The 144,179-nt window shown below is 42.3% G+C and overlaps 2 protein-coding genes across 9 annotated transcripts; one reads left to right on the top strand and one right to left on the bottom strand.

The window, feature by feature from the left end:
- Positions 1-24,883: 24,883 nt before the first annotated feature.
- Positions 24,884-93,863, top strand: LOC140908830 (gamma-aminobutyric acid receptor subunit rho-1). 2 transcript variants are annotated; one of them, XM_073336712.1, is made up of 10 exons: positions 24,884-25,005; positions 46,702-46,755; positions 53,153-53,259; positions 61,030-61,097; positions 67,710-67,933; positions 82,320-82,402; positions 84,465-84,605; positions 87,134-87,286; positions 91,723-91,919; positions 93,576-93,863. In XM_073336712.1, exons 1-10 carry the CDS (start codon positions 24,884-24,886, stop codon positions 93,861-93,863), a joined length of 1,437 nt encoding a protein of 478 aa, XP_073192813.1. The 2 variants fall into 2 exon arrangements, with proteins under 2 accessions (XP_073192813.1, XP_073192814.1); XM_073336713.1 differs by lacking the exon at positions 46,702-46,755.
- Positions 77,131-143,873, bottom strand: PM20D2 (peptidase M20 domain containing 2). Of its 7 annotated transcripts, XM_073336706.1 has the most exons (9): positions 143,206-143,862; positions 142,391-142,539; positions 137,009-137,151; positions 134,401-134,555; positions 124,069-124,204; positions 119,978-120,085; positions 113,391-113,536; positions 111,041-111,170; positions 77,420-77,503 (listed from the first exon to the last, which is right to left on the bottom strand). In XM_073336706.1, the coding sequence occupies exons 1-8, from the start codon at positions 143,656-143,658 to the stop codon at positions 111,081-111,083; spliced, it is 1,380 nt and encodes a 459-aa protein (XP_073192807.1). In that variant the 5' UTR covers positions 143,659-143,862; the 3' UTR covers positions 77,420-77,503; positions 111,041-111,080. The 7 variants fall into 7 exon arrangements, with proteins under 7 accessions (XP_073192812.1, XP_073192807.1, XP_073192809.1 ...); XM_073336711.1 differs by lacking the exon at positions 111,041-111,170 and having other exon boundaries at positions 77,131-77,567; positions 143,206-143,864; XM_073336708.1 differs by lacking the exons at positions 77,420-77,503; positions 111,041-111,170 and adding an exon at positions 77,607-77,914.
- Between the last annotated feature and the right edge of the window lie 306 nt (positions 143,874-144,179).

Below are 144,179 nucleotides of genomic sequence, written 5' to 3'. Positions count from 1 at the left end.
GCCTCTGGAGCTTACTGCATGAGCCTCTACCACATGTGCTAAAAGCCAACTAGCTGTTAACTAAGGCTGTAGAGCAGACTCATTTAACTCGCTCTCTCTAAGTGGTCTCGGTGCCACTAGATGGGACAGAACACCACACCTAGGAGGTGTGTGAGTTACAGCAGCACTTGAATTGTAGACCTCTAAAGAAAAGCATAGGGTGCTGCACAAAATGGGTTGGTAATTTGGTCCGTGGCACTTTGTCCTCCAAGTTTTTACTGAATTAATATCACAATATTGTATTAAGGCATAATATGGGGTGAGAAGTGTTACCTTCTGTCTTGATCTGAGTGAGGCAAGTGGGATGCACTGGTGTATTGTTGATCACTTACTATACGTGCTTGTTTGGAAAAATTCAGTAATTCCAGTGCTTCACAAAGTTACCAGTTGATCCCCTCACAACTGCAGTCTCTGATCTACATTAAGAGAATTTGTTAGCAACATGTTATTATTCCTTTAAGTTAAATCCCAATCAGCACAACACTATTAATAAAATATTAGTCTTATGACTTCCCATAATCTAGCTTCTGGTATCCCAGACAAGGAATAAAAAGACAATATTGAAAACATGGAGCCAGATCCTCAACCGATCTAAACTAGCATATACCGATTTACACCTTCTGAGGATCAGGCCCATAACATTTTATGAAGACATGCTAATATTAAAAAACCAATAACACAAACAGGGCAAATGGATGTTTTGCGAGTTGAGATTTAAGGAGACAAGGAAGGGAATTACAGCAGTCAAAGTAAGAAGAGATGAAGGTTAATCCAGGCTGCATCCAGTATAAGAATGTTGACAGAGAACTGGTTGAGATAGTGGGCTAAAATCTGCCCTTCAATTTGTCAGTTTAAATCTGGAGGGCAGAATAAATTCATGCTAGTGAAGTCACTTTGGGTTTACAGCACTATAACAGCAAGCAGAATTTGGAAGTCTGTTGCAGCTGATGTTCATTGTAATCAAATATGTAGATCTGGGAAGGCCATGTGGAATGCCTACTATAAATTCCTTATAGCAGGAGCAAATGTGAAATTTGACTTGAGAAGGTAGAAAGAAGAAGTAGAGTTCTGAGTGACGGGTTTTTATTGTGTTTCTTTTGCTTTTTCAATCAGGATACCAGTTTTAGATACTTTTTGTGGAAGGCTCTGGCAAATCTAGGAGCTAATAATACTGAAGTAGCCAAAAAGGACCAAAACAGGAAGAGGGAGAAGTTCTAGGTATTATCTACATATTATTGGTTGAATTCAGAAAGGAGGTAGCCAAAAAGCATGAGACCAAGAAGAGAAGGGGAGTCCTGCAGTGCTCCATAATGGAAATGTCTAGGTACGAGATATGTCCATTGCCAGTCACAGTGGAGAAGTGGCATTAGCAGGATAGGATAGGTAAGGAACAGAAACCAGGAAGTCAGAGCAGATCTAGTCCATGTTCAGAATTCACAGAGTATTGTTGCAGTCCATTTTGAGTGCTTTAGATTCCCAGGTGTGTTGGAGAGTCCAGCACTAAAAGGGGACACCTGTTAAAGAAGAGCTTCTCCTCAGCAATGGTAAATTCAGCCCTGTGCACACAATACCCTAGGGACATCCTGGGGCCCCATTATAAAACATATGCTGAACTCCTCCTCCCCCCCGACACACACACACTATATGTCACTAATACTAAACAAGGTATCTCTGATAGTTTGTAAAAAAACACCAAAATCATGCATATTTCAACATTTTTAAAATCTTTTTAAAAAATCTTAAGCATCATTATAAAAGCTTATTCCAATTTTAGCAGCAAAACCTCAATGCAAGAGGTCAAATATCCTGCCACACAGGATAATCCAGCAAACAGAATGCAAATAACGCTGCAGAATGATCTGAGACAAAAGGAAGCCATTCTAGAAACAGCACATTCATAATTTGGAAAACTTCAAACACGGAATTTGGTCTGCATGAAAAAGCTGCGAAGAAGCCTGTGAAATTAAACTGAACTTCCTGGGTACAATACATGATTTGGGTTGGGGCTGGGGGAAAGGGGGAACGGAACCATGCAACAGATAAAGAAGACACAGAGTAAAGAATGCTAATAAAAACTAAAACGTAAACATTTGTCTCTTATTGCTTTGGTGTTTCAGCTCCTCTCCAAAACAAAATATAAACACAGTTGATTTTTAATGTTCTAGTGCAGTAAAGCTGCATGAACGGAATGGAGCAGCATCCAAAAGCATTCGTTTCAAAACATTGCAGTTCACCAAGGGACATTTGTTAGCTGTAGAAATTCAGATTTCTGCTTCCTGGCCAACTAATGCAGGGTTGGCATATTTCCCTCTTCATAAAATCATAGAAATGTAGGGCTGGAAAAGACTTTGAGAAACTGAGTCCAGCCCCCTGCACTGAAGCAGGACTAAGTAAACCTAGACCAGCCCTGACAGGTGTTTGTCCAACCTGATCTTAAAAACTTCCAGTAACAGGGATTCCAGGAACTCCCTTGGAAGCCTATTCCGGAGCTTAACTACCCTTATAGTTAGAAAGGTTTTCCTAATATCCAATCTAAATCTCCCCTGCTGCAGATTAAGCCCATTACTTCTTGTCCCACCTTTAATGGACATGGAGGACAATTGATGACATTGTGACAATCGACATTGGTGAGGCCTCATCTGGAGTACTGTGTCCAGTTTTGGGCCCCACACTTCAAGAAGGATGTGGATAAATTGGAGAGAGTCCAGCGAAGGGCAACAAAAATGATTAGGGGACTGGAACACATGAGTTATGAGGAGAGGCTGAGGGAGCTGGGATTGTTTAGCCTGCAGAAGAGAAGAATGAGGGGGGATTTGATAGCTGCTTTCAACTACCTGAAAGGGGGTTCCAAAGAGGATGGCTCTAGACTGTTCTCAATGGTAGCAGATGACAGAACGAGGAGTAATGGTCTCAAGTTGCAGTGGGGGAGGTTTAGATTGGATATTAGGAAAAACTTTTTCACTAAGAGGGTGGTGAAACACTGGAATGCGTTACCTAGGGAGGTGGTAGAATCTCCTTCCTTAGAGGTTTTTAAGGTCAGGCTTGACAAAGCCCTGGCTGGGATGATTTAACTGGTAATTGGTCCTGCTTCGAGCAGGGGGTTGGACTAGATGACCTTCTGGGGTCCCTTCCAACCCTGATATTCTATGATTCTATGATTCTATGATCACCACCCTCTTCAAAACAGCCTTTAACATATTTGAAAATTTATTAGGTCCCCCCTCAGTCTTCTTTTCTGAAGATTAACATGCCCATTTTTTTTAACCTTTCCTCATAGACCAGGTTTTCTAAACCTTTTGTCATTTGTGTTGCTGTCCTCTGGACTTTCTCCAATTTGTCCACATATTTCCTAAAGTGCGGCACTCAGAATTGGATACAATACTACAGCGAAGGCTTCACCAGTGTCAAGTAGACTGAGACAGTTACCTCTCATGTCTTACATGACACTCCTGTTAATATACTCCAGAATGATATTAACCTTTTTTGCAATTGCATCACATTGTTGACTCTCATTCAATTTGTGAGCCACTATAACCCCCAGATCCTTTTCAGTAGTACGATCACATAGCCAAGTTATTCCCCATTTTGCAGTTGTGGATTTGATTTTTTCTTTCTAAGTGAAGTACATTGCACATGTCTTTATTTCATTTCATTTTGTTGAATTCAGACAAATTCTCTAATTTGTCAAGATTGTTTTGAATTACAATCCTGTCCTCTTGTTGCCGGCAGCCAGTGCCGAGAGGCAAAACAACAGCAGGGGTTCGTTACCCGGTGTGCTTCACTCAATAATCACAATGGGGTGGAGAAGCAGAAAAGTTTATTTGCAGCTGCAAACAAGGTACAGGGAGAATAGAATCTCAAATCCTGCACACCAGAGCAGGTCATTACACGTACTTTTATATTCCTTAATGCTACTGCACTATACATCAGCCAATTAAAACTTTGCACAAATACTCTGCCTTCCTTATATGGGTTACAACAATGTTTATTTTCTGCAACCTCTAACAAGCATTCCTAGCAACCTAAACAACCAGCACATTCTGTCTGGCTTTGTAGTTGTTTCTCTCCTATTATCTTTAACTTGGCGTCAGCAAACCTTACACTATAAGGCATTATCTGCGGCTGCAACATTGTTTTAAGTGCAAAAGAACTTACTCAAACCAGCCAGGCCTGAATTCTATTAAGGGGGGGTTGAGAAGAAGCCCTTAGGCCTTCAGCAGGGAGACTTCCTCGACCCATATGGCCTTCCATCCCCTCAACTTAACTAATGGCCATGCCCTGGGGTCTCCAACACTCCAAAGTACTTGCAGCTATCTGCAAATTTTATAAGCATACTCTCCATTCCAGTATCCAAGTTATTAATGGAAATATTCACGAGTACCCCCTTGTGAGGCCCCATGTGTTACACCCTCCCAGTTTGACAGAAAACCATTAATAACTACTCTTTGAGTAGTTATTCAACCAGTTATGCACCCACCCTTTGTAATTTTATCTAGACCACATTTCCCTAGCGTGCTTTGGAGAATGTTGTGTGGGACGGAGTCAAAAGCCTTACTAAAAATCAAGATATATCATGTCTACTGCTTCCCCCCATACACTAAGCCAGTAACCCTGCCAAAGAGGGAAATAAGGCTGATGTTAGCATGATTTGTTCTTGGCAAATCCATGCTGGCTATTCCTTATACCTTAGGTTAAGATTCTGTCCCAGATATTTTTAGTAAAAGTCAGGGACAGGTTGCGGGCAATAAACAAAAATTCATGGAAGCCCATGACCTGTCCATGACTTTTACTAAAAATACTCTGGGCGTGGGGGACAAACAGAGTGCTGCCGGGACTTGCTCCAGCCCCACCACTGCTCCGGTGGCAGAGGCTGACTGGGGGGGCTGACCCAACTTCAGCTGCTGATCTGGTGGCGGGCTGCCAGTCAGCTGTTCTGGCACACACATACAGCCCCATCCACTGCTCCGGCTCTGGCCCGTGGTTGGCTGCCGCCGAGCTGTTCCAGTGGCTGCTGCTCCAGCCCTGCCCCAGAAGAAGTCACGGAGGTCCCAGAAAGTCATGGAATCCATGTCCTCCATGACAGAACCGTATCCTTACTTGTAATCCTATTATCCTCTAGGTGCTTACAAATTGATTATTTAATAATTTGTTCCAGGATCTTTCCAGGTATCGAAGTTAGGCTGAATGGTTTATAATTCCTGGGGTCCTCTTTGTTTCCCTTTTTGAAGATAGGTACTATGTTTGCCCTTCTCCAGTCATGTGGGACCTCATCCATCCTCCATGGAGTTCTCAAAGATAATCGCTCTTGGTTCCAGCTTGCTTTGGCTAGTTCCTGAAGTAGCTGAGGATGAATTTCATCAAGCACTGCCAACTTGAACCTAACAACATCTAAATTACCTAAATATTCTTTAACTTGTTCTGTCCCTATTTTGGCTTGCATTCCTTTCAACTTGTTAATATTAATTGTGTTGATTATCTGGTTACCTTTAACTCTTTTAATGGAAACTGAAGCAAAATAGGCATTAAACACCTCAGCCTACTTGATGTTATCAGTTATTAGCTCTTCTTCCCCACCAAGTTGAGGATCTACACTTTCCTTTGTCTGTCTTTTGCTCCTAATGTATTTAAAGAACATCTTCTTATTGCCTTTTAAGGCCCTTGCTTGGTAGAACTCATTTTGTGCCTTAGCCTTTCTGATTTTGTCCCTACATGCTTGTGCTATTCTTTTGTACTCCTCCTCACCAATTTGACCACATGTCCACTTTTTGTAGGATTTCTTACTGATTTCCAGGTCATTGAAGAGCTCCTGATGGAGCCACATTGGCCTCTTACTGTTCTTCCTATCTTTCCATCTCATTGGAATAATTTGCTGTTATGCCTTTAAAACTTTTTCCTTGAGAAACTGCCAGCTCTCCTGAACTCCTTTTTCACTTCAATTTATATAGCATACAACCCAATTAGGGATTTACACTGTCTTAGACATACATATACTATACTTTGCCTCTACTTTATTTTTATTCTTTGATAAGCAGGATTGGATCATAGATGTTTTGGCACTTTTCTTCCCTCTGATTTGAGGCTGATGCTCTGCTAGATTCATAAAGATTTTATTATTTGTTATTATTAGTGATCTCTTAAGTGCCCCCAAATGTCCTAGATGCTCACAAAACAAGTAAAGACCCAACCTCTGCTAGAAAAGCACGCAAGCCTGATTTGATATGACATGACAAGTGGGAGGCACAAAGAGACAAGATTGAGGGGGAAGGATGACAATAATAAATATCACAGAATTACTTAGGGCCAGCTGGTGTTAACTGGCATAGCTCCAACATTCATGTAGATGTATGCCAGCTCAGGATTTGTCCTTAGTATTTCAAAATGACATCCTCCCGTTAGGGAGTGTGATGGGGCACACTCGCCCCTAACTGGACGGGGAAGGGTTAACCCTACATTGAGGGTTGAGGAAGCCACACCCCCTTTACTCTACTGGGCATGCTCCAGGTGCACTGGTATAAAAGGGAGCAGCTCAGCTCTGTTGGGGCTGACTGCTGGGGAGGAAGGATGTGCTCCATTGTCTCTAGCCAAGGATCAGCCAAGGCCTGAGGAGTTGTAATCCAAGCAGATGCTAAGGTACTTTCTGAGACTTTGCTGTGTCAGGAGTCACAGGGGACAACACAGACTGGGGAACCTGGAGATAGCAGAGATGCCCAGACCGTAGCCACAGGAACTCTGGTAGGAAGCAGCCCAGGGAAATTAGATAGTGGCCTGGTTGGTGAACTGGAGTTGTGAGTTGGTGTGTTTTGGTTGCAACTGCCCCTCCACCTGCTGACTTAGTGGCACATGCCCCTGGCACTACCAAAGCCCTGGGCTGGGGTCCAGTGGAGAGGGAGGACCTGGACCCCTGCCCCCAGGGCTTCCACCTTCTTCCTTGTGTGTGGTGGCTCCCTTCTGGACTCACTTTGGCCATTAGGCCTTACTGCACTGCTGAGAAGGTCAAACCAAATGGACTTTGGATGCTAGGCCTTACAGCCCTGCTAACTATTGACATTGGCCAGTGGGCCACATTGTCCTGTAAACTGGGGTGCATTTTACTGACTTTAGCCTTTAGGCCTCACTACCCTGATGAGCATGATGAATCTATGGACTCTGGCCACTATGCCTTATTGCCCTGTTTTCCTGGGGCGAATGGACTAATTGTGGCTACTTGGCCTCTCTGCCCCACTAAGAGGGGTGAACCTATTGACTTTGGCCATTGGGCTTCACTGCCTAGCTAGTAGGGGTGAATACACTGACCTTAGCCATTGGGCCTCATTCACCTGCTGAGTAAGGTGAGTCTATGGACTCTAGATGCTAGGCCTTACTACCCTGTCCTCTTGAGGTAAAGATACTGATTGGGGTTATTAAGCCTTACTATCTCACCAAGAGGGGTGAATCTATTAATGCTGGCCACTGGGCTGCATTGCCCCGTCTCATTAGAGCAAACCCACTGACTGTAGCCAGTGGGCCTTACTGCCTTGGGGCCAATTTATTGACTCTGGCCATTGGGCTGCATTCCCCTGCTAAGAAGGGCAAGTATATAGACTGGGGTTAGGAGTGTGATGGGATGCACTGGCCCTGCACTGAAAGGGGTTTCCCCCAACCCTGTCACAGGGAGGTTCCCACCTCTCCCCATCTCTCTGCACATCTGCTGATCTTTACAACATGTGAAGACAGCAGCTCTAACTACAAAATCTGCCACCGGGATATGACAATTTCCCTCTTTGTATCTTCTAAGGAAATATTTTCTTTCCCTTTTACTCTGCATTAAAAAAAATCTCCTCAGTACAAACATGGTGGCTATATTTTCCCCATCTTTCTGCCCCCTAACGTCCATGGAAAGGTCTATTTCAAATATAAAGGACAAAGTTGTGGCTGTCCAAAACAACTGCCATAACAAAGGCTGACAGTAAACTTTACTACTTGCCATATGTTCCAAAATATCATGCAATATCTGGGCTAAATCCTTCATTGGTGAATGTTTTGTATCCTCAACTGTGAACTATTTATTCAAGGTACTTTTATAGCCTCCTCTCCCCACCTCCCCTCATACAGGGCAGATAGAGAGAATACCACCACAGAGTGAATGCAGCAGAACAATTCCCCAAAGATCACAAGTATAGGGATCAAAGGGTGATAAATAGACCACAACCCTACACTGAGTCTAATTTAAAAAAAAAAATAGAATGCATTCCAGGGATAGAAGAAAACATATAGGCACAATCCTGGTAGTCTGCAACCCACCTGCACAGTGCTGGTTCATAAAGAAGCAGAACTCAAGAGAGCCAATAATAAGTCTCCTGACAACATCATTTCAATTAGGTCCACTTACTGTTCCTCCAGCTATAACAAATAGCTATTCAAATTCATGTTGAATTTACTAAATTGTTTTGGTCAGAAACCCAAAAATGTAAATATTCCATTCATAAAATGCTTAAATGAAATGTTAACTTTTTTATTTGACATGACATTTCCTGTCAATATCCTTCAAATTTTATTTTTAAGGATTTAACTTAAAAAAAAAAAAGCCCAAAATTGAGGGGTTTTCTTCAGTTTTTCAGAACTGCCAGTGAACTGAAAGATTGTTATAATTCTCACAGTTCTAGTCAAAGTGACATGCAGATGAAGTGATATGTCCATCAAGGTTTGCATAACAAGTTCTAATATTCCAAGGGGTGACACCCATTAAAATATCTTCATTAATGGGCTCTTTTAAGAGTGACTGGTACAATTCGCAAAAAGAAAAGGAGTACTTGTGGCACCTTAGAGACTAACCAATTTATTTGAGCATGAGCTTTCGTGAGCTACAGCTCACTTCATCAGATCCGATGAAGTGAGCTGTAGCTCACGAAAGCTCATGCTCAAATAAATTGGTTAGTCTCTAAGGTGCCACAAGTACTCCTTTTCTTTTTGCGAATACAGACTAACACGGCTGTTACTCTGAAACCTGGTACAATCTGGATTTTGTGACAGTTCCTGTACCTAAGATAACATTACTGTCTCCTCCATGTTAACCAACTGAAATTTAGTGTCCTGCACTTCACTACAGTGTGTTCTCACATTTGCCCAATGTGATCCTCAGGGCATTAGAGATGCACTGCAACATCTTCATCACCATGAGGTTTGTGAAGGATCAGATAATTTAATCACACAGGAGAAGGCCAAGATCATGGAAGGTGCATGACTGTGGGTAGAAACACCATTGTGGTGAACAGTCTTATATGGACCACCTGCTTTCCCATCTAGGACAATGCAACTCCATGAAGCACTGGTTTTGGTTTGGTACAATACCTAGTTGCTGACATGACTTTTACCCTGACCTTACCTCTATTTCAGAGAAGTTTGTGGTTATAGGCTTCAGAATAAAGGTGCCTTAAGGCAAAACACAATACCTTTTTGTTCCAGCTGTGCTGTCATTTTGGAGATGGACTGGTTCTAACACAAATGTGGTGCGCAGTAATCTTACAATCTGTTTATTGCACAGAAGGACCATTTCAGTGCTGAAACCAAGATACATCTTTTACCTTGTGGGACTCAGAATTTCAACAGTGGATTTGATGGACAGCTATTACATGACTCCAGGATTTTATTCCTGGCTCTGCCACTGACGTTCTATGTGGATCTGGGCAAATGACTTAATGTCTTTGTAGCTCTCTTCTCCCTATCCATGGAACAGGCATAATAGCTACCAAACTCAGGGATATTGTGATATTTAATTAAATATTTGTAAAATGTTTTGAGATTTTTGGATGAAGGGTGTTAGATATGTACAAATATATGTGCCCATATTGTTTATATTCCCTCTAAAGGCTCAAACTGTTTAACTTGTTGGAATGCAGGTTGTCAAGGCTGAATCCCCACTCTGAGTACAGAAGGTGGGGGCCTGCAAGGATTCTAAAAATTAATACTTGCCACTACAGGCTTGTATTACACTCCCAAGGTTACAGCTTTTCTCTGACCGTGGCTTGGTAAACGCTGCCAGCACCCAAATGCAAGAAAAAAAAAAACCCTTTGAATCCAGTGTAAGCGGGGGAATAGTCCCGCTATTGTGGGGAACTTTCCTGGCTTCTGCACTACCCCAGTGAAGTGGGCTAGCGAAAGGATCTGAGTCCTCGCTCCCACTTCCTTTACCCAGTGGCCTCCCTGCCCTTGAGGACTCCCTTCTACTCTCCTGTCTGGCAGAGTCCTTGTAACCCCAACAAGGCTGGGCCCAGGATTCCTGGGGGGCTTGACCCCCAACCCTGCTGTGGTCACCTAGGACAGGGGCTAGGGTGTCCCCACTCCAGGGTACTCTCTGCACTGAGCACTTCTCTGACCCACTGGCCATTACATACAAGTTAAAGCAAATGCAAGTTATTTAATCAACAATCTTAAAAAGAATAAGGAAAAATGGGAAAGGTTAAAGGAAACACATCAACCTGCTCTGTGGCAGGGAACTTCACACACGGTGTCTCTGGAATGTCTGGGCAGTTCAGTCTGTTCCTTGTAAGTCCCAGGCCTTCTTCTCAGGCCCTTGCTGTACTGCAGGGGTGCTGTGGGTTGGACACTTGCTCTGGTGGTGGCCACATGCTCTCAGGCTCTAAGTGGTAGGACCCTTCTTCCCAGTGTCGCCCCCGCCCTATCGGGGTTACGATCCAAGCCTGGTCTGCAGAGCCTCTTGGCTGAGGTGTCTCCCTGTGCTGGGCCTGCTGCCCAGGGTCTCCCCAGCTGCTCACCGCACCCAGCTCCAGCTGCACCACTCAGTCTCTGTGCTGTTGCTGCTCTGCCTCCAGCTCCCTGGGCTGCTTCTTTGGCCCCTCTGGCTCTGATTGCTACAGCTCTGCTCCCAGGACAGGGTCTGATCTCTCTAGGCTGATTTTCTGGTCCCTCTGGATCTGGCCCAGCTCTGCTCCCCAGCTCGGCTCAGGCCCCTGCTTTCTCCTTAGCTCAGCCCCACTCTGTCTGACCCAGGCAAATCCAGCTCTCAGGGAGGATGGGACCTTCCTGACTCCCTGATTAGCCTGCCCGCCCTGTCATTCAGGCTGACCTGGAGCATTGACCTCTCCCCATTGTTCCTGGGGACTATCAGTCTCAGGGTCCTGGTATTCCATAGACCCTTCCCCTTTTAGTACTGGGAGCTAGCCAACCAAAACACCCCCACTGAATGTTAGTAAGGGGGCAACAGTCCCCTTACACCAGGAAGGAGCACTTGAGAATTCCTCCCTGTGGTGTATCCTCAAGCCCTTTCACTCCCCCCTCCAGGGAAGAACTGAGAGAGAAAACAAAGGAAATTAGCTATGGCTACCAGCTAATCGAACAACATGCACAAACCTCTTAAGACACCAAAAATCCAATCCTGTTCTTGGAAAATTTTTTATTAAAAACAAAAAAGAAAAAATACATCTGGAACTTAGCCTTTTTGCTAGATTTTAAAAGAAACAATTACAAAAATTAAGCACCCAAACCAGCTTTCTTGGGGGTTCAGCTTAAAGGTTACAAGCAAACAAAAGCATCAGGGGTTAGCACAGAGGAGATCCACAAGCCAAAATAAGAAATAAACCTGATAGGGTCTAATTAAACATTCTCTATCCAAATTATTTCTTCTAGGGATGGAAGATACTTTTTCATACTTGGTTCAAACCTTACACAACATTTGTGCTTATAGCATTGCTGCTCCGTGTCTCTGTAGCCCAGAGAACAACAGACAAAAGGAAAGTTTCTTTTCCAAATTTAAAAGTTCTAGCCTTTTGGTCAGGTGCCCACTCCTTTTCTTTTACCTGTGGGCTTGTTAACCCTTTACAGGTAAAGCAAGCAGAGAAAAGACACCAAGAGGGATTTTACAGCTGACTGGGTGTTCAGAAATGGGGCCTATCCCCCCCATTATCTATCACATGCCCCCCCAAATCACAGATGGTGCTGGCCAGCCTGGTTCAGGTCGGGTCCACATTGGCTGGGATTTCTTCTTCGAGGTTTAGGAAAGTTAATATACATGCACCTCTCATTTTACTAATTACATGAAGAATTCAACAGTACTTTTTACATTTTAAAGACTACAATGATTTAGAATGCAGGGACATTTTTACTTGGCTGATTTTGGGAAACCTTCCCAGGAAAATGCATCAGCCACTTTGTTCAGAGGCTACTGAAATGTGTTATTTTAAAATCAAAGTCTTGGAGAGCTAACCTCCACCAAAGAAGTTTTTTGTCAGTCTTTTTGACTGCGTGAAGCCACTTTCGTGCAGTATGGTCAGTCTACAGATGGAACCACTGTCCCCAAATATATGGGCCTAGCTTCTCCAGAGCATACACAATGGCATAACATTCTTTTTCTGAGACTGACTAGTGGCTTTCCCTTTCAGAAAGTGTTTTTGCTGAGAAACATGACAGAATGGAATTGTTGATCTGGTCCTTCCTGCATTAAAACTGCTCCTACACCACACTCAGACACATCTGTGGTTACGATGAACGGTTGGTCAAAGTTCAGTACCCACAGGGCCTTCTATCCATTGAATGAAAAATGCTGTCTGTTTTACTCTCCAGCATCACGCAAAAATCCCACCTATGGAAAGCAGGCAAAATTTACCCTCGGCCTGCTAGTAAGACTGGGGGGGTAAAGAAAAAAGTGACCTCTTTTCATCTTAATTTTCAAATGCCTTTCCCTCTCCCCACCATCCTTGTTTTACTTCTCAAAGGCCTGCTTTGCTCCTTCTAAGAAAATTATGATTTAAGACCAACCTTATTTCTTCATCTTAAACAGCCAGTTTCCTGCCCAGACTCTGCAAGCCCTGGGCACTCAGAAGTCAGTTGATGCTGGTTTGGGCTGATTAAAGATCACACAACATTTTAGGGCCCAATCCTACTCCCATGTGTCCGTGGGAGATTTATTATTCATGTATATTGCAGGCTGTAGCACCTGGAAACCACAGTTCTATTGTGCTAAGCCCTATGCAAACATAACCAAGAACAGTTTTGCCATTAACTTCCATGAGAATTTAAATGGTCCCAAATCTATAGCTTTTTATTGTTGTTGATCCTGGGGCATAGCTGATCTCCCCTTCTAACCAAGGATGCAGCCAGCTCACCAAAAACTGTTATCAGTTACAGGCTTGCTGATTTCCTAGCTCCTTGTGGTTCTCTGATTTCTTGTGGTTGGAGGCTATGAGGGTTGAACGGTGGTCACTGGGAGCTGATGCTGTGGAATAATCTGGAGAAGTGATGGCTAGGACCTTGACCTGATCACCTGTGCAAGGATTTTATGTAGACATACAGAAGAACTAAGTGATGTTTTTCCTTAGCCAGAGACTCTGAAGAATTATCCATCTAAGCTCTCGGGCAGAGGAAAGTCTGAGTAATTTAGACTGATTTGCCCCTTTTTGTTAATTTCTGCAATAGATTATTGTGATATTCTTGTCAGACAAGATAGGAAAACAGGAATTGTAATACTGGAGCTGTGCAGGGTTCATCTAATACAGTATAATCTAGTGAAAAGAGTACAGGACTGGGACTCAGGAGACCTAGATTCTATTCCTGGCTCTGTTGCTGACTTACTGTGTAACCTTAGGCAAGTCACTTTGCCTCTCCGTGCCTCAGATTTTTGTGTGTCTTTTCTATTTAGATTATAAGATCCTTGGGCCAGGGATGGTCTTTGACTTTGTGTTTGTACAGTGCCTAGCATCCCTAATAATACTCCTATCTCTGACCATGGCCAGTACCACCTGCAATAATCCCCATAGCAGTCAGTTATGGAATAGATTGCCCATAGGGAAGCTTCTTCCTAACCCCCATCAGAGGTTTGCTTACGCCCTGGAGCATGGAAATTTATATCCCCTGTATTTTATCATCTTATCCAATGTAACTGGATGGTCTCATTCATAGAACACATTTACACTAGCAAGGATCAGACTCCTCAAGTTTCTTCTGTATGATAGTGATACACCTCTGCATCTCTAGCCCCACGGACCCTGCTTATTCCATATCTGCTCTGGAATAATGTTTGAGCGATATCCTCAGCTACCTCATCCTGAGCCCTGGTAAAGCAGAGGTTATGACTCACTTTCTGTTCATGTGCCAAATTGAGGGGATTTGCTCAGGAAGAGCGAGTTAGGATAAGAATCTTTGCATCACTTTCAACCACTCTTTCCAGGGAAAACCTTTTGTTGGATGTGGCACAATTTAAGTAGTCTACGCACTTATTTATTCAGTGACAACTTTACAACAGTCGCACATGCCCTCATGATTGAGACTCAATTAGCAAAACCCAGGGTTGTGAGTTCAATCCTTGAGGGGGCCATTTAGGGATATGGGGCAAAAATTGGGGATTGGTTCTGCTTTGAGCAGGGGGTTGGACTAGATGACCTCCTGAGGTCCCTTCCAACCCTGATATTCTATGATTATTGTATTCCCTCTTGGTGGGGCTGATAGCAGGGCTTCTCTATCACATGCAGCTTGTTCAGAACACTGCAACACATTTATTCCCATCCCCGGGTGCCCACCACAGCAAAGACACAAGCACCTACTCCCCACCTAAGACTTGATGGTGGGGTATCTAAAAAGTGCCTGACATATGAGCACAGCTAACTATCATGATGAGATTTAAGGAGGAAACCTGTAAGGCAGCCAAGCCCTGCACCATTAGGGTCTTTGAAAACTACCAGGGCCTGTCCAACAATTTACGGAAAGCCAAGGCAAATCAGACAGGATGAGCACAACATGAGGTAAGTATTTCTGATCTCATTGTGATAGATAAAGATAAACTAATTAATGGACTGGAAACTGGTGGTTGCCTTGGGCCCAGAGTTTGACCTAGTTACATTCAATGTGGGCAACTGAGAACTTCCCAACCAGTTACATACATACATACATACATACTTGATGTAATATTAGTTGTGAATGTTTAGAGCTGCCACTAGGGTGCACATTGCTAAGAGACAATCGTGTCTAACAGGAAATAGAATCAGTCAGGCTTGCATCTACCCTCGCCATGGTCTGCTGGGTCTCTAATCCAGATGGTTGTCTGCCCCAGCCTTTTTCCAAATACCACCCTAGCAGAATTTGATTTCCAGCACCCTGAGGGTAAGCAGATTCCTGAGGTTCTGTCAAGCTTCCAGCTTAGATCAGCAATCAGAGGAGAAACAAGTTAATACCCTGCTCCATACAACGGTATCTGCAACAGAGGACATTATACTTTCCAGAAGCCTCACAGCTGCTCAAATGAAACCGAGCAATACAGTTAAACAACTAAATACACATTTCATGCCATGCGGCAATACAATTTCTTGAGCAGGCACAATTTCACTTATGCAAATGAGAAGTTGTGAATCAGGAAATGATTTCATAACGGCCCTATACAACCCAATCCAACACTGTGCTATAGGGAGATGAATGAAGAACTTAATCAGACAGGTTTGTTGCAGAGCAGAGGGACAGCCAGCTATCCGAAAGGTTTCAGTCCACAGACATGGGAAGGAAAATACCTCAGGATGCAGAAACAATGTACATCCAAACCAGTACAACCACAAAAGGATCCAGAGCAGCCATGCTAATGTGGAGTAAGAGAAAAGGAATATAACAAGAGCATGAAAGAATGCCCATGGTGTGGCAAGCCACCTCACAGCAAACGGCAAGACACCATATGCAGGAAGTGTCTAAAAAGACTACATTATGCTGTAGTCAGATGTTCTAAACATATGGTAGCTGCTGATTTCCAAAAAGAGGATCCAAAAGATAGATTGCACACCTTGGAGCCAGAGATGACCAAAGAGAACCACCATGGATTACCACAATCTCCTTGGGAAAGTATAGAATAGACTTCAAGATACATTCCATGCATTTCAAGGCCAAAAGGGACCATTGTGATAATCTAGTCTGCCCTCCTGTATAACTCAGTCCATAGAACTTCCCCCAAAATAATTGCTACAGCATACCTTTTAGGAAAAAATCAAATATTGATTTTAAAATTGTTATAGAGAATCCATGACCCTTGGTAAATTGTTCCAAAGGTTAATTACTCACTGTTAAAAATGTACACCTTATTTCCAGTCTGAATTTGTCTAGCTTCAACTTCCAGCCATTTGTTTTAAGGATTGTTTATAACTTTCTCTGCTAGATTGAAGTGCCAATTATTAAATATTCCCCATTTAGGTACTTCTAGACTGTAATCAAGTGCCCCCTTAACCATCTCTGTTAAGATTGAACTTCTTGAGTCTCTCTAAGGCAGGTTTTCTAATCCTTTAATGATTCTTGTGGCTCTTCTTTGAACCCTCTCCAATTTATCAACACCTTTCTTGAATTGTGGACTCAAGAATTGGACATAGTATTCCAGTAGCAGTCACACCAGTACCGAATACAGAGGAAAAATAACCTTTCTACTCAATATCCCTGTTTATGCATCCAAGGATTGCATTAGCCCTTTTGGCTCCAGTGTCACACTGAGAACTCACGTACTGTTGATTATCTGCCATATAGATCATAGACTTTAAGGCCAGAAGGGACCATCATGATAATCTAATCTGACCTCCTGCACATCACAAGCCACAGAATCTCACCCACCCATTCCTATAATTAGGCCCATAAACTCTACCTGAGCTACTGAAGTCCTCAAATCATGATTTAAAGACTTCAATTTACTGAGAATCCATCATTTACTCTAGCTCAAATCAGCAAATGACCAGTGCCCCAAACCACATAGGAAGGTGAAATCCCCCCGGGGTCTCTGCTAATCTGCCCTGGTGGAAAATTCCTTCCCAACCCCAAATATGGTGATCAGTTGGCCACATTCTCAGGCCACCAGCCAGACACTAGGGAAAGAATTCTGTGGTAACTCGGAGCAGGGCTGGATTACCCAGTAGGCAGACTAAGCACGTGTTTAGGGCACCCGCAAAGCTCAGGGGGCACCAAAAAGAGGGGTTTGTTTTTAAATTTGATATTTCAAAAAAAAAGCATTGAAGTAGTCATGGGAAAAATCAGAACTTTGTTAGACTTCCTTACACTCCACTCCACACTCTTCCTCCATTTTTCTGTTCTCTTTTTGTTACTTGTCCCCACCTAAACTGGGGGGGAGGTCCTACTAATGTAGATTGAAATAATGTGAGGAAATCCAATCCTGTCATGTGTTGCAATAAAATTTGTTTTGTTGATATATTATGAGTTGGGTGTGTGTGTGTGTGTGTATGTGTGTGTATATATGTGTGTGTGTGTGTGTATATATATATATTAGTGTACATTTAAAAAAAATACACAAAATTCAGGTAACAGAGATAAGGGGCTGGATGAAACATAACCAACTGAGTGGAGCAGAGAAACGTAAACTGGCAGAAGAAAAACAAAACTAGTGAAATTTTCCGAAATCTTCCAAAGCTGACATATTTTTTTTTCAAAGTAAATCCATTAGAAGCAACATCTTCTCTCAGTAGCACAGACATCGTTCCAAAACCTGTAGGTGTTTCAGAGACTGACCCTTCTTCTTTTGGTGAAACAAACACCATTCCAGAACATGTGGATGTGTCAGACTGTAACTGATCATCCTACTCCTGGTGGTAAAACAGACATTGTTCTAGAAGGTGTGGATGTGTCAGACTGAACCTGCTCATGCTGTAAATAATAGGGGAAAAGATTCTGGTATTGGGTTGATTTCAGTACCGATGTAGCTTACTGGATAGATCGTGGACTAAATGACTGTCAACACCACACTGGGCCATTTGAGAAATCACGTCTGACTTTTACCAATGGCAAACAAGATATTGTCCACCAATTTTTTGGCATGAAAGCTAACGGTGAGAAATACACTCGAGAATGGCTACTGTATTCACCAACAACAGGGTCTGTGTACTGTTTGCAAACTTTTTGCATATAAACCTTCAGCATCCTGGTTTGCTGCAGATGGATTTAGTGACTGGCAGAATACTGTTTTTAGTGCTATTTTCATGTTGTTCAATTCTCGCAGAGATTCAATGTTGACATATTTAAATCAAAGATCATATTTAAATTGACACACACATTGGAAGAACAAATTAAAGGGGAGCATGAACACTGGCAGCATGTCTTGCAGCTTGTTATAGCTGTTGTTCAAACATTAGCTGAACATGGTCTGCCTTTCCAGGAATCAAATGACACATTTGTATCATTGCAGAATGGAAATTTCTTGGGATTGTTGGAACTTGTGGCTCAGTTTGACCCATTTTTTAGCAGGCCATATCTCAAAATATGGGAATGCTGGCAAAGGTAACCCATCATACTTATCCAAGACAATATGTGACTAACTCATTGGTTTAATGAGTGACAAAGTTCATTCAGCTATTGTGGATCAAATAAGTACTGCTGGGTACTTCAGTTTATCTGTCAACTCTACACCTGATCTTTCACACATTGATCAATTGACTATCATACTAAGATATGTCTCCCACAGATGGAAAACCAGTTGAACGACTTATAACATTCCTCAATTTGAAAAGCTACACTGGTGAAGAAATGGTAAATCAAGTACTGAATTATGTGTGCCAAGTTTGCAAAATAGATTTCTCAAAGTGCAGAGGTCAATCTTATGACAACACTGCCAACATGTCAGGGCATTATCAAGGAATGCAGAAGAAGCTTTTAGAACAGAACAAATATGCCATATTCATACCATGTGCTGTAAACTCTCAATCTTGTTGGCCAGTGCTGTTGATTGTCCGGTGTCAGTAACGTTTTTTTTTCAACAGTCCAGTTACTTTTTCTCTGCCTCAACACACCGATGGGCAGTTCTTAAAACATATTTGGGTAATAATCGTGTTGAAATCTTTCTAATACTCACTGGGAGGCACATGCAGTGGCAACAAGTGCAATTGTGGATGCATTAGAAAGTATAGCTGAAGACCAATCACAAAAGGGAGAAACTATACGAGAGGCAGAAAACATTGCAAACAAGATGCAAGAACTAGAGTTTGTATTCATGTTGACCATGAATGAATGAAATTTTACAACTTACCACACAAGTCAAGCTCTCCAAGAAAAAGAATTGGATTTGAAAACATGTGCAGACCTCTGTCAATTATTAGCAGACCACTTACACACTTTGAGGAATGATTTTGAAAGACTTGAAAACATATCAAAAGTACCTTGCCTGATACTAACTAAGAAGCTCAGTCCCACAAGCGAATCAGAAAAAAACAAGCAAATGATAGCAGTGCAACAGAAACAGAATTGAGTCCTAGAGACAAAGTTCGCGTATTTACTTTGCTATAATTGATACACTTGAAGCTCATCTGAAGAGCTCATCTTGACCTGCTGCTCACAAACTGGGAAGAATTAGTAGGGGAAGCAAAAGTGGATGGGAATCTGGGAGGCAGTGACCATGAGTTGGTCGAGTTCAGGATCCTGACACAGGGAAGAAAGGTAAGCAGCAGAATATGGACCCTGGACTTCAGGAAAGCAGACTGACTCCCTCAGGGAACTGATGGGTATGATCCCCTGGGGGAATAACGTGAGGGGGAAAGGAGTCCAGGAGAGCTGGCTGTATTTCAAGGAATCCCTATTGAGTTTACAGGGACAAACCATCCCAATGTGTCGAAAGAATAGTAAATATGGCAGGCGACCAGCTTGGCTTAACGGTGAAATCCTTGTGGATCTTAAACATAAAGTTTACAAGAAGTGGAAGATTGGACAAATGACCAGGGAAGAGTGTAAAAACATTGCTCGGGCATGTAGGAATGAAATCAGAAGGGCCAAATAGCACCTGGAGCTGCAGCTAGCAAGAGATGTTAAGAGTAACAAGAAGGGTTTCTTCAGGTATGTTGGCAACAAGAAGAAAGCCAAGGAAAGTATGGGCCCCTTACTGAATGAGGGAGGCAACCTAGTGACAGAAGATGTGGAAAAAGCTAATGTACTCAATGCTTTTTTTTTGCCTCTGTCTTCACGAACAAGGTCAGCTCCCAGACTGCTGCGCTGGGCAACACAGCATGGGGGAGTAGGTGGCCAGCCCTTTGTGGAGAAAAGTGGTTAGGGACTATTTAGAAAAGCTGGACGTGCACAAGTCCATGGGGCCGGATGCATTGCATCCGAGAGTGCTAAAGGAGTTGGCGGCTGTGATTGCAGAGTCATTGGCCATTATCTTCAAAAACTCTTGGTGAACAGGGGAAGTCCTGGACAACTGGAAAAAGGCTAATGTAGTGCCCATCTTTTAAAAAGGGGAAGAAAGAAGATCCTGGGAACTACAGGCCAGTCAGCCTCACCTCAGTCCCCAGAAAAATCATGGAGCAGGTCCTCAAGGAATCAATCCTGAAGCACTTACATGAGAGGAAAGTGATCAGGAACAGTCGGCATGGATTCACCAAGGGAAGGTCATGCCTGACTAATCTAATTGCCTTCTGTGATGAGATTACTGGTTCTGTGGATGAAGGGAAAGCAGTGGATGTATTGTTTCTTGACTTTAGCAAAGCTTTTGACACGGTATCCCACAGTATTCTTGTCAGCAAGTTAAAGAAGTATGGGCTGGATGAATGCACTCTAAGGTGGGTAGAAAGTTGGCTAGATTGTGGGGCTCAACAGGTAGTGATCAATGGCTCCATGTCTAGTTGGCAGCCGGTATCAAGTAGAGTGCCCCAAGGGTCAGACTGGGGCTGGTTTTATTCAATATCTTAAATGATCTGGAGGATGGTGTGGATTGCACTCTCTGCAAATTTGCAGATGATACTAAACTAGGAGGAGTGGTAGATACAGTGGCAGGTAGGGATAGGATACAGAGGGACCTAGACAAATTGGAGGATTGGGCCAAAAGAAATCTGAGGTTTAACAAGGATAAGTGCAGGGTCCTGCACTTAGGACGGAAGAATCCAATGCACTGCTACAGACTAGGGACCGAATGGCTAGGCAGCAGTTCTGCGGAAAAGGACCTAGGGGTGACAGTGGACAAGACGCTGGATATGAGTCAACAGTGTGCCCTTGTTGCCAAGAAGGCCAATGGCATTTTGGGCTGTATAAGTAGGGGCATAGCCAGCAGATCGAGGGACGTGATCGTCCCCCTCTATTCAACATTGGTGAGGCCTCATCTGGAGTACTGTGTCCAGTTTTGGGCCCCACACTACAAGAAGGATGTGGAAAAATTGGAAAGAGTCCAGCGAAGGGCAACAAAAATGATTAGGGGACTGGAACACATGACTTATGAGGAGAGGCTGAGGGAACTGGGATTGTTTAGTCTGCAGAAGAGAAGAATAAGGGGGGATTTGATAGCTGCTTTCAACTACCTGAGAGGTGGTTCCAGAGAGGATGGTTCTAGACTATTCTCAGTGGTAGAAGATGACAGGACAAGGAGTAATGGTCTCAAGTTGCAGTGGGGGAGGTTTAGGTTGGATATTAGGAAACTTTTTCACTAGGAGGGTGGTGAAACACTGGAATGCGTTACCTAGGGAGGTGGTGGAATCTCTTTCCTTAGAAGTTTTTAAGGTCAGGCTTGACAAAGCCCTAGCTGGGATGATTTAATTGGGGATTGGTCCTGCTTTGAGCAGGGGGTTTGACTTGACCTCCTGAGGTCCCTTCCAACCCTGATATTCTATGATTCTAAGAGGAGAGGTGAAGTGTACAAAGAAGTATTAAGTAGATTTCTTTTCTAAATGATATGGACTTATCTGATCAATATTCATAAGGTTCCCAAAAGTTAGTTGACTCATATCCTGTTGACTTGAACATGAATCTCTGGAGAAGTACAGCAGTTCCACTGTTATATGCACACACAGTTTAATGAAACAGGAAAAATGAAATTGAGACACATTGATCTTCATGACACAATATTGAAAGACTGAATACAACGTGCATTTCCAAATGGAGAGATCGCACAATGTATTTTTCTAACATTGATTACTAACTGCTCCGGAGAACTATTTTTTTTTTTCCTCTAAGATGGAAAGAATAAAAACCCTGAGAACAACAGTTTGTCAGGACAGACTTGATTCACTTTCCCTATTGCGTATGGAAGCGGACATGCTTCATTGAGTCAGTTTAGATGAATTTATCCAGGATTTTGCAATCAGAAAATCTAGAAAGAAGCTATTTTAGTTTCAGCATACATGTAAGTTGTGTCATTTCAAAAAATAAAATTTTATTTTACAGTATAGTATTTTTGTTGAATTACATATGAGGGGGCACCATAAACTTTTCAGTGCTTAGGGCCTCTAAAGGTCTTAATTCAGCCCTGACTCAGAGCCCTCCCCATCTAGTTTCCCATCTCCAGCTGTTGGAGATATTTGCTTATAGCAGTCATAGATGGGCCATATGCCATCATAGGCAATCTCATCCTATAATCCCTTCCATAAATTTATCAAGATCAGTCTTAAAAGAAGTTAGGTATTTTCCCCCACTACTCCTTTTGAAAGGCTGTTCCAGAATTTCACTCCTCTGAAGGTTATGAACCTTCATCTAATTTCAAGCCTAAATTTATTGATGGCTAGTTTATATCCATTTGTTCTTGTGCCAACATTGGCTCTTAAATAACTCCTCACTCTATTTGTTCTCTAAATACATCAGAGGGATAAATCATATCTCCCCTCAGCCTTTATTTTGTTAGGTTAAACAAGCCAAGCTCTTTAAGTGTCCTCTTGTAAGGTAGGTTCTCTAGTCCTCAGATCATCTTCTTAGCCCTTTTCTGCACCTGTTCCAGTTTGAATTCATTTTTCTTAAACGTGAGACCAGAATTGCACACAGTATTCCAGATGAGGTCATCTCACCAGTGCCTTGTACAAAGATACTAACGCTTCCCTATCTCTACTGGAAATACCTTGCCTGCTGCATCCTATGATTGCATTACAACATTAGCCTTTTCACAGTCACATCACTTTGGCAGCTCAGTCATCCTGTGCTCTCCCAATAAAAATAGTCTCTTCTGTCACTTCCAATTGATATTCCACCAATTTTATAGCAAAAATTGTAGTTAGTGCAGTGTCATGCACTTCGACTATTACATTTAATCCCATTTCTATAGCTCCAGTTTTCAAGGTCATCCAGATCTTTTTGCATGGTATTCTGGTCCTCCGCTATGTTGGCAATACCTGCCAACTTTGGGTCATCTGCAAATTTTATTATCCCATTTCCACTTTTTTTGCCAAGGTCATTAATGAAAATCTTAAATAAGATTGGTCCAAGACTTATCCTTGAGGAACTCCACTAGTACCTCCCTCCAGCCTGATAGGTCACCTTTCAGCATGACCCATTGTAGTCTCCCTTTTAATCAATTCCTTACCCACCTTTCAATTCTTGTATTAATCCTCATCTTTTCCAATTTAACTAATTTCCTATCTGGAACTGTATCAAATATTTTATTAAAATCCAGGTAGATTAGATCTACTAAATTTCCTTAGTCTAGAAAATCTGTTATCTTTTCAAAATATCTGGTTGATCTGGCATGATCTACCTTTTGTAAAATCATGTATTTTATCCGGTTTATATCTCTTTAATTATTCTTTCAAAATTTGTTTAAATACCTTTCATACAACTGAGGTCAAACTGAGGCATGTAGTTTCCCAGATCACTTTTTCTCCTTTCTTGAATATTGGTACTATGTTTACAATTCTCCACTCATAGCATACGTGCCCGCCGCATCTCTCTTGTGGCCTGTGACATACAGGTCAGACTAGATGATCTAATGGTTCCTTCTAGCCATAAACTCTATATAGCAGCTGAGGTGTTCAACAGAACTATGACAATTTATAGCAGGCAAGAATCTGCCCCGATGCCTTTAAGAGGAATCGGCCTGAAGAGAAGGTGGTGACTAGTTGTCCTGGTATGGGGTGGGAATTATATGCAGAGTGGGCATGTGTTTTTGAAAAAAAAAAAAAAATTTGTTGACAGATGTGGAAGAAATGGAGAACTTGGGCAAATTTGGCATCAATGGTAGAATGCAAGGGATAGTAGCAATGTGATAAGAGAAGGCGTAGATTGACACGGAGCTGCATAGTCATGAAGCCAAGAGTTTTTAAACTTGAAGCTGTTGATAATGGGGAGCCATTACAGTGCTTCAAAGAGAAGGATCGGGCTGTTTGCAGCAAGTACAGAAATGCAAGCAACAGCTATTTCTAATTTTAATTAACCTCTGAGACAATTGCTTTACTTGCTAAAGACGTAGAACATTTTTTCCTCTAGTCCCTTGAAATCCTCCCTTGCTCTCTTTGCCCTCTGTCATTCTCTAGTCTGCAAGTGACAATCAGCCATGATCTCTTATAAATATCCAACAGCAGAGAGGATAAGTGACTCTCCCTATGCTTATCTTTACCTCCCTAACTGGATATTTTGGCAGTGAAGTGCGTGACACAGGTTCTGCAAGCACAGCAACAATGGCATCAGCACACGCTGCAAGCATGAAGCAAAACCAGGGAAAATAAGATCAAATAGCTTTCTTAAAAGCTAGATAGAAATTATGATTAGCTGATGGAAGCACACAAATAAGTGTTTTATAAAGACTATCACATTAGGCATTAACAGGTGCACTTAAATCAGCAATTAAAGAAATCTTTGATCAGCTAGAATACACTGGTTCTCCAGAAATATATATGCCATTTTCCAAAATACTTGAAAGATTTTGCTTTAAACCAATTTGTACAATAGCATGTTTGAACAAAAGAAAATCGTTTTGTAGGAATACGTGAATTCTACACTGTTCGAAAATCCCTACCATCTGACGTAGAGGGATTTATAGGTTTAATGGAAATTGCTTTCCCCACTGTCCAGATTAAATACTGCAGGATGATTTTTTGTATGAGTAAACATCCTTCCAATAATGAAGAGACTGATAATGTCTTAAAGAGAAACAGAATCTACACTTTTGTTTTCTTTTGGACTATTTCTGGATATAGGACCCCAGAATATCATGTTGACTGTCCATAAAATGCAGTTTAGCATCTTCTTGCTGTTGTGGGGATGGGTTTTGTCTACTGAATGCAGAGCTCACCAGCAAGGAAAAGAAATACATGAGATATATAAGAAGGGCAGGTGAGTCTCCTTGTAAATTCAGATATATACAATTTGGGCAAATGCAACATTGCAGATAACTATACATTCCTAATGCAGACGGCTGAAGTTTGTATTGCAGCATATTCAGGATTATCTAACCAACAAATATTGTGCTTAGCTTTTTCTTTTTCCTCCAATGACTAGTAGTTTTACATTTTCTACATCCAAAACCACTAGTATCAACTATCTGGTGTAACGTGGCATTTGCTTGTTCTTGATTATAGCATCTTTGGGGAAGGAAAGGAGGAGTTGATTGTTTATTGGGGTAGAATGCTGGGGTATTTATAAGAGTGGATATAAAAGTTTTATTACTTCCAACATATCTGCAGACTACTAGGATACAATCAGTTATGCCTGTGAACAAAAAAGACCTTTGATCTGCAGGTTATTCATTGCCCAGTTTCCAAAAGGGCTACATACTAATTTTTCCCCAGTACTGCCATACACAGTCCTCTAAGTTTTTGTTTGGAGGAAATTTTCCTGATATTAGAGCAGTTTTGTGTTGTTGTTGTTTTCAAGTACTCATATTCTGTTTTGTAAAAAATATTGAGGTCTAGTAAGAATAATTATATAACATGCCCTCGACATGCAAGTAGAAAAACACCAGGGGATATTGCTGGAGGGGAAAAAAAATTCTGTGCACTTCTCTGGAGGGCATCACTGGCTTATGCCTTCTAAGAAGTCAGCGTTTAAAATGTCTACTGAAGCTGTCAAACACAGATTAAGATTGGTTTTTGCTCATTAGCAACTATGAATTGTCACCAATGCTATCTTAATTAACATGAGAAAAGTAGTTTTAAGGGAGATGAACTGTTAATAGAGATGCAGTAGTGTCAGGCAGGAAGAATTCAAGCCATTTCTATAAACATCAGTGTTCTGGAAAAATTATCAGAGAATAAAGTATGGTTCCTCTCGGTCTTCAAATACTTCCCTTTTCTGCTTTCTTGAAAATGGGCCAGACTACCCTATTGCAGTGATAATATCTGTGAATCCAAGATCCATCTCGTAAACTATGAAATAGGTTCAGTGGTGATGCCCCATAACTGGGAAGATGGATGCAGTGGACCCTGTTCACAAACAGACCCAAATGGATACATGGCAAGAGATATTAAAACAATGCTATCCTTTGTTTTCATTCAAGTTCACAAAAAGGGCAGATGTTCTACCATCCTGTAGCTGACACTAGCAAAGTCGATGGCAAGGTGTAAACTGGCAGCTTTAACCAGCTGAACAAAAATAGTGTACAAGTCGTATAAACCTGTGTACGCCCATAATGCAGCTGTAATTCTCTTTATTAGAGAGACATCCCTAAGCACTTCATGTAAAATACAGTTAAGGGAAAGAATAAATCCTAGTGAGGGGAGAGTGACATATTCAGGTAGCATTTGAAAATAAACAGACTGGTTGTTTTGTGCCTTGTGTGGTTTCATTGTCCCACCAAGACCCCTGAAGCACTGAGAATCCAACTGAGGTGGTGCTGCTGGCTGGCATGGAGGGGAGCACACCCTGGACCCCACCTCCTCCATCTACAGTTTGGGGTGGTTACCTCTGCTAGTGGCCAGGGCAAAACCTGGGGAGTTAGGCCTCCCCCCATTCCGCCTCCCTGACCTGCTCACAAACTGGATTTCTGCAATGCCTGAGGCCCCAGAGGTGGTGTGGGGCGGGACCCTGAGCATTTGCCCTGCTTACCACCCCCCTTAACACCAGCCCTGCTAGTGGCAATAGCCTTGCGCAGTCCATGCAATTAGAGAAATGTGAGGCCTGGAGCTGTGCCCAGTCCTTCCCTAGTGGTACAAAATGGAGGGGAAAGGTGCCTGGCACTCTTTTCTCTTCTGTGTGCTGCCTGTTCTGACCTCAGGCATCAAAGACATGGGGGAACAAGGAAATTGCTCTCTGTGGCTATTGCTATATGGAATGCTCTCAAGGAACACATGCAGAGTATGCTGTTCTGATCTATACACACAAGTGAATCTCAATTTGTTTATTATACAGAAGCAGCATCTGGGAGCACTGTAATAGTTAAGTGCCTGTAAGTATCTCTCTATTTTTACAAAAAGGGAGAAACATGATGCGACAGAACATAGGAATGTAATAGTAATGGAGAGGGCAAGGAAGGATAAAGAACTTTATCCATAGGATGAAATAGGATATTAAAACAGTTCCAACAGAATTACTTAAGTAGGCACACCCCAACCATCCAGGGTGATGGGGCTGTTCAGCAAAGCAGGGTGTTGGGCCAATCAAGGTGGCAGACTACCTTAAGCAACTTTTGTGCTCCCTGGATCATTCTGTAGGGCTGATCCTCCAGGTCTAGCCTGGAATTGCCTGAAGGCTGCAAGGGGCTGTTCCAGCAGCCAAGGATCACCAGGGTATAGGAACACACATCCATGCCCCCTCTACCAGCCACTAGGAGCGGAGATGGCAAAGCCCATAGAGCAATACTACTTCCCTTGACAATCCTTACTTTGAAGTGATCCTCCACTGGCCAGGTAAGAAAATTTTCAGATAGCTTTGCAGGAATGATCAATCTGGCCCTGGCCCAAAATCTCTCATAGAGTTGTAGATTTTTAAGGCTAGAGGTGACAGTTATCTGGTTTGACCTCTGGTATAACACCAGCTATAAATCCTCATACAGTAATTTCCACTTCAAGCCCATAAACTTCTGTTTGAGCTGTAGCATCTCTTTTAGAAATACATCCAGGCTTGATTTAAAGACTTAAAGTGATGGAGAACCCACCACAGTCCTAGGGAAGCTGTTGTACTGGTTAATCTGTTCTGAGATGTATTGACCTTGCATTTGGCTGTATTAAAACATGTTCACATGAGTCAATCTTGATGCAGATAAGATTCCCTTTGATTTTACCAAAAGTGCTACCTGCACTGAGAGTGCAGACTTGGACTCTGGGAGGCAAAGCAATTCAGGAGAGCCCCCACCTATGCTATTTCAGAAGTAGTAGCTCATGGTGAAGGCTGTCACTCAGCATTTCTATTACAAGCTCTGCTTCCTCATGCTTCATAAGTCAGCCCTTAAAATTCATTTTGTACAAGAACTTAGAGCAATTTGACTTTTTATTCAGTTTAAGGTTGGTTTAGTCCCTAAATTAGTTAAATGCTGGAGATGACAAAATTCAAGTTCTTCTGATTTCAGGCTCTCTACACCTGGAACAGTATCATTTTCAGCAAAATATTGTAATCTGAATCTGAGCTATGCACAGGCTAGGAGGCTACATTAAGCATGGAGTTTCAACCTTCACTCTGAAAGTGCTTGGGGTTTTCTCTTGAAGACTTTGAGACTAGACAGGATATTCTAAAGTAAGAACTGAAATGAAAAACAGTACAGAACATACCAAATGAGGTAGTGTTATGATAGCAGACCAGTTGCCCTTAGGCCTCACTGAGCACTGACCAATGCATAACTGGAAGCCATTCTGGCTCACCTGTGTGTTAGTATTGGTAAAATAGATGTTAAGAATGTGTTTAGACTTTATGGAATGCTTGTAAGTTGCTGCCTGCATTCATCTCATTTATAATATCTGTATCCCATGTTATAGGGCAGGGATCGGCAACCTTTGGCACGCGGCCCGTCCGGGAAAGCCGCTGGTGGACTGGGGTGGTTTGTTTACCTGAAGCGTCTGCAGGTTCGGCTGATCGCAGCTCCTACTAGCTGCGGTTTGCCATTCCAGGCCAATAGGGGCCACAGGAAGTGGTGCGGGCTGAGGGATGTGCTGGCTGCTGCTTCCCACAGCCCCCATTGGCCTGGAATGGCAAACCGTGGCCAGTGAGAGCTGTGATTGGCTGAACCTGCAGACGCTGCAGGTAAACAAACCATCCCAGCCCACCAGTGGATTTCCCTGAAGGGCCATGTGCCAACGGTCGCCAATCCCTGTTATAGGGTAACTATTTGCTTTGTAACTATAAGTGTTTTGTTTGCTATGCAACTGGAAATCCAGTCAGGGAGAAGCATTACCAAGTGTGAAATACTAGTTTACGACAAGAGGTGTCATCTCCTGTCCAACAAAAGAAGGCCCATAGACACCAAATGAACCATTGTGGAATATCGGTGGACAAAATACTTTAATTGCTCCCCTCATACCCATGAAGAGAGGATGTGCACAAACCCTCATTCCATCAGTTTGAACTCTGGGGGAAAGGAATAAAAATCCCTGACCAGAAAGAACTGTATCACTTTGCTGGTTGGAATTTGGAGACGGCAATATTTCTAAACAGAAGCAAGGGATCTCCAAGCATTTTAGCATGGGTTAGCCCTAAAGGACCTATATACAGCAGCGTCTAGTACTTTTTGAAACCCAAGACTAACTCATTTTTGTGTGTGTGTGTATATGTTTGCCTACTTTAAACTTATTTTGCTTTCCTACTTGATAAACCTTTAGTTTAATATAGGATTAGATAAAAGCATGGTCTTCTGTGAGAGATCTGAGGTAAAACTGACCTGGGATAAGTGATGGGTCCTTTGGGACTGGGAATAACCTGAATATTGCTGTGATTTTTGGTGTAAGGGGCCATTATCACAAAGGCAGTCTTGCCTGGGTGGCGAGATAGACCGGAATGCTCAAGAGGACTATCTGTGACTCCATGTTAAAGCAGTTGTAGTGGTTGAGTAGTTCATACTTGATTGGTGAAATCTAATTGTAGAATACTCAACCAGTTTGGGGTTTGTGCCCTGGTTTGTAACAGTTTGCCCTGAGACTGGCACCCGAATTCATGAGCCACTCCAGACAGCTTGACAGAAGGGTCTTTTTCTTGTGTAAGGCATGAGGCTAGAGCCTACAGGGGAATTCACCCCTGTGACAAGGCCGCTTTGTGCTGGCTAAGCCAGTATACAGGGGTCACAAGATTTCCCCCTGAATACCCTGCAACAAGAGACCTCCTAAGGGAACTTGCTTTATGCCCCCCAACGTCACAGCATAAACTACATAGATGGTAGGGCAGGAAGAATCACTTCAAAGTGGGAAGGGGAGTTGTCAAGGTGCAGGACCATCTTGACAATATAGTGCCAACTGCAATGGTTTCAGGGCTGGCCTAGCCTGTACCAGGGGCAAAACCAGCTCCCAGAAACTCCTGAATAGAGAAGGCACAAGCCACCTCTCCTCAATCTGTGTGTGATACTAATGTTTAAGTCTGGTCCCAGGGGCTTTCAGACAATGCAAGTATCTGGTATAGTCTTCCATCTTGAATATTACACAGATTTATATTTTTGCAACATTTGTGTGGGGTGCCAGCTCTTTGTTAACTGTACTTGTGTATCTACTGAAGAGGCTAAGGAAATTAAGAAAGCACCATACTGTTAAAATATTTTTCTAAAGGGGACCTACACCTACACTGTTCATCAATAGTCCGAAAGCAGCACCACTCTGGCTATGCCCTCTTACCCCCAACCAGGCCCCTTCTGGCAGGACTTGAAAAGGATGGATAGGGGAGAAAGGTAGAGCACCTATACTGGCTCTACACCACCCACAATTACCCCCTAAGCTGAGTTTTATGGTGGTTTTGCATTGATAGAGTATTGCAAAGGAGCTGTAGTGAACCTAAGAACTGGGCCCAATAACTTGATAAAAGACATTACAGAACAGCACATGCTGAACATAAAAAATGTTGAAGGGGCCATGAACAATATACAGGATGCATACAGTGAAATCTGCATTTTAAACCATCTCTAAGACACCTGAGTCTCTAGAGTAGTGGTTTGTGGTACAATCTTGTTTGCCATGTAATCAAAGACTAGACTACCAATTTTTGCTAGTCCCCAGAAGGGTGACCCAAGATGCACTTTTATTCTATGAGCAACTATGTAAAAATGACACTTTTGCCTAGCAGATCTGCTTTCTGCATTAAGTTAATCATATGTGAGGATGCCAGTGACCCAAATAAATCTGTGCGGGTATGTCTACACTTAAACTGCTACAGCAGTGTGGCTATAGCACTTCAGGGTAAACAATCCCTGAGCCAACGGAAGAACCCTCCTGTCAGTGTAGGTAATCCACCTCCCTGAGAGGCAGTAGCTAAGTTGACAGAAGAATTATTCCGTCAACCTAGTGCGGTCTACACCAGGCGTTAGATCAGCATAGCTACCTCTCTCAGGGGTGTGGATTATTCACAGCCTTCAGAGACATAGCTATGCCAATATAAATTCCCAGTATAGACCAGCCATAATGCTTTTTACCCCTGCTAGTCCCATAGAGCCAACACTGTGAAGAGAGGAAGCAGAGAACTTGAGTATCAAACAGAATGGTCTACTAAGTTCCAGTCAGTCACACCTGTGGAAACCCTTTGAAGGCCACTGGCCTGCACAAATGTCGCTGAGGAGATAATCTCAAGGACACTAGGACTACACAGGTGGTGTTGATGGCCTAATTAGACCTGCAGAATTATTACTGGTGAAGATGAGCAATATGAAAAGAAGCCTAGGCTGTCTGAACCCAGCTGACCATTAGGTAAACTATCTTTTAACATTAAAATCCTGAAGCCATTGTTACAGTCACCTTTCAGACATGTGCCACCCTACAAGGTAGGTTTTGTTAAACATAAGTATACTGCCTTTAAAAAAGGGGTGGAGGGGAGTATCTACAACACTTGCCTCTTCACCATCTCATTGCATAACCCTGTCCATATTATTTCAGCTCATTATATTCTCCACATAGAAATGCTATTTCTGCTACTGTGGTGCAAGTTGTCCCACATTTCCTTCAATGGAGAGCAGTTATAACAACTGAAATATATGCTTGCACCATTAACCATAGCATTGCCTTCAGAGTTCATATTCATACAGCTGCATGGCAGAGTTTCTCCTTTCAATAATACTTCCAAATAACATTAAAAAAAGTGTCACTGATTTGAAATTCATTCATTTAGAGTTACAGCTAGGACTCCTCCTTGACCCCTTATTTAGAGGGCCCAGAAGCATCTGGGCACGTTGAAACTGAAGTAGGTTTTCAAGATTAAAAAGCAAAACCAAGGAAATTTAATACTAAGACATGAGTGTAGCATTATAGGCCCCACCCTGTCTCTAAAATTTATGTGGGAGCCATCCAGAGTATATAAATGATTGCACATACAGTGCATACAGATAATCTTCTCTGACGCTCCCTTCACTCCGCTCTTCACTTTTCCTAGAAGTTGTTTTAGGACTAGACCTCACTTGTTGCTGTTACCCCCAAATCAAACAAGTCATGTCAGAAGTTAGCCTTTACCAATACATTCCACGGCTTCATGTTCATACACACTAAGCAGCATTAAATCACAGAACCTAGCGGGCACTCTGTGGTCATGCAAAAAGAAAAACCCTTAGTAAGTTTAAATTTTAAAAAATGACACACAACCTAAGCTCTGCAATAGTATGGTCCTTTAAAGACACCATTGTGTCCCATATTGTGTAGACTAGTTCAGGGTGTGTGCCCATCAGGCTTCTCCAGCCTTTGCTAATAAAACAGCATTCAAAGGATACCTGTGTGTGTACCTGGATTTACCTCAGGGGTTCTGAAACTTTTTCAGGGGACAGAAGAACACATCTTGATATAGAGTGTCTCATGGACCCCTCACCTCCCTGGTGCCCTGGAACCAAGTTACCAATAACACTTCATAGGCAAGTTTAAAAATAAATGATCACTCCATCCCCTTCCCATTACACAGTAAGAGTCACCTTGCTCCTCCCTGTAGGAGAGATTCATTACCAGATATGCCCCTTCAAGTCTGGATGTGGCAAAGCAGGCTCTCATCTATCACTTCTTGCTGACAGCTGCTCCAGCCCTGCAGTGGTTTGCTTCTTCTCATGACTCAGCCATTCAGCCAGGTCACTTGAAAGTCTCACCCCCTCAGGTATAACCAAAAGTCCAACAAACAATAGCCCCAGAGCCTCAAGCCGAATCCCAACTCAACAGTCCTTCCACCCCTGGTCTCTAGGTTGTTTGCACCACCTTTTTCAGTGACTGATGGGAGAGTCTGGGTTTCCCTTCTTCTCTAGGTTCCAGTCTAGGGATACACTAATGGGCAAGCAACATATGTTTATTCAGGCCTACTACTTCCTCCCTGGACTACTTCCTGCCTGTCCTCAGACCTTTCCCACTGCCCCTTCCTAGTCTCACTGTGTAGGTGTTCCCATCTGTGACACATGGCTAGAAAGGGTTAAGCAACTCGCAGGCTAAATGACCCAGATTCAACCTTTAGAGACATGTTAGAAAAGTATGTAAATGGTAATTAGGGCCATTCCATGTTAGGCTAGAACTTTGAAATGCAAACCTGTATTGTTAAAGAATTAAAGGTGATACTAATTGTATGTGTTTACTTATATCTTGTTAGATGTTAGACTCAGACTCAGACTACCAGAGTTGGAAGGGACCTCAGGAGATCATCTAGTCCAACCCCCTGCTCAAAGCAGGGCCAATCCCCAATTTTTTTTTGCCCCAGATCCCTAAATGGCCCCCTCAAGGATTGAACTCACAACCCTGGGTTTAGCAGGCCAATGCTCAAACCACTGAGCTATCCCTCCCCAGGAAGTGTGTTTAAATGGCTGTCTATTACTATAGCTATTGATTCAGAGATCAAAAGGGAATATTAAAATTTAGATGAATATTGGGTGAAATAATGTCATTGTCTATATGTCTCTTTAAAGTTTTTGGTAAACTGTGTATGAACTGCTCAATGGATAATTACCTTATGTTAATCCACGTAGCTAATTACAGGTGATGTTTGGGAAACAGAAGCTTATTTCAAAGGCCTATTGTTCATCCAAGGACTCTGTGCTGCCCAGGAACTGTATAAAGGATATTGGGACCTGCTCATTTCATCTCAGAGCTGCTTATGCTTTATCAGGGGAAGCATTGAGCTGCAAGATTGAGGTCTCCAAATTCATTTGGATCACCCTGGTGTTGGACATTGGACTAAACCTATGGACTAATTCTATGAACTCTGTGCAACTCCTAAGATCATCATCTCTACTATGAAACTGATCTCAGATCTGTACTCATGCCTGTATGTATAATGATCTTTTAACCAATACACACACACACACTCTTTTTGTAATAATTTTTAGTTTAGTTAGTAGGAATTGGCTGTAAGCGTGTATTTGGGTAAGATCTGAAATATTTATTAACCTGGGAGGTAATGTGTCCAATCCTTTGGGATTGGTAGAACTTTCATAGTTGACTCGGCTGTCTGGGAGGGAGCCCAAAGGCTGGGTTGCTTTTAAGGGAACTGTGTTTTGGCTTCTGTGTAACGAATAAGGTATTGTGGAAGCTGTTCTGTTACTAGCTGTGTAGATTTAAGTATCGGAATTACTACCAGCTTTGGGGATGGTCTGCCCCGTTCTTTGCAGTTTGCCCTAATTGAGCAACCTCAGTGTGCCCCCTTCTTCTCCCCCCAGGGGACCCTGGTCACACCCTCAGACTCCAAGGTCTCAGGAATTACCCTTCCTTCAGGGCCCATGACTCTCTCAATTCCTCCCTGGAGTTCTCCAACAAATCCCAAGCCAGAAATTCAAACTTAAACCACTCCCACCTTTCCTAGGCTTGAGCTTTAGTCATAGGCCTTCATAAGTCTTCTCTGATCATAGAATCATAGAATCATAGAATATCAGGGTTGGAAGGGACCCCAGAAGGTCATCTAGTCCAACCCCCTGCTCGAAGCAGGACCAATTCCCAGTTAAATCATCCCAGCCAGAGCTTTGTCAAGCCTGACCTTAAAAACCTCTAAGGAAGGAGATTCTACCACCTCCCTAGGTAACGCATTCCAGTGTTTCACCACCCTCTTAGTGAAAAAGTTTTTCCTAATATCCAATCTAAACCTCCCCCACTGCAACTTGAGACCATTACTCCTCGTTCTGTCATCTGCTACCATTGAGAACCGTCTAGAGCCATCCTCTTTGGAACCCCCTTTCAGGTAGTTGAAAGCAGCTATCAAATCCCCCCTCATTCTTCTCTTCTGCAGGCTGAACAATCCCAGCTCCCTCAGCCTCTCCTCATAACTCATGTGTTCCAGACCCCTAATAATTTTTGTTGCCCTTCGCTGGACTCTCTCCAATTTATCCACATCCTTAATGTATATAGTTATGAGGCTGAAAATGTGTCTTCATGGCTTAAAATAAACCCAGGCAAAAACTTTCCAAGAGCAGAGAGGCAGTTCTCACCTCATCAGGGCATATATGGGACAAACCCAGCCCAGCTTCACAGGAACAAAGGACGCTGGCTTAGACAGCAACAAAATAATCTGTTGGACTCTCGTGTGAGTCACCCCACTTCCCTTGATCAGTTTGGAACTGCGAAGAGATAATGCTCACCCTGACTCTGAGGGGGTGTGGGGCAAAGCCAAGAGGGAATAAAGAACATGATAAAAAGGAGAGACATTTGCCATGCTCTTCCTCTCTCTTCCACCTACATCTACAGACACCACGCCAAGCGACTAAAGCGCTGATCCAAGGGGAGAGCCTCGCTGAAGAGCAACCAGCCAGCCCGTGGTGAGAAGCATCTAAGTTTGTAAGGACATTGAAACGATTAAGATCAGCTTAGAATGTGTTTTTGCTTTTATTTCATTTGACCAAATCCAACTTGTTATGCTTTGACTTATAATCACTTAAAATCTCTCTCTCATAGTTAATAAATTTGTTTGTTCTACTTGAAGCAGTGCATTTGGTTTGAAGTGCATCAGAGACTCCCCTTGGGATAACAGGCCTGGTACATATCAATTTCTGTGTTAAACTGATGAACTCATATAAGCTTGCGGCATCCAGTGGGCATAACTGGACACTGCAAGATGGAGGTTACTAGGGTTGTGTCTGGGACCGGAGGTATTGGCTAGCATCATTTGGTTGCACAATCCAAGAAGCAGCTTACATGCCAGAGGCTGTATGTGAACAGCCCAGGAGTGGGGGTTCTCACAGCAGAGTAGGGTTGGCGTGACCTAGCAAATCACCGGTCCAGATAACACCAAAGGGGAATGTCACTCTCCATCAAGAACTAGGACAGTGACCATCTGCTTGTACTATACAGGCTATTAGCCAGCTGTTAGATGATAATTTTAAGTCATTACCAACCTGAACTGGAGATGGGTTGGTAACCTAGAGAGGAAATGCTCTGCATCTCGATATTAACCCCTGGAAGCATAGTGCCCCCCCTTTAATTTTTCATTTATATTTATTAAATTAAAGATGGCAGATTGGGGTGTGAAACAGTAAAATAATCATTTGTACATCCTGTGATGGTGCACCCCATAAGAATTTATGGGAATATGCTCATGAATGTATATATGACATAACTGGAATATGTTTTATGCTACATATGCCATGTAACATATCTCTGTAAAGGTTATGTTCTACTGAATCTATTAATCCTATTTATATGCATGTATCATTTTTGTATTTGAAGTTATGAATGTTGGCTGTGTACTGGCTTGATTTTTAAGTAGCCTTTGTAAAGCATTTGGTCAGCTTTGTGAGAAAGAAATGTGCAAATTAAGTGCCCAATCAAGAAGCACTTAAGGAACAATGGATCTTGGAATGCTCCAATCCACATAAGAAATCTACTTGAGGATGTTCAAGGTAGCATGTGACCCAGGGCTGCTACCTGTAAGTTCTGAGTCATGCATGGACATATGACTGGCCCATGTGACTCCAAAACTCCATATTGTAGCTGGGATTCTAAACAGGAGGAGTGAGGAGTTTCCACCCACCAGAAAAAGTCTATTTAAACCCAGGGAAGACCCCTCCATTTTGTCTTCAGCTGGCTAAAGAGAGATCCTCTCCAGCCCCAAGGCTACCTGAAAGAATCTGGAATAAAGGACAGTAACTACAGGAGGTGTGAGTGATTGCTGGACCCAGACTAGAAGGAGACTAGTCTGTAAAAGGAAGCTTACTGGAATTCCTCTAAGGGTGAGGTTTTCATCTGTATTCAGTTTTCTTAGACATAACTTGGGTGTTCTATTTTATTTTGCTTAGTAATTCAGTTTGTTCTGTCTGCTATTACTTGGAACCACTTAAATCCTACTTTATTTATTAATTAACCCAGTGTATGTATTCATACCTAGGGGGGAAAACAGCTGTGCATATCTCTGTGTTATAGAGGGCGAATAATTTTAGGAGTTTACCCTGTATAAGCTTTATACAGGGTAAAAATGGATTTATTTGGGGTTTAGAGCCCCCTGGGAGTTGGGCATCTGAGTGTTAAAGACAGGAACACTTCTTAAGTTGCTTTCAGTTAAGTCTGCAGCTTTGGGGCACGCGGTTCAGACCCTGGATCTGTGTTGGAGCAGATTGACATGTATGGCTCCACAAGACAGGGTGCTGGAGTCCCAGGCTGGCAGGGAAAGCAGGGGAAGAAGTAGTCTTGGCACATCAGTTGGCAACCCCAAGGGGGTTTCTGTGATCCAACCTGTCACACATCCAACAGCAGGGAACACAAATGGAATGTTTTAATGCCAAATGAATTTTGAAATTTCAGTGAAGTTTTGAATTTTTTTAAAAATGGGAAATCTTGAAAAAAGTCTCAAAAATAAAGTGCTATATGTTATGAAGGTTATAGTTACCATACATATTTAGCTTTGGTTACATTTTGAAGAAACACTCATTTTCAAGTACATTAGCAATAAGCTACAGGTATGTGCAATACAAATGTGTGAAGAGAGTGCAAACAACAGAATGCAAAAAGCTATTTTACATTTTTAACTACTCATTCCAAGGTGCATATACATCATTTATACATGTTTTGTACTTGAAGCCAGGGACAACTTAAGCAGAACAAGAGTTTGAATCACTATTGTGATATTCACGAAAAGAAGGAGTACTTGTGGCACCTTAGAGACTAACCAATTTATTTGACCAAAAGCTTTCATGATGAAGGGAGCTGTAGCTCACAAAAGCTTATGCTCAAATAAATTGGTTAGTCTCTAAGGTGCCACTAGTACTCCTTTTCTTTTTGCGGATACAGACTAACACGGCTGCTACTCTGAAACCTATTATGTTGTGGTCAGATCTGATGTTGCATCATGACATTGTGCTGAAATGTCATTATACCTTAGTATAGTGTTACAATGCCACAACAAGTACTTTTTACAAGTAGTTTTAGAAATCTTTAAGTAAAGGGGAGTGTCTAACAGAGTATAAAAGTCAGGGAGGAAGATCGTGTAATTCACCCACTATGAATAAGTGTCCATTTTACTATTAGATCTGTAAATGAGTACTAATATGTGCAAAACGCTTGTCACTTGCTCCTCCAGTAATTGCCTTATCCAAGCTTTAAAAGTCCTTGATTATATCATTTGGTATTGATCAGTCTTGCTTTCATCTTACATAGTTTAATCGTGCGACAACCCTATTAACAGTCTAGTCGTGCGATTAAACTATAATAGAATACCATTAATTTGAATATTTTTGGATGTTTTCTACATTTTCAAATATTTCAATTACAACACAGTATACAGAGTACAGTGCTAACTTTTTATTTTTGATTACAAGTATTTTCTCTGTATAAAAACAAAAGAAATAGGATTTCAATTCATCTAATACAAGTACTGTAGTGCAACCTCCATCATGAAAGTTGAACTCACAAATGTAGAATTATGTATAAAAAACTGCATTAAAAATAAGTAAAATTTTAGACCCTGCAAGTCCACTCAGTCCTACTTCTTGTTCAGCCAATTGCTCAGACAAACAAGTTTGTTTACATTTGCAGGAGATAATGCTGCCCACTTCTTGTTTACAATGTCACCGGAAAGTGAGAAAAGACATTCACATGGCACTGTTGGAGCCGGTGTTGCAAGATATTCACATGCCAGATTCACATGTCCCTTGATGTTTCAACCACCATTCCAGGGGACATGCTTCCATACGGATGACAGATTCTGCTCAACAACAATCCATAGTAGTGCAGACCGATGCATGTGCATTTTCATTATCTGAGTCAGATGCCACCAGCAGGTGCCTGATTTTCTTTTTTGGTGGTTTGGGTTCTCTAGTTTCCACAGCAGAGTGTTGCTCTTAAGATTTCTGAGAGCATGCTCCACACCTCAGCCCTCCCAGCTTTTGGAAGACACTTCAGATTCTTAAACCTTGGGTCGAGTTCTGTAGCTACTTTTAGAAATCTCACATTGGTACCTTCTTTGCATTTTGTCAAATCTGTAGTGAAAGTGTTCTTAAAATGAAGAACATGTGCTGGGTCATCATCTGAGACTGCTACAACGTGAAATATATGGCAGAATACAGGTAAAACAGAGCAGGGGACATAAAATTCTCCCCCAAGGAGTTCAGTCACAAATTTAATGAATGCACTTTTTTCCCTTTTTTAAAAAAAAAAAAAAAAAAAGGAAAGTCATCAGCATGGGAAGCATATCCTCTGGAATGGTGGCCGAAGCATGAAGGGGCATACGCACGTTTAACGTAACTGACATTTAAATACCTTGCAATACCAGCTACAAAAGTGCCATGCGAATGCCTGTTCTCACTTTCTGGTGACACTGTAAATGAGAAGAGGACAGCATTATCTCGCAAAAATGTAAACAAACTTGTTTGTCTTAGCAATTGGCTGAACAAGAAGTAGGACTGAGTGGACTTGTAGGCTCTGAAGTTTTACACTGTTATTTGAGTGCAATTATGTAACAAAAAAACCCCCAAAACTCTACATTTCAAATTGCACTTTCACGACAAAGATTGCACTACAGTACTTGTATAAGGTGAATTGAAAAATACTATTTCTTTTATCATTTTACAGTGCAAATATTTGTAATAAAAAATAATGTATACTGATTTCAATTACAACACAGAATACAATATATATGAAAATGTAGAAACATCCAAAATATTTAATAAATTTCAATTGGTATTCTATTATTTAACAGTATGATTAAAACTGCAATTAATTTTATCACAATTAATTTTGAGTTAATCACATGAGAATTGAACCTTTCTTGCCCAACACCCTGACCATTGGACCACCCTTGCTATTAGGAGCCAAGATTTGGGTTAAGGTGCATCATCATTCATACCAAATAAACTAGAAACTAAGGTGCAAGCCTTCAAACTTGTGCCCAGCACAAGTAGCCGGGGAGATTAGCAGGCATATCCTTGACATAATCTCTCCAGGAAGTGGGAAGGCAAGTGTAAGAGGCCCCAAACAATAGGATACTCCGCTCTTCCTCAGCACTGGCATCTGAGTGCTGACACACAAGATAGCACTGCTGGACTGAGCTCCACACTGCACAGAGGTGCTCACTCGCTTCACAACAGTAATCCGTTCTCCTTTGCACATTGGTTCAGCCACCAAACAAAACTATGTGGCCCAGAAGAGTGTGGAGCTAACGGTTTCACAAGTTTCAAGCTTTGGAGCAGAGGGTGGGCAGTCAGCAGGGATAACCTGCATTCTGCTGTACCTGTGGGTCCCTGGAGAGAAATACTAGCAAGGGAGCTGCTTCTTGGGATAGGGTAGAAGGTGCCCAGTCCAAGAATTTGGTAAGAATTGTGTGTGGACAGTTTTGATCCTACTGTTGTTCAGGGAAACAGAATGTGTATATTGTACATAAACATTATACTAAGGACATACCCAGATTTAATGCTGTCAATTTCTCGTCCAAATGGAAGCCCAGTCTGCAAGGCTCTGAATGTGGGCTACCACTTGGCCAATACTACTATTATTACAATGGGAGTTTTGACAGTAATTCTCAAGGAAGAACTGGAGGGTTTGAATGTCTACTTATAGAATACATTAAGTAGACAAATGCCATAGTAGAGTTGGCTGAAGATTTTCATTGGAATTAAGTTTCTTCGGTTTTTAAAATCTTTGAAATTAAGATTTTTTTTTTGGGGGGGGGGGTTTGATTTAAAAAAAAAAACAACACCCACTTTTCATTTTGAAGCTGTGGGGAAATGCCCACATTCTTTCTGTTCCACTTCCCCTCCCCGAAAAAGGGGAAAAATAGTTACTCATTATGTGTTATTTAATTTTTAAATTAAGCTTATGCTGTGTTAACACTCAGTGACAAAGATGATTTAAAAAGTGAAAGATTCTCTGAAATTAACATTTTCAACATTTAATATTAAAATGTTGAGTATAAGTAACTCTTACTTTGAGAGAAAGTGATACAAAAATAAAACTGACTTTTGCAGTTGGAAAAGTTTAAACAGTGAGGGGGTTGTTTTCCATCTAACAAAAGTTGGAAAAAAGTAGATATTTCCACTTTTTTTCTTTAAAAAAAAAAAACAAAACACACAAAAAAACCCCCACACACGTCACCACAAGAACTCATTTCCGAGAGGAAATTCTTGAATGGAGATTTTTCCCCAACAATTCTCTCAGAAGAGTTCTCATTTCCCCACAGAGTTCTAATCAGATATATAGTGCCATAAGAAACTTAAACCAGCCCAAACTTGCCGTTTGCTATTTTCCAGTGCTGTTTTGCAGATAGGGTATCTGTAAAGACAGTATGTAACAAAATCTATTTTGATAATGTATTGCCTTGATTAGCAAGTTAAGTACACCTACATAAACGGTACCTGCACTAGCAGAAACAAAAGGGGGATTACCAAATGAAGCTGCTAAAGTGATAAATCCAGGCTTAATGAACAAAACGATGCATGTGCTTAAAGGCCTTGTTGCTTGTTTTGTCCCATCAAGTATGCTAATTTAGAAGATGCTCTTTCAGAGCATGGTACTGCATAACCTGCAAAGAAGAGTGAAATTGTCAAATGTTACATACACCAGAGCATCTATTTCCATGTCAGGTTCCCCAGAATGCATTCGGTGTCTGACTCCAGGGAATCCCTGAAATGCAGAAGATTTGAAGAGAGCAGCTGGTTCAGCAGAGAGAGCCACATCTGCTGAACTACGACAGTGGGCTTGATAGGATATTAGCAAGGGTCAGAGAGCCTGCTCGGGTCAGAATAGATCTTTTCTGAGTTGGAGGGGAGGATACCGTACAAGTCTGAGTAGGACTGGCTTTCTAATTCTGATCACTCTTCAAACAAATACTTAATTCTAAACTCTTGGCTGAAAAAACAGTTTTCAATTATGTCATGTCTGCCTGGAAGTAACACCCACCATGAAGGCTTTGAGAGCTTGGTTTTAATACACTTCTCTTAACACTTCTAGATGGCACTGCAAGGCAGTGTGCTTTGATTTAGTAACAATATTGCCCATAGTGATAAACAAGTAATAGCTTAGCAGCCTTAAAGGTAACAAGTTCTGTAAGGATACATTACGCTAAAATGGGTTAACTTTATCTTTCCTCGATACAATGCAACCAGACTCCACAGGAGGCTAAGACCGACCCTCTTTTGAGGGTTTAAGGGAAAACAAAGCAAATTAATATATAGTCTTAGGCCATATCCCCTTCCTGACATACAAGATGTCAGATTAGATGATGTGATAGTCCCTTCTGACCTTAAATGCTATGACTCTTAAAAAAAGCTTTAAACATAAAAAACACTTAACCAATATCTCCAGAGTTCTGATGCCCAGTTCTTAGAAACCCAAGGGCTCCCGGAGGAACTTAATTCTTTTTAAGGAGAAGGAGCATAACTAGGCACATCTTCACCTGATGAAAATTTGGTCTGACTTAATTCCAAAATCTTCTTGGTCACCATCTGTCTCAGTCAGGCCTTCGCCAGAAGCACCACTGAGATGTGATGTGGTAACTTTAAGGCCCTGTAGGGAATACCAGAGAACCTGCACACACCATAAAGTCTGTTTAGAAGAGCATATATCTTAAGTACCAGTGAGTTACAGAGCACTTTCTGTCCACGTTGAGTTCAAGAAACTCCTCAGGATCTTGGCAAATGGACCAAAAGAAAATGACGTGTGCCTAAACAGCCACCCAGGCTTGCCAGCTGTATTCACTCATGATCAGAAGATGTTAAAGTATAGATTTGGGCTGGTGGAGAACTGAAGGATCCTGGAAGTGGTAAAGGAGCCTGGAGGCCCAAATTCAGAGATGAGTCCAAGGGCTTGTCTACACACAAACTGCATCAGTTTAACACACGGCTGGTATATACACAGAGCTGTACCTGTAAATTACAGGTTCAAAAAAACCCCAATATAAGATTGTTCACACAGACATACTAAATTATTTTAACATTGCATCACTAATTAAACCAGTGCAACTTCTAGGTTTACTCCAAGCCCAAATTACTGTACTTCATAATTTACTCCAGCCTAGCAATGTCCATTTATTGAACAACCCTCATGGCCAGGGTGGGGGGTAGGGGGTGTCACATTACTCTTATTGGCCCCTTAAGCACTCCAGACAGTCTCTGTTGTGGCTTACAGCACCCCTCTCTGGGGCTGGTTCAACATCAAAGTTCACACAAACCTCAGAGTACTCAATCACAAAATGAGCCAAACAATCCAATGAGCCCACAGCATAAAGTCCAAAATCTTGTTCAAAGTAGCTCAAAAACCCCCTCATTCAAACTTAGCTCTGATTTTTCAGCCACACCCAGAGCCTTGTCCCTGTCACTCTGCTCCACACGATGTTGCTAATCCCCAGCCATACTTCCCTACTGTCTCTCAACTGCCTGCTATCTTTAATTTAAGAGCACCTGATTTCCCTCAGGTGAGGCTCATCTTGTAATCAAGGCTAGCTTAGCTGCAGGCTTACCAGCTCATGGGTTATCATCCTGTTACCTAACCCCATAAGTGTGTACTGAACATGTCCAGCTGGAAATCCTGTTGACTCACACCAGCCTAACAAGATGTAACTTACACCACTTTACACATCAATTCTTATGTTGGCCCACTGAGTGTAATGGAGTCTAACAAAGTAATTCACACACTGGTCTGTAAGATGAGTGTTTCAGGCAAATCACCTAATACCAGGGTTACATTAGGCCATCTGAGTCTTTAGTTTACTCCCTTTTGTGACTTCTGGCACCTCAACATGTAAATTACAGCCTATGTCTCCCTTAGCCTCAGACTCCCATAACACATTCACCAACATATAACTTACAGCACTTGATATATCACTTATGAACTTGGCCCAGAAACTATCAGACCTCTAAAGGGAAGTGAGGAAATTCTTCAGAAACCTGGAAATAGAAAAAGGTAGTGTTGTAGCCTGGTATGGCTGCCAGGAATTCAGTGAGACTCTCCTGATCAAAAATAAGTAGGTACAAGAGACAAAGACTTTGGATTTGGGATTGCCAGCTTGTGAAGACATGGGGAGCAAAGGAGGGTGGAGGAGGAGACAACGGCATAAATGTAGGTAGGGTTGGTGAAAGGGAGAAGAGTTTATGCTTGCTATGGAAGAACCACAGCAACCAATCACAGAATATCAGGGTTGGAAGGGACCTCAGCAGGTCACCTAGTCCAACCCCCTGCTCAAAGCAGGGCCAAACCCCAGATCCCTAAATGGCCCTCTCAAGGATTGAACTCACAACCCTGGGTTTAAGCAGGCCAATACTCAAACCACTGAGCTATCCCTCCCCCCACTGAAACTAATGCAGAAATTCAAGGAGACAGGAGCAGCAAGAAAAGATTTTTTTTTTTTAAATGTCAGGCTTTGGGAGTAGGATGGTATTTCGACATTGGTGAGGCCTCATCTGGAGTACTGTGTCCAGTTTTGGGCCCCACACTTCAAGAAGGATGTGGATAAATTGGAGAGAGTCCAGCGAAGGGCAACAAAAATGATTAGGGGTCTGGAACACATGAGTTATGAGGAGAGGCTGAGGGAGCTGGGATTGTTCAGCCTGCAGAAGAGAAGAATGAGGGGGGATTTGATAGCTGCTTTCAACTACCTGAAAGGGGGTTCCAAAGAGGATGGCTCTAGACGGTTCTCAATGGTAGCAGATGACAGAACGAGGAGTAATGGTCTCAAGTTGCAGTGGGGGAGGTTTAGATTGGATATTAGGAAAAACTTTTTCACTAAGAGGGTGGTGAAACACTGGAATGCGTTACCTAGGGAGGTGGTAGAATCTCCTTCCTTAGAGGTTTTTAAGGTCAGGCTTGACAAAGCTCTGGCTGGGATGATTTAACTGGGAATTGGTCCTGCTTCGAGCAGGGGGTTGGACTAGATGACCTTCTGGGGTCCCTTCCAACCCTGATATTCTATGATTCTATTCCATTATCATCCACTAATGTGATATGTATTCATCTTGGGCCAAGTCCTGAAAACTTTTCCTCGGACAGGAAATCTGCGTCTGAGCCTGCTAAATGTGGCACATAATGTGGGACAGAGACCCAAAATGAGGGATACAAAAAGCATATTCATGCAGGTAATGTAATACTGTGGGATTAATTCCTTTGGTGTAACTATCTTTCTGTAACCTTGGTTCTTTATTTCTAATGTAAATAATTTTCAACAATAACAGTAAAGAGAGGAGGAAATTTATGTGGAATTTGGGGACTAAAATGAGTGGTGGCCCTCAAAATGAGGTATACTTGAATAATCTGAGTTCCACAGACATCAGTGGGAATGTTTCATGTGTAGTTACAAGATCAGACCTTTAAGTAACAACCAGAAAGCAGGTGTTTATATGCTATAAAGGTTCGGTCTTATAGGGATTGGGGTTTCTTCTAAACGCAAATATCATTGTCATACATACCTGCTGTAACACCTCTGTATCTTATAGAGTATCTCAAGACACTGAGCAAATGTAGCAAAGCACAACAAAAATGGGACATTTTAGATATAAAAATGTTGTCTTTGTAAGGAGCATGCCACTATGAGCTGAGAGGATGTGTAACTAAAATTGACTGCTAGGTAGCTTTGCAGAGTTTCTGAACTAGGTGCAAATGAAATGCAATTCTCATTTGTCAAGAGTGGCTGAACAAGTTTAACCTTAGTAGGTTGCAGTATTTTTATAATTCACTTCAGGCTGCCTGCATTCTTCCAAGACTAATTTTTTATCTGAATAAAACAGAATGTCTGCTCTTTGTCCTGCCACCCTCTTTTGAATACCTAATACTGAATGCTTTGGCAATTGCACAGAAATCTCTTATTTCTTTTCCATTAAGCGTTCTACTGTACAGGATGATAAAATCCAGCCCAGTACGTTGGCATCCAAAGGTGCAGCAAGAGAGAAAGCTGGGTAGAGGACAAAGACCCATTACACCAAATTAAGACTAACTCTACCATCCTCTCCCAAGAAATATTCAGGATTTTAAATAAGTTACTCTGAAATCATATAACCTCTGAGTACTGCATTATTCATAGACAATCACTGGCCAGGGTCAATAACCTCCAGATAAAGCCAAAGGCTGACAGTACTTCTATTTCTAGCAGAAAGGATCATACTGCCCTCTAGTAAACTTAGGTCCAGAAATTATTATAGATTTCTTCTTGCAGAGCCAATGAAGCCAAGTTAATTATTGCAAAGGACAGTCTTGGACCCTGTGTAAAGAATGTGATCCATCCTGTCTCAACCCTCTGTCAAGCAACCTAGACAGCAATATTGACAGTAGTTTAGGAGTACTCTGCAGGTCCTCATTTCCTATGGCTATGTTGGCATGCAAGAGGAGACCAGAAGGATGGATAAAATAAAAGCAGGTGGAAACATTTACATACATTGTAAAGGTGGGCAAAGCAAGGACCCATAGGTGCTGTACTTCCCACCCACCCCTTGCCACCACCGCCTCCAACTCCATCTTTTTTCCTGGTATTACCCAAAGGTTAGATTTAAAACATGACAACCTTTTCATGATATTCTGAATGTTTAAATTCTTCCTTGTCTCTGTCCTTTTCTTACAGTCCACCGCAAAGACAGAGACGGGAAACACATGGAGAAACACACAAGCAAGGCAGGTATGCTACTAAAAACATATTGTCCCGGTAGCCATTAGATCTTGCTAGCTTTTTATATTATTGGCTGTCAGCAGCAAAACCACAATGCCTTCCTCCCCACCTGAAAGGGTCAGATTTAAGAAAAAAATCCCTGCTAGCAAATGAACATGGGAACTCCAATGGTAAATTCTGGTTTGATGCTCAGCGTGGTGAGGTGTTAGTCTGTTCTCTCTGCTTCTAGGGCAGGTAACCCACTGGTCAGGAGGTGGTAGTATCCTCCTTTGTGCCTAATCCACTAAAGATGAGTCTGAGTCTGTTACAGCCTCCATCTACAGAGCCTGGCTCTCTAGCTTAAGCTGGAGAGACCTGTGCTTTCTGCTCTGGAGGTCTCCTGTTCAATCCTGGACATGTGGCTGCTTATGTGCCATCTTGGCAAGCACACTAGGGATTGAAGTAGGGACCTCCAGAGTCAAAAACATTAATCCCTATAGCTCAAGCTAAAGAGCCAGGTTCTGTAGTGGGAGGATGTAATAGGCTCACATCCTCTGTAGCCCAGGTACAGAAAGATGCATAACAAACACCATCAGTGTGTTACAAACACATCTGTCCATGTCTCTCTTAACGGAGATGCTGGGGAAATTCCACACCCTCTACTCACCCTAGCAGCTGGGGGTTCCCATCCCTTCTAGTAACAGGATAGTATCTACAGAAGACAACTTCTGATAGTAGAGGGATCTTTAGTCCAGCACACAAAGGCATAAAAGAGGTCCTATGGCGGGAAGCTGAAGCTAGACAAATTAAAATCTGCTTAGTATTTCCATTTGGAACAGTGAGGGTAGCGAACCATTGGAACAATTTATCTAGGCCTGCAGTGGATTCTCCCCCACAGAACATCTTTAAATCAATAGTGATGTATTTCTAAAATATGTAGTTGAACTGGAGCACCTGTTATTGGGCTTTATGCAGAAATTAGTCAGTAAAATCTATGGCCTGTGTTATGCAGGAGATGGATAATCATAAAGTCTGGCCTTAAAGTCTATGAATATAAAAGATGTCCAACCGTACCTTATGTCTATTCCCATGATAGCTAGGAATCCCACTCCTCTAGCCCCAGGTAGCAGACCAGATGCCAACACACTGATGCCTCATGCTGACTTTTCTATCCCTTATGGGATCCTGGATCAGGGCCATTAGAAATATCTGACTGAGATCAGTGACATGTACAGATTCAGTGGGTGGCACTAGCTTTTTATAATGGCTGCAGTGTAGCCCTAGCTAATCAGGAAAAGGGAGCACTGTCAAGAGAACTGGGGAGAAGCCGTACCTTGAACAGAACCACATGAATCCCAGCGGGGGACAGTGAGTTCGGGAAACAAATTGGCTTTCAAGGCCATCTTTTAGAAATCTAGTCCTCCCCCCGCCAAAAAACCACCCCCCCCCCACACACACGCACACACACCTCCACTAGCATTCTCCTCTGGGGTCTACAACTGTGCTCTCTGGTGCTGCAGTATATGTGCCCAGGAAATATGTGGCTGGAAAATACCGTGTCTTTGTGTCAGTTATAATCTTCCACGTCAGCCTAACCTATACAGAGGCCACAGCCACAGTCTCTGTAACAGAAGTACTGTGCAATGTCAGTCCTAGCCACGAATGCAGCAGCTGGAACACTTGCCATCAGGAAATGTCACTCATTTCCCTGTCTTCGGTTCTGTCCTGCTGATCACTAAGGCAATCTCCTTAGCATGGGTATTAAGCAGAGCCAGATTTAGAGATCCACAAAACTGAAGGCTGCTCAGTGGAAGCCAGTACATCAGAAAATGAGGAGGGAAACCTGAGTGTCAGTGGCTTACTCTGGATCAGTTCATTGCAACATAGCTAGAGGAGATTGTTCCTCTATCAAATCCGAACAAGAGGGTTTCTACCTTGCTTACCCTGAGGAGTCTCTGCTGTAGATTTTGAGGACCATCTTCCTCTTCCAGTGTTCCAAAAGGGAAGAAGAAAGCAGCAAATCATATTGGATTAGTCAAAATGTTTGTCAACATTTTTTCGATGGAGATTCTTTTTTGAATGAACCTAAAATTCTCACAAACTATTGCTTTGTTTGAAGGTTTGATATTTTGATGAAAAAAATTGAAAACATTCTTTGTTTTGGTTTTGATGTTTCAGCTAGAAAATGTTTTTGTTTCTGTTTCAAAACCCAAAAGTTGGGGTTTGATTGGGGGGGGGGAGGTTATCCTCATTTCTCTCCCTATTTTATTTTCCCCTCACCCCAAAGGGGACAATATTTTTTAAGAAGGGAAGAGGAACAAAAACTAAATCAACCCCCAAAATATTTTCGCAAAAAGAAAAGGAGTACTTGTGGCACCTTAGAGACTAACAAATTTATTTGAGCATAAGCTTTTGTGAGCTACAGCTCACTTCATTGAATGCATTCAGTTTTCAAAAACTACAATGAAAATTTTCAAATTTTGAACAGTTAAAGCAACAATCTTCATTTCACCTTTTTAGTGAAAAAATTCTAAAAAAAACCCCTAACGTGTCAAATAAATAAAATAGTTTTTATTTGAACATATTCATGGAAATTGATTTATATATTTTTGACCAGCTCCACACTTATTGGCCAAAATCTTCCAAAGTGACATCTGATTTTGGGTGTCTCATTTTTGGCTAAATAGCATTTTTGATGGGAAAACCTTTCTCAACCATTTTGACCAGCTTTAGTCAGCAGCACTGCAGGCAACTCCAAACAGCTTCTTAGCCCTTTGTTTTTTCAGGTACCAGATCCTCAACTAGTATAAACTAACATAGCTGCATTGGAGTCAATGAACTGTGCCACCTGAGGATCTGAGCCTCAAACTCTTAATCATTTTCTTCTTCAAATGAAATCATACTTTTCACCCTTTCTATGTCAAAAGACTGCGATAAGAATACGTTCCGGTTGAATATGGCATTGGGAATTAGCTCCCATGAGCTCCTACTCAACCTGAGTTCTGACCTAGTCTTTCCCTCCCCAGTCAGACAGTGATGCATTGTAAAAAATGTGAAGGGGTTAGGATGTGAGGCCATGATCTAGCTTTCAGGTCTGCAGACCGCCTTTGAAGTCTGGATTAGATTGTGTATGCAAATGAGTTTAGTGGCTTCCATTCAGATACATAACCATACAAATCAGGCAAGTTACTAGTCATAATGTCCGTTTTTGCAACATCTTCCTTATGAAAAACACAGGAATAGCTTCAAACATTGCATTCTACTGTAGAGTTGCTCCAGGGCTGAATGTTTCTTGGAAGTCTGTCATCCAGGCCCAAACCTACACAGTTTGAGATTATTATTGTAGTGTCCTGGAGATTATGGTTAGGGATCAAGGTCCTTCTGTGCTAAGAACTGTATTCACACAGTGAAACAGTCCCTGCCCCTAAGCACTTACAATCTGTGCATAAAATGAGGGACCAGGTGTATAAAACAAATGTGTAGGAGGACAAGGAAACATGAGATCCCAGCAGGAGATGGGATAGTTCAAAGTACAAAGCGCATCCATCATTAGCTTTCTAAAACAGTTGTGTATCCTGTGCTTGACGATTTAGTGGTTGCCTAGATAAGTGATCACAACTTAACTACATTTGCTATGTGCAACATAGTGCTGACAAGTAATATGTAAAGCCACTTGGCACCCTAAAAGGCACAATTTCCCAAGGCTGAAACAATTATAAGCAAAATTGATGGGAGGAAACATTTAAACAAAAAAGTGTGAGTGAAAATTGATAGTTAAGAGAACTTCTCCAGATGCCCACAGCCTACAATTCAACAATCATAAAAGAAGGCTTCCGCAGTTAAGACATCCTGATTAAGCAGAAATGAAATAACATATAATATATATCAGATCAACTTCAAATCATTTATTGATGAAATTACAACTTTGCTTGACAAAGGTAACTGTATTGACATAATAGACTCATAGAAGGCATTTTTACTTAGTTCCATGTGACTTTCTGATTTAAAAAATAGCACAATTCAAGAATCAATGTAGTCCATATTAAATAGATTAAAAATCGGTTAATTGATAGATCTCAAAAGTTAATTGTAAATGGGGAATTGATATCCTGTGGGCGTGTTCCCAGTCCTCCTGGAATCTGTTCTCAGCCCTATGCTATTCAATATCTCTTATCACTGATCTAAAACAAAACATAAAATCATAGCTCGAAAAGTCTGTAGATGACACAAATTGGCATAGTGGTAGATGAATAGAGTTTAGTGACGTTTTTTGACAAACTTTTTTTCAGGGAAAAATGCAGAGTTGGCAGCACCAAAACATTTTGCAAATTTGTGCTGATTTTTGTCAAATTGCTTTGGCTGGGGAAAAAAACCTTCAAAAAATTCCAAAAAAATCAAAACATTGGGTTTTTTTCCTATTCCAAGCAACTTTGTTTCTAAATGTCCTTTAATTTCATTTAAAAAATGCTTAAAACAGAAATGTGGTGTTCTGGGGTCAAAATATTTTCATTCAACCTGAAACAATTTTTTTTTCAATTGTCAACCAACAGAAAAACTGTTGTTGAGCCAGTTCTATAAATGATAGGTCAGTTCTACAGAATGTTCTGGATTGTATGGTAAGATGGATGCACTTGAACATGTGTTTAATATAGTTAAATACAAGTCTATACATCTATGAACAAAGAATGTAGATTATACAGGCTGGGTGACAGTAAGACAGAAAAGGACTTAGGGGTCATGGTGAATAACCAACTGAAGATGAGTTTGGGGCTAAGAGAACAAGTCCATGCAATCCTTCCATGTATAAGCAGAGGAATATTGAGTAGAAGTAAGGTGGTGGTATTATCAGTGTACATGTCATTAGAGAGACCATTACTGGAATTTTATGTTCTGTTCTGGTGTGAACAATTCGAAAAGGATGTTGACAAACTGGAAGGGGTTCAGAAAAGAGCTATAAGAATGATCTGAGGTCTGGAAAGCCTGCCTTACAGTGAGAGGCTAAAGAAGCTCAATCTATTTAGCTTAATAAAGAAGTTTGAGAAGTAACTTGATCATGGTCTATAAGTACCTACATAGTAAGGTCTCTTTAATCTAGCAGAAAAGGGTATAACAAGAAGTTAAAACTAGGCTAATTCAGACTAGAAATAAGGCACAAATTTTTATCCGTGAGGTTAAGGAACCATCGGAACAACCTAGGGATGTGGTGGATTCTCCATCGCATAAAACCCTTAAATCAGGACTGGTTATCTTTCTAAAAAGTACGTTCTAGCTCAACCAGAAGTTATAGACTTCATGAAGAAATCACTAGTGAAATTCTATGGCCCGTGTTACGCAGGAGGGCAGAGTAAATTATATTAAATGGTCCTTCTGGACTTCATGTTTATGATCTAGGAGAATTTAACATGATAATGCAAGCCCCCACATTCACTAGAGATGTTTTTCTTTCTCCAAGATACTTCTTTTATATTCATAAAGCATGCCGCAGTCAAGGATTCTTGGGTTTTTGTTTTGGTTGGTCTATTACTGACTTACCTTTTTAATTAATCATGAAAAGGGGTGTCTGAGTGCAAGCTGTTGACATCCAGTATATTTTTTTTATCAGAAACAGAAAACCTTCCTGAATCCTTCTTTTTCTTGGGGCCCTCAACAGCCTCACCCATAAAAGACAGCCCTTCTCAGTTATCACCACCTGCTCTATAGCCAGCTTTTACTCCCACATAAGAATAACTACACCAGAGAAATAAAAGGGATGCTGCACTTGAAATCTGTTTTCAGAGGTAAACTTGGCACACACTCAAAGCAAAGTATCCACAACAAGATATGGTGCAACTGTATACATGTCTGGTATGACCTCATACATTCCTATCTCTAGCTCTCCCTGTTCTCTTTAGAAATCTGGGGCAGCAGTTAATCATTTTATTCCAAGCTGCAAGTCAACTTGCCTCCTGGCTGGGTTCCCAGTCCATCTCCATTTTGTTCCTGGGCTGCAGCCAGTAGGCTTTTATTTGAGATATTGTTTCCCTAATTCCTATCCTCGTGTCCTATCATAAATCTACGTCAGAAATGCTGCCCCCTTTCCCCTATTTATTCTTTTATTCACTTCTAATGGCATCTAGTGTAAATTTTGAATTTTTGTGTCTAAAATATATTACAAACACAGATAATCTTTATACAGAAACAAGAGTTTGAAATGAGTATTTTGCCATTCAGCCAGTATTAGAATGAGAACCATTCAAAATACCCTGTCTCAGCATGTAACATCCAAGAGTTCAAATGACATGCTCTCAAACATCAGATATGAATACAGGGATATAGTTTAATTGGTAGATGAACAAGACTGGTCACTATCTGAAGGATTAGAGTCAAATAATTGCATGTTTCTTAAACATGGTTAATTCTAATAATGTTGTATATCTTTTTCACATAGCCCAATACTAAAACGAAGCCCTGACATCACCAAATCACCGCTGATAAAGTCAGAACAACTTCTGAGAATAGATGACCATGATTTCAGCATGAGACCAGGTTTTGGAGGTATGAAAAACCATGCATCTGATTCTTATTTTTCGGAGTATCTTTTCTGTAAGAAATACTGTACAGAACAGTGTCTCACTGGTGAGTGGATTGACAAGAGAGAGTTTGGAAAGAACTGTTAGTTGGGAAAGACCATCCTTGTTTCTGTTCTGAATTTACAGCACTGCACATTCTCATGACTGAAGGGGCTTGCAACAACATGGCCTTCCTCCTAGGATCACCAAAAAACTTTCAGCAAAACTATGAGAATGTAGATAGAGGCATCATTTATGGATTTTAAATTCTCCTCGTATTGAGCTGAACCTTTGGCTGGTAAAAATATATCCAGGTTCAGTTAACATTTATTTCTAGATTACTGTGAAATCCTTAGGTTATATCTCACTATGATAATGTTTGTGTGTAATCAACTAATGTACAATACTTGCTGACCTTGTCTCTTATTATAAACTAAGAGAATATTTAGACTGCTTTGTGTTAATGTTTTGCTCACAGTCTTGCAGTCGAATGTGACAGCAAACCAAGCTTTTAGAGCAAAGGATTAAGGAGAATGTGCTTTCTTATGACCCGCTGGATTAAAGAACGTTGTAATTTATCTACCCTTCCTGGCTGACAGATGGTCATTCAAATCCAGGATACCATTATACATCCTGATGGGAGAAGCTTTGATTACCAAATGCTAAATATACACAATACCAGTATGTTCAGTTCATTTTAAAATGTCTGCAATTTCAGGACAGTCCATTAATATTATCATTATTTATTATAATAAATATCTCGTACTGTAATTGCCGAAGGTATACAGTGGCTGGTCAAAGTCTGGAAGAGGAAGAGGAAGTACAGCAGTAAATCTATAGAAGAGTCTGTGTATGCATTTAACATACCCTCATTAAACACCAGACGTCTAAAAAACAGAAGTGTTTGGTACTAGCTGGCATGTCTGTTAGCGGTCTGAGATGAAAAGGCAAGTGCTGACATACAGAAAAATCCACTCACTCGTAAAGGTAACCCATCCCTAAATTTGCTGCTACCCATACAATACCTATTCTGTGTATTAACAGAATGCTCTCCAGGGCAGTCAGACTGGCAGCACTTAGCACAAAGAATATTAAAAAAAAAAAAACCAAACCCCCCACCTTCAAACATACAGAATAAGCACACCATCCCCCTGCATGCGGGCAGATGTGCACTGCACAGAGCCCCACTGAAGTCAGTGGAGCGCCACCTGGGTGCAGGGAGTCCACTCGCTTGGTTCTGACTGCACGATTAGGGCCTAAAGAGCGCACAATCAGCTAGATCCACAGAGAGAAACAGCTTAACCCCTTCTTACCATCTTCACGGAGGATTCATTTTACCCAGGCCTCCTGGCTGTGGAACTCCCATTGACTGGAGTGGGAGTTGTGCATGCAGCTATATTGCAGGATAAAACTCTGCCTGGTTTTATCGTGTACCTGAAGGATGCCGTTTTCAGTTTATCAAAGGCTATAAGTACTTGGTATGTTGAAGCAGTTCCAACAGTCAGTATTGCACGTATTTACTCTTTGAATAAGCAGCAATCTTTAAGGGTAGCATTGTCCTAAGCATCAGCAGATAAAAGGATCTTAAGGGGAGGCCCGAGGGCACTCATTGCCCTTTCGAAAAAGGGTATAACTGACCACAAAGGGTTGGGATAAAGGGCATAGGTGTCAACTGGGCATTTTCAGCAGTGTCCCATGCATGCAGCTCGGGGTTGTTACTCTAGTACCTGCCCGAACCATAACAAATTCACCTGGCCACCTCACATCCATCCACTGCTCACACAAATACAAATACCCCCAGCCTCTATTACACACTGATTAAAGGATCACCAAGCACACAGGACAGCCTGGGCTGGAGTGAGACATGCAGAGGGGCTGGGAGGGAGACAGGCAGCTAATTGTGGTAGCTGAGCAAGAGGAGGGTCTGGGACAGGCTTCTGGGAGCATGGAGGGGAAGCAGGGATGTGGTTTTGGTTTGAAGGGCGGGGTCTCAACTCATGAGGGGCTGCTGCACAGCCTACATGTTGCACTGTTTCCAGGCCCAACTGCTTTTGAGGTGGTGAGAGAGAGGAGTATGGCACTGCACTAAAATATATCAGCCCTGTGGAACCTTCCTCAGCTGCATGGAGGTGTAATTGATGCAGAGGTACAGGCTCACTCCTGAAGCCATTGTATCCCTATATGATGAGCGAGGGAGGACCTGGAGAAGGTGGCACTATGGATCCACACTCTGTGTCTGTCTGTAGTGGTCACTTCTGCCACGGCACTTCCAGCCACTAGGCCTTCCAAAATACCGTAGAACAGTGGTTCTAAACCAGGGGTCCAGGGCTCCCTTTGGGTCCATGAGCAGGTTTCAGGGGGTCTGCCAAGCAGGACCTGTGTTAGACTCACTGGGGCCTAGGGCAGAAAGCCTAAGCCCTGCCGCCACCCATGGCTGAAGCAGAAGCAGGAGAAACTTAGCTTCACGGCGTGCCCTGTGGCATGGAGCCCTGGGCAACTGCCTGATTGCTACCCCTTAATGCCAGCCCTGGCTTTTATATGCAGAAAAACAGTTATTGTAGCACAGATGGGCCCTTGAGTTTTTATAGCATGTTGGGGGGGCCTCCGAGAGAAGAAGGTTGAGAACCCTTGCCGTAGTAGACACCAAGCATATCTGTGGCTGCAGTCTTTACTAGTGTAAGATTTTCAGTTCACTGTGATCAGGAGGAACTGGAACTCCGCAGCAGGCTTTCACTCAGTTCTAGAAATTGCTCCGTGGGTGAACTCTGCAGCCTTTAGAAGCAGGACACTGTTCTACACTGAACATGCTGGGTGTGCTGCCAGCCAGGTGTCTGTGCAAGGTTTCCAAGTGCCTGTCACAGCTCTTTTGTCCTCAACAACTCTGATGTCCCTGCATGGTTTGAGAGATAGGAGGTAGTTTTTCTCTGAGTGAATGCCTAGCAATGGTGAAGAGCAAGCCTTTCAGACACACGGAGAGCAAAATTGGTTTACATTACACTTTTATAAAGTGCTCAAGTGATACATATACTGCACCCATCTGCTTCCAGTACCAGAAGGCACCTGCTCGGAACTTGGCTCCTCAATCCCATTTCCTACTCCTACACAGCCAGAGCACAGAAACAATGCTGTTCTGAGACACTCAGCGAGCCATCACCAGGTTAACTGGTGTATTAGGATACATAACGTTGTCGCGGTGTATGGCCAATGTGATGGAGGAGGAGTGGGACAAGGAAACCTAGGATCAGGAATCCCAGAGCGATCTGCCAGAAGATCTGCTTGTGAGGAGAGGTTCCAGCATGCATGAGTTCTCCTCTTAGGACCATTTTAGACAGCATTATAGCCAATAGGTTTGTAGGAAAGGAGCCTGGAGGAATAGATTACAGACCACAGGGCTGTAAGATTGCATGCTTCAGAGTCAGTTTAAATAGCTATGGTTAGCACAACCCACTGGCCATTCAGAAATGGGCAGCAGGCGCAAGAGTGTATTAACATAACTGTCCTGTAACTCCTTGCAATGTGTTCTACACTCTCCTGTCACTATCCTGGGCTCTTTAGCTGTTCATCTCTTCTGCCATATTTGTATTACACAACTGAATAGCACTTGTACTCTGCTTCTCAGGGCTTTCAGTGGGAATGTTACACACGGTGACTCTAATCTTGTTCAGGTTAGACTATGAGGATAACATGCAACAGGTTGTATTGTTTTCTCAGAGCATAGCCCCCCTCTTCCCGCAGAGCTCTGAGAGCCATAGCCTTCAGAGAAGACAGCTGGGACTCATCAGGATACCTCCTGCTGGCTGGCTACCCTCTGGATTGTTTGGTTGGCCTCCCCTTCCTGATTCGTCAGTCAGTGGCAGTTCGCTCATTCTACCCATTTGATTATTCAGACGGTTTGCAGAGTGGGGGCAGCAGAGAGGCCCAATCCTCCATTACTGAATAGGATTGTTTTCTAGACACCAGCTGTGGGATCCACAAAGGGACTTAAGGCATTGCAATGCTGAGCATCATGACACCTAACTTTGGCGCCTAGAAAATCACAGGAACACCACTACGATTCACTGTGAATGGGGAGAGATGGGCACTAAGCATGCAATCCACAAAAGCTAGGGTGACCATATGTCCCATTTTGGCCGGGACGTCCTGGCCGTCCCGACTTACTTTCCAAAAGGAGGCATTTGTCCTGTTTGATCTTGCTGACTTGATCAGTTGGCAAGAGCAAACAGGACAAATGCTCCCTTTTGTCAAAAAAAGTGGGGTGCAGTGCGGACGGGGTCAGCAGAGATGCAGGCCCACACAGGGAGGAGGCAGGGCTGGGGGAGGGGAAGCAGCATTCCAGCATGCGAGGGCCCCCCCTGCAGGGTTCCAGCAATCGGAAAACTATTCCTTCCGCTAATCTGTCCCCTTAATAACTAATAGGAGTGAGTCATTTCACCCTTCTGTACAACATTATATTTTAGGGATCCGAATTTTTCTTAGGACTTGTCTACACACAGTTTTTGTACCACTTCAGCTACAGCAGTTTAGAAACTACTATAATTAAATCACTGCAACCTTTACTATTGACACAGTTACATGAGTAGAAAGGTGCTTATATTGGTATAGTTTATTTAGGTAAATATATGAAAAAAGTTATACCACTGTAAGCACCATTATACTGGTATAACTGCATCCACACTAGGGAGTTAGAATTATTTTAACGATGTGTTTTTGAACCAGTAGAGTTAAATCAGTAAAACAACTGTGTATGGACTAGCCCTTAGGTGCAAGTTTCAGTCACCTAGAGAGGTCTGGCTAGAGTGGCATTTAATTGCCATGTACATTTCTTCTGTTAATACCATTCAGTTAAATTTAGAATTTAAGTTCCACCCATTCTCAAACTACCTGTGTGGGATACCGCTGTGATTGTGTGCAATGGTGTTCTCAGGGCTTCCTGAGGTATTGCAGTCATGTGGACTGGTATTACAACAGTTGTGACTAAAATGGCTTTGGGCCATCTGACATTTTGTATCATCATTTGGGCCTTAATGGCATAGCACTGTCCCAGTTTTGCCTCAGTTTGGCCAGCTCTGTTGTCCAGTGGAATAATGGTCCAAATATAGCCTTCTGCTGCCCTAAAATCCTTCAAAAGAGATGACAGAAATTGGCCCGGTAAAAGGTATTACCTGAGCCACCTGGTCTCACTCAGATCCTGGCACCCACATGGTTACTACAACACTGCAAAGAAAGTCTGGTAATGCAGTTTGTTTTTCACTGTTTGAAAGAAGAGGTTTTTCCTTTGCAGGTCAGGGACAAGTTGTAAAGGGATAATTAGTTTTTCCTTCACAGATTAACGGTCTAGTTCATAATTCATACAGTATTAATTAAATCATGAAACAGCACTATCATCAACATAGCTCCGTATTAACCACTGGGTGAGATTACGAATAATTTTCTGTCCGTTACAATTTGATTATGAAGCCCAGACATAATGTAACAGGAAAGGTTCCACAGCATTTGTGTGGGAAGTTAATAAAACATAATTCAATACTACCCAGACGTTTAATTGTCTTATGATAAATTAACTCTGCTTTCTGGAGAGGACGAGGCTCAGGACTAAAAGAGAACAACAAGTGCTAGGGCGATGAGTGAAATAGATACAAAAAAGAAGGTGATGTTTACACAATAATAGGGACACATTATATTTTGCATTACTGTAGCATTGGCCATTTGAGTATCTCAACTGCTTTATAAACATTAATGTTCAAGGGCCTGGTCTAAAACCCAGTGAAGTCATTGAGAGTCTTTCCACTGACTTTAATGGGCTTTGGATCAGGCCCAAAGTCCCCCAATGTGCCTGTGAGGTAGGTAGATACCATCATCATTTTGAACTAGCAGTGATGAGGTGGAGGGACACATTTCCTCACTTCTACTCCTGGGCTTCAGCTTCTCAACCATCCTTCATCTTCTAATCATGCCATAGAATGATCTGCTAGCAGCAGAAGATTCTGAGAGGGTGAAATAGGTATTTTACAGTATTTTAAGTTTATCCTTCACCCCAAAGTTGGGGGGGGAATTTCAGATAACTTTTTTGAGAGAGTGATAAAAAGTAAGAGTGTACCTTCTGACTTTCACTGGCAGTTAAGAAAAAGAAGCAGCATCTTGCAGTAGGTCAGTTTTCACTGCTTCACTTTTAAATGCACTCAGTTTCTTAGTGAGTGTCACAGGACTGAATCTCAGCTCCTGAAGGGCTCCTAAACTATGGCAGACTCTTGTCAGATGCGTTGAAGGAGGTGACATCCATATACGAACGGAGATCGTGCAGTCTTGCCCCCTGTCTTTCCACAGCCAGGCCCCAAGCAACACCAGCGCTCCACAATAAAGCAGAAGTAGGAGAGGAATGATGCAAAGCAGACTTAGGATATGTCTTCTACACCAGGGGTTCTCAAACTGTTGTCTGTGGACCACCAATGGTCCGCAAGTTCCATTTAGGTGGTCCGCAGATAGTTCCTTCTAGGGTGCGTGCCTGGGCGGCTGCACACAAGAGAATGAAGAGCCACCCACCTAATTAGTGGAGCCGTGCAGGTGTGGCTCCATTAATTAGGTGCCTGGACCCTGGAGAAGCTGCACATGTAAGGTGAGGTGGTGACCTTGGGGGGAATAGGGGGTAGGTGGGAGGGGGCAGTGGGGTGAGAAGAGGGGGTGGGGGGAATTTGGGATGTGCAGGGCTGTGGTGGGCAGAGAAAGAGGTGACTTTCCCCAGCTCCAGGGCTTCAGCTGCTGTGGAGAGACACCCCCTCCTTCCCAGCATCAGCTCTGTAGCTGCTGTGGAGGGGGTTAGGTTCGCTTAACAACATTACTCAGGAGTGTGGATTTTTCACACCCCTGAGCGATGTAGCTGGGCAGACCTGGCTTTTTAAGTGTAGACCTGGCTTGAGTGGGGGTCAAAGATCTGGCTCTGTGTTCTTTATTGTATCGTTTGCAATACATCAGCAATTAAATGATGTTTGCAAACCTGAGGCTTTTTGCTATTCAAAGGGACTATACACGATATACAGTTAACATGTCCAAATGTTTAAATTAAAAAAAACCAAAACACTATAGTTTATTGGGGGTGGGGAAACCTCATAGGAATTACCATACTAATCAGACCAAGGTTCCATCTAGTCCTATGCTCCGTCTCTGACAATGCTCAGTATCAGATGCTTCAGAAACCCCACTGTGGACAATTGTGGAACAATATGTATGTGGGTTTAATAAAGGCTAGTGGACTAGTTCCATTTTTCAATGGTATAAATATTCTCATACATTTACCGAAAATCATCCTATGATATTGAATTTTCTCCTGTGTAGTACATAGGATAGAGCTTACCAGGTAGCATGTATTTTAGAATTACTTATGGCTGTGGTGTCTTTTTGTTTGTTTGTTTTTGTTATCTGGGAGGAGGGGTCGGGGGGGTTGTGAATTGGTTGGTTGGTTTTTTGCATATTTTAAATAAATTGTAAACTGCTCTGTTGCAATATAAAATATTAATGATTGTTTTAAGGAGTTACTCATTTAAAGTAATCTGCTAGAGGATGATTGAGTAATGGATCAGTCTAAATACTGTTATAATGATCATTTTGGTATGAATTCTAATCTCTTTAAACGGTTTACTGTGGTTTCTATTCCAGACAGAGCAGACATTTTCCTCTATCCTTTTCAGTGCATTTTAGCCTCAAGGGTTAATTTGTGGCATCAAAATACATATTTTTTTAAAATTCTTCTCTTTTTTTGCAGGCCCTGCAATTCCTGTGGGAGTAGATGTACAAGTTGAGAGTCTGGATAGTATTTCAGAGGTGGATATGGTAAGTTTCTGTCTGACAACTAATGTAAATGATCTCAAACTACTGTTCCACCACTGTAATGTCATGCAGAACAGAAGAAGAAGGAATGTCAGCTAAGATTATACGCTCTTTTCCATAGAACATTTGTTATTCTCGAGAACAATACTGTGTTCCCACAAAACCAAGGATTTTGGTTGCTATGTGAAAGTGATGGAGGTTGATGATTAGAAACTGCTAGGAAAAACCACAAGTATGTCAGCTTTATAGCACAGCTCTTTACCTTGAGGTAGCACCATAGCGAGAACTGAAAGACCTGCAATTTCCATGCTACTACATGAGGCAGGTCATCCATTAGGAAAGGGGTCTGAATAGAAAAGAGCATGTGTGAAGATGCAGCTTACCTAGAATCTGCCTTCTGTGGAGGTGAAATTCACCCTAGCTGAGGGTCAGCAGGAGGCCTGTGCCCCATTTCAGTCCCTCTTAATCCTTTAAAATAAGCCTTAAGTAGGAGGTAAGTGGTACACAGGACCTATGCTGTCTGGCTGCACAGGGTTTAATTTTACTCTAATCTCTTCACCTTTGAATTCCTACCCACTGCCCACAGGGAGGTAAGTTCTGCACATTTTAAAGCTTTACAAAATTCTGTGGAGTTACGTATAATTTGCCCCAGCTGCTCACTTTTCACCACAAAATACCACTGGAAATTAGGGGATTTTCTGAGGAGTTATTTTAAATAAATTATACATAATGATACACCCTATGAACAGTGCAAGATAAGAGGAGATATAAACCAGAGTTAGAGACGAGCTCAAACTGCAACATTAGCATTTGGATCAAGATTTTGAATCTTTCCAAAATTCAGGGCTTTTCAGGCCCATCTAGTTAGATCATTGCAGGTTCTGGAATAGAAAAGCTTTTCAACCCTGTTAAACTTTTTTTTCATTTCTTCGAAAATAATTCATTTGACTAAAGGAAAAAAAAATTCCAAAATGTTTCAATATTCCAAAAGGTGGAATTTCAATCAAAGAGGATGCTTCATCCATCTCTTGGGTTGACAGACAGAAAAAAGAAACATCCAACTTCTTAATAGAATTTCTTATGCTTCAGGATTTCTGATCCTCATGAAGGGTTTTTATGGGCTGGGTTTTTTTTAATAAGTCATGTAGCTTTCTCCCCACCTGGGCCCTTGCAGCACTGCCAGCTCTCACTGCATTTGGTTGTGTTGGTGTTAAAGCCCCACTTCCTGGAGTCAAGTGATTACATAATAATCTCGGCTTTCATTTTTCTAAAAAAGTAAGTTTCTAGCCCTCATAGTTGATGAGAAATCTTGAATATCTGACCAGAGTGCACCCTAAAGTCTCAAAATCGAGAAGGCAAAAAAACCCAAAACAATGCTGCATTTATTCATGTTGTTTTCAGTGTTAGTCTAGCCAAGTTGGTCCCAGGATATTTGAAAGACAAAGTAGGTGAGGTAATATCTTTTATTGGACCAACTTCTGTTGGTGAGAGAGACAAGCTTTCAAGCTTACACATAACTCTTCTTTGACCTGAAAAAGAGCTCTATGTATCTTGAAAGCTTGTCTCTCTCACCAACAGAAGTTGGCCCAGTAGAAGATATTACCTCACCCACCTTGTCTCACACATTTATCTCATGGTTTTTGAAGCAAATCTCAGAGTTTTTGCGGGCCTGACTCAATTTTTGAATGCTTGGGATTGACAATGCTGCCACTGCTCCTGACACTGGCCCCCCAAATTAATTGGTTCTCTAGTAAGGAGGAAAGACTGTCCTTTCTAAATATCAATATCCACTGTATGACATTTGATGACTGACTAATGTATAACATCAGAGGCCCTGACATGGCTATATGCATTGTATGTGGTCTCATGACACCACAGTAAACAGCATCATGCTACATGTCCAGCCACATGGCAAAATACTTCGCTATTAGCAAAATAACAGTGAAAGGGGTTTAAAATTTGTTATTGATTCTTGTATTTGATCTTGTGCTTTATATGTACAAAAAACACAACATTGCAAGAACTTTGTTTTTTAATTAGACATCAACTAAACTTTGAGTTTGCACTAGATTTAAGCTATGGGAGACAAGTAAAGTAAGTTTTATTTCTCTCCTGCATTCAGACTTTTTATTTTTTTTACTGTGAAGTGGCAAAAAAAGAAGACATTTTGAAACTCTTTAGGATGTCACAATTCAGAAGATTTGTCCAATTCACCCCAAATTGTGCAGGAAAAAAACCCTACATTGGGCCCTGATTTGGAGACTAATTTGGCTTTGTTGTGAGTTTGTTTCATTTGGGGGCGGGGGGTTGTCAGGCAAAATTAGGCTGTAATAAAACTTAGAAACTCAGTTGCATCCGTAACTGCAGATCATCACTCCATAATAATTAAAACATGATATTTTGCAGCATCTACAAATGTATCCATTTATGCAAAAAACTTGGAATGAGCTCCTGTCTGGAAAATGAACATCTGTTAATATATTATTGCTAAAATGAGATCAGAGCCTTATTAGGGGGTCAAAGAAAAAAGGTTTTCTTACATCCATTTTCTTAAAGCATATATAAGAAAAAGACCTGAACTATAGCTTCTTAGATGAGAATGGACCAAAAGATGAAGGAAGAGCTACAGGGTTATGAGGGACAAGAATGTCAAATTGATGTATTGTGTGTAAAACATTTCATAAGTTATAGTGGTCCTCAGTTTAACTTAATAGCATAAGAAATAATTAATAATCTCTACTGGAGTTACTAAAAGAAAACAGATTAAAAACAGGTTTTGATGTTACAAAAGAACCCAACAATTCTGGGATAAAATCCAAACAATTAAAAAAAAAATCCAGTTTTTTTGACTTTGTGTCTCAGCTGTCAATTCATTTTTATCACATGTCCACAAGCCAACTGAGTTTCTCTCAGTACAATAGGGTACTATATATTCCCTCATAAAATAGTTCTGGCTTGTTCTTAACCCACAAAGGACCTACTGCCACACCCAGAGTCGCTTTCCAGGCACACTTTTATTTTGCAAACATAAGCAAAGCACACAAAAAAGTGCCACCCTAGGCTATAGCTTCCAGGGGATTTTCCCTTTTGCATCTTTCAGTCCCACCCGCCTCAGGTGCTACTGCAGGATTCTTTTGTGTTCAGTTAACTGAGCACTGCCTTCTAGGGCTTTCTCCTCAGCAGGTTCCCACTACCTCGCCTCCCCTCCCAGGGGACTCTGGCAGCTTCTTGTGGGGGACCCAGACCCCAACTCCCATTACCCTCCTCTGCCACCATCCTTCCTTACTGACTGCCTGGCTCTATGCAGACCCAGGTGCTGCCCTGGCCTTTTAATTGGCAAAACTGGGAGCACCTGTTCTAGCACAGGGGTGCTGGACCTGCTTCATATAAAGGGGCCAGCCACCCTGCAACATATTTGGTTTCACAGTAAAGCCCTGATCCTGAAAACCTTTATGCACATGCCTAACTTTAGGTACCTGAGTAGTCCCCTGGAGGTCAGTGAGACTGCTTACTAGCTTAAAATTAAATACAAGTGTAAACGCTTGTGGGCTCAAGGTTGTGAAGGATATAACCAAGCCAAAAAAGATGGAACAAATCTCAGATCGAGCAGAAGTTCTATCTTTTGAAAAGGTAGCAAATGATGCAACAAATAAAATAGAAACCAATTGAAATTTATTAAATATTTTTGGATGTTTTTCTACATTTTCAAATATATTGATTTAAATTACAACACAGAATACAAAGTGCACAGTGTTCACTTTATATTATTATTTTTATTACAAATATTTGCACCATAATAATGATAAACAAAAGAAATACTATTTTTCAATTCACCTCATACAAGTACTGTAATGCAATCTCTTTATTTTGCAAGTGCAACTTACAAATGTAAATTTTTTTTTGTTACATAACTGCACTCAAAAACAAAACAATATAAAACTTTAAAGCCTAGAAGTCCACTCAGTCCTACTTCTTATTCAGCCAATCACTAAGACAAACAATTTTGTTACATTTACGGGAGATAATGCTGCCAGCTTCTTATTTACAATGTTACCTGAAAGTGAGAACAGGTGTTTGCATGGCACTTTTGTAGCCAGCATTGCAAGGTATTTACGTGCCAGATATGCTACATATTGTTATGCCCCTTCATGCTTCGGCCACCATTCCAGAGGACATGCTTCCATGCTGATGACGCTTGTTAAAAAAATGCGTTAATTAAATTTTGACAGAAGCCCCTGGGGGTGAATAATATGTCCCCTGCTCTGTTTTACCCGTATTCTGCCATGTATTTCGTATTATATCAGTCTCTGATGATGACTCAGAACATGTTGCTCGTTTTAAGAACACTTTCACTGCAAATTTGACAAAATGCAAAGAAAATACCAATGTGAAATTTCTAAAGATAGCTACAGCACTCAACCCAAGGTTTAAGAATCTGAAGTGCCTTCCAAAATCTGAGAGAGACAAGGTGTAGAGTATGCTTTCAGAAGTCTTAAAAGAGCAACACTCTGATGCAGAAACTATAGAACCCAAACCACCAAAAAAAGAAAATCAACCTTCTGCTGGTAGCACCTGACTCAGATGACGAAAATGACCATGTGTCAGTCTGCACTACTTTGGATCATTATCAAGCAGAACCCATCATCAGCCTGGACGCATGTCCTCTGGAATGGTGGCTGTTTTACACTGTTTTATTTTTGAATGCAGTTATTTTTGTACATAATTCTACATTTGTAAGTTCAACTTTCATGATAAAGAGATTGCACTACAGTATTTGTATGAGGTGAATTGAAAAATACTATTTCTTTTGTTTTTTGCAGCACAAATATTTGTAATCAAAAATAAATATAAAGTGAGCATTGTGCACTTTGTATTCTGTGTTGTAATTGAAATCAATATATTTGAAAATGTAGAAAACGTCCAAAAATATTTAAATAAATGGTATTCTATTATTGTTTAACCGTGCAATTAATCGCGATTAATTTTTTTAATTGCTTGACAGACCTAATAGAAACAATTCCCACACAAGGCCGAAGTCTTTTAAGTCTAGAGAAGTAGAAATGTAACAATAAAAAATAAGACCAAAAAATTCCACAATTTTGGCCAGACTCTCATCTGGGGTAAATCAGTGTCGGCAATTTACACTAGCTCAGGATCTGGCCTCTTATATATTTTTTTTAATCTTAAAATGAAAGAGAGGAAATATATCCAACAAAATAATTGGAGGCCCTAAAATTTGGATTCTACAATGTTTTACACACACGAAAGTTCTCGCATCTTGCCACTAAGCCATGTTTTGGAGGGTTTCTGTTTGCATGTTTCAAAAAGACAGTAACAATCTTCCTCATGCATAGGGTCCCATCTACAGCCTGCCTGCTAAGGCTCTGCATCAGACTGCACAAGCTCTTTGCACAGCCTTTTGTTTTTTGATTTTCCCCTTGTCTCTTGATGAAATTTAGAAAAGGCTCCCACATTTCACTGCCCTCTCCCAATTTATTCTCTGGCACAGGCTGATGGCTCAGATTGCAGTCCTGTGCATGGGAGTTACTCCACTGGCTGGCTGCATGAAGAGCCATTGTAAGAGCAAGAATGGAAGGCGATGGTTTCTAGGAGCCACCTGCTTCTTTTTTTTATCAACCACAGGAATGTGAGGTGGGGGGAGGGAGGATCTAGAGTCATGTAGCTATCTCCACCCCACTGCCTTCACCTTCCATCAGTGGATTAGTGTGTTTATCCTCTAGGGGGCTACCCTACAGACCGAGAAACACTCTGTGTGTAAGTATAATATATATTTTATAAATGAATTTTCCATTTGGAGGGTCTTTGGTTTCTGAACTACATAAGTTCATTAGCTCTAATGAAAAATGGACCACAGTTAATCAGTCCTTAGGAGTTAAAGGAGAGCAAGTTACTTCAATGGGGCAGGATTGGGTGCTGAACTTGTAGTTCATAAAGGAGAAAGAAATTCCTGAAAATAAACACAGCTGGAGTATTGTGTCCAGATCTGGGCATCACATTTTAAGAAAGATGTAGACAAATTGGAGAGAGTCCCTAGGAGAGCAACAAAAATGATAAAAGATTTAGGAAGCCTGCCCTGTGAAGAAAAGTTTAAAAACTGGGCATGTTTAGTCATGAGAAAAGAAGACTGAGGGAGAAACCTGATAACACTCTTCAAATATATTAAGGAGTGTTAATAAAGAGGAGGGTGATCAACTGTTCTCCATGTCCACTGATGGTAGTATAAGAAGTAATGGACTTAATCTGCAGTAAGGGAGATTTAGGTTAGATGGTGGGAAAAACTTGTCTAACTATGAGTATTGGAATAGGCTTCCAAGGGAGGTTGTGCACTCCCCATCATTGGAGGCTTTTAAGAATAGGTTAGACAAACACCTGTCAGAGATGGTCTAGGTATACGTGGTCCTGCCTCAGTGCAGGGGCTGGTCTAGATAACCTCTCAAGGTCCCTTCCAGCCCTACATTGCTATGATTCTATAATTATTCCTATTTAAATTAGGTTGGATATATTTATATACTGTTGGTGCTATATGCAGTGAAATGTTCTTTCCAAAAAATAAATCACAATGTGAAACCTGTTTCTTTCATTGGTTACTTTCAGGACTTCACCATGACCCTTTATCTGAGACACTACTGGAAAGATGAAAGACTGTCCTTCCCAAGCACCAACAACCAAAGCATGACATTTGATGGCAGGCTAGTGAAAAAAATTTGGGTTCCTGACATGTTCTTTGTACATTCCAAGCGCTCCTTTATCCATGACACCACCACTGACAACGTCATGCTACGGGTCCAGCCAGATGGGAAGGTACTTTATAGCCTCAGGTAAAGTTGCATTCCAATGTTAGTTATTAGTGAAATGACAATGAAAGGGATTAAATTGATTCTTGTATTTTACTTTGTAAAGCTTATACACACACACACACATACACAAATCAACCGATAAATCACTGAACATCACAATAAAGCATTTCAAAATATATTCCTTATAGTCTCATAAAGCATTAAAGTGTATGGAGAGGCAGAGTGGTTTAGTAATGTAAATACAGGACTGAGAGTCAGGATTTGAACTCTGTTCACAACACTATTGCCACTGACTTGGTGGCTTTAGGTGTTCGCTGCTTATTGCCCTCCCCCCAACCAGTGCAATTTCCCCACAACCTGTCTCCCTGTGCATGCAGTCTATTGAGAGCTGCCTCTCTCTACAGGCCCTCCAGCAGCCAATCTCCCCTATTGTAGTGGTTCCCAATCAGTGGCTCCCTGTGGGGAGCCGCAAGCAGGTTTCAGGAGGTCCAACAAGCAGGGCTGGCATTAGACTTCCTAGGGCTTAGGGCAGAAAGCTGAAGACCCACCGCATGGGGCTGAAGCCCGGAGCCCTGAGCCCCGCCACCCAGGTCTGAAGCCGAAGCCTGAGCAACTTAGCTCTGTGGCGCCCCGGGCAATTGCCCTGCTTGCTATCTCCTAATGCTGGCCCTGGCTTTTATATGCAGAAAAACAGTTGTTGTGGCACACGTGGGCCGTGGTGTTTTTATAGCACGTTGGGAGGGCCTCAGAAAGACAAAGGTTGAGAACCCCTGCACCCCTTGGAACTCTACCAGTCCTGGGGCCTTTTTGGCCCTCCAATACCTATGTATGGTGGGGAGCAGGATTTGGCTCATAGAATTCTATGTAGGGACTTCCCCGGAACAGTTGATCGTGTTAGTTTAAGAACAGCCATACTGGGTCAGACCAATGGTCAGTATAGCCCAGTAACCTGTCTTCTGACAGTGGCTGGTGCCAGATCTTCACAGGGAATGAACAAAACAGGGCAGTTTATCAACTGATCCGTCTCCTGTCATCCAGTCCCAGCTTCCGGCGATCAGAGGTTTAGGGACACTCAGACCATAGGGTTGCGTCCCTGACCATCCAACCCTCCATGAGCTTATCTAATTCTTTTTTTAACCCAGTTATACTTTTGGCCTTTACAGCATCTCCTGGCAACGAGTTCCACAGGCTGACTGTGCACTGTGTGAAGTAGTACTTTCTTATGTTTGTTTTAAACCTGCTGCCTATTAGTTTCATTGGGTGACTCCTGTTGCTTGTGTTATGTGAAGGTGTAAATAAAACTTTTTCTCCACACCATTCACAATCTTATAGTCCTCTGTAATACACCCCTTAGTCACTTCTTTTCCAAACTAAATAGTCCCAGTCTTTTTAATCTCTCCTCATGTAGAAGCTGTTCCATATCCTTAATCATTTTTGTTGCCCTTCTCTGTACTTTTTCCAATTCTAATATATATTTTTTCAGAGATTGGGTGAGCAAACCTGCATAATAATGTCATTACAATATTTTGTGTCTTATTATCTATCCTTTTCCTAATGGCTCTTAACATTCTGTTAGCTTTCTTGACTGCTGCTGCACATCAAGCAGATGTTTTGAGAGAACTATCCACAGTGACTTCAAAATCTCTTTCTTGAGTGGTAACAGCTTATTTAGACCCCATCATTTTGTATGTATAGTTGGGATTATGTTTTCCAATGTGCATTACTTTGCATTTATCAACACTGAATTTCATCTGCCATTTTCTTGCCCAGTCACCCAGTTTTGTGAGATCCCTTAGTAACTCTTCACAGTCAGCTTTGAACTTAACTATCTTGCACAATTTTGTATCATCTGCAAATTTTGTCACCTCACTGTTTACCCCCCTTTCCAGATCATTCATGAATATGTTGAACAGCACTGGTCCCAGTACAGATCCTCAGGGGACTCTGCTTTTACTCTCTCCGCTGTGAAAACTGACCTTTTATTCCTACCTATTGTTTCCTATCCTTCCATGAGAGGACCTTCCCTCTTATACCATGACAGTTTACTTTGCTTAAGAACCTTTGTTGAGGGACCTTGTCAAAGATTTTCTGAAAGTCCAAGTATACTATATCCATGGGATCATCCGTGTCCATATGTTTGTTGACCCCCTTAAATAATTATAATATTTACTTGTCTGCCTGCATGTGATGTAATTGAAGTGCACTCTGTTTTGTTTGACTGTTTCTCTTCAGTTCTTACCTGTACTTTATCAAGTTCCCATTGCAGTGCCAGCTGGATTGTGAGCTGATAAGGCAGATTTAAATACTGCTGTCCCTCCAGCAGTGCCCCATTTCCTAGTGTGCTTGATCCTCTCCTAAAACAAATGGGGAAACAGAAAAATACAAAGAGCAGTTCCTTTGATAGCTCACCAAGAAAAGAAAAAGCAAGCCATGGTCTCTGAAGGATATTCCCAGGACAGCAAGCCAAACCAGGGGTAAACTAAGTGTGACGGGCTGGATCACAGAAACCCCCTGGGAGCTGCCACCTGATGTGCCAAGACTACTTCTGCTCCAGCTTTTCTGCCCTGGCAGCTTACGATTTCAGTGCCCTGCCTGGTTTGAGTCAGACCCGCTAGCCTGCTGCAAACCCAGACCCAAGTCTGAACCATGTCCCCTAACAGCTGTAGGCTTAACTGAAAGCAGCTTACAGAAGTGTGCCTGCCTTTAACACTCAGATGCCCAACTCCCAGTGGGGTAAAGCTTAGGGTATACAGGGTAAAACATATTTTACCCTGTATGCACAGCTGTTTGTTTCCCCAAGTATTAATACATACTCTGGGCTAATTAATAAGTAAAAAGTGATTTTATTAAATACAGAAAGTAGGATTTAAGTGGTTCCAAGTAGTAACAGACAGAACAAAGTGAATTACCAAACAAAATAAAATAAAACACACAAGTCTATGTCTAATCAAACTGAATACAGATAAAATTCTCACCAGTTCCAGTAAACTCTCTTTTACAGACTAGTCTCTTTCTAGTCTGGGTCCAGCAATCACTTACACCCCCTGTAGATACTGTCCTTTGTTCCAGTTTCTTTCAGGTATCCTTGGGGGTGGAGAGGCTATCTCCTTAGCCAGCTGAAGACAAAATGGAGGGGTCTCCCATGGGCTTAAATAGACTTTCTCTTGTGGGTGTAGACCCCTCCTCTCTCCTAGCAAGTCCAGCTCCAAGATGGAGTTCTGGAGTCACCTGGGCAAGTCACATGTCCATGCATGACTCACAGTTTTTACAGACTGAAGCCATTATAGAATATATCAGGATTGGAAGGGACCCCAGAAAGTCATCTAGTCCAAACCCCTGCTCGAAGCAGGACCAATTCCCAGTTAAATCATCCCAGCCAGGGCTTTGTCAAGCCTCACCTTAAAAACCTCTAAGGAAGGAGATTCCACCACCTCCCTAGGTAACGCATTCCAGTGTTTCACCACCCTCTTAGTGAAAAAGTTTTTCCTAATATCCAATCTAAACCTCCCCCACTGCAACTTGAGACCATTACTCCTCGTTCTGTCATCTGCTACCATTGAGAACAGTCTAGAGCCATCCTCTTTGGAACCCCCTTTCAGGTAGTTGAAAGCAGCTATCAAATCCCCCCTCATTCTTCTCTTCTGCAGGCTAAACAATCCCAGCTCCCTCAGCCTCTCCTCATAACTCATGTGTTCCAGTCCCCTAATCATTTTTGTTGCCCTTCGCTGGACTCTCTCCAATTTATCCACATCCTTCTTGAAGTGTGGGACCCAAAACTGGACACAGTACTCCAGATGAGGCCTCACCAATGTCGAATAGAGGGGAACGATCACGTCCCTCGATCTGCTCGCTATGCCCCTACTTATACATCCCAAAATGCCATTGGCCTTCTTGGCAACAAGGGCACACTGCTGACTCATATCCAGCTTCTCGTCCACTGTCACCCCTAGGTCCTTTTCCGCAGAACTGCTGCCTAGCCATTCGGTCCCTCGTCTGTAGCTGTGCATTGGGTTCTTCCGTCCTAAGTGCAGGACCCTGCACTTATCCTTATTGAACCTCATCAGATTTCTTTTGGCCCAATCCTCCAATTTGTCTAGGTCCTTCTGTATCCTATCCCTCCCCTCCAGCGTATCTACCACTCCTCCCAGTTTAGTATCATCCGCAAATTTGCTGAGAGTGCAATCCACGCCATCCTCCAGATCATTTATGAAGATATTGAAAAAAACCGGCCCCAGGACCGACCCTTGGGGCACTCCACTTGATACCGGCTGCCAACTAGACATGGAGCCATTGATCACTAGCCGTTGAGCCCGACAATCTAGCGAGCTTTCTACCCACCTTATAGTGCATTCATCCAGCCCATACTTCCTTAACTTGCTGACAAGAATACTGTGGGAGACCGTGTCAAAAGCTTTGCTAAAGTCAAGAAACAATACATCCACTGCTTTCCCTTCATCCACAGAACCAGTAATCTCATCATAAAAGGCGATTAGATTAGTCAGGCATGACCTTCCCTTGGTGAATCCCTTGGTGAATCCATTGCCCACATGGTATTTTGAATGTCTCCAGGAAGACTTCTTATGTGGATTGGAGCATTCCAAGATGCATTGTTTCTTAAGTGATTCTTGATTGGACACTTAACTTTGCGAAATCCTTTCTCCAGGAACTGACCAAATGCTCTACTAAGGTTATTTAGAAATCAAGCAAGTACATGGCCAATATTCGTAACTTTGAATACAAAAATGCATACAATGTATACATGCATACAAATAGGATTAATAGATTCAGTAGATCATAACCTTTACATAGATATGTTACATGGCATATGTAGCATAGAACATATTCCAGTTATGTCATATATAATCAGAAGCATATTTCCATAAAGCCTTATGGGGGGCACCATCACACTAAAGAAACAAAAGAATCTCAGGGCATTATACAATGTCACCTTGATCGATTGGTCCATCAGCCCTCACAGAGAGAGCGCCGATCACAACATGTCATTCATGTTGTTCTATCCAGTTCTTCAGCCACCTGCTGGCCAGGCATCTGATCACTAGACTGTGAACTCTGTAACCAGGATATATAGCTACAAAAGGGCCTGGCTCCCACTGACTCAAGATTATAGCTGGAGCAACTCAAATATGTCACTTACTTAGAAATTAATAATAAGCGCATCATAATAGAATAGAATGTGAATAGAAACTCCTGAAAATAATTATGATAATCTAGCCTTGAAAAGACAAAGAATTGATTAGTAGTTCAAAATTTATTTTTCTCAGCAATGGTCACAGCCTGACAAAGTTTCATAGATGAAACAGAAGTCTGAGTAAAGGACCTAAGATACTTGACCATCAGTAAATCTGAGGATAGTATTGTGATGGGTTTCCCCTGGGGTGCCAACTGGAACTGGGGTACCGCTGAGCCCTCTGATTTACCAGCATGGGCTCCCTTTCACACAGTGCTGCTGTGACAAGCTGAAGACCTGCTCCTGGTCCTACACTTCCACCAGCATTCACACAGGCAGGGACACACCCAGCTGAAGTTACATGCAGGCTCTCTGACCAGCCACTGCATGAACCAACAATAGAGAGGCTATAACCAAGATAACCAGTATCTCTCCAGGCACACATCCCCACTCTGGAATATAAACCCCAAATTATACCATCTTGTGCTGCACAGGAAACTGTACAGCATAAACTCATGGAGTTCGCCTCTCCCTCAGTGTGAAAAGGAAATGCAACAGCCCCCTGAACTAAGATTCCAAAGCACTTCACTCCAAACTAACTGATTTAGATTAAAACATAAAATAAATTTATTAACTACAAAAGATAGATTTAAGTGATTATAAGTGATAGCAAACTGATCAGAGCAGATTACCTAGTAAATGCAAACTAAGTTTAACATACTCAGAATATAGGATTTGAATTAACAATCTCTCACCCTGACTGATGATACAAGCAGGTTGCAGATTCTTAAGGCACAAGTTACACTTGCTTTGCAGCTTGGAATCCCAAGGTTTTTCATACACAGGCTAGAAATCCCTTTAGCCTGGGCCCAGCACTTCCCCCGGTTCAGTCTTTGTTCCTCAGGGGTTTCCAGGAATCCTCTTGTGTGGGGAGTGAAGAACAACAGATGATGTCACTCCCTGCCTTATATAGCTTTAGCATATGGTGGGAACCCTTAATCCCAAACTCAGTTTATGGAAAAACATGGACATCCCAAGATGGAGTTCAGAGTCATGTGGCCTTGCATACCTTGCTGAGTCATAGCAACCATTACTTCCCGGCTGTCTGAAACGTTCACAGGAAGGTTTAGTTATTCCAGGGACCATTGTCTTTGCTGATGGGCCATCAGCACTGTTTGGCTTCTTCATTGTTGTACCAGACAGGTTAATTGTGGGTGTCACCCAGAGTAAGCACATTTGAAATACAGATCATAGAATCATAGAATCATAGAATATCAGGGTTGGAAGGGACCCCAGAAGGTCATCTAGTCCAACCCCCTGCTCGAAGCAGGACCAATTCCCAGTTAAATCATCCCAGCCAGGGCTTTGTCAAGCCTCACCTTAAAAACCTCTAAGGAAGGAGATTCCACCACCTCCCTAGGTAACGCATTCCAGAGTTTCACCACCCTCTTAGTGAAAAAGTTTTTCCTAATATCCAATCTAAATCTCCCCCACTGCAACTTGAGACCATTACTCCTTGTTCTGTCATCTGCTACCATTGAGAACAGTCTAGAGCCATCCTCTTTGGAACCCCCTTTCAGGTAGTTGAAAGCAGCTATCAAATCCCCCCTCATTCTTCTCTTCTGCAGGCTAAACAATCCCAGCTCCCTCAGCATCTCCTCATAAGTCATGTGTTCCAGACCCCTAATCATTATTGTTGCCCTTCGCTGGACTCTCCCAAATTTATCCACATCTTTCTTGTAGTGTGGGGGGCCCAAAACTGGACACAGTACTCCAGATGAGGCCTCACCAATGTCGAATAGAGGGGAACGATCACGTCCCTCGATCTGCTCGCTATGCCCCTACTTATACATCCCAAAATGCCATTGGCCTTCTTGGCAACAAGGGCACACTGCTGACTCATATCCAGCTTCTCGTCCACTGTCACCCCTAGGTCCTTTTCCGCAGAACTGCTGCCTAGCCATTCGGTCCCTCGTCTGTAGCTGTGCATTGGGTTCTTCCGTCCTAAGTGCAGGACCCTGCACTTATCCTTATTGAACCTCATCAGATTTCTTTTGGCCCAATCCTCCAATTTGTCTAGGTCCTTCTGTATCCTATCCCTCCCCTCCAGCGTATCTACCACTCCTCCCAGTTTAGTATCATCCACAAATTTGCTGAGAGTGCAATCCACGCCATCCTCCAGATCATTTATGAAGATATTGAAAAAAACCGGCCCCAGGACCGACCCTTGGGGTACTCCACTTGATACCGGCTGCCAACTAGACATGGAGCCACATGATACAGATACATAGTCAATATTTCTATCTTTAGATACAAAAATGATACATGCATACAAATAGGATAATCATATTCAGCAAATCATAACTTTTCCAATGACACCTCACATGACCCATCTTGTACAACACACATCATAATTATGCCATAATCATATCATATTAATATCACCGTGAAGAATATGGGGTGCAGTGTCACAAATATAACTCCTGATTTATTTTATTTTATTTTTTGTATGTGGAGATAGAATCAGTGAAATAATCAAGTGAGTGAGCAGCATTCAGCAGTCTCTGACAGAGACAATAATCAGTACGTCTGTCTTTCCTGACTTCAGCTTCAGGATGTTATGGGACAGATATTGCCAAATGACGCATAAAGAACTGGTCAGAGATAAAATTGCTGTAGGATACTCTGATGTAAGAATAATGTGAATAGGTATTATCTATATAGCTATGAAAGTGCAGATTAGATCTCTCAGAAGGACATTACATTAAAAGGAAGCAGAATCTGACAAATACTAGTTCAGTGAGACTGCCATGAAGTAGCATGATAGATGTAATTTAAATCATGCCAGGTTTGACATTCTGGGATGCAGTCCAGACCAGTGAGGGGCTCTGTTACCCCTGCTATGCAACCGTGGTGCCTCAGTGCTTCGCTCGTATAGCTTCCAACTTGGATTTTTCACAATCAACCTGCCAGCATGCAGGTCATATCCTGAGTATCTCTGTGTAGCCACAGCCCTGGTCCAGCAACTCTGGCCTCAGCAGCCTGTCAGCAACACACCAGCCACACTCTGACTTCCACCAGCCTTGGTGATTATTTGCCAGTGGTGCAAGTAGAAATAATTTCTTGCGGGTACGCTGCACTCATGGGAGGGACACAAAGTGGGGGCACGTGACCTCTCCCACGTGACCCCACCATATGAATCCTCCCGACCCCACCCCAGCCTGAGCCCCTACACTCTCCCTGTCCCCTCCCCAGGATCCGCATCCATCCCATGTTACCTGGGGGGGGGGGCTATGTCCTCCTCCCGCTGCACAGGAGACTTCTGCTGTACAGATCCCAGGCAGGAGGACACAGGAGACGCAGCTGTGGGCCAGGCTGGGGGCGGTACAGTTGCACAGGCAGAGCTTCTGGCATGGAGCTGCCAGGCGGCCCCATGTTCTGGTCCTTTCCCACTGTGGTTCCTGGGAGATTAAGGCTCTCCAGAACCACAGCAGCAAAAGGAGAAGAAGAACGTGGCGTTGCCTGGCAGCCCCATGTTCTGCTCCTTTCCCCACTGTGGTTCCCAGCGGGGAACGGAGCAGAACACCGGCAGCTACTCCACCCCCAGCCCCACCACCCCCAGTCCCGTCCTCTGGTGGGGCTGCTCTACAGACAAAGGAGACGCAGCTCTGTATAAGGGCTGGGGGTAGGGTTAGGGACAGGCTCCTCCTCCGTCTTTCCAGTATGCCGTACCAGCTATAAATAACTTACTGGTATGGTGTACCAGACTATACCACTGTACTTGCACCACTGCTATTTGCAGGGTGAACCCAACACACTCCGAGGCCCAGATTTCCCCCCCAAAAAACCATGAGTTTTGCACTGTCCAGCCCTCTCCTGGACATTGCTCCTGTAAGGGGATCAGTACACAACAGCTTGCCACCTTAAATGGAGTTACCCAAACAATTCACCACACTGGTTAAACTTTGCTTAAAGAACAAAACAAGTTTATTTAACCACAAAGAGATGACTTTTACTCACTTACAAGCTATGAGCCATTAAAGTCAGAAATGGTTACAAGACAAAATGCTTCCTAAAGACAAACATGCTTCCTAAACTTAACAAACTAGACTTGGTTCAAGGTGAAGTTCTTACTACATGTTTTCAGTACATTGCTGACCAAACTCTCAGGCTAGGATCTGCTTTCCAAAGTCTATAGACGGTTTCTTTTGTCTTCTTAGGTGAAAAAGAGAGATGAATAGGGAGAGCTAACCTGGGGTTGTTTTGCCCCTCACTTGTGTCATGCAGTCACCCTTTGAAATGCGTTTTCCTGAGAGTGACCCCTAGATAAAGTTCTTTCCAGCTGAGAGCAAGGAGATATGGAATCTGTTGTCCAAAGGAGACTTCATGCTGTTTCTTTTCACCTGTGTATGGTGAAATGCAGATTTTCTTAGTTTTCTTTCTTCCTCCTCTCACTGTCTGAGGATTCTGTTTACAGCTTATATGCAAAATGAGGTAAACACACACCCATTTGTTTAAGACAGACCTGCTTGAACAGTTCAACCTTAACAGGGCTATGTCAGTTTGAACATATGCCTTTAACATCATACAGGGGGATTTCATTACTTTACACATAATGTTTCTACATAGACTTCATCATAATATTATTGACCAGTGAGCTATTGGTTTTCAAATGATACCTCACTAGCTATATTTTGTACAAAGATTATTACAATAGTATGTAGAGTGTGAATAAAGGGGTGCATTCGATCTTGCCAGGTTATCCAGCTAGTCCAACTATGGATGTTAAGCTAACAAAGGAAATACGAAAAGTCCTGAGAAATGCAAAGAGACTAAAAATTACAATGCTTACATTGGCAGCCATTGGTAAATCAATATCTACCCTCAGTAATGCAGTCTGTATTGTGGTGAGTGCTAGAGTTTGGCTGGGATTTTTCAGACATGCCAAAATGTACAAGATGCATGTGTAACTGATTTTTAATATTTTTTCCAATACCTTTGGCAGAAAACATAATTTGAAACCTGATGAAAATTTGAAAGCTCCCCTACTGTCAAAAATGCTTTCTCCACTTGCCAGAGCAGGCAAGAATAGGATGTAAAGAACATGTTGTGTTTCTGTATCACTTAGTAATACCTGTCACAGACACTTGAGAAAAAGTCCCCTGTCAATGAGAGGTTTGGCTGCCTAAGGAGTACAGGATCTGTGTTTAAGCATATTTGAGAAACTCCAATCCCACCACACATAGAAACTCACACAATTTACAAGGTTTAGTTATAACCACCCTACACAAAAATAGTATTACACGTTTTAAATGGCAAACTAAATAGTAAAATGGATTATTATTATTGTTTCCAGTAGCACCCGCAACATGCTGGGCACTTGATAAACACTGAAAAAAAGAGATTAATACTATTAAAATTAAAAGCACTGTAAAATGTTTTGTTTAGCGATTAGTCTGCATTTATACCGCATATTCAAACTCAGGTTCTGAATTCTCTGGATCTAAACATCTTCTCTCTATACTGCATCAAAACAAAATCCCAGATCCACACACTCCTAAATGAGGTGGTTTTAAATCCAGACCTCAGTTCAATCAGAACTTTCCCAGATTTCGTAGTGTTTGGATTCGGTCCATTATTATGGAGGTGCCTGAGCAACTCTATAGGTAAGGTTGCATTGAGATTTGCACTTTGAGCAGGACTAGAAGGGGAGAAGGACAAGATGGCTGAGTTGAGAAGTGGGGGGAGGAAATGTTTTTAAAATTAAACCCAATAAACAACCATGTAAGTGTTAAGCTGACTGCCTAGCACTACCCTGATCACTTTACTTGTATATACATCCTTCACCAAATTTTGACTTTGTAAGAATCTTCACTCTTTGGGGCCAGAACTGTGTCTTCATCTGTGTATGGAAAGCACCTGTCACATTTTAGGCAGCACCACAAGCTGAAATCTGAAACCATAAGAAATCTGAGCACACCACTTGCTTTCAAAGAGTAACAAACACAAATGAGTGACATCAGTGGAAATACAAAAGTGACTAGAGATTAATAACATAAGGGCAAGAGCAGGCTCTGTTAGATCCTCAGTTATCTAATTGTTGACTTTCTTTAAATGTGTTACGGTTCACAGATTGTTCTCACACTATAATCTATAAAATTGTTCCCATTTATTTTCCCACTGCCAGTGTTTATATCAGTTGGGTTCATGATTACTTGATGCTTCTTGTGCAAAAACACAAAACTAGCCTGTTAAGAAATAAAATAATGAGTTGTTCTGAGCAAGGCCAGAGCTTTTGGTTTATAAGGTGGAGCATTTCAATGTATTTTCTTTTCAACCAAACTTAGTAGGACTAGAGGTATTACCTGTGCCCCCTAGTGGATGACATAAATGATAGCTTGTTAGACTGTGATAACGCTGATAACATCTCACAGCACACGGATGTACTTCATCAGTAACTTCATCAGTGGCGTAACTGCAGTGGTGCAAGTGGTGCAGCTCAGGGCCCATGAGATTATTGAGATCCAAGCAGAGGGGCTTCTGGGGAAGAGCAGGGCTGGCTGGGGCAAAAGGGGGCAGCTGGGATGGGGGGGGTCCCTCCAGCAGGGGTGACCCTGGCGTGAGCAATTGGCAAGAATGGCTGGAGAAGGTATGGTGAGATCACAGTGCTGGGGGATGCATGGGGGCACGTGGGGTCCCTGGATGCAGAAGACACAGCCCCCCTAGAGACAGAATGCAAGGAGAAGCATCAACCATTTTGCATGGAGCAGGAGAGCGGGACAGCTGAGGTAGCTAGACCAAAGCTGTGGGGAGGGGCGTTGGAACAGAACTGGGTGGAGCTGGGGGCTGGATTGGTGCTATTGAGGTGGGGGAATGGGTTAAAGCGGAGGTCAGGGGGCCTGGATTAGGACTAGGGGGATGGGGGAGGGGAAGGTTGGAGATGAGCAGAAGGGGACCGAGGGGAGGAGCTGGGGGAAGGTTTGTGAGAACCTGAAATGGGGCAGGGGGTAGACCAGGATGGGGGGGGGGGGACAGAAGGGGAGCTAAAAGAGCCTGGAGGGGAGATTGGATTAAGGCTGGGGAGCTGAGGGCTGGACTGGAGGCTGAAGGAAGGTTTGAAGGAGAGCTGGGAGGGGTGGATCAGAACTGGAAAGTGTTAGAAGAAAAAGCAGGTTGACCCAGAGGCGGATATGAGGACGGGCTTCTTTATTGCAATACTTGTTCCCCTGGACCCTATTGTCCAGTAAGCCCTGAATTAGTTACAGCACATTCTTTTTATTTGTGAGTATGTACACGCCGACATCCGTTACAACACCCCCAAAGCCCTTAGTACGTAATTAAAACACCCATTTTGTTAGTAAACCCACCCTCTTTATTGTGCACAGCATTACACAGGCATTTTACCTTGAAAATATATTTCTTTGCAAAAATTTGTTGCCACAAATCTCCCTGGTCAGCAATTCTTAGGGGGGGAGGGAGGAAGAGGCCATAAGCCAGGGCTTGTTTATGTAGCTGGAAAAGGAAGGGAGGAGGAGATAATACTGCTTTACTCAAAAGGTATCTTTTAGATCCCTACATTTCTTATGCAGCTGCAAAACTTATCAATTCTTACAAGCAACAGGGAAGGGCAAAATATGGCATCTTATTTATTAAACAAAGAACTACAGCCGTCTTATGCCTTTGTCCCCTAATGCCATGTCAGCACATTAGCAGCTCCCCAGGTCTCTACTTAACCCATACATATCCCAACAGAAAGGAGAAAAGTCTGGAGGGTAGCTAGGTGGGAGTTGGGGGATGAGAGGACTGGATTGGGGCTATGGGAGAACTGAGCAGGAGCTGGGGTGGGGGTGCAGTGGGGCTGGACTGGGGCTATGAAGGAAACTGCCATGGAGCTAGGCAGGAGCTAGGGGATGGGGTAGATGTACTGGGGCTGTGGAGGAGCTGGAGGGGGACAGATTGCAGAATTGGAAAAGGGCCCCACATACCTATTCTTGTACCAAGGCCCCGTTACACCACTGCATAATGTGATAGACATGGCTATTTCCCGCAATATCTGTGGGAGATCCTACTAAATTACATTTCAATAGCTTTGGAGTCCATTGTATTAAAAATGCAAAATGTAAATATTATTGTGGGATTGTATGTAACTTCTCCAGCAGGGAGACATGGCCAGTGTAAACCCTGGGGAAGTGTTATGAGCTTCAAAGGACTATTTTAAACAATGTACTAGACAAAAAGGAACTTTTGAGACAAGCACAGTAGAGTGGGTTTCCTAAGAAATACCTTGGGGGAGGTAAATGCAAATTCCGACCTACCAGACCCAGCCCTTTGAAGCTATGCCCAGAGGAGAAAACCGTTGTCTGACTGATTACCTATCACAATCTCTATCAAAGTCCCCAGCTGTAAAAAGGAAAGGCCAACCTATGATTGTGGGTTCTTGTTCTGAGCAAAAGCTGTTATGAACTTATGACCATAGACAAACCCCTGGATGTTGTTTGAAGGACAGAATCCTACCAGAGCCCTTGCTGAAGTTGGGGTGAACTTTGGTAAATTTATTAGCATGTTTGTAGGTTCTAGTATTGTTTTTAATGTTTTCTCTATAATGCTTTCACCTTAAGAATAAATATGCTTGCTTAGAAAGGGCTGCATGTTACCTTATAACTGTGGGCAATTATGGTGTTTTTAGCCACTGAGGAGAAAACAAAGCAGGCCTGGTTAGGCCATGCTGATTTGCTGGGCAATTCACAGTGTAGGAAGGGACCTGTGCAGCCTTGAAATACCCTTGTCAGGAGGGAGAGAGACATGGGTCTCCACCTAAGAGAGGTGATGACTGAGAAGCCGGACCCTAGAGTGAGTGTCTTGCTGTACCATGATTGGGAAATACAGGTGTAGTTGCCCTGAACGGTGACACATAGGATGGCCAATGCACTGATGGTATCTGACTATCAATAAACTATTCTTTACAACTGGAAAGCAGCTGGCAAAGCTGGCATTCTCTGAAAAGAGATACTTGGCATTTCAAGTGGGCAGAAGTTGGGCTAATAGCATTATTTTTTTCCCTTTTAATTCAACCCCTGGTAATATGTGGGCCTATTCGAATATGTAGGGGCTATATTTTATTTCATACAAAACTAACTTGCAGTTTTGTTTGTTTTTCCTTTACCATTTTTCAGTCATGAAAGAGAGGAAAGTTTTTAAACACGTATTTTTCATTTCTAGGGTCACAGTAACTGCAATGTGCAACATGGATTTCAGTCGCTTCCCCCTGGACACACAGACGTGTTCGCTGGAAATTGAAAGTTGTAAGTAAACAGGATACATATGTAGACCGAGATTTTCAAATATGGGAGCCTAAAATTAGGCTCCTAAATTTATGTCAGGCACCTAAGTAAATGGCCTGTTTTTCAGAAGTGCAGAACAACCTGCAACTCTGACCAAAGTCAACAAACTGAAAACAACTGGGAAAGCTTTTCCTCTGCCCTCTTTCAGTTACAATAATCATAGATGTGGTTTGCCTCAGATAATCACACTGCACTGTACTACTCAACAAATAAATGAATGTACCTGATATGTGTCACGAATTTAGCCAGAGTACATAATAAAGATACATCCAAATTCGCATCCTCATGGAGCTCCTTTTTCTAAATCTGACTTAACTTCAAATGTCCTGGCTTTCATACATATATATTTTTAAACAACTATATCCTATTAACATATTTTCCCCCTTGCATTGTTAATAAGCATTTACAACCTTAATGCTGCTTTAACAGTTGTTTTTGGGCTTGGGATGGGGTTTTGTTTTGTTTGTGTTTTTTCTGGGAATAACTAACCCTGGTATACAACCCAAGACTAGACAACTAAATGTAATTGGAACACAAGGAAAGAGGTGATTATTATGCCCCACAGCAGTCACCATAACTCTCTGCAAGATGCAGGGCTAAGGCATCTTGAAATCAAACTATGTTACCACTTTTTTCACCCAAGCAACCAATTCTGGGGCCTTGAGGATGTTCCAGTTGAGAGTAGAAATGGATGGAGGCTGATATTTTATTTGATGCAGTCTTGTTTATTTACAAGATGTATACAAAGTCCTACTTCTCCGTATACAGGAGGAACCAAAACAAGGGAATACCTTCTTTGTTTCCAGCCCCAACCCTAGACTCAAAAGCTCTTTCTAGGCATGCTCAAGGGTCACATCATGTTTGAAGACTCCTGCTTGGCTTTCTTGCTCTGCCTTAGCCCTGGTCTACACTGGCAGGGGGGATCGATCTAAGTTATGCAACTTCAGCTACGTGAATAACGTAGCTGAAGTCGACATACTTAGATCGACTTACCATGGTGTCTTCACCGCAGTGAGTCGACTGCTGCCGTTCCCCCGTCGACTCCGCCTGTGCCTTTCGCAGCGGTGGAGTACAGGAGTCCATGGGAGAGAGCTCGGGGATCGATTCATCGTGTCTAGACTAGATGTGATAAATCGACTGCCACTGGATTGATACCTGCCCGCCGATCCAGTGGGTAGTGTAGACATACCCTCAGTCTCGGTTTCTTGTCTGCCCCCTCAGCTAGACTTTTTCCTCACCCACCTGGTAAGAACAGGAGGGAACCCTCTGCCTCCCTGGTGTTAGTGTGTGGCCAGACTCCATTAGGCCTTAAGTGTTTCTTACAACCATTTTAAATGAAGGGTGCATTCACACAGCAGTTTCAACAAGGTTTTAACTCAACTTATAACAAGGCATAAACCAGCTCATAACAATAACCAGAATGATCCTTTACCATAATTACGGCTCTGTGTTTGTCACAGAGGTCACAGGGCTGCCCAAGCAGCTGGCCTTGGGGACCACCCAAGTAACAGCCAGTGTGACTGGCCCCAGGGACTGCCTGAGTGGCTGGAGCAGTCGCTGCTCCAGCAGCCCCCAGCAGCTGGTGCCACTGCTCCCCCCCCCCCCCAACAACAGCCCCCCCCCCAGCAGCAGCCCCTGGATATGCCCTCCCTCCACCCACAGCAGCGAGCCCCGCTTGGCCTTCCCCAGATACCCCTCCCAGTAACACCCCCCAAAATTCAGTCAGGGGTATTTATAGTATAAGTCATGGACAGGTCACCAGCCATGAATTTTTGTTTATTGCCCGTGACCTCTCCATGACTTTTACTAAAAATACCCATGACTAAATCGTAGCCTGAACCATAATCACATGCACAATCATCCATGACCATCACTGATACTGGACCAAACTGGCAGAAAATCTGCTGTTTCCGCCAAAGTTTTTATACCTACCTTTGAAGACATATTGACCCATTCTGAACTGTAGACTCAATACTATCTGGTATAATTGCATTGCACCAAAGATTTACTCCTACTTTCCTAGATGCCTACACTGAAGATGATCTAATGCTGTACTGGAAGAATGGGAATGATTCCCTAAAAACAGATGAGAGGATATCGCTATCCCAGTTCCTTATACAGGAGTTTCACACCACCACAAAGCTTGCCTTTTACAGCAGTACAGGTAAGTGAATGTTGCTAAAGTTGTGAAATTATAATAGATTTTTGCTTTCTCCCCTCCTTCCCCAATCAGATGAGATCAACTTTACCTCTGCCTTAAGAGATAGACTGGTATGTTTTTTACAGTGCAAAAAACTGGGGCCCATAAAAACTACCCTTGAATTGGCCACAAAGGACTCACTAGCAAATGGTCCAAGGCATTCCCTTTCCCACAAGGGCTGAAGCATAGGCAAAGTTCATGAGGAATTGCAAACTTGGACTTAATTATTTGTTCATCACTATGACAGGGTGTACCAGGCCCACGGTCCTACCACATCCCGCCCCAGGAAAGGGAGCAGAAAAGGTGAGTTCTGCGGGCTGCCTCAAGAGGCTGCAGGGAACAGCCAATTAGAGACCGGCAGTCTCTGCCTCAGTGACCTGAGTGATTCCTTTCTGCATTCCTACACTCTTCATGGCGTGGATCTGCTGAGCTGTGATAGTCTTCACTGTTTCTGGTGTCAGCTCTGGTGCCCCTAGCGATAGGGATTTGCACCATCAGACATGCTCTTCTTATCTATCTTATCCTTGGGGTCCCTGCCTTTCCTCTTGCAGCAAAACCTTTTTACGTGGCCCACCACTCCACAATAAAAGCAATTAAGCCTTGCCCTTCCTCGCTCATTCACCCCAGGGCAAGCCCCTTCCTAAATGCCCATAACATCTCCACGGCTGGGCTTCAGGCCTCCAGCCTGGTAACCCAAGCATCTCTGTATCCACTCCTGCTATCTGGAGTGGGTCTCTTGCCATCAATGTTGTGCTGCAAACTGAGTGTCCTGCTATTTCTGCTGGTTCTCCAACAGCTGCATCAGCAGGGCTTGGGTCCGCTGCTTCTGCGGCATGGCTGCTTCTGGCTACCTGCTGCTGCTGCCTGCCACTACCAGGCAGATCACCTCTTCCATTGTAGTACCTCTTGTTTTCAGGGGTTGGGCCAAAAGGATCCCACTCTCGTACCACTTGTGATGGGGCCACTCACCTCACATGAGCTCATACTATCGTGTGTGTGCGTGCCTGCACTCCCCTTCTAGCTGCACCTGGCAGTTAACTTCTCTGGCAGGTTTCCAGTGACTCAGCCATCCATCCAAGTCACACACAGTCCATGTGTGAAACAAACACACAAAACAGACCCCTTCCAGGTGATCCAACAGGGCCTACCTCTGTGCCCTCAGTACAGTCTTTGTAGCCCTATCCCTGGGCTTGAGCCTCAATCCGTTCAACAAAGCCCTCCGCTGGTGTCAGCTTGCAGCCCCGTCCCTGGGTTCAATCCTCAACCAGTCCAACAAGGCCTATTGCAGTACCTCCTGGGTTAGACTTCAAACTTTCTCTCACGCCTTCTGGGCTCTCTCTCAAATTGTCCCTGCTCTGGTATGGAGCAGTGCCCCCAGGGCTTCCTCCCTGGAGATTCTTCATAAGCCACTTCCCTAGTGGCTGGTGGAGGGGGACCTGGGCCCACCCAGTACTCCAGGTCCTGACCCAGGGACTCTGTAAGTAGCAGCTGCCTGCTGCATCCCTTTACTAATTGCTGCGTTTTCCTGGGCCACTTCCCCACAGCCCCAGTATCTTCACCCTTATCTCAGGGCTGAAGTTTTTCTTGAGTCCATGCAACCAGCCAGGAGCACCTTCCTTGCTCCCTGGTCCCTGCCAGAAACTACTGTGTCCAGGTACTGCAATTCCTGCACCTAGCCAGGAGCACCATCCTTGGAGGTGCTCAGCAGATGACAGACAGCACTGATCTGTTCAGCCCTCCAGCCCCTGTAGCCAGCCAGCTACTGAACTGCTCTGTCCAGAAGCTCCTTTTTATATGAGACTTGTGGTCTCTGACTGGCTTCTCCCTGCAGCCTCTCTAGGCAGCCTTGAGGATAAACCTCTTCTGCTCCCTTTCCTGGGGCAAGGTGTGGTAGGACTGCAGGCCTGGTACACCCTGCCACAATCACACTTCTCCCTTTGTGCCGTGCTGTGTAATGGTACATTTGTGGTGCTATATAAAGAATAATAATCCCTGTATGGAAGCATGTTGCATGACAACTGGACCTCACAGAAGTTGACTGAAGTGTGGGAAGATTTGCAGATGCAAAGCTAATTGGAAATTTTAAATTTATATCCACATAGTTATCTGGTGCATTTATTAGAATTATATATACAATGAGGGTCCCGATCCTATAAGCCCTCTCTGCATGGAACTCCCATTATTCCAATCATTATTGACTGCAACAGGAGTTCCTTGCACAGGGGGCTTTCAAGAGCAGGTGTGATATTTGCTCTAAAGATCCAGTCCTGTGAGGTGATGAAACTTCAAGAATATGGATGGTTTGATTAAGAGCCACTTTGCTCTTCAGTGGAGATGAACCTGTATTGGTCACGTCTAATATTTTTCTTATAAGAAAGTATAGCACTGTTCCACTGTGGATGTTGAAATGATCTCAAAATGTCCTATATTGTATTTGTGGATGGTTTTCCTTTGGTGTTAGTTATCCTTTTTTCCTTCTCTCTGTGGTACAGGGTGGTACAATCGCCTGTACATTAACTTCACTTTACGCCGCCACATCTTCTTCTTCTTGCTTCAAACCTATTTCCCTGCCACTCTGATGGTCATGCTGTCCTGGGTGTCTTTCTGGATTGATCGCAGAGCTGTACCTGCCAGGGTCCCTTTAGGTAAAAATAATCTTGTAATCGGCACAGCTGAGTGACCATACACTAGCAAAGACCTACTTATTGAGACAATCTCATCAGCATCAACCCCCAGCCTGTGATATAGACCATACCACATTGTCACATAGCTTAGAATTCAGCCACTGAATTAATCTACTACACTTGCTCACACTTACACATGTAGGTTAGGATAGGCTGACCCTATTCATCTCTTCTTTATTACCCTAGCAACATTTTAACTGTATTAGTCAGTATCACAAATGACAGTTGCATACCAAAATATAGTGAAGAACAAACACAGTGTTCATTTTCTCTTTCTGTTATTATATAATTATAATTAGGGCTGTCAAGCGTTTAAAAAAATTAAAGATTAATCGCACTGTTAATAATAGAATATAATTTATTTAAATATTTTTGGATGTTTTCTACATTTTCAAATATCTTGATTTCAATTACAACACAGAATACAAAGTTTAAAATGTTCACTTTATATTTAATTTTTTATTATAAATATTTGCACAAAAGAAATAGTATTTTCCAATTCAGTATTTCACTTAATACAAGAACTGTAGTGTAATCTCTTTATCATGAAAGTTGAACATACAAATGTAGAATTATGTACAAAAAAATGCTGCATTAAAAAAAAATCTAAAACTTTAGAAGCCCTACAGGTCCAATCAGTCCTACTTCTTGTTCAGCCAATCACTCAGATAAACAAGTTTGTTTACATTTGCAGAAGATAAATGCACCTAGACGTTAGTAAAATGTTTGATATGGTCTCTCACAGAATTCTTGCCAGCAAGTTAAAGAAGTATGGATTGGATGAATGGACTATAAGGTGAATAGAAAGCTAGCTAGATCGTCAGGTTCAACAGGTAGTGATCAATGGCTCGATGTCTAGTTGGTAGCTCGTATCAAGTGGAGTGCCCCAGGGGTGTGTCCTGGGGCCAGTTTTGGTCAACATCTTAATTAATGATCTGGACAATGGGATGGATTGCACCCTCAGCAACTTCGCGGATGACACTAAGATGGGGGGAGAGGTAGATACACTGGAGTGCAGGGATAGGGTCCAGAGAAACCTAGACAAATTGGTTTGATTGGGCCAAAAGAAATCTGATGAGGTTCAACAAGGACAAGTGCAGAGTCCTGCACTTCGGATGGAAGAATCCCATGCACTGCTACAGGCTGGGGACCAAATGGCTAAGTGGCAGTTCTGCAGAAAAGGACCTGGGGGTTACAGTGGACGAGAAACTGGATATGAGTCAACAGTGTGCCCTTGTTGCCAAGAAGGCTAACGGCATATTGGGCTGCATTAGTAGGAGCATTGCCAGCAGATCGAGGGAAGTGATTATTCCCCTCTATTTGGCACTGGTAAGGCCACATCTGAAGTTTTGTGTCCAGTTTTGGTCCCCCCACTATAGAAGGGATGTGGACAAATTGGAGAGAGTCCAGCTGAGGGCAATTAAAATGATTAGGGGGCTGGGGAACATGACTTATGAGGAGAGGCTGAGGGAACTGGGGTTATTTAGTCTGCAGAAGAGAAGAATGAGGGGGGATTTGACAGCAGCCTTCAATTACCTGAAGGGGGATTCCAAAGATGATGGAGCTAGGCTCTTCTCAGTGGTGGCAGATGACAGAACAAGGAGTAATGGTCTCAAGTTGCAGTGGGGGAGGTCTAGGTTGGATATTAGGAAAAAATACTTCACTAGGAGGGTGGTGAAGCACTGGAACAAGTTACCTAGAGAGGTGGTGGAATTTTCATCCTTAGAGGTTTTTAAGTTGAGGCTTGACAAAGCCCTGGCTGGGATGATTAAGTTGGGGTTGGTCCTGCTTTAAGCAGGGGGTTGGACTAGATGACCTCCTCAGGTCTCTTCCAACCCTAACCTTCTATGATTCTATGAAGATAATGCTGCCTATTCTTGTTTACAATGTGACCTGAAAATAAAAACAGGTGTTTGCGTGGCACTGTTGTAGTCGGCGTCGCAAGATATTTACATGCCAGATGCACTAAAGATTCATATGTCCCTTGATGCTTCAACCGCCATTTCAGAGGACATGCGTCCATGCTGATGACGGGTTCTGCTCGATAATGATCCAAAGCAGTGCAGACAATCCATGTTCATTTTCATCATCTGAGTCAAATGCCACCAGCAGAAGGTTGATTTTCTTTTTTGGTATTTCGGGTTCTGTAGTTTCTGCATCGGAATGTTGCTCTTTTAAGACTTCTGAAAGCATGCTCCACACTTCATCCCTCTCAAATTTTGGAAGGCACTTCAGATTCTTAAACCTTGGGTCGAGTGCTGTAGCTATCTTTAGAAATTTCACATTGGTATTTTCTTTGCATTTCTTTATAATTTTTACAGTGCAAATATTTGTAATAAAAATAATATAAAGTGAACACTGTACACTTTGTATTCTGTGTTGTAATTGAAATCAATATATTTGAAAATGTAGAAAAATATCCAAAAATATTTAATAAATTTCAATTGGTGTTCTATTGTTTAACAAAAACAACGAGATGTCCGGTGGAACCTTAAAGACTAACAGATTTATTTGGGCATAAGCTTTTGTGAGTAAAAAACCCCACTTCTTCAGATGCTTATGCCCAAATAAATCTGTTAGTCTTTAAGATGCCACCGGAATCCTCATTGTTTTTGTGTCCACAGACTAACACGGCTACCCCTCTGATATTATGTAACAGTGCGATTAATTGCAATTAATTTTTTTAATTGTGATTAATTTTTTTTAGTTTCCTACGATTAATCAACAGTCCAAATTATAATACATAGCAAGTACAGAACATTTTCCATCCATAGGTCTCAAAACACTTTACAAATTGTAGCAGAACAAGAGGTGAAAACCAGCATCAGCAACTCTGTTCAATCTTACATTTTTCTTTGCAATAAAATTAATTATTGTTGGAATTAAAATATTAGGTGATATTTTCAAAGACGTCTATGGGATTTAGCTCTCAGTTCTGCGATGAGCTACTTGCAAGCAGACCCCTAGGCTTACTCTGTAAGATTGGGATCTTAGACACATGGACTTTGAGTCCAATCCCACTCCCACTGATTTCAACTTGAACCAGGATCAGGGCCTTATTTATCGCAAATTAATGTGCTTAATGGAGAGAATATGTATAGACATAGAACACATATGAATGGAACATATGTATTCATGTTTTTATTACAAAATGGTTGACATTTATACTAAGGCAGTGATATCAAATGCTTAGAAACCTAGTTGAGACTTACAGCAATAGAAAATAAAAACATAGTGCTTATGTGGAGCTTTTCATTTTCAAAGCGGTTTACTAACATTAAGTAATTAATCCTGCTAACAGCCCTGCATGTGAGGGAGGTATATAAGATTATCCCTATTTTACAAATGGGAAACAATAGCAGGAAGCAACTTAATTACAGCCAGATTCTCATGCCCTGGCATGTTGAGTAGTACCTTCATCCATGAGACATCCTGCTAGAATCAGTGGGCTTTCTCACAGAATAATGTATTGCTCAACCTGAATTAAGCTCTCAGACTCTGGCCCTTAACCTCTCTGCCTCCGAGGGAGCTCACCTCTGGCACATTCTTGGGAAGTTGGGTACTACGACATTTCGTCTTCTGCTACCCCCATTCTTGAGGGATTTAATTTTCTCTTGACACTGAAGTCCTTTTTGGTAGATCCCTTCCTCAGCTAGCTTCTTGGAGATGACATCACAGAACTGTAGATTTTGTGTCCTGCCCCTAGAATCATGGCTTTTGCTGTCCTCACACCAGAGATCCACCAAAACCCCGGTGTCAGTCTCTGGTCAGCTGGCAGGATGGTGGGAATATGATCTCCCAGGCACCAGGTCTTCTGTTCACATGTGGTAGAAGCACAATAGAAATGCTGCAGGTATGCAAGCTATGTGCAATGTGAGGTTCAAATGTATAAGAGCTGATAGGTGACTTCCAGTGCAGAAGCAGGGAGTAGGCAGATGGCACAAAAACCCAGGGTAGGGAGAATTGTGGAAAGGCACTGGAAAATTAACAGTGCCCAAGTTGCTTAGCCTGCATCCGCACTGCAGAGTGCTCATGTTAGAAGCTTGAGTGTTGACAGCAGTCAAGTGTTAGCCTTTATTCCCTGACATGCTAGCTGCCTCGCATGTAAAGCGCACCAACATCTGAATGAGAGGTTTTTGTGTGGATGGACGTTTGGGTTAGGGACAGCATTCAAGTAAGAACACAAGGTTAACTTTGTACTGAAAACAAGCCCTTAGTATGAGAATCAGGGTTAGAAATGAGGGATTTCTGGATCCCACTAAGCCACCCCTGAAACTGAAAGATACATTTTAAGGAAAAATTAGAACTTCAGAAATAAGTCCTCATGTTTGCTGTAAAGAACACAGTTTGAATTGTCTTCACTGTTTATGTCTGAATGGATGATGGTGTGTTCCCAGGAATAACTACGGTACTGACCATGTCTACAATCATTACTGGTGTAAACGCCTCCATGCCTCGAGTTTCCTACATCAAAGCTGTGGACATTTACCTCTGGGTCAGTTTTGTGTTCGTCTTTCTCTCAGTGTTGGAATACGCAGCAGTGAACTACCTGACAACAGTACAAGAGCGGAAGGAGAGGAAACTGCGAGACAAAGTGAGTTTATTATGTCCAGTGATGTTGTACGTAATTGAAATAGGTGTTTGAATGGGCTGATCGTGCTTCAAAAGTCTGTATCCACAATGTGAAAAATCTAAACTTCCTTGGAAGAATAGAGTGTGTGGAAAAAGTATCAGTGCAGTGTTCCTCGTTAGATAGTTTAAAAGTTAGCTAATGTCATCTGGAACCCTATCTCACTTAAGTTTCTTCAGCATGTAAAGTCAACTGGACAAAATCCCTATTCATATTGTAATGTGACTTTTTGGTATCTTTTCTTTTTAATTCTCTCTCTTTGTAGTTAAGAGACTAACTTGCAAATAACACCAGATAGAAATAGTATTGTGAATGGAGTGGGTGTTCAGACAACAAGGAAGGTTCAAACACATCTAAGCACAGGTTAGGGCTCTGTTTACAGTGTGCAATTAAAAATGGGCATCCTCTCAGGAATATTTGTAGTTGTAAAGAAGTGGAGTTCCCACCCTTCTCCAGAAACAGTCGAGACTGCGGTGATTCAAAATGATCCCTTTGCCTTTGCTGTTATGTTAAACAACAACAAAATCCTCCACCTACGCTTTCCTCTTGAGCTTGGCTTTTCCTAAGGTTTTTTCCCTGCAAGTTCCTTCTCTCCTTCCCCTTAGTTCCCTCTGCTTCAAGGAGAGGCTCCAGCCCTCTTTATATCCTGGAGTGGAGCTAACAGGACCTATCAGCTTTGCTTTCTCATGATAGGAATCTCTGCATCCTTACACAGGGTTGTAACTAGAGCTGGTTGAAAATATTCCACTGAAACATTTTTCTGTTGGAAAATGCCGATTCATCAAAATCAAAAATTCTGTGGCAACATGTTGATCTCAACAAAATTTTGCTTAGAAAAAAACTAACCAAAGTATTTCTATAAGCCTTCAATCTTATCAGAACAAAGTGTCTCAATTTTTTGTTTTGCAACAACTTGTCATGTAGAAACTTATATTATTATAAAGTATAACATTTTAAGAAGGAATAGGTAAAATGACACAAAAAGTTTATTTTGTGGGAAATTCAGAATGAAAGCAAATTTCAAAATAGCAGAATTTCCTGAGAAACAGAAATTGCGGTTCGTGGACAGCCCTAGTTGTAACACCTGATATTTGGCTGATTCAGCAGAAGACGCCATCTTCCTATGTAGGGTCCTAGAACTTACTAGGCTCTTCCGGCATGGACAGTCCTTCAGAATTTTTATAATAACCTGACAAATAAAATCCCAGCCTTTGTTGTCATATAAGAATATGAAAGATGGTAAATACTACAAATTATACAACTTGAAGCCCAGTGATCAGGGGCTACAAAGGTAAAATGGGCTCCATCCAGTTGGATCCAGGGACAGCCCTGCAGAGAGCTGGCCCCCAGCAGTACTGCTTTAGCTTTCCCTCACCCCTGATAGCATGATTCCCTCGTTCACACTCATTGCAGCATCTGCACCAAGGGAAGAAAAGGTCCCCAGGAAGGGCATGCTACAGAGGGAGCTGTTGCCCAACTCCATTGCTACTGCTCTCTCTTCCTCTGTCCCCCAGGAGCCTGGTTTCCACCAGGATTTGCTTCCTCTGCCTGTGTAAGGAGAGGAGGATCATCAGGGTCCAAATTCCTATCTCATATAACTACACTTGACCTTATTCACAGCTTCCTTGTACTTGCGGACTACCTCAGCCCCGGCCCTTGATGATGGACGGCAGCTACAGCGATGGGGATGTGAATGAACTGGGACACTATGTGTCTGAGAATGGAGATAAACAAGACAGAATGATGATGCAGCTGACACTTGGTTCAGAAAGGAGTTCAAGCAGGAGGAAAAGCCAGAGATACGTCAGCATGCGCATCGACACCCATGCCATTGACAAGTATTCCAGAATAATATTCCCAGGCTCATACATTTTATTTAATTTGATATACTGGTCCATTTTTTCCTAAATATCAGTTATTTCTCTCGTCAGTTTCAACATGTTGCACCGTGTTCCTGTTTAAAATTAACATCTATCATGCTAATAAACAGAAAATGGAGGAAACATTTAATTTTAATGCTACTTGACTGGTCAGAATTTTGATACATTGATTATATAAAATCCATCTGTTGTAAAACATCTCTATACACACTTCAGCTTTGAACTAAAAACTAGGATCCACTGCAAAATTTTTTATACTAATTTTAAGCTGTACTATGTTCCTTCTTGTGCCTCACGGGCCACTCTAATTTGTTTTAATAGATGGCAAGAATAGTCATCAACTGCTCATATAGGGTACATCACTCATTTTATGCCTCAGAAACCTTTCCTAGACTAATGGCCTGATCCTGCAAATACTTAAGCATGTGCATAAGTTTCCTGACTTACACAGTTCCATTGAGTTCAAGGAAGGTTACGCATGTACTTACGTTTTCAGGAGAGGTATTACAAGCACTGTTTAAAGCTTTCTTCCCCTGGTTAATGCATGCTGTGGTTAGCACTGTATTGGAGTAACTGAAAGAGCCAAGTACTAATGTCTTGTACAGCACCCGTGCCCCCTCTTGTTCTTCCTGAAAGGAAATGCTTTCAAGCTGCTTTGAATTAACCCACTCTAAGTACACCAATCAGTATATATTTACTAAGCCAGGGGTGGGCAAACTTTTTGCCCACCCCAAAGGCCACATCTGGGTATGGAAATTGTATGGCAGGTCATGAATGCTCACGAAATTGATGGTTGGAGTGCAGGAGGGGGTGAGGGCTCCAGCTGGGGGTGCGGTCTCTGGGGTGGGGCCAGAAATGAAGAGTTCAGGGTGCGGGAGGGAGCTCCAGACTGAGGCAGGGGGTTGGGATGTAGGGAGGTGGGAGGTGAGGGCTCCGGCTGGGAGTGTGGGCTCTGGGGTGGGGCTGGAGATGAGGGGTTGAGAGTGCAAAAGGGTGATCCGGGCTGGGACTGAGGGGCTCAGCTGGTGGGAGGGGGATCAGGACTGGGGCAGGGGGTTGGGGCACGGGAGGGGGTCAGGGGTGCAGGCTCCGGGCAGCGCTTACCTCAAGCAGCTCCCAGAAGCAGTGGCATGTCCCCCCTCCAGCTCCTATGCAGCATCACGGTCAGGCGGCTCAGTGCACTGCCCTGTCCACAGGCGGCACCCTGTCCGCAGACGCTGCCCCGCAGGTCTTATTGGCCGCGGTTCCTCCCCAAAGGGAGCTGAGGGGGCAGTGTGCCAAGCCCCCTGGCTGCTCATACGTGTAGGAGCTGGAGGGGGGCATGCTGCTGCTTCTGGGAGCTGCACAGAGTGGGGCAAGGCCCTGACCCTGCTCCCCGGCAGGAGCTTGAGGGCTGGATTAAAACGTCTGGAGGGCCGGATGCGGCCCCCGGGCCATAGTTTGCCTACCCCTGTACTAAGCAATTCACCCAAATCTTCCTAACTGAAATGAGATTTTTTTTCAACACGAACAGAATACTCGGAAAAAAAAAAAGTACAGGAGACTTTCAGTGGACCTGGGTAGATCTACAGGGCAATAAGAGACCCCAGGCGTTGCCTCCTCTGGCCTGGGTCAGCTGACTCAGGCTCACAGGGCTCAGGCTGCGGGGCTACGAAATTGCTGTGTAGACGTTCAGGCTTGGGCTGGAGCCTGGGCACTGAGACCCCACAAGGGGAGGGTTTCAGAGCCCAGGGTTCCAGCCTGAGCCCAAACAGTGATGCTGCAACTTTACAATCCCGCAGCCGGAGACGAAGTCAGCTGACCCAGGCCCTGAGACTTGGTGCCACAGGTTTTTTATCGCAGTATAGACATACCCTGAGAGTTTTGCCATTGAATTCACCAGAGAAGGGAACAAGCCCTTCTGCCTATTAAAGAGAAATTGTGACAGACCATCCTTTTACAGAGAAACAGACCGACAAAGAGAATGATGAAAGAACAGTTTCCCTCAGAGATTCTCATTGCAATACCTTGCCATTCCTGGTAAGCAGCATGCACTCTAAACACCAAGCAAAATGTTACACCTGGGCCAAACTCAGGCACTGGGTAAATTCGCCTTAGCAATGGTTTCAGTGGGAATAGTCTGTTATTTGTGCAACCAGAAAAGGATAAGTCTCAAAAGGAAAAACAACAAAGCCATCATAAGGGTTTTATATCTGGGCCACTGTCTAAGTTACTAAGACTAATGCTCTGAAACTTACCTGGAAAGGAGTTTCCATCATGAAGGGCCAAACCCAGTGAGATTCTGAGCACCTCTAGCTAGCTAGGTTTTCATACTACCTATTGCCATAGTATTCAAATTCCTCCTGTGATGCATGCTGAAAGAGCTCACCACCTCACAGGATAGGATTGGAGAAGCACTCAATAAGGGGACTTGAGGGCACTCAGCATCTAGTTAGATCACCCCCTAATTTATTTCAGTATGGTATTCACATGACAGAGTTTCTGCAACACCGATCATGTGGATTTGTCACGAACAAATCATGCCAAATCAACCTAATTTCCATCTTTCACTGGGTTATTGGCCTAATGGAAAAAGGGAAGCAGTGGATGCAATGTATCCTGATTTTAATAAGGCTTTTGAAACAGTCCCACGTGATATTCCCATAAGCAAAATAGGGATATAGATGAAACTACTATGCAATGAGTGCAGAACTGGTTGAAAGACTATACTCAAGAGTAGTTGTCAATTGTTCATTGTCAAGCTAGGAGGACATATCTAGTGAGGTCCCTGAGGGGGTCTGTCCTGGGTCTGGTACTATTCAATATTTTCATTAATTACATCGATAATGGACTAGACACTAAGCTGGGAGGGGTTGCAAGCCATTTGGACGACAGGATTAGAATTCAAACAGACCTTGGAAGATTGATCTGAAATCAACAAGATAAAATAAAATAAAGACAAGTGCACAATACTACACCTAACTTTGAAAAAAAGAAATGTACAAATACAAAATGGGGGAAGGCTGGCTAGGCAATAGTACTGTTGAAAAGGATCTGGGAGTTATAGTGAATCACAAACTGAATATAAGCCAACAATGTGATTCAGTTGCAAAAAAGGATATCATCATTTTGGAGAATATGTGAAACATGAGAGTTAATTGTCCCACTCTACTTGGCATTGGTGAGGCTTCAGCTGGAGTCTTCTGTCCAATTCTGGACACCACCCTTTATGAAAGATGTGGACAAATTGGAGAAAGCCCAGAGGAGAGCAACAAAAATGAGAAAAGGTTTAGAAAACCTGACTTGTGAGGAAATGTTAAAAGAACTGGGCATATTTAGTCTTGAGAAAATAAGATTGAAGAGGAAACTTACAACAGTCTTCAAATATGTTAAGGAGTGTTATAAAGAGTAGTGAAGCACTGAAATGGGTTACCGAGGGAGGTGATGGAATCTCCTTCCTGTGAGGTTTTTAAGGCCCGGCTTGTCAAAGCCCTGGCTGGGATGACTTATTTGGGGATTGGTCCTGCTTTGAGCAGGGGGTTGGACTAGATGACCTCCTGACGTCCCTTCCAACCCTGATATTCTATGATTCTATGAAAGAGGACAATGATCAACTGCTCTCCATGTCCACTGAAAATAGCACAAGTAGTGAAGGGTTTAGATATTAGGGAAAAATTTTCTAACTGTAAGAATTGTTAAGTACTCCAGTACTTCCAAGGAGGTGGTGGAGTCCCTGTCTTTAGAAGTTGTAAGAACAAGTTGCCAAATATCTGTCAGGGTCGGTCTAGATATACTTGTTCCTGCCAGGGAGAGAGGCGGAAGGGCGGGCTGGACAAGATGACCTCTCAAGCCTACATTTATGTGCGTCTATGACCAGCATTTTCAGGCAGAAAACGTCACGCCTGCTAAATAGCTTAGGTAAATAACAATATTTGACCCAACCTTTCTTCCCTTCCCCCAATCACACCTGGGGCCCTTACAAAAATGATAATTCAAGGTTTCTTACAGTTAATTGGTTATATGTTATCTTTAAAAATGTAGGTAGATAAGCAAATGTGGATGGGTAATAGGACTTGAAATTTAAAGCAACCACAATTGTAAAAGAAAAGGTTTGTGTGTGTGTGCAGGGAAAATGTTGTTTCATACATTCCTGTCTTTTGGACTTGTAGCCACTATCAGGATTGTATTGTAGTTGTACTATCACTATATGACCACTGGATCTTTTCCTCAATGAACTCTGTTTTGGCCTGGTTGGTTTTGACCTTCTATGCACTATATTAGTTATAGACACAGAAAATGTTTGAACAATGTTACTTGTTTATTTTTTATATGTAAATTAAATAACTATTGTAAAATGTTCACAAGTTTTGCTGTTTCAGGAAATTGTGAACTGAAAAAATATAAATGGAGCACTACTCCATTGATAAATGGAGCCACAGCATCCAAGTATAAGGAAAAGAAATTGTATAATGTTAAAGTCACTAACAGATACATATCTGGTATGTCAGCAGTGATTTTTGTTTAAATTCTACATCAGATTGTATACATACATATATTATTTTGCTATCTTATTAACTCTTAAGAGCTTTCCCGGATAATAAAGAAATTACTTTCTTACAAGGACATAGTTTGAACTGAACAAAGGGAAAAATGTTACGTTTGAGAGAGCAATTGAAAAGCTAAGGACCAGAATACTGTAGTATCTTACTCCACAAAGAGTCCCATAGATTTCAACGGTATTACTTGCACAGTAAGGTACTCGGCCCTTCAGTGTTATCAGGAACAATTGTTTCCATTGTTACAACTAGAATACTTAGGTTGACACTTTGTAAGCAGGATTGCAAAACCTTAACACAGCAAATATTTTAATTCTTTAGCGTAATTAAACACATAAGCAGTAACTGGTTTGTTTGTTGAACCATTACTTAAATGTTTTAATGGCTCACCAAATAGTAATATACAATTCTTTGACCTCTGACCACATAGTAATGAGGGAGGCTTTCAAGGATACAAATGAGTTAGGTACCCAACTAACACTGATTTTCATAGGACACCTAACTGCCTTTTGTGCCTTTGAAAATCTCTCCCATCATGGATCTTTCCAATTAAATTGTCCAAATCACAAATCTGAATTTATATTGCTACTTTATTTATATGGTTATATTTTCAGCTCTAGTGCCTTTTTGGTTTGTATTGTATAAAAATATATTTCTTCCATGAGAACAGCGCTTGATTTTAAGACTCATAATCAAAAAAAGAAAAAAAGTTGTTTTTTGGTTTTCAACCTTCCAATGTACATTTTTGCATAAGATCATTCATTTTCATAAAGGCTAATAGTTGTTTGTTTTTTAATTTATTTCTAGGAAAACTCAAACTCATAATAAAATCTTTGCATATGTATGGCATTGTGTGTTTTCTCCCCAAAATTCTAACACTGTATCTCCATGAATTTATTAATATGCATAGTATCTCTTCTGCTCAAGGACCTAATCCTGAATGCCCTTAATTCCTATTGACACTAGTGGTTTGAAAGGGCATAGGACTTCAGAGCCAGGACTGTAATAAGAAGCCTGGACTGAAACTATAAGTGAGAAGATGTATTAAGCTTCCATCCAAGATTGTCTAGGTGTCTGATAGGGCGTCTGCCCCACACTGGCAGGGAAAGGGCTAATAGAGCCCTAAGGAAGCTTCACAGGAAGCAGCCAATTAGAGAGAGGCTGCAAGGAATGGCTAATCAGGGCCGATCAGGCCCATATAAAAAGAAACACAGGGCAGAGCAGGGTCAGTTACACCCTGGAGCTCAAGGAGGGCAGACTGGCTGCCTTGCAGGTGGATAGAAGGTAGCACCCTAGACAGAGCAGTGCTGGTCAGGAGGGATGGAGGGAGAGGGAGCTCAAGCTCCTTGCTGCCTGCTGGGACTGGCAGGCTGAGGCCCTGAGGTGAGGGTGTAGAAGGTGCTGGGGCCACCAGGAAAGTGACTGGACAGTTGACTGCAGTCACCATCGGGGAAGTAGCTAAACTCTAGAACTCAGATATCCTAAAGAGTTGCCAATGTGGTGAGTGGCACCCCATCAGAGTGTCCTAATCCTCATTCCCACTGTTTAGAAGAACATTTTACAATGTAATTCAGCCCAACTTCCTGATGATTTACCAGATGCTCAATATTGCAACAGGCTAAATATCCTCCTATTCATTGGTTTTAATGGGAGTCAAAGATGCTCAGTAATCTGAGACTAAGCACTAGGTTTCATCTAAAAATGTGCTGAGCACCTCACAAGATCAGGCCCTAGTAGAGATGGTTGCCATTTTCTTCTAACACTCAGTAAGGATACTAAAATAAGGAAAACTGTGTTTCCCTTAAGCTACATTGTTTACTTCACTGTAGAGCATCTGCCTAGATCCTTGGCTGACCTCCTGATACAGATTAAAAGAAAACTGGATGTTTGTGTATCTACATATTCATAGTGGTCTCACTACATCTGGGTTGAAATGCACTGGTGGGGTGTGTGGGAGAAGCTTTGACTGATACTTGCTCACTTGTAATTTTTGTGCTTGTTAACATTTCTGGATTAACAGCCAGGAGAAAGTGAAGGCTTCCACCTAGCTACATAATTAATAAAAATCTTGAAAGCGTGGCTGCCCTTATGTACAATGCCACAAACTGTCACTTTTTAGCAAGATGGGCACTGCAACTGCTTGCTAAATTATGACTCAGGTGGAACAGCAGGGATGAAGTAGCTAGAGGCAGCACCAGTCAGAGAAACAGGTAAAATAACTGGAAGCGAGGCTGAAAAGACATTGACTCCTCATTTCCCTTCTCCATCAAAAAAAATCACCCCACAACAATCCAAGTCCCAGCACACTTCCTCTGACACCTGCCTCATGTCTGAGAGTAATGGCTAAATCTGCACTGAGCAGATCTAAGATCTTGCTTAGGTCTGAGGAACTAGCAGACTTCAGGTCCCTAAGGCTCACTTTTCTCATACTCTCTCACATGGCAGCATTGAGTGCAAGGAGAAGTGAAGACCAAGCAAGGGTAGAACACAGACTGTACACCTGCCGTGAGGGCAGCCTGTAGCAGAGGTTCCACCATTTATCAGAATTAGACCTGTTGCAAGCAATACATAAAAGCAATTAATACATTGAATTTCAAGGCCAAGTAGGTTGTAGCTTAGTACACAGACTCATAGACTTTAAGGCCAGAAGGGACCATCAAGATCATCTAGTCTGACCTCCTCACATTGCAGGTCACAGAACTTTTCCACTTTCCAAAGGGCAGCAAATACAGAGTTAAGGGACTTAAAGCTAAGGTTTTTGTATTAACCAAGTAATTGGTTACTAGACATAGGGTCCCTGGGCTGGATCCTGGAGTACTGGGCAGGCCTGAGGTTCCCTACCACCCGCTGGGGAAGTGGTACAGTCGCAGTGGATCAGAAAACTGCCTGAGACTGTTTGTCCAGAGGAACATTGCTACCTGGAAGGGGCAAACTATAGTGACCTGGCCAGAAGGAAGACCACCGGCTCCTCCCCAGCACTGCTCATGCATCTATTTAGAGGTCTTGAGAGATCTGCAACTGTTTCACCATGCAGTTATCCCAGTCATCACAAACAACTGTTTACATTTCCAGTAATTGAATCCCCCATTACTATTACCTGTCTCTTCCTAATAATAGGGATCCTCTCTGCTAGAGGGGTATCCTCAGTGCGAGGTCTCTGAGGGCCATGAGCTGCTTGCACCAAATGCACACCTATGCTATCTGCACATAAGGCAGGTAATTGTACATGCTGCATTCAGTCCTACTCTGCTGCTGGATTTCTGCCGCCATTATTTTTACACTTGCAGGGTTTTGTTTGTTCTTTGGGTTTGTTTTTTTTTTGCGTGTGTGTGCGCGCAGAATTTATTAGCCTGAGTTCAAAGTATGGTTGTTAGGTGCATCTGGCTCTCATGCTCCATCTTGAAACTCCCTTGCAAAATTCCCATTTCCTACTCCTGTTCACTTGCTAGCTACTCTAGTTGCTTAGGAGCTGGCTTTTTAAACCCCTGTTCTCTGAGTTAGCCCTGTCTCTTTGTCAAAACATCTTAAAGGGATTAGGGATCACAGGATGGCAGACTAGTGCCTCAGTAGGGCGCTCTCAACCTTGCCTAGCAGGCCAGTAGGCTCAGGATACAGTCCCCAATACAGACCACACTATAAACTTCAATCAAGCAGGCACACAGCTAGCAAGCAATCATAAAGAGTCACAATCACTCCTCCTTCACCTGGAAAACCTGCTAGGTCGCTCCTGTTTTTTTCTCCACCCCCAGGGCATACCTGTGAACTCCAACTTTGGAAATATGTACAACATAAGGTGTGATCTTGAGAGAACTAGATACTTTCCTTTTTCCTATGTGAGGGACCATAAATCTGGGTTGTTTTGTCTTCGTGATATGCTCCCCAGCCTGCAAGGCTTGCTTCCAGAATACATATGCAAGGTCTAGAGTGAAAATTGTTTTGGTATTCAGCATGTTTGTACTTACCTACTCCCTACCTTCAGACATGAGGTAGGAATGCCACCCAATTTTGCATTGTGCCCAGTGGCAGCAGTGTTCCATGTCCTCATAAGGAATGTCTGGAGACCTGTTTTGTAAAAATCTTCCTAAGGGGATGATACCAGTGTCTGGTACCAGCAATCCTAGCGGATGGAGATAATTGGCTATGGCTGGCGACTCTTGGGAAACAACTGATGCAATGCAGTATTGGGTCTTTTCAAATCTTTACTACAGTAGTACAGATATGACTAGAACCATGCATATTTTGAACCCTGGGAAGAGCAGGTCTCTGCAATAGAGTGTTTGATGTTCAACAACTGGCAGCTATAAATACTTTCCAACAGGTCTCAAGTGATGAGTAGATCCGTTTCTCTGGACAAGACCCTGATTAGGATGAGGTCATGGAATGCATAGCTTGCAACCTGAGCTTTGCTGTGATGACTATCAGCTGTTAAAGACTCTGGCTTGAAAGGGTAAGTCAAAAGGAAGTCTTGTACAGGAATTGTTAGCTGTTACATATAAATGCTCACTTGTCTACTGTCATGGTGAGAATTTCATTGGTTTTGGAAGAAAAGGAATTGAAATCTTCTTTGGGAACCTCGCTTCTAGATTTTTTCTTTTGCTAAGGGAAACAGTCTCTTCGTGAATACCATTTCTGTGATTAGCAAGGATTGCTAAACTGGATTTGATAGTGAGGAAGGAGGCCTCTCTGCATTCTCAGATATTAATTTCTCTAAATGTTTCCTTAAAAAGCCTTTCATTTGTAAACCTGGATCTACAGGATATATGTTTGGTATGATTTATTGCTATAAATGGGTGTAGCAATGCCTTCGTGTAGCTATTGAGTTGAATCATTACTCCTGTCACACATCACATGAAGACACAGGAAAATTGTCAAGAAATAATATTTTATGTACAACTGCCAAAGGTTGATAAGATGGTGAACCCACAACTAACCGTAAGGATTGTATCCTTAGACAAGCCACTTGTTTGCCACCAACTAGGCTTTCCTTACTCAGTCAGGAATACTTGCCTTCTAAATTGCTACAGGCAAAGATTTGAAATTGCTGTGTAGTGTGTCCTTGCTCTTATGGCCTCTGGAATCTTTTGGAAGGATGTCTCCTTTAGAAAGTGTGACTGTTTCACGGGTGGTGCTATTACTGTACCAACCTATGGTTCCCAAAACACATGAAGTATCTTTGTTTATATATAAAATCTTAGTTTAACATCCACCGGTCTTATGAGGTCCTCAGAGGAAACTCTATAGTATATCGTTTGAGGGGGAAGATAATGATTCATGCAGGGTTGGGTGTTTATTTTTGTTTTTTGGGGCAGGCAGGGAGATGAATATGGTAGTTCCCTAGGCACTTTATATGGAGTGAGCTAACAAACTGTTTATTCTGAGGATTACTCAACCAAGGACAGGTAAGGGGACAAATATACTGTTTGTGGGAATGCCTGCCTGCTCCTCCAGGCTGTCTAGCAGCCATTTGAGTGCTTTAGGAGACCTAGTACCGTCTCCTGGGGCTTTTCTCAGCACACCAGGAGTATTTTGAACATGGGAAAGGATTTCTCACTTGTCATCCCATGATGGTGAAGCCGTGTGGGGAACAGAGTCCTCATGAGCCCCTATTCTGGGCAGAGGCCCAGATCTACAAAAGGATCTATATATTGTGATGCTGAGTGTTGCAATACCTAACTTTTAGGTGCCTAGAAAAATCACAACACCACCAATGTAAGCTACAAAACCTGAGTTTGGCACGGATATTTCAATACAATGAATAGGGAGAGGGGTACCTTAGAACACGATTCACAAAAGCCAAAACGCTAGGTGGAGAGCTGTCTAAGATAGTCATTGGGAGATACTGACGAGAGGGGTGGGTCCTCTAAGCCCCACCCTCTCTTGGATATAGATGCCTAAGTCTGGGTTGTCTATCCACTGTGGATAAATACTTAGAGTCACTGGAACAGAGAGAAAATGACTCTGGAGCCTGATGGTTCTGCACCCATCTGGAAGGTGGCATCCAGTCCAGTCCCCCTGCTCCAATGACTCAATTATTTATCCTCAGTGGAACAGCTTCATCAGGAGAGATTGAGAGAGCCCCACATCAGAATATCCCGTAGCTCAATAGTTAGGGCACTATCCTGAGAGGTGAGAGAATGGAGAGAAGTTGAGCCCTGTTGAGGTATCTGCAGGGCAGGCAGCTATGGATCACTGAAGAATGATGACCTGAAAGAGGGCCTAGAAGGCCAGAGCCAGTCCACAGGCCAAACATTTGATTTATCTGGATCATATCTAAAGATAAAGCATGACCCTAGTTCAAAAAAAAGCAAGAGATATAATAAAAACCTGTACTTAACATGGTGGTACAAAGCGCTGCTAGGCATACATTGCAAGTGCCTGCTTAAAACAGATGTGGTTTGTCCTTTTCTCTACCCCCCACACAAAATATTTGTTACAGAATGGAGGCGTATATCAGTTACCTTCCAAAACTCAGTCAGCAAATGCACAGTAGCACCTAGCCAAACAAGTATTCCAATGGACTTGACCAGTAGGAGAACAGTACAAGACTATTTTAATTACATTCATCTGCCACCTTTGTTTTTTATTCTGAGCTATTAAACTGAAAACAATAAGTACTCAAACCACTGTAGCCACTAAACACACGAATTTATTTTTATTTAAGAATTTAACATGTACTGAATACGCTGCACATCATTAAAAGCCTATTGCACAGTCAAAAACAATAGTGATAGCAGAACAGCAATGATTTACTAGAAAACACAAGTAAAGAGCCTATTTGATATACAATAAGCTTTGATGAAAGGATACTCTACCCTTCTAACCAGCTGAAGTATCTGTTTTGTAACATACAAAGGTTCTCTTCCTCAAAAACAGCTTCATGAAAGGAGGAATTCTCTTTAGGAGGTGTTTCATAGGCTACTTTGCTTTCTAGGCACATCTTTTGCTCAAGTTCTAGGATGGATATTTATCAGAGCACTGCAGCTTATTAGACATGAAGAGGTATAAATTCATCACAGGAGTTTTATATGGATCCTGCAACCTTAATATAAATATGCTGCACTTAGGTGTCACATTTATTCAACTTCAAGTAAATAATTACAGTCAGCTACTAATGCATTTTGAATAATTGAATATTTATGCCAAAGATACTCCAATATTTTTCAAACTGAGGGTACTTTGAATAAAGTGTAAACAGAGAATTGGGGGAAAAAGAGGAAGCAGTTATAGCAATAAAAAACTAGAAAAGAGACATCACATGAGATTTTCAAAAATGCCAATGTGATTCAAGAGCACAGGTAATTGAAAGTCAATTGGACTTGTGCTCCCAGGTCACTTAAGCCCAGATCCACAAAGGGTCTTAGGTGCTGTGACTCTGAGCATTGCAATGCCTCACTTTGAGGTGCCAAGAAAAGTCACAGAAACAACACTGCAATCCACAAAGCCGGAGTTAGATGCCAAAGCTCCTATTCAATGAATAGGGAGAGGCACCTTAGAATGTAACCCACAAGAGTCAGCAGGCTAGGTGGGGAGCCACTTTTGCTCGCCAATGCAAAATGCCAAGGAGAGGGTTGGGCGTTGACCCTGCCTATCTGTGAGTGATCCATGAAAAAGAACCCTTCTTTTGGAGTTAGATGGCTTAGGTGTCTAAGTCATTTCTTGTGGGAATGAGTTAGGCACCTGCCTCATTCCACACAAAAGTAACTGGAAGAGGAGGAGCCCACCTTATAACTTTTCACCTACTGCACTCAACTGGGATATGGGAAACCCACCTTCAGTTCCCCTCCACACATACTTAATGGGGAAAAGAGGATTTGAACTGTGGTTTCCCACTTCTCAGGAGCATACTCTAACCACTGAGTTATGGGATAGTCTGATTGGGGTGTAAAGGGCTCCCTCAGTCTGTCCTGTTGAAGCTGTTCCACTATGTATTATAGAGTGATTGGACCAGGATGGCTGGACCCTGGGTCTAACCCCCAGGCTAGAGTCACTCATTGAGCCAGCCAGAGTGTATTTAAATATTTATCCACAGTGGCACACTCATTGGGGCGGCAAGAGAATTAACTCTGTAGCTTAGGGCACCCACCTGGCGGGTAAAATTTTCTAAAAATTTAGGCATTGGTCTATAATTAACCTTCACATTGTATAACTGAACACAATTATCCTTGCCCCACACACCCCAAACAGGGAACAAACAAACAGAGGTGTAGAAAAGCAGTATGAGGAGGGGGAAGGAGAAATATTCCTCACCCACCCCACTTCTAAAGGAACTGCCAGGAGAGGGGAAAGAAAAGAAGATATTGTACTGGAGTTAGAGCCACAAAAATCACATACTGAAATGGCCTTGTAAGGTTTGCAATGTTATGTTAAACAAACATCATCCTATACTAATGCTATATCATAATGCAAAATGCCAGGAAGCATCAAAACATAATATTGCAATGTTGGGGCTCAGATGTAAAGTTCTGAGAATAACTTCTGCAGATGGCTTAGAAGTAAGTGTTATTGCTACATTTGTGCATTAGCATCATGTCAGGATAAAGTGTGCACAGATTAATAATCAGGCCTACACTTAACTTGCCCTGAAGTCCATTCATTCTTTCAAAATTGGTTTATTATTGCTGCAGAAAATAGGATGCACACAAGTAGGAAATGAACATCATAATCTGTGTGAACTAAATGCCGAAAGAAAACTGGTTCTGTACAGATCATACAAAATTAGAAAAATGAGGTCAAGTTACAGGTTCAAGTAGAGTCGACAGGTCTGCAGAACAAAAAAAGGCTTAAAACTGCAAAGGGTACCAGCGGTTGTTTGAACCCAACCCACTGTAGAGAAGGTAGAACAAATAAATCCCTGTAAGAACTAGAAGTTTAATTCTGTGCTTCAGTTGGTGGAGAGCAGAGGGGAGAAACAATCACGCTGTCTTTGCAACTCATTGTTTAATGTAGGTGGTTTTGAATCCAATGTTAGTGAAATGTGTCAAACACTTGAAACAAAAGGTCCCCCACTTACCCACAAAATAGGGCAGCAGACATATGAATTACATATACCTCAATTGTTGTATGCAGTGTTGTTGTAGCTGTGTTGGTCCCAGGACCTTAGAGAGACCAGGTAGATGAGGTAATACCTTTTACGGTACTGACTTCTATTGATGAGAGAGACAAGCTTTCGAGCATACCAAGCGCTCTCCCAGACTTGAAGAAGAGCTCTGTGTAAGCTCAAAAGCTTGTCTCTGAGCTCTTCAAATCTGGGAGAGCGCTTGGTATGCTCGAAAGCTTGTCTCTCTCACCAACAGAAGTCGGTACAGTAAAAGGTATTACTTCCACCCACACTCTCTCTCATACCTCAGTGACAACTTACAACTATTTCTAAAAGAGATACCACCAAAAACAAACAAAAAACAACCCATGAAGGCCAATAAAGCATGAAGATTTTTCCTCCTTTATACTCTACTTTGGTATCTTAATTTGATTATTCTAAAGTAACTGAACAGATTTATAAGTGGTTATATGAGTCAGTGTATTATTGTTGGGGGGAAAAAAAAGCAAACATCATTCTGGGATGTAAAGGGAGTGTTGCAAGAAAGACAAGTAGTAATTCTTTCACTCTATTCCCCGCTAAGCGCTCAACTGGAGTGTTGTTTCCAGTTCTGGGCACCACACTTCAGGAAGGATGTGGACAAACTGGAGAAAGTCCAGAGGAGAGCAACACAAAAATGGTTAAAGGTCTAGAAAACAAGACCTATGAAGGAAGATTGAAAAAATTGGGTTTCTTTAGTCTGAAGAAGCCTGAGGGAGAACATAAAAGTTGAAGTACATAAATTACAAGAAGGGTGAAAAAATGTTCTCATTAACCTCTAACAATAGGACAAGAAGCAATGGGCTTAAATTGCAGCAAGGGAGGTTAAGGATTGACATTAGGAAGTTTTTCCTAACTGTCAGGATAGTTAAGCACTGGAACAAATTGCTTAAAGAGGGTGTAGAATCTCTATCATTGGTGGTTTTTAAGAACAGGTTAGACAAACACCTGTCAGGAATGGTCTAGTTATTATATAGACTTGCTTTCAGTGCAGGGGATTGCACCAGATGACCTCTCAAGGTCCCTTCCAGTTCTATACTTCTAGGACTCAGGGAGCTCAGTACAGCCTTCCAGAGAAAACTGAAGTTACATAAGCTAGGAGTGAAACCTGTACCCCAAGATTAAAAATCAAATATTTTGAATACTACGGTCACTATCCAATTCCAGCAAATGAAGCAGATGTCAACAGGTGCATGTTTGATGAAGATGTTAATGAATGGAAATATCTGCAATTTTAGCATTTGACTGACTTTTGTATAGCATGTTGACTATGATTATTCTACAGCATTAACTACATCCACTTTGGGACACAAGTGTTGATGTGAGACAGCCAGAGAGAATAAAAAAATATTTTAAGAATTCAAAGTAAAAGAGGCTTCACAAATTATTCAGCCCGACAGCTATCTGTTTGGGAAAGAAAGGAACCATATTGTCAGAGGGCCTGCACAAGCAGGTTGGCTTTTATGTATCACAGCAGCGTTCCAGATAATTAGGTAAAGATTAAAGTCTATTTATTTTGCCCTTCCTCAACTTTGAGAAGGGCCAAAACACCAAACAAGGCTGTCAACATCAACCAGTAGCATAGCTACATCCACCCTTTCTCTTTACACAGTTGCCTTAATGGGCTAATCTGATGAGATGCTCCCATTAACATGGGTTAGTAGCAGCACCTGGATCCCAGATGCATGCCTTTGGGCCAAAACCTGTAAAATGAATCCTAGAGGAAGAGGGAAAAGGAAGCAACACTGCCAAAGCTTTCTAAGGAACTCAGCTGACCTGTCACATACATATCTCAAAGATCAACAGATCCTTTATTGAAACTTCTGAGATAAAGTTTCCGTTCTTTGCAGTCCTAGCTGCAAAGGACAGAAAAAAAGTCTACCACAGAATGACACTAACTTCCATAGCTCTTCTAGAAAAGAAGTTGGGGAATACAGAGGTCTTTGAAGATGGGACATTCATGTAACATAATGAAGAAAATTTGCATCAGGATATTCCTATCTGAGAAAAATCAAAATCTATGTAGTGCATTGGAGGAAAAAAATCATACAAGACAAACATTAGATAGCTGACACAGGAGGGGAGTAGGAAAAAAAAAAAACCATGAAGAAAAGCTCAATACTATAAACAAAGATTCTACACCAGAGAAAAACCATACAAATGCACTGAAAGTAAAAACAAAAACTTTTCACAAACTAACTTTAGAAGCCACAGGACCATATAAAATACAGGAAAAATTGTACTACTCATCTCTGGGCTGATGCATCAATACTGAAAAGAAACCCTATTAGGGAACTTTTGGACAAAATTTAACAAAGACCGATGCAAAAGAAAACACAGTAGCATACTACATGCCAGCTAGCTTTGATATTTAGTTCTCTATCATGGACATACTTAGCTTAGTGTCCGGTTCTGAACTGACTTTGGATCAGTCTGTTCCTCTCACAAAAGTTTGTATGATGTATGTAAGAATAGCCACAGAGGATAGGTAGTCAATGACCACTGTGAACCACAAAACCCCGTAGGTGCCTAAACTTGCTCAGCATCTAAGTTTTTGTAGTGAAAATTCCCTGGTGCCTATGTTTCTGCATCTGGGCATGCACACTGCTGCTTCACTGAGGCATCCTGATGTCTAATATCCCATCTAAGCCATATAGTTACCCATGAACCAGAAGTGAGATAGGCATTGGGCACCTAAGTTGTATATGGGACCCAATCCAGTAGATGTGCTCAGAGGCCATTTAACTTCACACAAAACAGCTGGGAGGGTAGGGGAAAGAAAAGGCATCCACCTCCCTTATCTTTAGCCAAGTGGTTAGGGTACTCAGCCAGGATGTGGGAGACTACCCCAGTTGAAGTCCCCACTGCCTGAGGAGCAGGGATTTAAACAAGGATCTGTTCCCACTCAGGTGAGCACTCTAACCCCTGGGCTATAGTCATTGTAAATCTCTGCTCCAATTAATATTTAATTAAAGCAAAACAGCATCACCCAGTGAGACTGAGGGAGACCTAGATCAGAATTTTTCCATATCCCAGTAATATTCCTACTTTGCACTTGGTTAGAAAACAGCACTTGTGCTGCTAAAACACCACTTCAAAGAGGATAATTGGGTGCTTTGGAGGAATACACATAGCTCTACTTCATTTACTATTTTCTGTGGGTTTCTCTTAGAATTTTTATACTTGAGAAAAACTCAGTTAAAGTAAATGCAATAAACCTGCTTTTCAGTCTTAAATTTCATGAGTGTGCTAATATCAAAACAGTTTGTATCTGAACATGAAATTCCTCCCTTAGTCATCTTCCACTCTTTTTTGATCCTGAATTTAAAGCATTAATTTAATAAACCCTCATCTCACAGCATTCCCTTTTAATAAAAGTTTATTAATAAAATTTAATAAATTTAATAAAAGTGTCAGGACAGGCTTCTGACTTCAAAGGTTTGGGCACACAGAGCTAGGATACTCCACATGCTTTACACTGTAGCATTTTTAATTTTTTCCTCTCTAATCAGGAGAGAAGCAGTGAGAAGGAGACAGGGATTTGTTTGAATCATGTCTCTGCACACATGCAGAAAACTGTGTAAGGTAACTCACCTAGAAGGGGCCAGAAACATCCAGAAGAAGGGTGTGATGGTCAGCTGGCATTCTCATTAGGTTTTTCTTCCCCCCACACTGAAGTTTTATCAGAAGTCTCCACTACAGGAATAGTTTTCCATGTAGACATCTGAGCCAAGATTCAAGGGGCAAGATATTATAAATCTAGGACTTCCTTGAACCTTTTTCCTTTCCAGTTGATCAGCACAAGACCACAAGATAAATCTGCTGTCACGGCTGCCTCCCCAATACTTTAAACAATTTTGATCCAGGAGAGTGGTTTCAGTTTTATCCATTAAGGAAACCTCCAGTTAGAGCATATGGTCCCATCAGGGTGCATTTTATGAACCAAGTGGGAGAGCAGCATTGTCATCTCTAAAGGCTACAGACAATATAGACATTTATGTTTAACTGTTAACTGGTTTGGGCTGGGATTCTCTCCATCTGAACAAAGGGAATGCTGTGAGATGAGGGTTTGTACATCCTTATCTGACACAGTGGGGCTTACGGATTCTTGAAGAACTTCAGGGAAACCACTATTTTTATCTGCTGATCCAAAACCTGTAAAATCTTGGATACCAGCAAGATCTTAATTGGCTATAAGATGAAGAATCAGTCTTCTATTAATCCAAGGACAAATACTGTTAGCTAAAAGGATCCATGGACTATTGATGACCGTGACTGAAGTGTTAGTAGTTATCCAAAGATACTACAATATTTTTTTTATAAAGCTCTGAAGAAATCCAGGGCCTACTATTGTATAGTGTAGCCTAAAATGTAATTTCTGAAAGATCAAAGGGAAAAGAATGCATGTACTCTAGACTAGAGAATGTAAATATTATACTGAAGTTTTGCATTATAATGTGTAAGATCAGCAGAGGTACTGAAGTTGCTCTAGGAAGAAAACGTGGTAGATTTATTAAGTAACTTTTAAACAAGATGATTATGAAAATGTTCATTTGCTATGCAATTGTATGGGACTTAGCTTCCAGTTGGCTTTAAACGGTATCAAACACTTACATGCAGCATTTTGAATACAAAAGTTCTGTGATTTAATTTTGTATAATGTTTTCCAGAAAGTCCTGAACAGACAATCACTGTTCTATGATTTACCAGAGAAACTAAGTACATGGGGAATATAAAAGAGTAAGTCCATTGTCCAACATTAGGAAAAAAAAATTCTCAAAGTCAGACATGTAATAATTAGTCTTTCAGATACATTCCATTTTGCACAGCTGTTCTCTTTGCTTCGTTACATTAGTGTTGAATTCTAGTCTTTCAATGACACGTGACTGGAAACTGACAGGAAGGAGAGCTGGGGAGACTAGTTCTGTATGACAGCACCAGGGTGAAGACTTAAAATAAATAATTTTTTTTTAAAAAATAAACTTGATGCTGGGTTTGAGAAAACGGCAGATGGTTTTAAACCAACTTAAGCAAAATCTTGTGTGGACACTTATTTTGGTTTGGCTTAAACAGATTATTAAACTTAAGTTAAACCAAAATACAAGGAGTGTTTATGAAACCTTTTGTACTAGTCTAACTGAATTGGCTTTAAAAAAAATTTGACACCTTTAAACAGGTGCAGCTTTCTCCTGCAGACAAGTCCTAAGTTGAACTCCTATGAGCAAGCCCTGATTTTTGGAAGCATGCAGTTCCAATTAGTTCCGTGGGAGATGCTAGGAGCATAGCACCACTGAAAAATAAGGCTACCAATTTAGGCATCTACATAAGTATTTAGAATTTTATTTTAGGCACCCTATTTTGGTGCAAGTGTACAGATTTACCCTCTGGTATGTTACTTTCCCCTGAAAGTTTGTACTTTGGCTAGGGGATGGGATTGTTATACATCTTGTACAGATTTTAACATATGGCTCCTCCAGTCCTTCCCCACAAAAGGTTTACCATGACAGGTCAATGTATTTAGGATATTTTAATAGGTGAGTTTTTCTATATGGTTCTGCCATCTTACCCCCAAATGTGGATGTTGTAGCTGTAGACTGAACTACTGTGCAAAAGCATTCAACCAATTGTCTGTCACTATGGATCAACCACCCAGACTCAAAAAGCATGCATCATTTTATAGCATGCAAAATTACAAACTACGTAGTTATTTTTAAAGAGGAAATATTTTTGAAAGTAATGAGATCATTTGGTTTCCCTACATCCCTCTTAAAAAAAAACAGCAAAAAAAAAAATCAACCTTCCTCCCGCTGAGAAATCTGTCCTGCCTCCTTTAGGATTCAAGTAGAACATTTATTCCATTAACATGAAAGTATTTAGGCTTTAGTTTTGTTTAACGTGTTGCACACACTGCCCCGGTGCCAGATTCTTTGCCTTGTTCCCTTACATTTAAGTGGCCTTCCTCTTTTAGTGTCATTTGTCTGAAGTCTTCTCTGACTTTTTCCAACAGGTCTGCCTTGAAGATAACATCTAGTGCAGTCATTGCCAAAGCTTTTGCTGCACGCAGAGTGTAGAACTGTGCTTCTTGAGACCCTGTGGTAAAACCAAAACACCACTTCAGGTTAAAAATTTAGCCACCAAAAATCTGTATAACAGCAAGGCATTCATAGAATCATAGAATATCAGGGTTGGAAGGGACCCCAGAAGGTCATCTAGTCCAACCCCCTGCTCAAAGCAGGACCAATTCCCAGTTAAATCATCCCAGCCAGGGCTTTGTCAAGCCTGACCTTAAAAACCTCTAAGGAAGGAGATTCTACCACCTCCCTAGGTAACGCATTCCAGTGTTTCACCACCCTCTTAGTGAAAAAGTTTTTCCTAATATCCAATCTAAACCTCCCCCACTGCAACTTGAGACCATTACTCCTCGTTCTGTCATCTGCTACCATTGAGAACAGTCTAGAGCCATCCTCTTTGGAACCCCCTTTCAGGTAGTTGAAAGCAGCTATCAAATCCCCCCTCATTCTTCTCTTCTGCAGGCTAAACAATCCCAGCTCCCTCAGCCTCTCCTCATAACTCATGTGTTCCAGTCCCCTAATCATTTTTGTTGCCCTTCGCTGGACTCTCTCCAATTTATCCACATCCTTCTTGAAGTGTGGGACCCAAAACTGGACACAGTACTCCAGATGAGGCCTCACCAATGTCGAATAGAGGGGAACGATCACGTCCCTCGATCTGCTCGCTATGCCCCTACTTATACATCCCAAAATGCCATTGGCCTTCTTGGCAACAAGGGCACACTGCTGACTCATATCCAGCTTCTCGTCCACTGTCACCCCTAGGTCCTTTTCCGCAGAACTGCTGCCTAGCCATTCGGTCCCTAGTCTGTAGCTGTGCATTGGGTTCTTCCGTCCTAAGTGCAGGACCCTGCACTTATCCTTATTGAACCTCATCAGATTTCTTTTGGCCCAATCCTCCAATTTGTCTAGGTCCTTCTGTATCCTATCCCTCCCCTCCAGCGTATCTACCACTCCTCCCAGTTTAGTATCATCCGCATTCAAATATATTAATATTATTGGAAATAGAACAACCTTAAAAAAGTCAAGGTCTTAGCAAAATCTAACTAAAACTAGTATTCCTTGTTTTACAGAAAGTCCTATTTGTAGAAAAGTACAAACGTAAAATGCCTGGAAATGAACAATTGAGAGATCCCGTCTATTTCCCACTGCCATATAATCCTGTCAGTACGTGTATTTTTTTTTTAAAACCTGTAACAGGAAGCTAGGCAGAAGGGATTGGAGAGGGTTTATGATAAGCTCCACAATAAAGCAGAGAGCAAAACAGCTTTAAAAATAAATGCCCAAACACTTCATTAAAGGAGCTGAAGCTGCCCAGTGGGGCCTCCGACCCTTCTAGAATGTGGGGTGACAACTTTAAACCTGAAAAGCAGAAAATAGACGTTTACAGTACATGCCACTACTGCAATGCATCCTTAACTCCGCTGTCCTCAAGTGACATCCCAACACACACACACACACACTCACTGTATCCAGAATGGGTTGAAACCAGAACACATGACAACTGTAGGACATTTTGGCTAAGGCAAAAAACTCAGTTTTAGCTTGGGTGACAAACGTTACCACTCCTTCACCCTTGCCCAGAGGGCTCCTTCTGACACACTGCCTTCACTAAGCCCTAGAGTCACATATGCCAGAACCCCCCATGTTGACAATCCCCACGATAAAACCACTGGGGGTCACTGCTACTAGCGCAGCCTAGAAAACTCAGAACTAAATGAGGCTCAGTCGATCCCTCAAGGTACACAGGCACTATTCTACATATCACAGTGACAGCTGTGCCAACCTGCTCCAGCTAATCCCTCCACCGTTCAGTACAGCTACATCTAACAGTAAATGCAGTAGAGTGCTCTGCCCCACATTCCCAGCCCTGCGCATCCAGCTGCACACATCACCAGCTCCACCCTCCTCTCTGCCACTCCGTTTTTATAAAAAGCTTTGAAGGGTCCATGCTGGAATGCATACAGATAAATGATGCAATTGAATCTTAACTCTGCCTTAACTGTTTTGGCATTTTATTTCCTTGTTTCCTGCCTATCTTGGCCTCTGGACCCTTTTGTCACTTGCAAGGTGGTTTGTAGGGTCACTGGTGGTAGAAAGTCTGTGGAAGAGCTTTTGGCTTATATGATTGTTTGCGGTGATTCCCCTTCAGAGCCGGAATATAGGTGCCCAGGGAAGAAAAGGTTGACCTGGAGTGTGTGGGTTTTTTTGTTTTTTTTTAAAAAGTGTAAAGACTCATCTGTTTTCTCATTGAAGAGATTGGTTTCAAAGGACAAGTCCTCTATGCTATTCTGAACCTCCCTTGGGAATCCTGAAAAGTGGAGCCATGACTCCCACAGCATTACTATTGCAGTTATAGATTTTGAGGAGGTATCAGCTGCATCCACTGCAGAATGAGAGGTTTCAGACACACGTCTACCTTCCTCAACAAAGGGCTGGGGAATTGAGCCCTCTCCTGAGGAGTTTCATCTTTGAAATCTAGTAACTGAACAGTTCATAAAAATCATTTCGCTAACAGGGCCTGGTAGTTAGAAATCTTGAATAGGAGGCTGGTGGATGTCAATACCTTCTTCCCCAGAAGGTTAAGATGTTTAGCTCCCTTATTGGAAGGAGTAGCCCTGGGGTGTTGCTGCCTTTATCTTTCCATAACTGCTTGTACTACTAGAGAGTTTGGGGTCAGGGTGAGTGAACAAGATTTCTGCTCATTTCGCAGACACAGTCGTGCTTCTTAGCCATTTTAGGAATAGAGGTACATGTTGCAGGTGCATGCCATACCACTCCAACTGGTTCCAGAATGACCTCATTTGCTGGGAGTGCTACCCAATTGGGTCTGGTGAGCTGCTGAATGCTCAAGAGCTTGGGCTGAGTATCCTGAACTTCCTTAACAGAATTTGAAGCTCTGCTGCCACTCTTGCAATAGTTCTTGTTATTGCCTATGGTCACTGGAGGGGGCTGAAGATGGGGCAATTGCCTCATCCGGTGAGGAAGATAATATACTTGGGGGTACCGCACGGTGGATCTAATTCATAGTCTTCCTCTTCCACGTATCCTGCAGAGCTGGCTGCTGTCCTCCAAAAGAAAGGGACAGTGTGAGTCTCTGGTAGAGCACATGGATGTGGGGTACTGTGCATAAGGGTCCCAGAGTTCCCAATAGGGCCAATCTGAAGGGTCAAAGGTTGGTGGGGGGTGCACCCTAGGGCACTGGGTACGCACATTCTCTTGGAAGCCCTGTCTGTGCTAACCTCCCTAAGTTGAGGAGTTGACTGTTAGTCTTAGGCATCTGATTCAGCCAACAAGACAACCAGATCTAGCCCCAGTGGTTTACTCCCACTGATACTGGGAGTAAATTCCAGCTTGTGGATGAAATAGGGGAGTGATGTCTTCAGGTGTTGACCTGAACCTCGTCTTCTGGGATAAATATGTAATTCATAAGGACCAGGCTTGAAAGTAGAGGAGATTGGAGGACCAGGAAGATTAAGATATCCTTTGTGGTAGCATATGTCACAGTTCTTCCTGGAGTACAAGGTGTCCCGGTTGTCATTCTGCCAGATCCAGTGCCATTACAGATACGGTGTGTCTTTTTGGGACTGCCTGGGTACTGCTGAGTAGAGAGTCCTGTCTGGAGCTCTTCATTGGTATTGGCAGTTGATGGTCCTTCGACTTAGAGGTTGCAGTCGGCACTGGTACTGGCTTTGCTCTGGTGCGCTTTCCCTTCATGGTTGGAAGGCCTAGGCCAACTTAAATTCTTGGGACCTGCAAACAAAGATTCACCCAACTTGAAGTAAAAAAAAAAAAAAAAGAAAGAAAAAATCCCTTCTCCTGGATACTGGATTAGAGGGGGACCTGTTTATATACCTGTGAGAAGCCTGAAATAATGTGTCTTTAAGCCAGGCTGTCATAAATATAAAGGGAAGGGTAAGTCCCTTGAAAATCCCTCCTGGCCGGAGGAAAAATCCTCTCACCTGTAAAGGGTTAAGAAGCTAAAGCCTGACCAAAATGACCAATGAGGAGACAAGATACTTTCAAAAGCTGGGAGGAGGGAGAGAAACAAAGGGTCTGTGTCTGTGTGATGCTTTTGCTGGGGATAGACCAGGAATGGAGTCTTAGAACTTTAGTAAGTAATCTAGCTTGGTATGTGTTAGATTAGGATTTCTTTAAATGGCTGAGAAAAGAACTGTGCTGAATAGAATGACTATTCCTGTCTGTGTGTCTTTTTTGTAACTTAAGGTTTTGCCTAGAGGGATTCTCTATGTTTTGAATCTAATTACCCTGTAAGGTATCTACCATCCTGATTTTACAGAGGTGATTTCTTTCCTTCTATTAAAAGTCTTCTTGTAAGGAAACTGAATGCTTTTTCATTGTTCTCAGATCCAAGGGTTTGGGTCTGTGGTCACCTATGCAAATTGGTGAGGATTTTTACCAAACCTTTCCCAGCAAGGGTTGGGAGGATTTTTGGGGGGGAAAGACGTGTCCAAACTATGATTCCCAGTAAACACAGTTGGAGTTTGGTGGTGGCAGTGGAGATCCAGGGACAAAGGATAAAATTAATTTGTACCTTGGGGAAGTTTTAACCTAAGCTGGTGAAACTAAGCTTAGGAGGTTTTCATGCAGGTCCCCACATCTGTACCCTAGAGTTCAGAGTGGGGGAAGAACCTTGACACAGGCTTTGCTTGAGAGCTCACGCTCAGAGGGGCACTGCTTGAGGTCTCCAGATGATGTAGAGGAGGCAGACTCCCTGGCCTGGATCTGACTGGGGTCTCATGGTTCCCTCCCCCTCCATGAGGTATTTCCTCGGTCTGAATGCTATTCTCTCCTCAGGGTGGGGCTGGGCAACAGATACTGTACTTGGCAGAGATATGAGCCTCTCTCCAAGGCAGAAAAGGCAGCACTGAATGGGACATAGCAGGGGCAGGAGACAGTTTTCAAATCCCAGAATTCCTGGCAGAGTCCTATTCCTGAAAGGGGAGACAAAATAAGGTCACTGGGGTGAGTAAAATAAGCTACACTAACTATACAAAAAAAATCACTAACTATATTCACAGAGATGAAGACAAACTTGATGCAAAGATACCTTTGGACACTGGAGGATTTTGACTCAGGCCATGCAGCAGGAAGAAGAAACTGAGAGGCAGTTGGTCCGCACTTCCCCTTACATTCTTGGTGCAGAGCAAGAGGAGAACTAGGGCAAAGATGCGGACCAACGGATACTGTTTGCAAGATTTTCCTGGTCTCGGGAGCACGCATGCCCACGTGTGGAATACACATAGGGACCAGCATTTGAAGAAGTTTAAGTTACGGTTTGACAAATGACTGGAATGGCTAGGGTGGCAATGCTGCTAACATACAGTGAGTCAGAACCAGAGCATCTAGCCTGGTTTCAAAAACCCAGCCAGCAACAGAAAAGATTAAGACATTTTAAGCTAGGGCAAAAATTTCTTAAGCATCATGCGCTAACCCTCTCAAAAATACTGAAAAGCATCTCAGGGAGCCCAAACAAAAAGGAGATTTTTAGACTAAGCCGTATCAGAGAAACTTCAATTTAAAGAGTTTTCAAAAAAGTTAACCTTGGGTATTTTTTCAGACCATCTTAACTTAAAAATTCCTTTCCTGATTTTCAACTAAGCTTCCCAGAAAATTAAGATGCAACATGTACAATTTCAGGAAGATCAGATTTCTTTCTGAATAACTGTGTGCACAAACTTGAAAGAGAGTCAGGCTTCTAACAGGAAGCTAGCTTCAACCTTAAATATGGGACACCTACCACCACTCAGTTTTCAATTTGGAAAATATGAAAAGTATTCTCCAGCCAATTTTAGTTTCTATGGCTGTTTCAGCCTTTAAAAGTTACAATTTTGATTGAGGAACAACTGTTTAGCTCTTTGATCCCATCTGATTTTTTTAAGAGCATACAGTCAATTTTTGAAATACTTACTGAATAAATACCATTGCTATCTATGTACTTATTATGTGATCACTGTAATACCTGAGCACCTAGAACTTTACAGGCTTACCATAGCAGGATTCAAAACCAGTGCCCAACTTGACAAGCACTTAATCTTCTGCATCTCCAGCTCTTCCAAGTGTTTGTATTTTGGTGGATTACTGTTGGTTAATTTATAGTAAATACTAACTGATCAAAACCAATGTTTTATATAGACCCTCTTATCAGTTACTTAAATCTGTGTACATTAGTTTCAAACAATTTCTAGCAAGCTAGTTAATAGTTGTTCAATTTCTATCCTATAACGCAACATTTACTACTTATTTGCTTATAAAGGCAACCTTTTATAGGAGAGAAAGTAAAATAGGATGACATTCTTCAAAACCGTATGAGGCATATTTAAGGACTAGTACTTTACTGAATGTCGCTTTAATCAAAGTGTTAGTGGATATTCTTCTATATTTAAAGTTTCAAAGAACACCTATAAATTAGAGCCCTGTTCACTTCAAAAACAATTACCTGAAGCTGCAGTGTATGGCTCAGTATGATTCAATGCATCTGAGCCAATGTAGAAATAGGGATGAATTCCAGGAACCACATATGTAACATTCCCAAAGTCAGTGGAACCTACGAAGAGACAATGAAGCTTGCTCAGTGAACAAGTATTATAATGTACATCTTTTAAGACAATTAAAAAAAATCTGGGATACACACCTGAACTGTAGTAAAACAGTACAGTATCACTGTCTAGATCATCATATCTGGTCATGTTACTAACAAAGCAGAGTCAATACTAGCTTGATTTTGCACTTCTATTTAACAGAAGTGCACATGGAACAAGTTAACACAGATCAGTAAGTGCAAAGATTTAGAGAGATCTGTTCCTCCTTGGGGTTAGTGGCAGGATTTGAGATGACTGGAGATATACGAGCATTCTAGAACCACTCTGCCCAAGGCTCTGTGCCCACAATTAGGCACTTGCAGAGATCTGCTAGTTGCTGAGCTTTGGAAGCCTTCTAGAAAACAGTAGCACCAAGTTGGTGCCATCCCTCAAGTGTGAATATACTAACGCAACATTCTTGAAGAACTTGATACCACAGTAAGCAGCAATTTCTTTGGTGTGGCTTCTATCTATTCTCATTTGTGGGAGTCTAAGCTAACTGTACAACTCAAAGTAAGGCTGAGGAATTCTAGTGAAACAAGGATTACAGAAGAGCCCTCGGAAAGTAAGGTCAGATTAATGTTTTGTAGATTAATGTTTTGTAAAGATGCCACATAGCAGTCCTGTAGATTTTTACAATGGGAACATTAGACACATGCCAGCAGTGAGGTCTCACCGCTCGACACAAGAGTTCCAACATCTTGAGGTAAGCATAGTATCTCAATACACAGCATAAGCGATTTAGACAGGTGCTGATTGGAAATGGGATTCCCTTCATACTGATCTTATGAAGTGTTTCCTACTTGCTGAATGACATGTCCTATCCATATATGGAGTCTAGTTTTCCCACTGGTGAGAATGAGGTTTTGGGAAGAATTTGCAAAAAAGAGGAATTCTTATTAGAACTCACTGCTCACTCTTATCACTGTGACTGGAATTAGAAAATTTGTCTTTTATGACAGATTAAATAAAGGGTTCTCTCAAACTCAAAAAATACCTCTATCAAGCACCGACAGATCCATGTCTTTGACCGGAAGGAAGGCATTACTAGTTCCTTCAGTCAATTCACCACTAAGTCTTAAAGACTACAACTTTCCTTTGTAAGGAGATAGATTCTCAAGTCTCTTTTGGGCAATCTTCATCTCATACATTGAGAACAGAAAGCATAAGGCTTTACGTGGAGCAAGTAGTCCACAATAGACAAAAGGGAAGCAGAACAGAAACATTGTTATCTCTTGCTCACACAATGAGCCTTTCCCATTTTAGTAGTGTGTGCTGAATAAACCCCAGTTTTGGCATAGCACATATCAGATGCATTTAAGGTCCAGTGGCACAGACTGTCAGACCATCTTCTTAGTCAACAATTCAGAGACCTGGGGAGACAAAATGGAGGCTCCAGGAGTTCTATGTGCTAGTATTGCCTAGCTCAAATCAGATTGAGAATTTGAGCCGGTTTTATTTTTCTGATCATTAAAAGAATATATGGAATTGTCAGACATCCTAGTACTTTTTGCCCCAGCACATCAGAAGTGATCCATAAGAGATTTCCTATGCATATCTCCTTTGGAGCAGAACTATAGGCATCTTTCTTGCTGCTGCTGACAAAGAGGTAAATGGTAATCCATCTTCTGAAGATCATTTCACTACTGACTTAGAAAGAAATCTGTGAGGAGCCTACGGTAGTCAGATGTTGAGACACCATCAACTCAAACCATGTGGTCAGACAACTTTTGCAAAGACTGGGTAATATTAGATTTTTCCCTTCTTTTCACCATCTTATGTTCCTCAATAGAAGAATACTATTTCTATCAGAAGTCTTCTGATCACTGTGCATCCAAGCAACAGGCCTCTGCCACCAACTAATCAGATTGCTGTCACACAAGTGGCTTGACCTTTCTAGTTGCTGCCTTGGTAGTCAAATTTGATTCAGGAAACATTAACTTTGGCTTGTGGTAGTCTCCATTGTGGAAATGCAGCCTTTGTGGCCACAGTGCTGTGCCAACTTCAACAGAGAAGTGCACCAAGAGGTCCAACTACTAAAGGGGCAGAAGTGGGCCTTGAAGCGGATACTGAAACTTTGGTCAGATTATTGAGCATATAATGGAACCCAGTGTGAGAGAGGCAGATGATAACTAACATGAATGGAGGAGGGAAAATCCAAAGATTTCAAGAAGCTTCACTATGGAGTCCTAGCTTTTAACAGGGATATTTTTGAGAACTGCTGGCTGCCTCGCAACCTGCCTTGGTCTCTTATGTTGAGGCTCTGCTTCATTCTGACAAGTCGAAGTATGCCATCATCTCAAGTGTTGGGGCCTCTTGCACACGAAGCTGTTGGTCTTGAAGGAATAAAAAAGATCTTGTAGTGAAGCTACACCACAAGGTGTAAGGGGAATCAGGTAATGGCACTGAAAGTCATAATGCACCAAGTCAAAGTCAGATCAGGTTCACACTTAGGGGTTTCTCCTTCACTCGAGGCTAGTTCTGTGCCAGATAAGCAGAGTATTGGAGTTTGCAATTTGAGGTACTTGAGTAATTCTTCAAAATGCTTAACCTTCTAGGGCAACACCTGCAAGCAGATTTGCATGTTTGACTTCTCTGATGTACAGACATTGCAGAAGCAACTGAGCAGCCTTCCTTCTCTGTCCATTGTGAGACCAGATATCCTAAAACAGTGTTTCCCAAACTTGGGAAGCTGCTTGTTCAGGGAAAGCCCCTGGCAGGCCAAGCCAGTTTGTTTACCTGTCGTGTCTGCAGGTTTGTCCGATTGCGGCTCCCACTGGCTGTGGCTCGCCACTGCAGGCCAGTGATGGCTGTGGGAAGAGGCAAGGGCCAAGGGATGTACTGGCCGCCGCTCCCTGCAGTCCCCATTGGTCTGCGGCAGTGAACCATGGCCAGTGGGAGCCGCGATCGGCCGAACCTGTGGATGTGGCAGGTAAACAAACCAGCCCAGCCCACCGGAGGCTTTCCCTGAACAAGTGGCATCCCAAGTTTGGGAAACTCTGTCCTAAAAGAATATATCAAATCCACATTGAACCTTTAAGTCATTAAGCCTCTTACCTTAAAAGAAGCAGAGACTTTATAAATAGTGACAAACACTCGATACACAAAATAAAGGCCAGGCCATAGAAAAACTTGAGTTTCAAGGTCTCCAGAGGCCAGTTCCCTAGTCAGAATTCCTGGGTTTCTCCCATTTCCCACCATGACCACAAAAGAGAAACACAAAAAGTTGTGAAGGACCCACCAATCTGAATGAAGGCCAAGAGGAACACAGTAAAAGTTATCCAAAGCCATTAATGCCGGATGGGATGAAGAAAAGCTAGAGCAAGAGCAGCTATAGAGGGGCAGCTTTTGCAGGGGAGCTCCTTTGCTGACCATGGTCAAAACTGGAAGATTCTGAAGGCAACTGTTAAGATCAGGAGGGAAGCGTGAATACCACTAGTGGGGAATTCATGCTCTTTCTTGCTACCATTGCCCTTATGGACCAAAAAAATTTAACAGCTTTGGGCATTCCATCTGTTTTGTGATGGAGAGTCAAGACTCAGCAGGGAGACTCTCCCCAGCATTTCCTCATTAAATTCGACACATTTTGGGCGTCAGTGATAGAAATGTTTTTTGGGAATTTTGGTCTCATTTAGAATTTTTAGAAAAAAAGCACTACTTTGCCTTTCATCTTTAGAACTTAGAGTTTCACCTACACAAACAAATTTGCAGTAATCAACATGAAAGTATGGGTTAATATAGTTGAAGAGTGTGATTTACTCATTTGACTTCCTTACTGAACTAAGTTATCTTAACTTAATTTCCCCTCTTCCCCACATTTCCATTTGGAATATAGGCAGTTAATAAGAAATCCTGATCAAGTTCTGACATTTTAAGTCAGCTAATACTCAAAGCAACCTTTAGGAGATCTCACCTCAAAAATGAGATAAAAACCAAGTTCCATGGTTACCTGATGGACCATTCAAAAAAGACTCATCTGAAAGGAATTTCATTCCAAGCTCCTTTCCATTCTCTATGTAAGTTTTCTCCAGGCTCTTGTTCTGAAGCACATTGTAGTAGTCATGCCTTCCACCTTTGATTTCCACCTCACCAAGAAAAGAGAATGGTTACATTTCCATACCAATACAAGGCTAAGTTTAACCAAAAATGTCATGTTTTTAAACAAATCAAAACTTCATTTACTTCTTATATCCTACGGATATTGAGAGCAAAGTTTAAGAGCGTCATTTTCTTTTCAAAAGGAGTGAGCCTTTGACGGTCAGCATTTAGTCAATTACTGCTTGGACCAAAAACGAAGTTTGGGGAGTTCTGACAGTTTCACACTAGGAAGCCAAGTTCCAGGAGCAAGAATCCTGGTGGAAAGCATCTTTAGAAAACAGAAGTTATCAAGACCTGGTCTATGCTACATTAGCTCAACATAAGTCGCCTTACGTTGTCCTATTTCTGTATGTGTCTATGCTCAAATTGGTCTTCAGCCAAAATAAGCACCCCATTACAACAGTAAAACCACCATGCTCCCCACCTCAAAAAGTGATACTACTGAGGTTGACACAGCACGAGTGTAGACACTGATTGAGCTGTGTCGACCCTGACAATGCCCCATTCCCTGCATCCATGACCTTTGTGGTCATAATGGTCAATTCCATTGCCCAAGGGTCACAGAGATTGGAAACTACACACTTCCTCAAAAATACCCCAGTTATTTTTGAAATGCCTCCTCCTAATTGGCCAGCATGGTGAGCACACCTAGCAGTTCCTTTGTTGGGCAGCTGCACACAACTGATCATGTTGGCTCCATGCAATAGACGCGCTCTTGTCTGCTCCAGACAAGAGATATTGGATCTCCTGGGCCTGTGGAAAGAGAAGAGACTGTGCAAGCACAGCTACAAAACAAACGTACAAAGGTGAACATCTAAGAAAAGACTGCATAGGGGATGCAGACAAAGGGGTATGACAGGGATCAGCAGCAGGAAGTGAAGAAACTGTGCCAGGCAAACCACAGGATCAGAGAGGACAACAATTGATCTGGTGCTGAGTTGTAGACCTGCTGGTTTTACCATGAGCTGTATGCCATCTCCGACAGATCCCACAAGCACTCCGCAGACCACCATGGATACCTTGAAGAAGCCCAACAGAGTGTCACGAGCCAGATGAAGGGGAAGGGACCTTAGATAAACATACATTTTTCCCTACATTTAAATTTAAAGATGGCACCCAGCCCAACCCAAAGTCAATACCTATGTCTTGTTAGTTATTCTTTTACTAATACAAGGAGAGACAGTGATACAACAAACAGAGGTACAGTAACTCCTCACTTAACGTTGTAGTTATGTTCCTGAAAAATGCGACTTTAAGCGAAACGATGTTAAGCGAATCCAATTTCCCCATAAGAATTAATGTAAAGGGGGGGGTAGGTTCCAGGGAATTTTTTTTTTTGCCAGACAAAAGGCATTATCTACATTTTAAACAAGCAATTTAATACTACAATCATCATTGCTGAGCATGAAGCTTGGTTGAGGTGCTCCTCTTGCTGAACTTTCTGAACTCTAAAAAACACATCTAGAGACTGTTTTGCTCTTTTTTCCTTGGTAAATTTCTTTATAGCAAGTTATTAGATGACCAATTCCCCTAATCACTTTGGAGCTGTGTTCCCTGTCAGGATCGTCACCACTCAGGATTTTCAAGCCAGCTTCAATCATTTGTTGGGAGGTGCCCCTGCCTTACCCTACACAGGCACAGCCCACTGGCACTAGAGATGGGGCAGGCAAGGAGGCTGAAGGTTCTGTAGGCTAGGAGAAGCACATTGCGCAGCAGCAGCAGCTTCCCTTACTCTGAAAGCACCACAGGGGGGAAGGGGGGCTCAACCCTCAGCCTGCGCACTCCCCTCTTCCCCCCCAAGCTCCCACCCTTGACCCGCCTCTTCTTCCCCTCCCCTCCACCTTCTCCCCCTTTACTTCGCACCCTGCGTCCGCTCCTCCCTTCTGAACACCGCAAGCCAGCGGATTGCTGCGGGCACGAGGCAGGGGGAGGTGTGCAGAGTCCTTCCTCCTGCCTGGGGCAATCAGCTGGCTTGCGGCGTTTAGGAGGCACAAGGACTTGGTGCGCAGGCTCCCCTGCCCTCCCCCCACCTCCTGCCCGGGGCAATCAGCTGGTTTGCGGTGTTCAGGAGGTAAGGGAAGCCTGCACGCCGAGTCCTCGCTCCTCCCCCCCTCCCTCAAATGCCGCAAGCCAGCTGATTGCTCCAGGCAGGGGAAGGCACTGATCCGCAGGATCTGCCAGCGGGCAGGAGGCGCTGTGGGGGCGGGAGGGGGGGGGGCGTAGGGAGGCTGCCAGCTTTGGAGAAAGCAGGCAGCCAAACAATGTAATAGTGGAGCATTGCACAACTTTAAATAAGCATGTTCCCTAACTGATCAGCAACGTAACAACGTTAACTGGGACGACTAAGTGAGGAGTTACTGTATAGCTGGTATCTGCTTTTCATTCCCTTGTATGCAGAGAGTCCATACAGAGCAGTTTGATTATGTACATAAGGACTGTCCCTTGTATCTTCCTGAGATATCTGGATTAAAATTTTCATGAACATACGCCACAATCCTCACCCAAAGATTTCTAGGAACTGTAGCCTTATTTCTTCCCCTGCAGTACCCTTTCCCATGCCACTCCACAATGAGTTTGGCTGAGACCATTGCAGTAAACAGGATAGTGGCATATAGACCCAGGCAGCTTCACAACACCAGTAGCAGCTGTGCTCCTTTTCTACACGCAGGAGTGAGATATCCACTAAAACCACCACTGCCCGGGGAAATATTCAGTGCCATTGCTCTCTACTCACACCCACGCAATAGGGCTGAAGTGTTCTTGTTCCTGAGGATTCCTTCCCCCCTCCCAGCAGGCTACACTTACCATGGCTAGGGTTGGAGAATGGGGCTGTGCAGAGTTGCTCCAAAGCTTAAGTCTTATTAAGGATGTCTTATTAAAAGTATTTAATGGGAAAAAAGGAAGGGAGTTTGAAATGTATCTTTCCGTTTCTGTTAAGGTATATCCAATGATATAGTTTTTATCAGCAGCTGCTGCGGCATTGAAGTATGCCCCTTCCACACCCACAAAACACCCAATTCTAATGGCAAAGAGAAAGAAAAGGACATGTTCAGTGAGATCCTGCAAGCCAGTGCTGCACCAGAGTGGGAACAAAGGACCTGGATGGGCAACATGGCAGATGGCACGGAGAAGGAAAGAGTGGACAGGAGAAAGACCCAGGACAAGGAGAGGAAAAATGGAGCAGGACATAATGGGTCTTTTCAGTCAGCAAATTCAGTTGCTACAGACCCTGGTTGCCAGACAAGTCAAAAAATCCCAGGCTCTCTGCCCTTTGCAGATGTTGGAGAACTTCATGGTAGCAGTTCCCTACATCCTCCAGCATATCACAGGTCATGACAGGCTGCAGCCTTATCCCTACCACTTCATGCTGGGAGACAGCAAGGAAAACCCAGCTTCACATATACCAGCTGTGGTTCTCACAGGTCAGTGTATATGTAGCCACAACAGATTACATTTGTGCACTGAAATAGACAAATATTTTAAAATTCTGTTCTGTTTATTTATCTTAAAAGTTTGTATTGCATTGCCTGTTTCTGCACAGAGTGGCAGAAACAGTGCAGAAAAACTTTTTTTTTTTTAAATAAAATCATTTTTTCACAAACACCTCTGAATGCATATCAGTAATCAAAGAACCCAATGCTTATAAATGTACAGCACCACAGAACTTATAGGTTCAGGAAACCACCCAGCCATATTAATAAAGGTAGAGCAAGCACTACATAATTCCTAACAGCACCCAAAGCTTCGGGCCCAGGCACAGAACGCTACTGTAACGGAGCATTAAAATGCTCTTGCAAAGCCTCCCTCAGCCATGTAGCTCCACACTGAGCTCTTGTAATGGCCCTTGTGTCTGGCTGTTCAAACTCAGCCACCTCAACCCTCCATTCTGGCAGCTTTTTCCCCTGTGCCTCACAGATGTCATGCAGGCCATAACAATATTTTTCTCATGGAGATTCAATCTAGTGAGTAACAACCACCAATGTACCGTCATTGTACCAAAAGCACATTCAACTGGTTTCTGCACCTGCTTGGTGCTGTCCAAGTGGCCAGCGTACAGCTTCCAGAGCTCAGAGACCAAGGGGTAGGCTGGATCCCTCAGAATCACTGTTGGCATTTCAGTATCACCAACTGTAACGCACCACTTAGGAAAGAAAGTTCCTGTTTGCACGTTTCTGAACAGTCCTGTGTTCTTGAATATGAATGTCATGCACTTTCCCTGACCAGCTCCCACTGATATCAATTAAACATCCACAGTGATCCAACAATGCTTGTATAAACGTAACAAAGTAGACCTTCCTGCTGATGCACTGTGTGGGCAAGGATGTACGGTGCCAAAATAGGGATTTGTACGCCATCTATCACCTCACTGCAGGTTGGGAACCCCACTGCAGCAAATCCATCCACTATGTCCTGCACATTGCCAAAAATCAAGTCCTCCATAGCAGGAGATGACTAATGGCTCTACACACTTGTATGACAATAGCCATGTGGGCATAGTTAAAGTTAACTAAATGTAAGTTAAGAAAATATCTGTTTTATGGTTTGTAGCTAGTATGGAAAAGGCCCCAAATCAGGAAGTAGAAGGTCATGAGAATAAGTAATATTGCTTGCAGTGTGGGAAAGATGTATGGTCCAAAAAGTAAGTGAAAAGCTGCAATAAGACACAGGAAAATGGTCTTAAAAGAAACAAGCATAAATCTTCCCATGGTTCTACTGCTAAGCGAGGAGGACTGGGGAAGGAGATAAGAAAGGAAGGCCTTGGAGGAAGGAAAGTAAGATGGATGAACTGCTTCAAATTGGGTTTTTGATAAAGCTGAAATTAACTGAAATCTCTGAAGAGATAAATTTGAACGTTCTTTGGGAGACCCTTCCTGACCATTCTGGGGCATACCAGAATGCACGGTCATCCCTCCTCTGGCCTATTCGTAAGTATATTGATCATATGCTTATGAATATTGTTACTGTATTAGGTGTAGTGACTGCTTATTTTTAGGCAGTTACACATTTAAAGCAATTGTATAAATAGCTATTTGGCCTTTGGATTTAATAAAGGAATTATGGTTAAATTTGTGTCTGGTGGTTTCAGACACTAATATTAAGAATTTCAAATATTAATAATTCCAACAAACCCCGACCACTGATTTTTCCAGCTCCAAAATAATTTCCCACTAAACAGTAGCAATCTAGCATAGCAAGTTCCAGAATGCTATTGCCACTTGCTTCTCCACTGTCCATGCAGATCTCATTCTGCTATGTCTGTGAGGGAGAGGAATTATTTAAGTTAAGCGCTAAGGGATGTAAACTGGCCATCAACAAGTTTAGCCTTGAAATTAGACAAAGTTTCTAACCATGAGAGGAGTCAAGTTCTGGAACAGCTTTCCAAAGGGGAAAGGGGAGCAAAATACCTAACTGGCTTCAAGACTGAGTTTGGTAAATTTATGGAGAAGATGGTATAATGAGACTGCCTACAATGGCATGCAGCTGATCTGTGACTGCTGGCCGCAAATATTTCCAAAGGCTGGTGATGGGACACTAGATGGGGAAGGCTCTGAGTTACTGTGGATAATTCTTTCCCTGGTGTATGGCTGGTGGGTCTTGTGTACATGCTCAGGGTGTAACTCAGAGGTTCTCAACCAAGGTACACGTACCCCTGGAGGTACACAGAGGTCTTTCAGAGAGTACTCCGGTCATCTAGATCAGTGTTTCTCAACCTGGGGATTGCAACCCCTAGGGGGGTCGTGTGACAAGTTTAGGGGGAAATCGCATGTGCAGGGCTGGTATTAGAAGGTGGCAAGCAAGGCAACTGTCTGGGGCCCCAAGCCACAGAGGACCCTGCAAAGCTAAGTTACATGCTTCAGCCCTGGGCAGGGGGACTCAGGCTTCAGACAAGACTCACAAGTGAAAAACAGGCTCAAGTATCACACTGAAATCTAAGTACAATACAGTAGAATCTCAGTTATGAACTGTCCGGTCAACCACACCCCTCATTTAGAGCCAGAAGTATGCAATCAGGCAGCAGCTGAGGAAAAAAAAAGCAAAATACAGTACAGTACTGTGTTAAATGTAAAACTACTAAAAAAAATATAAAGGGAAAGTTTAAAAAAAATTTGACATGGTAAGGAAATTCTGTTTGTTTCATTTAAATTAAGACGGTTAAAAGCAGCATTTTTCTTCTGCATAGCAAAGTTTCAAAGCTATATTAAGTCAATGTTCAGCTGTAAACTTTTGAAAGAGCCACCATAACCTTTTGTTGAGTTACAAACATTTCCGAGTTAACCTCCATTCCTGAGGTGTTTGTAATTCTGAGGTTCTACTGTATTTATATTCCAATCAATTTTTATAATTATATGGCAAAAATAAGAAAGCAAGCAATTTCAGTAATAGTATGCAGTGAAACTTGTATTTTTAGGTCTGATTTTGTAAGCAAGTAGTTTAAGTGAGGTGAAACTTGGTACGCAAGACAAATCAGGGGGTACATCAGTCTGGAAAGGCCTAGAACCACTGCACTAAGATGAGTGATCTGCATTTCTGTTCCTGCCAAAATGCCTGAAACAGAACAGATAATACAAACCACTTCCCCATCAGTTTAGATGATGATTTTGAAAAATGAATTTGCAAGCAAGATCAACATCAGGTATCTGCTGCATTGAACCTTGTGTAAAATTGTGGTTACTGTTTGCAAGAGGTGTTGCTGCTGAAAAAAGCAGAGGAGCTTGATTGCAACATTACATTCCATACATTTCAGTTTGAGTGAAAGGCACAGCACAAACACCTGCTTCTTGGCTGTGACTTGTCACCTATGGGCTGGCCTTGGTGGTTTGCCATAGCTCAGAAGCAGGAGTGCCACATGCTTTCAGGCTGTCCTAACCTGCAGGCTATAAAATGCAGCAGTCACTTTGCAGGCTTTACATATGCAGATTCCGTTGTGTGCTGTCATCCCTTCCTGCCATCACCTGCTCCCCAGCCCTGCCATTTCAGAGGATGATTCCAAATCATTATGTCTGTGGATTTCTTAGCTTTTTCCTGCTTCAAGGCGATTCCCATCTTCTATTCAAATGTCAGCCCCCAGGGTCTGAGATGAACAGGCGATCCTGTCCTTTATCCAGCTTCATGGAAGCCAATACTTTTGTATCTAACTCCTGGAGTTTTTTGAAGTACACTGTCCTTTAGGGAGTCCCCTCAACTCACACAGAAGAGGCAGGGCTAGTTTGTGTACTGCGACATTTCAAGATGAAAGGTTGTGGATCCAGCCATCAGCCTCCTTGCTCAGTATCTTACTCGCAACAGCTTCATGTCAGTTATCCCACATAAAAGCAGATGGGTGCCCCTGAATCAACTTTGCTGAAGTTTGTCCATTTAATGGTACCTTTTCATAGGCCAAGTCATTCCTTTTGGGTTAAGCTTCTAGCCCAAATGTGGACAAAACACAATGTGCTTTAAAATGCTGTCAAGGACCAAATTCTGCCCTTTGTTAAACCCACACAAATTCCTGAAGGGTTTGTCTGGGTGTAGTTGCAAGCAGATGAAGCATGCGGTGATGATTTCACTCAAAACTCGGTCTGCAAAAGTCAGATATGGGGATATAATAGCAATTCTATTGTATTCAGGTTCTTCTGCCACACCCAATACCAAGCGCATACTTTATGGGCAAGAAGCCGGGCAAATAGACAGCATTTGTCAGACATCCACTGCTTTACACTGACATACAAATCAGAGCAGAGCAGTTGGTTTTTAAGTAAGACATGATTTGGAAGTTAATAGTTTGCAGCTGTTGACCACCTGTGTTTCCTGAGCTTTTGAATCAGAAGCATCTGTACATATCAAAACAGCAGGGAGGGCGTTACCAAAATGGAAACAGTCTTTGGCTAGCAAGATTGAGAACCATTGTCCCAAGGGACACTAGACAGCCTGGGCAATCTGTGGTCCATGAACCCCTCAGGGTCCACAGACTACATTTAAGATTTCCAAAGGGGTTTACACCTCCATTCAACTCCATTTTTTAGCAGTTCACAAACTAAAAAGGTTGAGAGAGAACCACTGATCTAACTGATCACCATACTTAAAGTCTGGAAGGAATTTTCCACAGGTCAGATTGATAGAGACCCTGGCAGGTTTTCACCTTCCTCTGCAGCACTTGCAGGATTAAACTAGTGTAAATGGGGGATTCTCTGTAACTTGAAGTCTTTAAATCATGATTTGAGGACTTCAGTAGCTCAGCCAGAGGTTAGGAGTCTATTACAGGGGTGGGTGGGTGAAGTTCTGTGGCCTACAACGTGCAGGGGGTCAGGCTATGATCATGATGGTCCCTTCTGACCTTAAAGTCTATGGTCTGAGTTGGACGGCTAGGGTGAGCTCAGCACACAGTTGCAGGAATGTTGCCTTTCACATCTGAACATTCTGCAACCATTGTCCATAGTCTCAAACCTGCATTACAATACAATCCCACCACTCACTGCTTTTTTCTTGGGTCCAACAATGGTGCTCCACTGTCTGCAGCTGCTTCCTGATCACCACTAAGTTGTTTTTCACTTTGTCTCTGAGCAAAGTGTTCTCAAAGAAGTCATATCCCCTGTTGCAGTACTTCCAGTGGGTCTGCAAATACAGGAGAATCATGTATCCTGTATCTGAATGTTCACAAGAGCAGCACAGAACTCTGTGTGCTCCACGCTTCTGTCTGAGATGGCAGACACTAAGAAGTGCTGAGCAAATTTGTGGCACTTTTTTTTTTAAGGCGCAAAAATTATGGGAAATGGATGGCACTATGAGATGGAGGAAGTTGCATACTGGGAACTTGACCCCTAATTCCCAGGAGATCTCTGTGCAACTAATTTCTACCCCACAACACACGGAGAAAGTTTCCCAAAAGGCATTGCCCTGAACGGCAGCATACTGGGATATCTATCTTCACTTTTCATCAATACAAGCAAGCCTGCTGAGTACACACAGCACGGACACAAGCAACCAAATAAGTATATCACTTGAGCAGGTACAAAGATTTAGCAACTATACATTTTCTGTCGACCAAAGTTTGTAGTGTAGACATGGCCTAAATAGGCTTGTTTCCTCTTTATAATATTGCCTCAACGGATCCCCCATTGTAAGTACAGTAGAACTTCAGAGTTACAAACACCAGAGTTATAAACTGACCCAACTACACGCCTCATCTGGAACCAGAAATACACAATCAGGCAGCGCTGTGTTAAATGTAAACTACTAAAAAATTAAAGGGAAAGCAGCATTTTTCTTCTGCATAGTAAAGTTTCAAAGCTGTATTAAGTCAATGTTCGGTTGTAACCCGAAACCCATAACGTTTTGTTCAGTTATGAACATTTCAGAGTTATGAACAACCTCCATTCCTGAGGCGTTTACAACTGAGGTTCTACTGTAACTAGCAAGCTGGGCTGCAAGTCATTAGATAGATCACTAAAGACTCAATCGGTTTGATTTCTCCCATGCCTAATTCTGTCCAGATAATAACAGCCCTTTTTAACATCCACAGTAGGGTTCTGGGTGAAGCTAGATTGCCATGTGGTTTGGAAAAGACACAGGCAAGGAAGCCAGAGAAATGGCTTTGGTCAGAGTTTACACTGAGGCCTTGCTGATTTACCTTCATTATAAACTAGCCTTATTGAAATTCTTCTCTAACTGGAGCAAAGGCCAGTAGGGAAAGCAATTTTCATTAAGAGCCTTCCATGAATTTTCACTTGGTCCTCACTAACTCACTCACTATGTATTGAGGCTACAAATTAATTAGCCCCTTTACAACACAACACACGAACACACACACACACACGTTTCTGTCACAGCAATATGGCAGACAGCCACTAGCTATACTTTAAACTACAGTCTCAGAAGTTAGAGATAAATTGCAAGATGTCCTGACTTGGTCAAGACCGATACAATTTTTTTTTTTTTTAAACCTGAGTGAACTATTGGGAACACTTTTACTTATGGCATAAGACTGGGGAAAGCTTCAGTTGAAAAATCTAGAATATTTAGAATTGTAGCAACAAAATCTTTTTCAGCACATAGTAGAGTAGCGGATTAGTACTTAGAGATCTAAATTTTAGGTTGCTTTAAAAAAGGTAAGGGTGATACAAACCATATAAATGAAGACTTAGGCTCCCATTTTGGCCTAACTTCAAAATGATAAAAATAAATGAATCAGCTCTAGAATTCTTACTTTGCATTCTGTGGCCACAGCTGCTGCTTTGAAGCAATTTTCAGCTCTCTCTGTCAGAATGGCAAGGTCCTTCAGCGAAGGGGCACGCAAGTAAAACTCTAGTTCAGTGTAAGAAGGGATGATATTAGGTTTCACGCCACCATTTTTTATTATACCTACAGAAGAGAAGAGCCCAATTATTGAATGTTGCAAAGGATCAAGCCATCTTACTTACTGTCTTATGAAGCTCCTCATTTATAGCTGCACACATAAAACAAAAGTATTAGAAATAAGGCATCAGCTGAGCACTAAGTACTGAGAATAACCATTTAAAAAACTTTGAATTTGGACCCAATTACTTCCCCTTGCAGTCTGCGCAATAGAAAGGAGTATCATGTGTACAAGGTGGGTGAGGCAATATCTTTTATTGGACCAACTTCAGCTGAAAAGAGAGAAGCTTTCACAACATATCATGTATACAGGCTTCTTAGGTTGGTATCACTGCATTCTTTTGGAGACAACTCAGTTATTCACCTTGAGTTCATACACACAAAAAAAAGGCAAAAGTAGCATTTACAGTTCTCCCCTGCTATTCACCGCAAACATTCTAAACTGCGAAAATCTTGACAATGCTGGGACAACAAGAGAAATTAAATGAATGAATATGTGACAGAAGTTCACAGATCAAAACGTAAGCACTTAGTTTAAATATAGCCAAGTACTTCTCCAGAGTTTAAGTTACAAAAGCATACGTCTTGATTTTCACATTCCTCTTGGTTACAGCCATACTGGTAGTGTTAAGTTAAACTTTTTAAAAATAGTATCCTTACCTATGTTACAAAGACCGCCTTGGATTCAAAAACTCTAGGGGTTTTTGAAAGTTTACTTTATCATTTATGCCATGTGTTGCTATTTTGCTTTGCTAGTTTGAACAATGAAGAAAAGATCAGTTGGCTTCCCGTCAACTTCAGGTTCTCCTGTTTTAGCACACTGACAAGTTTAAATTAGTCATTGCAAAGTAATTGGCATTTGCTGTAACAAAGGAAGCAAACTCGCTAATATCCTCATTGACTCTGGCCATTCTTTGGAAACATCTCCATTGATTTTAAATTTTGTAAAATCTTATTTTCTTACAAAGCCTAATTTGAGCCAAGTTTGAACAGAAAATGTTCCTTCAAACAAATGGATACCAGTCCATCATGTCCAGATATGGGAACGGAAAAAGCCAGCTAACGAATAAAGTTATTTCTTGTTATATGTTCTACACAACTTACTCAGCAACACATTAGATTTCTTCTCTCCACAACAGATAGCTATCTTTTGTTATCATAACTTCAGTGGGAAGAGACCTGTTGCTAGTGTTCCCATACCATACCTGCCAGTTAATATAGCTGGCATGATTAAGACTCCAACCAAAGCTAAGAAATCACCTTGTGTTAGTACACTTGAATTCAAGGGCCGTTCAAAATATTGTGAGCACTACCAATTGCTTACTGTAACTGGCACCTGGCAGGGTAGGGCTATCAAGAGGCAAATGTGAACAAGATCCTGTAGTCTCAATACACAGAAATACTGATTCAGAATGCGAAAGTCCTGAAAGATATGGCAACCAAATGCTACATAAGCTAAAGTAGAAGAGGAGAGCACTGCATGCAATGGTGGCAGAGGCTTGGAGATAAGAATAATGGATGGATGCCAGCAAAAGTTATTTTGCTCAAACAAGGAATTGGCAAGTGGGCAGTCAAGCAGATTTGTGCAATGCACACACTACAATACGTACTTTTTCAAAGAAAGAAAGCACAGGAGAAAACTGTTTAAAGATGTGCTATAACACATTAACAAAACTGGAAAGAGTCAAAGAACAAAATACTGATTTTCCTAGTACTTTTGGCAAGCTAGCAACATCTGGGGAAGAAAAATAAGCCTGCCTGGAATCCTAGCCTTACTCTTCCCCCCCCCACCAAAAAAGTTAATCTTTCAAAGTATTGCTGAAGGGAGGTCTCAAGATATACTTCAGTTTGACATTAATCAGAGGCCTAAAATATATATTTTAATACTAGAGGATAGTTTAGGACATTCATTTTACAAGTTCAGGTTCCTTGGAAGGTTATTAGCTGTTGCCTCAACTAAGTGACAAGATCCTTAAACCTTTATCAAGGGAAGCTTTTATTGCTCATGTTACATCTTGTTCCAGCTGGTCAAGTTTCCCTAAAAACGTTGTTTCCAGTTTACAAAGCAGTTGTATGGCTATAGTAATACCAATAGAGCATCTTCACCATTAGTGTCTTGATTCTTAGACAAGTTTGGCAGTTAAGTGCTACATTTGGTTTGTGTAAATATTAAATCTGTATTAATATACTAAGTGTCTCATTTGTGTAAATGTAGAGGAAGAATGCTTATGACTTTAGACCATACTGCCCTCCTATTGGTCCGCATTCAACAGTTTATACTAAATGTTGATGGTACCATAGAAGTTCCCTTAGAAAGGTATTTGGATGAAAAATGTAATTATTTCAAATTACTTTTCCAGTTAAATGTAACAATGCAATATTTAGGATTTTTTTCAGTCAGTATCCAAACAGCCAGAAGTCTTACTTGGTGGACATAAGATTGAATGAAGCTCTCTCACCATGAACTCTCCAGGTTGGTTTCATTTGCTGTCTTAAAACTGACAGATTGTTGTATGCAAGAACAGCAGCGTCTAATGCATTTATTCCTTCCCAAGGATAAGCAGCAGCATGAGAAGCTTTTCCATAGTATTTCACAGTCACACTAGGAAATAAAAGCCATGACTTATTTGTTTTTTGTCCACTTTTAAAAACTAAAATCAAAGTCCCTTTGGATTCACTCAACAATGATTAAAATTTTATATCAATGTTTTTGAAACATACGATTAAGCTGTGATTTACCAGGCCCTAAACTGTCGGGAAGCTAAACACCTTTAACCACCAACGCATAGATCCTGAAAGAGATTTAGAAATTAAGTTTGTCCTTTCCCTCCCCAAACTCTGCCAACACTCTAAAGTTGAAAACAAAATAGAAAATGCACTATATACATTTAAAAAGGTTAAGAACAGATCTGTAGTAAAAATAGCTATATCCTGCTATATAAATTATTGCCATCCACTTCTTGCCAGCAAGAGTCCTACTATGCACCTAACCATTTAATAATAGAAGCCAGGGTATGGGCTAGCATAAAGCCTCTTTTACCTCCTCCTCAGAAATTGGTAGCGTCTCTAGGGCAGAGGTAAGATGAGCCAGAGAAGAAAATAGATTTGAAGCAGGATGAAACTACATAGAAAAAGGTTAAAAGGAAGTCCATTGCAATTTTTTGTGCTTCCCCTCTTCTATATGTGATTTATAAGAATATGCAGTCAGAGGAGGATGATAGATGTTTGAAATTCAGATAAGTAGATAAAAAGTTGTCTACACACCATTAAGGCAGATTTCAACAGGATTAACATGTCTACACTGCAATCAAAAAGGTGTGATTGTACCTTTAATCTAGCTAGCATAACTAAAAATAGCAGGGAAGCCACTGCAGCTGCATCACCACTAATATTTTTATCCATTCTAGCTAGAGTAAAGCTAGCATAGGTATGCCTACTTGAGCTGCAATCACACCAACTGCAGTGTAGACATAGCCAAAGAGGTCCAGGTGCTGGTTGCCAACATGGACAGCAATTAGATGCATTGTACAAATAGCATAATTTACTCTGAAGTTCCTTATTGACAATATCAAATCTATACCTTTAAGTTCTTGCCTATCTGCAATCAGTATCAACATTTTTCCTTAGCAAGAACTCATCATGTTTTGAAAACAAACTCCTTAAGGCTATTGAAGCTTTAAATTAAATGTATTCCCAGAGCAAAAAAACACAACCCTCTGTAAATTAAAGAAAAACCATGAAATTTAGACATTCACAAAATTCAGAGTAAGGGTTAAGATAAAGAAAACACTTGTCCATGGGATAGAATTTGTAAAGTGACTGAACTGTTAGCAGCCTATTTCCCTTTTACATTTGTTTTCATTCAAATCTTGATGTCTGAAGTCTTGTATTTGGAGAAGATACTACTTGCAGATGAAACACTGAACACATGCACCATTAAACATGTGCACCAGATTATTGGTTTTTATAATTTGCACCACATGCAAGGTATGGCACTATGATGCTTTGCTAATACCCCTTTGTTCTTTGTGTGCGCTTCCTAGAGCTCCATTATCTGGGCCTAAGAGGTTTATAATAACAAGACAAGTTCACTGTTTAATGACACTTGTCAATTGGTGGCACATAAAATAATCTTCAGCATGCTATCAGTAGAGCATGTGCTGAATGTATAGTCACAAAGACTACTAAAATCAATATAACCATTGTATACTTCAGAGTACGGTATTCTAATGATCACTAACGAAATGTGTTTTATTGACGAGTAAGTTTCTGGTTTGGCAATAATAGAAGGTCATAGATAAGGGATTCAAATTACCTTAACTTTGCCCTTTAGTGATCAGATTATCACTAAGAAGCAAAATTCATTTGGGTGCATCAACTGCAGCCTTTCATACTTGCAAATGTTTAGGATTATTATAAATTTAATCTTAACGGATTTGTTTTAATACAATGTTCAAGGAAGCAAATCTGAAACTTGGAGCAAGAATCTATGGAACCTGGTACAGAATGGAAGCCTGTTGAAGTAATGGACAAAAAGATTACTTGAAGTCAGTTATAGGATACATCTGGCCCAGGTGCTTATGACCTAAACCTCTTACCCAAGGGCACAGATTCTGGAGAGCTTCCTGACCTCTTCCTAGCCACATAAATGTGGCAAATAGTAAGTTCCTAGATTTTCCATTATCCAGTAATCCCCCACTGCAATGGAACTTTATTGCCTTAGAGAAGTGAAAGTTTGGCTCAGGTACCAGGGAAAGGATATTGACAGTTTTCCCTAGAGATATTGTTGGCACCAACTTGAGAATAATTGAAGGAATGTACAGGGAATAGAGCCACAAGATTAGCGGTGGAGGGGAAAAGGGGCAGAGAAGATACCAAGAGTGGGTTAAGAACTCTGGCTGTCAGCCAATAGCTGGTATTAGGCAAGAAACAACAGTTCATGGGGTAGTTTGAGAAGGGGGTTGCATACCCACAAACAGGAAGAGGAGAGGTTTGTTTTGGGTTTTTTGTATTTTTCAACTAAAGCTGATGTCCTCACCAGTCATGTATGTCCCAAATCTGCTGGAGCCAGACCACCCCATTCTGAGGTTTTGAGTTAACAAGAAAACCAAAAAACAACCCACAAACACCTTCTTGAGTATTCCCTCCCCCCAACTCAGTAATGGAGTATGAACTAAATCTCACCAACATTTTTGGATGTACATCATTGAAGTTTCCAGGACAATCCATTTGAAATAAGACATGGCAAAGACACAAAACAGTCTTTAAGGAGGTGATTATCAGATACTTTGTATAAATTCAGTGTAAGGAAAAAATTATAACTTGTGGCCAGAAGACATTAGCCGAAATGTAAGTTAGCTTTGAAGATCCTTGGGGCTAGTGATGGCAGAAAAGAAGCCTCAAATATGGAGGTGAATGCACCTCTAGTGTCTTAAAACAAAACCTGCACTGTTACAAGCCCCAAACATACATCCCATCTTCCTCCCTCCCGCCTGACTCCAATTCCACAAATTATACCCTAGCCTTTAGAAATGCAGAAGCCTAGCACAAAAGTTACTCAGTTCAAATGATTGGGTAGTTTTTGCAAGGCTGTAAAACTGTGCAACCTGAACTTCAAAATGAAGCCAATCCATACCATAAGCATTCTGGGGCAAGAGAGACCATTTAGTTTAACAACCTATCAGCTTCCTAAAGAGCCTTTTAACAAATATTTATTCAGACATTCAAACTTTTGACAGCCTTTCATCCAAGGCAAACATTAAGCCTCAACAATCCTATCATCGTTTTCCAAATACATGAACTGAAGTGAATGAGCATAGATGTGACTTTTGCAATGGATAGCTGGGAATAGAGCCCAGATCTATTGACTGTCTATCCTATGCTCGAACCACTAGTTCAAAGATCCCAAAACTGGTCCACAGGAGGACTTAGTGATGGTAAACAGGGAGCACACCATGTTTCACGGTGCTTGCTGTCTTTCTGGTTTCTACCCAATGGAAAAGTGGAAGGGGAGAGGAAGTTAAGAGCAAAAAGTAGTGTGCACAGTTTTTCAAAGTAAAAGCACATATAACTCTAAAGGCAACAATATAGACTTTCCCAACATTACTTTTCCATGCAGATTCTGTTGTTGCCACAGGAATATAATACAACCTTGCCTAGAAGATGAGATTTTTCACAAGAATCTGACAAAGTGATCCATGCTGTGACAGCTTGAGAACTCCCCCTCCCCCACAGCACTAGACAGTTCACTTCAGAACAGAGAACCAGATCCTTTTTGTTCAACAATACAAAACTAAGAATGAGGTGATTAAGGAGGAGGCGAGTGGACAAGAATCGGAAGTCTATTAAATGAAAATCTGTCAAAAGAAACCATAAGATTTATAAGTTATACATTTACATTAATGAAGTTTCAGGTATAGGAAGCAGTTAGCATTTGCAGAAACATACTACTGACTACAGTCTAAGATCAAATAAGCCTTAAATATTTCTAGAGGAAATAATAAGTTTGAGAAAATACAGACTGCAAAATCTTGGGCACAGGCTACTCTATTTTACTTCCGGAGGATGGGTCCTTGAGATGAAAAGGGCAGGTTGCAATCAGTCCCAGAGACACAGATGAAGGAGGAAAAAACCTCAGAGACCAAAGACTAGTTAAATCTTCTGCTTGAGAGAGAAAACAATGTCTTTTCAGAGATACTAACCTAGAGGCAGGCACTGCCAAGTTAATGTGAATTTGAAATCACACACTTTCATTACTTTGTTATGAAACCTGGAAAGCTGTGCACTCATATAGGATGTAAGTAAATTTACTTGTGAAGAGGACAGATTATTTCTGGTGAACTACATAACTTTTATTTAAGCAAATCTTCAAGATTAATTTGAAGCAGAAGTGGGACAAACTGGTTGGCTACCAACAGGGTAAATGGAGAAAAACAATTTTTACAGCTTGCTCTTGAATCCTTGGATAGTACCTGTATATAAAGCCATGAAACATGGGTTCTTCAAGAAAAAAGCATTTCACGCTCTTGAAATTAGTGGCAATGTTGTTTTATACCAACTAGCTTTCATTCTGCTTTAGAATAGAGAGCAAAGTCATCTCCAATTCAAGAGTCTGAACATTTCCCCCCTTCCAATTAAGGCTAACAGTGCTTTAGTTTGAACACTATTGTATCTATCATTGTGGATGGAAACAATCATACTTTGGAAAATATTTACTTTTTAATTTTACTTAATTAACTTTAGAAGGCTTTAAGATGCATGAAAATGTTTGTTTTGGGATATTTTAAAAGAATCAGTCCAAGGGAGAATAAAGAATTTCAGGAAATTGAAAAATATACAGCTTGCACAAAAAGACTGCATCTTTGAGCAATAAAATACAGCAAATGTCTGAGAAAGAGAATTTTGTGGGACCAACATGGACAAATATTTTCCCAGAAAGCATAATATGCTATATAACAATGCATTATTTCTAACTCTGAATTTCTGAATTGCAGAGTCAGGATTTGTGTTGGCTTCCTTAACTAAGCATGACATATCTAAGTTTTATCAATTAAATGAAATACCACTTGCTACCCTGACTAGATACTAACTCAAATTCTTGTAACAAAAAACATAACAGATGCAGGCCTGAACATTACATTTTAGAAGAACACAAGAACTGGGTTTCAGTGCTCAGTACTGAGTACATCAACTTTCTCATGAACTGACTACATATTATATATGAGGAATACCAGTGATTACCAGACACCAAGTTTAACCACTTTAAAAGCAGGTCTCCCTTTGCTGAAAAGGTTCTGATGTACAGAAAGCAGAAAAAAAAGTCTTTCATACACCTTACTTACTCATGCTCAGCCACATCAGGAAAATAAGCAGCATCATCTTGTGCTGGATGGGCCATAAAAACAACATCCAGATCATCAAAAGCACCAGCTTCTATGAGATCTATTTTTCCGCCTCCACCTTCTTCTGCAGGAGTCCCCAGCACTGTGATCTAGAAGAGAAGGTTAGGGGTCAGCAAAATTTTCAACAACCTGATTTTGTTGTACACAGTTGTGCTGTACATGCTGGCCCCAGAATGTTATAGAGACAAGGTGGATGAGGTAATATCTTTTATTAGACCAACTTCTGTTGGTGAGAGAGACAATATTTCATGTTTACACAAACCAGTGGAGGGAGCCTGTATCACCCCTGCCCTGTAACCTGGGGTGTTTTGCAATGCCCTGCTGCTGTAGCCTCCAACCCTGACGGCTCACAAATAGCCACACCTTGCAGTATAACAAAGGCTGGTGAGAACCAGGGTGTCAGTGGCAGGCTGCAGTTACATACACACACTTTAAGAAGAGCTCCCCGTGTCTCCCTCGCCCACAAGAAGCCGGTCCAATAAAAGACCTTACCTCGCCCACCTTGTCTCTCTAAACACACCTGACTGGCAGAAAAATAAACCCCACAGGGATGGGCGAGGGAATTACTGAGCAGACATGCTGGAGACCCAGGCTTCTTGGTGTCTTTGATGGCCAGGAAGAGCGAGCTAAGGTTGGAAAATGAGAGGCTGTATTGGGCAGCAACGGGATGGGGACCAAATTGGGCCAGCTCCCCTCATTCCCCGGGCAGGTTCCCCCTGGAGCGACGGATCGCCCACCTCCCCGCCGGCTCTCACCTTCACTGCGGCGGGAGGCGGCTGGGGCAGACTTTCCAGGGCGCCCTTCACGCCCAGGGCCGCAGCGGCCCCCACCTCGGCGATGAGGTTGTGGCCGCAGGCGTGTCCGATCCCGGGCAGCGCATCGTACTCGCACAGGAAGCCCAAGTGCAGCGGCCGCGGGGCCGGGGCGGCGGGGCCCCACTCGGCCCGGAAGGCCGTGTCCAGCTTGTAGTGCGGCTGCACAGCCCAGGCGGCCCCCGGCAGCTCGGCGCAGGCGAAGAAGCGGGTCATGGCGCCGTGCGCCTGGTGCTCTTCGTAGGCCAGCTCGGGGCGGCTCCAGATCTCTCGGCTCAGGGCGCTCAGCCGCCCGGCGCTCAGCTCGATGCACTCCGCCGCCCGCTGCTTCAGCTTCCCCAGCGCTGCCGGGGACAGGGCGGCGGGGCCGCTCCGCGCCGGCTCCTGCGGCCCCATGGCGCCGCCGCGAGGGGTGGGCGGCTCGGAAACGGCCGCCGCGAGCCCGGCCGGAGTCTGCCCTGCCCGGAGCGTTACCCTCCGCGCCACTGGCTCTCTCTGAGCGCAACGGCCCGCGCCGCCCCGCAAATATCTCCCCTGCCGCCCGCGGAGCTTGCTGGGAAATGTACCTCTCCCTCCCCCGAGGGAGCGCCTGACACTTCGCGGCTGGATTTCAAAAGTGACGGGAGGAGGGGCCTGGAGTGACTGTATAGCCTGAGTGACAGGTGCACGGTCCGATACCACACATCGAGGAGGGGCAGAGGGCGGGGCTTCCCCCACAGCTTTCTATCTCTGACCCCAATACCCAATACCTGTGCTGTGGGGTACTGAAGGGGCGGGGGAGGGGAAGCTGCGGCACCTAAGGGTGGGCGATGGATTTCCCTCCCCGATGCCGTGGCCTCAGCTCCTTGGCCTAAGATGGTCAGTGGGAATTCCTGAGCCTGGGGAGGTTCTGTGACCTGGGTTCCAGGGGCGTCAGA

This window comes from Lepidochelys kempii, chromosome 3 (genome assembly GCF_965140265.1).
Source record: "Lepidochelys kempii isolate rLepKem1 chromosome 3, rLepKem1.hap2, whole genome shotgun sequence".
Lineage (NCBI taxonomy): Eukaryota > Metazoa > Chordata > Testudines > Cheloniidae > Lepidochelys > Lepidochelys kempii.
This window is presented reverse-complemented; position numbering and strand designations above follow the sequence as displayed.

Bases quoted from the DNA above. Each gene is read 5' to 3' on its own strand.
- LOC140908830 (XM_073336712.1), top strand. From the start codon at position 24,884: ATGTTGACTGTCCATAAAATGCAGTTTAGCATCTTCTTGCTGTTGTGG. The intron at 25,006-46,701 runs GTGAGTCTCCTT...CTTTTCTTACAG, and splicing joins GAGATATATAAGAAGGGCAG to TCCACCGCAAAGACAGAGAC. The intron at 91,920-93,575 runs GTGAGTTTATTA...CCTTATTCACAG, and splicing joins AGAGGAAACTGCGAGACAAA to CTTCCTTGTACTTGCGGACT.
- PM20D2 (XM_073336711.1), bottom strand. From the start codon at position 143,658: ATGGGGCCGCAGGAGCCGGCGCGGAGCGGCCCCGCCGCCCTGTCCCCG. The intron at 124,205-134,400 runs GTAAGAATTCTA...TTTCTTGGTGAG, and splicing joins CTGTGGCCACAGAATGCAAA to GTGGAAATCAAAGGTGGAAG. The intron at 120,086-124,068 runs GTAACCATGGAA...GTCTCTTCGTAG, and splicing joins TTTTTTGAATGGTCCATCAG to GTTCCACTGACTTTGGGAAT.